Source organism: Haliotis rufescens, unplaced genomic scaffold, assembly GCF_023055435.1.
Source record: "Haliotis rufescens isolate VD_foot unplaced genomic scaffold, xgHalRufe1.0.p SCAF_75, whole genome shotgun sequence".
Lineage (NCBI taxonomy): Eukaryota > Metazoa > Mollusca > Gastropoda > Lepetellida > Haliotidae > Haliotis > Haliotis rufescens.
In genome coordinates, this window is record NW_025964367.1 from 919,971 (window position 1) to 1,064,149 (window position 144,179).

A 144,179-nucleotide genomic window follows, 5' to 3' on the forward strand; every position below is an offset into this window, starting at 1 on the left:
GGGCTAAAAAATAAGTTCGTTATATCGGTCAGTTCGTCATAAGAGTGTTCGTTATAAACGTAGTTTACTGTACTACCAATACTACAGATAATAATGATTTTTATGTAGCGCATAACTCCATACTCGTTTATGCTCAAAGCCCGAAACCATTGCAGAAGTGTACACTCGATTTTCATTCTCAGCTCCCTGGGGAATATATAGCCCAAGCTGCCTATGAGACTCACGAAGTTCCACAGTCACATTGTACATGATCTCTAATCCTAATACTCTCTGCGATCACAATTTGCATTTTACACCCAATGGAATCTGTTTCTGTTTCCGAGAATTGTTATTCTTCTGGCGTTGACGTTTTGCATTAATTAAGTCCGCCTGATGTGTGACCTCTGCGCTGTGAACAGGATCACGGACACAGTGTAGGTTCCGTTTGGTATACTTAAAGCCTTATACACGCAAATATTAAATCCTTTTCTATGAGACAGTAGGGAGAACGTGATCAGCAGACACCATTGAATACAATCAGACGCCTCGAGTGATCAGGGATAGGTCAAGGGGACAGGTGAACGTCACCTGCCGATCAGATTAAGACTTGTGTAACCTAGTTGTACACTAATCAGCAGAGGTCAGAGGCTCGACCCTGGTGTTTCCCAGCGAGGGTTGTAGTGTCACAGTGAATGCATACCAGTATAATTTTACTATTTATGACTGTGTGGTACGTATTTGCGCCAATGAGAATACTGATACGTATGATGATAATGTATGTAGTATAATAAGTGGATGTACGTGTGATAATGTCAGTGCCCTTTCTCACTGTATCAATACTGTTCAACAAACATCCCGGTATCTGGGGGGAAACACACAAACATGATAACCTCGTTATCATACCCTACTGGCTAGAAGTTCATTCCCCTTACACGCACGGGCAACGCGTGACGCAACCCGTGCGCAACCCGTCCGCCACGCGTTTGACACCCGTGTGCAACCTGTCCGCCACGCGTGTGACATCCCTGTGCAACCCGTCCGTCACGCGTGTGACACCCGTCTGCAACCCGTCCGCCATGCGTGTGACACCCGTGTGCAACCCGTCCGCCATGCGTGTGACACCCCTGTGCAACCCGTCGCGCGTGTGACACCCGTCTGCAACCCGTCCGCCATGCGTGTGACACCCGTGTGCACCCCGTTCGCCACTCGTATGCAGATTCATTACAGAGGGAACAGACTTTTGAAAAAAGGAGGACCTATGTTAAGCTGAAATTGGAAGTAGTAACAAGGAGAGCAATTATTGACATCCTGACGAAAAATGTTAAAACACATTTTTTGATATGTAGTTGCTGCTGTTTCCTTTTCAGATGATTCTTTGCGATGGTGTTAAGAGAACACATGATCCTGGAAAATGTTATTGTCATTGAAATGTTTGTGTGATTTGACATGTGTAGTACGACTCCAGTGATTATATGTATGAGGTTTGGTGGAGCATTGTTTTTATTGGACCCAAATTACTTTTTGATGGTCGGGTCTCTCTGTCTCTACTCGGTAGCCGTGACGCTGAGAAAGAGCAGCATTTACTAAATAGAGTAGGTTATATCATGGAGGATATATTTGGGGCAGGGGGTTCAACTAATTGCCGTATCGCATGAGCCAGACGTGCGTCAGTTATACTGCAACACACTCATACATTTAATAAAAGATTTTGAGGATTTATTTTACAAATTGTGCTAGTTTTCTTTGTTCTGATATTCTTTCAGTACTTAAGGAGCATATCAAGTAATATCACACTAGGTCATGTAAAATACTTCTTTTGAATATATAACTGACGCAGGTTATGCAGTCATGATTCGTCAGCCAAGTCATGATTATTACCCTGACTAAAAATTCTTCCCGTGGAATATTTTGCAATCGCCCTTTTTTATTGGTAATCTATGATTTGTGGATCTCATTTTGATATCAGATAATTTTCTAACTGGATTTTATGTTTAAATAATCGGTAGAATATTGCCTTCGGAGAGTTGTTTATTCAACTTGTCAAAGTATGGCTAAACTGATCACTATACCTTGTTTAATAACACATTTTAAAACATTTATATTTAGCGTAAGTTGTTAAATCCATATAAAACTAAGGCCCAATCCATCAAATAATCCCTTTACATATTCGAGCGAATTCTGCAAATAATACATTATACATAACGTACACAAATTCGTTGGTTTCTAAATTATCTTAGACTAATATGTCATCATGATTCCTTGTTTAATTGAATCAGTAATAGGTCTTCTTCCAAGCTCTCCGTATTAAAAAAATGGTGAGTGTGTGCTTTTTTAACCCTTAATATATATATACGCCGAAGACCCGGGTTCGATTCCCGACATGGGTACAATGTGTGAAGCCCATTTCTGGTGTCCCCCGCCGTGATATTGCTGGAATATTGCTAAAAGCGGCTCAAAACCATACTCACTCACTCACTCTGGGATTAGTACAGAAACACTGCCACAGAATATCCTCTTCAGATCAGGTTAGGCAAATGATTGATAAGCTTCAACAGGAAAGGAGGTCCATTCCTCACCCTGGACGGGATACAGAGTTCATGGAAAGTTTTACGTCTTGTGAGGTCATAGGCAGGATTGTGAACATACCTCTAGTCTTAAATGCTCGTCAGAGTGTGGATTTCAACAGGAGTCGGAGGTCAGCCATGAGGACAGTTGTGGAATCTGTCCCCAGAACAGTGCTCTGAATGGTGACCGTCAGCTCTGTGTTCAGCGTCTCTGCTAATTGAGCACCAGTCAATGCAGCACAAAGTTCTAGACACGGCATCGACAAACATTTCTGTGGAACAACACGTCTGCGTACTGCCACAAATGCAACACTAGATTGCCCATCACAAACTGTATGCTTGAGTTATGCCACTGAACCATATATCTTCTCAGAGGCATCACAGAAGATATGTATTTGCCGTCCCAAACTGGACTGATCATCATCAAAGGAGTAACACCATGTAAATGAAATTCCAATAGGAGCGTACTGGCTGGCCAATATACGGCACACCATCTTCATGGTGAGATGACTGTATTGGATAGGGCGATGTTTGTATTTGATAACATCCTTTTTACATTGCCATTGTAACCCAAGCGTACCTTCATATGGATCATCCTTTCCATGTACCAACCACATGTCATGACTCTCTGACCTTACATCAGAGGGAAAGTCTAAGGGTACACTGCAAGCACACTGTCTCATGTTCAATCCACCTTTCGTAAGGAGCTCTCTCATCCTGACGATCAGATCTTTGGCCTTAGTCTCTGTAGGAACGCTCTCTAAGCAGTTGTCCACAAAGAAAAACTTTAGGAACTACTTGGAAACATCTGGATAACAGGGACTGCAGGTTGTGCCAGATGGCGAGACTGGCCATTCATAGGTATTAGGTTGCCGATCACGGCTCAGGTTACGCCACTGGAAGCGAAAGAGACATCTGTCGTCACCTCAGGAAGACTCCTAACAGTCATGATCCCAATGTGGGTCCGGGAAGAAGTTGATTGTTGAGAGATCGTCCTTTGTATTTACGAGAACAGACAAACGCAAGCCCGTGTTTTCCATGCTGTTCAACAACATGATGTGGAATATACCATGACCCTGGAGTAGAGGAATCATCATGATCAGTTGTCTGTTTGATGAAACCTTCAGTTACCAATTCTTCTATCTTCTAGTCGTGGATTGAGGCTAAGGTTGGATTTCTTTGGAGTCACCTTTCTGTGCGTTTGACATGATCAGGTTTAAGGAGCAAGGGGGGAGCATAATGGCGCTCACCATCAACTGCCACAGTCACAGTTATAGGCTCAAGAGTGCCAATTGTGAATTTGTTCATCTTGGAATAGGTCACCTCCCTCTCATTATAAGGAAGAATGGCATCATCTTTCCTTAATCTTTCAACAGACTCTTTCAGCACACGTCTGTTCTGTTCCTTCTGGACCCTCTAGTGATAGGAGCATGCTGATCAGAGTGTAAACTGACACTCGAACACTTCACTGTCTTCATATTTGACATATGACATGGGCCGCCGTCATATGGCTGGAGTGTTGCTGGGTGCGGCGTTAAACAACAAATAAACAAACATATGATATGGATAAGGTTGAGGCCAATTCATCCTGTATCAATTGTCTTGGTTGACCATATGGTTGTTCTGTTGTAACTTCATTTGTTCTGGTATAAGGCATCGGGTTATGCATGAAGGAAAGGGCTAACGTCCTTGGTCCACCTCTCAAGTTATGTATCAACACATGATATTTATAAATGTAAAGTCAAATGAGGGTGTAAATTGATTAGATTGTCAAATGTCATGTTCATCAGTGCAAAGACTTTTTCACTACCACCTGAGTGTCTAGGGTTTCCAGGTCCAAAGGAGGATGACATGAGGAGTTCAGCCAGATTAGGTGTCATTGCACCTTGGGCCATGTCATCGGATGTGGATCTGGAAGTACAGGATGTAGACCTGGGGCATGGGTTATTGATTGTGAGGCATCTGGTGTTGTCAGGTAACTATGGTTGACGGAAGCTTGCTCGTCATTCCAGGATTGGAGTAGAAAGTTAATCCAAATGGAGTCGGTGGGTTGGCAGGTTGGCATGGATTGGTGGATTTAACTTACGAAACAAATTGCTTGCGTGTGGATCAGATTAAATGCAGGTGAAGGTGCAGACATTGTAGATGTCACACTTAATTTACTTTTCTGTGGAGCTGACGTCATAATTCCAGATGGGTGTTCATGCTGACATTCACAGAATGGTGACTGACTGTTGATTTCCGCGAAATGAAACTTGTTGACAGAAGCTCAGTGGAACTTAATGGTGGCGGCACATGAGGAATGGTGGAAACAGCGTCATGACTTGTAACCATGGTAACACAAGGCATAGGTTCACCTTCATTGGCTTCATGATTAATTATCATTCTGTCTACAAACGTTAGTTCACTTAATTCAATCTCAGCTCTTCTGATCTTTCTTTGTCTATTCAATTCCGCGTGAATCCTTTCTCTCTCCTTCAAAGCAAAGTGGGCAACACGTTGGGCTTCATAGGCTTCTCTGTCTTACTGGGAAATGGTTTCTCCTTCTGTTGCCTGATGGAAAGTAACTTGAACTTTGATTCACATTAAAGATCTGTTGTTTCTCATGCCAGATATTTGTGATTTTCCGGGCGCTTGAATCGATCGATGTCGCCCGCCTCCCAGGAAGGTAGCATTGGTAGTCCGTCAGATATGCAGGAATTCTGTGTTGTCTTCTATGTCTTCTCTCCTTAGATTTAACTATTGGCACTGTAACACAACTTACTGTATTTGCTGGATTAACTTCACTAGCCGTTGTCTGAATACTAGGCCTGAAGCCGGCTTCGCCATGTGTGGTCTTCTCGGAATACACACTTGTCACATTTCGTGTTCCAGAGTCAAATTCACTTGCGAGCGATTCCATGTCAGAAATAACCAATTCACCATACTGATTTCTGCCGCACATTTGATGCAAGACTATTTATCCGCCTCGCGGGACCATGTTGCGGAGGTTGTGACTGAAATAAAACCCGTCGTCTTGAAAACGTTTATTATCGCATGATGAACAAGAAAACAGTGTTATCACTCTCACCGACATGGGGCAAATAGGAATTGTGTTTGTTTGTACAGTAGTGAATATAAACTATGAACAAAATCATATAAATCCCTAAAAAGAGATACCCACTAAGGCCGCTGTATGTCATCAGAAAAATTGATTAAATGTGAAATTAATACACGCAAAAGGCCCCTTCTCCAGTTAATATAACTCAGTCTTGGTAAGTATCTCTTAGATAAGCTAACTTCAGTAGTTTCTGAGAAAACTGGGGGGGGGGGGGGGGGGGGGGGGGTCGGGGGGGGGGTCGGGTAGCCTAGTTGTTAAAGCGTTCGCTCGTCACGCCGAAGACCCTGGTTCGATCCCCGACATGGGTACAATGTGTGAAGCCCATGTCTGGTGTCCCCCGCCGTGATATTGCTTGAATATTGCTAAAAGCGGAGTTAAATCATACTCACTCACTCACTCACTCACTCTGAGAAAACTTGTCCCCATTGCTGAACACCAAGCAAAATAACATGCATCAAGGACCTTAACTCTGTAGAACAATAATTGACGGGACGAGCGAACGAACTCCGTTCCCATATAAAAAACATGAATACATACAGCTGGAAACGTTCATTCATTCTAGCTAAGGTTCATGGACCATTATGGTTCGAGCGCACGTGGTTCATAATGTTTCCAATGTCCATCGACCCCGTTCATTGTCTCACGTACACACAAGAGATTCATGCAACCAAAACAATGGCAATATTACGGAACGAAACTGGTCCGGAACATAATACGATGTGGGATTGCTTTTTGTTTGATCAAATAGTTATAACTGGCAGTCCATTGGTAAGTTTAGATTACGTATTCTAGTATAAAACAAATGCATAGCTTCCCTAGCTTGAGCAACTAACGACATCTTGACTGCTAGGGAATTTCTTGTTCGTTTAAAAACCAGGCGTTAAGTATATTAGTGACATCTGCATATAGCAAAACAATACTTTTTTTTACAGATTCTAATCAATACCTTTACATATTTTCTGTTGTTAATATTCTTCGTGGTCATTTAGGTATTGCAAAGAGAATTGCCTTCATAATTTCTGCTATTGTTATTTAATTTTTTTCAGGATAAACAAATCGTCATCTTGCAGTTCTAAACCCGAGTCCAATTCAGGGGATGTATTGATATTTTGGAAAAACATAAAAAATCAAAGATCAATTTCCTCTGATTTCGTTTGTTTTACGAAATGTATTCAGTAACTTCCTTAATCTTTAGGGGACTTCGTACTCATATTTCTTAAAGTTTTCTGCATATTAAAACGATACTGTTTGATATACTTAATTATAAAAATCTGAAGTTCTTTGCTAGACATCAATGAAGATTTCCTATTTTGCTCTGACTTATGTCCACCACATATTCGTCTAGCCAAATGATGATTCTTTCGAGCCGTTTTACACATTCTTGAACACAGTGTACATCGAAATATAAATTACAAAAGTCGTACACTTCAAAGTCAATAACCACATTAAACACATCCTTTGTACACATAAAATAATCCACTCTGCTAGCATTTTACAGGTCGTGTTTCCTGTACACTCATATTGTCCAAATCGTCCATTACATAATAACATATTAAAACTTTTACATAATTCAATTAATAAATGACGAAAATGATTTGTGTATTTATCTTTATAAACCCGTTTAGAGCTTATGCTTCCAGTTTTGAAAACATTTATTACACTTAGATCTCTTTCATTTACACTATCAAGACCAAAGTATTCGCTACGGAAGTCTTCAAGTTCAGAACATTATGGTTGATAGACAACTTCTCTTCTCAGTTCATCCCGCATATCCTCTTCTGCGAATGGGGATTTCTCGGGTGGTAAGTAGACACAGCCAAGAATCAAGTCACTGTCAGTTTTCATAAGTTCTTTTATTCCCTTGCACCAAAATACATAATCAATGGTTGCAGGTGATACATGTACATTTTTTATTAGATCACTAATAATAAACGCAAGTCCACAATATTTAGACTGTTTTCTATTTTTAAATTACACATTGTGTCCAAGCAAGTCTATTAAGTCGATTTTGTCAAGTTTTGTCTCACAATCACCACTAATATGGTACCTATTGATCATTTAAAAAAAAATGTGGGTAATTTAATTTTGGTAACAGGCCACCAACATTAATAGCACAGTATTTTGGATGTCGGTTATGTAAACATAATGCTGTGCCTTTAATTTGAGGGCCTTTGCAAAGTCTTTAACAAGTTATTTGTCGTTGCGATACAAGAAATTCGTATTTCCCCGTAATGCCAGGTTTACCTATGCGATGCACAGTCTTAAACTGAATGTCCTTATGTATGTGTAAACTTGTTCCAATGAAGGAGGTCAGTACCTGTTTGTGTGATGATTTGATGATTTTGAATAAATGTGGGCTCACCCTTTCAAGTGAAAAAAACTGTGGGTGCTCCATTCAGACGCAGGAGGAAGGTGCTATGATACCCCTTTCTCCTCATGCGGGGAAATGGAGCATCTACGTGAAATAATAGAGCACTAGTGGTGGTGACTGCTCTATCACAAATGTAGCATATGAAGCAGAAATTTGAAGAATAAAAATCATAATATTTGCATTCACCTGGAATGACTCATATAGGCAAACAATTTAACGATAATGTCTGCAATCCACCAGAATAATCACTCGATTAATTGCGAACATTAGCCAACCCGAGACATTCATGACAACTCAGGGATTCCCAAAGCAATGGACGCGTATCTTAATTCACTACTGTTCTATTGTTGGCTAGTCACAATAGCTAGACTGGGCCCTAGTGGAACGGTTCACGTATAGAAGTCCAGCAACCGCAACCAATTATTACGAGCCGAAATTATGTTTATGGTCTAGTTAACACAGGTCTGTGGCTTCTCAAGATTCACACTTCATTGTTCTTTTGTATCTCACTATTCATTTGATCTATTTGTCAAATTCAACAGCAACCCGGCCCCGTGTTACACGCTCAGCTGTTGCACACACGCTACACACCCGTTCTACACGCGTGTTCAACAGGTGCTCAATCTGTGCGCAACCCCTTGAGCACCCGTGTCATATGCGTGTAACACGCGTTCTCAACGCGTGTAAGGGAAATAAACTTCTAGGCAGTAGTGTATAATGTTATCCATCAATTCTGTGCTCGAAAATATCTTCCCATCTCTCATAAACATTACCTCAACATTGCAAGTTTTCCCGTCATGACCGTATTAATATATAGGATATTACATCAGAAGGTGGTGAAGTGTCCGTCGGACAGTGACAACAGTCAATATAGTTCCAAGTGAAACCTGTTTCTTTGACAGTGGCGTAACTACATATATGCAAAATAACAAATGCCTACACAAATTGTTTCTACTTACCTTTCAAGGCAACCCTACGGTCTGACCGCTAGAGTAACTTCCCTTTATCAAAGGGAAGCTACTCTAACCCTAGTCTATGTATGAGACGTCCCAGACACACGGACAGTCGGCCTGTCTTGTCTTTACTTTACGAAGTGCAGTCAGATGTAAACAGCGACAAGACGTAACAAGGTAACAATTCGGACATTGTTCGGCAAATCCAACTGTTTTAATTTGTGGAAACGTTCCAAGCCACAGGGGTCTACAAACACAGATATGGAAACTTATTCCGCTTGGCTAGCGTTCTCGCAAAATAGTTCGCAATTTATATCTCCAAAGCTGCCAAAACTTGTAAAATGCCTTAGCTACGTCACAGTTAGACAATGATTTTCAGTATATTAGACTATTCTTTTCTCCAGATTCCCGATGGTTAATTCTGTCTCGATCCCCGAATGACAAGGGAGACGCAATGTTTGTTTGTGAACAGTGAAAGTAGTCCCCACTTGACCTTTGATATTTACATCTCTATCCGCATATGACCCCAACGGATATCGTTTTTATCCATTTGTTGTATCCTGCTAAGGCACCTACCCATTATATGATAAATATATTTACATCCCGTTGTTCAGAAATATTCTTGTAAGAAGAACAGGTAGATTCTATTCTCTCTTTAGTGATTTCTCTGAGATGGATGGTTGTTTTAAGCGTGAACGAATACTAAGGAGTGTTTACATCCTAACCTGCATGAACTCATCCCAAAAATGTAATATTAACCCTAGGAGAAGTGTTATTATATATCACTCATAAACCGAAAGAACAATGATCTAAAACATTTGTCAACAATATTAGGGGCGGTCGGGTAGCCTAGTGGTTAAAGCTTTAGCTCGTCACGCAGAAGACCCGGGTTCGATTCCAGACATGGGTACAATGTGTGAAGTCCAATTCTGGTGTCCCCCGCCGTGCTGGAATATTGCTAAAAGCGGCGTAAAACCATACTCACTCACTCAACAATGTTATGTTTCAAACACATTTTACACGAACCTTAGGAAACGGCCGAAAATTATCTCTTACTTGCTTACATGTACTAGATATTCGTAAAACCATGTGATGTGTCATCGTCTGGTGGTTTTCTTTCTCGGCTATTTATGCGCAGGCTGCAAGTTCGGCCCATTAAAGCGCCAACGGTACTTTGTGAGTAAAATCAGAAGAGTTTTATACACACAATCCCGAGTATTGCCCAAGTTTGTGGTTTTATGAGATACGATGAAAGGACAACATCATGTTGCACACATTCCTTCTGACTTTATATGTTTGCATAAAGATAAAACTTCAGTCAAATTCAGTGTGTGCATGACCAGATCATTTTATACCTGTATTTTAATACATTTTGATAGGAGTACGGTCAAACATTTCCCAATCGGACATGTTGTACCTATCTCTTGATACCCACAGCGGGTACCCGTGTATGGTCGGGTAATAGGGGGTATGGTCGGTTAAAAATTGGAATACAGGAGTCCAAATGATACATCAACGGTATAAGATATCATTTTGCCTAATATTTCAGCAAGCTGACGAATGAGAATCAACCCTTTTCTTTCTTAACCCTCTGGATGCCGATTTTTTTTCTGACGCACATTTTCCTAAGATCGGTAAAGTGAAGGTTGTGCGAGAATTGCGCTCACGCGGCACTGGATATACCTCTGGCTATAAAATTACGCAGAGGTGGAGAATATTAAATTTCCTGAGCTGTCATTGTAGCTTCTACTATCTTGGTCGAGGTTACAAGTCTATATACATTGTTTGGAATGCTCATTTTACATGGTCTGCCCAACGTGAACGCCGCTATAGTATCTTTTCACTCGCTCACTCACTCACTCACTCACTCACTCACTCACTCACCCAACCCACCCACCCACTCACTCACTCACTCACTCTCACCCACCTATCCAAACCCACTAACTCACTTAACCAAACCAAACCAAATCACTCACTCACTCACTCTCACCCACCTATCCAAACCCACTCACTAACCTAACCAAACCCACTCATTCACTCGAAACAAAAATCAAATTGAAAAGAACCCATTTGAGCTGCCACGCGTGTAGATGTCATTGTAGCTTCTACTACCTTGGTCGAGGTGTACAAGTCTATATACATCGTACGTAGTCTCACTGGAGTGACCTCGTTCAGCACACTATCATGATGGTCGAGGGACACCCAAGTCAGGATGGAGACAGCCGGACAAAAAAAGAGAGTGTGATATACGGGGTAGAGGACACTCCCTCTATTCCACTATGGTTCGTCTTTGGTCTCCAGGTAGGAATGGTACTTTACGACATAACACGTGTGCTTACAGATATATGCCATAGCTGTTTGTTAAGATACGCTATAACCAATTGGGACGTTGCTTTAAGGTATTCAATGCTCTTGTAAAGAACAGTTTTGATCTTGGTGTTTGTGTTTACTTGTTCACTGTGTAGCATTGAGTCGGTGATTCGTGTTGGAATGAATTGATCAGACTTGTTTGGAATGTTCATTTTACATGGTCTGCCCAACGTAAACGCCGCATTAGTATCTTTTCAACAAAAGCTGTGTCCACATACTGACCCTTAGGCAACTAAAGGTGGTTGAGTAAAACGACTGAATAAGAGTTGCATTTATGTTTTGGTTATGAGAAATAGCTAAAGGCTTTTGGTAGATGGTCACAGCTCAAAGAAGTGACAGGGCTAATTATATTATACGCATCCTCGCTCTCTCTTTATGAACCTCGCACTGCGGATGCCCACACCACCAACATCTATATAGACATGTCATACTCTGGTGACATTCTCACAGAGACCAGAGGCCACAAAAGCAGCTGACACCTCGGTCGTGATATTAATAATATGTACACATCTTTGAATGCTTATAATGCCTCCACATTTCTCGCATTCCGTATTCCTCTTTCTTATAATGGCTAGTTTTTTATCACTTCGTTCCCGACAGCATATAGAAATCAGCCTACGAACACGGTATTCACTTCAGAGATTGATGAGTCATGCTATTTGGCTAAACAGTGGTGTTAACAAGGCTTTTCACAAACTTCAGAAGTAGAAAGTGTACTTGAATCACCTTGCTTAAAGGGCAAGTTCACACGGAAATGAACCTATTTTTCTTGTACTTTTTCCACATTAAAAGTGTTAACATAGAAGTGTCATAGACAAAAATATAAAAATATCACAATTAATTAACATATTTTTCGCATTAAACGATTTATATTTTTCACATTTACCAAGTGTTCTATTTCCACAACAAAAACACCATGGCTTATGCCCCTTGCAATATGACGTCATTGGTGCCAATTGATAAACATTATGACGTCATCATGCTTATTTGGAGCCGCTTCACGTGGTGTAGGTCCAGGTGTGTGATTCTAGCGTCTCAGATGCCAGCCAGCATAGTGTTATGCTGAGTCACCACTGCGCCGGAGTGTGTCGTAGGCCATGTTGTTTTACCGCAAACTGGTACTTGATATCTTTTGCGTTGAGAATAGACAGGGACCCAGTTGAATTGGCACCAATTACGTCATAATCTAAGGGGGATAACTCAGGCCTGTTTAGCTCGAAAAACGAAGGCCTCATAACGGCATATCATTTTCACACTATTGTGAGCTTCCTACGTTCACTGTGAAAAAATTGAGTGTATATTTTCAAACACAGATACTAATTAATTCTAAAATTGCGTTTTGTTTAGAAAAAGAAAGAAAGTGATTTTTGCGTGTACACTTCCCCTTTAAGTATATGGGTTTCAAATAGAGGTTTGAAATGAGATACCGTATGAGTACTTACAGATACGGTATCAAGTTGGAGGTTTCAAACGAGATACCGTATGGTATGGTTTCGAGTTGGAGGTTTCAAATGAGATACCGTGTGGTATGGTATCGAGTTGGAGGTTTCAAATGAGTTGCCGTATGGGTACTTACAGATACAGTATCAAGTTGGAGGTTTCAAATGAGATACGGTATCGAGTTGACGGTTTCAAATGAGATACAGTATCGAGTTGGCGGTTTCAAATGAGTTGCTGCATGGGTACTTACAGATACAGTATCAAGTTGGAGGTTTCAAATGAGATACGGTATCGAGTTGACGGTTTCAAATGAGATACAGTATCGAGTTGGCGGTTTCAAATGAGTTGCCGTATGGGTACTTACAGATACAGTATCAAGTTGGAGGTTTCAAATGAGATACGGTATCGAGTTGACGGTTTCAAATGAGATACAGTATCGAGTTGGCGGTTTCAAATGAAATACGGTATCGAGACATCTAAGTACAAATATTACCTGATTCATTTCAAACTTATCATTACAGCACTATTGTTTGGTTATAGCGGAAGTGGTGAGTGGGACAACGGTTGAGTCAGATATTGAGAAAAGAAAAGAAAATGAAGAGATCCTTGCAAGGCTTCGTTAGTTCGCAAGTCCACATCACTATTACGACTTCGTGTGGTTCTACAGACACATCTGTCCTAACAGTGTAACGTGAAAGACATGATGTCACAGTGCGGAATACAGCAGCTTAACAAGTCAAGAGACATCACATTCTTTAACAACGTTTGTGGAGTAAGATCAGGCGGAATTGTGGACATATTTCCACTGTTTAACATAACAAAAACACGACCAACATTTTCATCCCTCTTCTCATCTTCTGCACCAGAAAATCAAAACTGGCAGAACGCATGTTGTCCGTTCAATATCTGGCGTTGTGTTACTTTTCTCCACAACCTCTCCTATTTACTACTGGTAAATGTTCAACATATGCCTTTACATCATAATGTCATTATGATATCCTTGTGTTGACAAATATTATGTCACTGAAACCTTGACATTGACAGCATGTGAACGCTAGGCTAAAGAAACCGCCACGGAAGGGGCTCGTGTAACATCAACAGACATTGGCGGACCAAAACATATTCTTTCACAGGTGTGTCATGAACATGGGTCGACAAACATATAGGTTCAGGTGTTAATGTTCCTAGCACAAAGTAACTTGGGTGAATATTTTTATATATTTCAAGTCAGACAGGTGGTGGTTTGGTGTTTAAGGATCGGCTTCCTTTTAAATGACACATTACTCACACAGCTGCAAGTGTTGCAGTTACAAACAACATAAACTACTTTGTATTCCATGTGTTTGTACATCGGATGATAAAAGTGATTGGGGATACAACTTCTACTTCCACCGGTTGTGATATTTCTACCATCACTTCTATAACTGCTTCTGTCACCGCCACTAATTACTACTTTTGTTTGTGTGTTTAACGCCGCACTCAGCAATAGTCCGGCTACATGACGGCGATTTGTAAATAATCGAACATGCACCAAACAACCTAGTGATTGTCATCATGAGCATCGATCCATGCAATTGGGATACGATGACATGCATCAACCAAGTCAGCGAGCCTGACCACCCTATCCCGTTAGTCTCCCCTTATAACAAGCATAGGCGCCTTTTACAGAGAGCATTAGTTGCTTAAGACCTTTTCAACCCCGGATCTTCACGGGAATTACTACTACTACTACTACTACTACTACTACTACTACTACTACTACTACTACAGGGGCGGTCGGGTAGCCTAGTGGTTAAAGCGTTAGCTCGTCACGCCGAAGACCCGGGTTCGATTCCCGACATGGGTACAATGTGTGAAGCCCATTTCTGGTGTCCCCCGCCGTGATATTGCTGGAATATTGCAAAAAGCGGCGTAAAACCTCACTCACTCACCCACTACTACTACTACTTCATACATTTGCCACTACTATTGCTTCTATTACTACGGCTGCTGCTGCTACTACTAATGCTACTATCACTAGTGATTTTAATACTGCTGCTACTGCTACTGCTACTACTACTGCCACAGCCACTGCTGTTACTACTGTTACTCTCATTACTACAGCTGCTGCTACAGCCACTACTATTACTACTACTACTACCATTGCTACTGCTTCTCTTGCTACTACTACTGCTGCTACTGTTGTTACTACTGCTACAGCCACCACTGCAACTGCTACTGTTGCTACTACTCCTGCCGCTACTGTAACAGTTGTTGTTGCTTCTACAGCCACTACAACTACTACTACTACTACTACTACTACTACATATTAGATTGAAGGTCATTTTGCAATTTACAATACTTCGGCTAATCAGAAGGTTTGGTTGCATAAAATATTCACATGAACATCCATAGCAATGTTGATTTAATATATGTGATTCAGTGTGATTGTGGTAACCAATAAACGGTTTCTCGTGATGTGTTCATGTATGTAAATATAAACTTTCAATGCAAGAAAAAAAGAATATCTGCCGAAGCAGATTAAAATTTGGCGTAAAGGTCATAATAGCTCAGAAAATTGTATGAATGGACCACTGAAAATAAGTGTTGACACCAGGTGTTCCTGAAAAAATGGTAAGCATGTCCTGCCCAAGCGGTAACACCCGCCATTCGCACAATTTCTATAAAAAATAGTATTACCCAGTATTTATTGCCTGACGCCGCACAGCAGTACTCCTGCCATGCGACGGCGGCCTGTAAACAAACAATCAAGTGAACGATGAACAAGTAAATCCTGCTACACGATAGTGCATTTACTGATATGTTAATTTTGAATACTTCCTGTCAGAATGATGAGATCTGATTGGTCCACTTGATCTTGATAAAATACTGTGTATCCCGCCGTGGAGGAGAAAAAATTTCTCAGCGAAAGAATAAATCTCTTATACCCCGCCACGAGCAAGTCAGGCTGCACGTGGATTTCTGAGAGGCAGAATAAACCCTTTATACCCAACTTCAAAGCAAAAATCCGCACGCTTTTTCCGAGTCAATGGAAGTCACGCGACATAGCGCAACCTAACCTCAGCTCAAAAGAACAGCTGTTTTCTATCAATTTTGAATTATTTTAAAAAGTCATGTTAAAACATGTCGGTAAGATAAATTCGGTGTAGCAAGATCAATTGGGGGAACAAGGGGTTTTATGTGCCCCTCGTTAGGTCTTATACATCTCGCCTCCGGCAATAAAACCCCACGTGATCCTGCTGCAACTTGTGTGTATGCTTTTGTGCGGCAGTGAGCATCTCCGAGGGCCACGGTGATCAAATGAATAGGTTCATTCGTCCTCTCTTTGTACAAGTTGTGGAGCACCAGCATTCATACGTATCCCTCTATGAGGACTCACAATATTGACACATTACATACACTGTCCCAGTTTGATACCGCTTGTGTTTACAGTCCTTGGACTGTAGACGTGTATGTATGCATAAGGCAACACACGATAGGGCCTGTCAAATAACCGTAAGGAATTCCTGTGGCGTAAAGTGATTAATATTAATTAATTTCTTATCTTTGAGATTCAGTCCATATCGTGGACAATGACTCGTGTCTAGATATACGTCATCACTCATCATGTTAGTATGCAAACCAACTTGAAAGATTTCTGCCGAAAACGTCCAAATATAGTCGAATAAAGCAGATAAAGTGACAAAACCCTTTCCATATCCAACAGATATCACTGCATAAAGCATAGTCTATTTACGATTCCGACAAAATCATGAGCATGTATTCATGAATAACTATCAAATAGTAATGATACCAGGTGTTCACAAAAAGGTGAGCGTATCCTGCCCCACCGGTGGCACCCGTCATAAACACATGCAAAGGCAAGTCAATGGTTCACCCGCAAAATATGGGAACATATGGTACAAGTCAAACTAGGGAATTGCATCTGACATCATTTTTGTCACTGATGCGTCAAACTTGGAAATGTCCTCCACATGTCTACCATAAAACCTTTTGAAAGCTTTACTGAGGCCTTGAATGTTGTAACCTTGATCAAACAACTTCTGAGCAAGAGTCGTATGACGCTTTTTGAAATCTTGGTGGAAAGAGCATGCTCGATTGTTTGTCAAAGGCTGCAAAATGTAAACACCAATGGCTGGAGCTGCTGTATTATTGCTCGACATGAAGGGAACGTTGACTGTTGGAAAAAGTGCTGATAGGACTTCAGAAACTCGCAAACTCCTGATCAGAAAGATGTTAATACTGTCATATATATATTTATACATTATATTGTATAATATTTCCCGGATATATTGACAGAGCCGTTCTTTACTGTGGAATGAGTGGGTGACTTGGTTCAAAGCCACTTTAAAAGCACTACAGTTATACGAGTGAGAAAGTTAATGGGATAGGAAAGTCTGAAGTGACGTGCCAGCAAATGTTTATGGTTTATGGTATAAGATTTTGATATTTTGGACCCCTCCCTTTAAAAAAGCAGGAGATCTGGTTCTTATTTCAGCAAACCGTGATGTGTATAACTGGGACGCTGTCCATCCCATTCCTGATCACCCGCCAGATCTGTGCGTCCCAGCTGACTGACGTCACAGCCAAACTGCTCAGCGTATCCTTCTTCATGTGTGGAGTGTCCACCCTTCTGCAAGACACCATCGGCATCAGGTGACTGAGTCATACCTTCAATACTTACAATGAATTACCCCCATCTTTTCCACCACGTTACGGAGAGCGGAAGGTTCGGGGTTCGATCCCCGGCCGCGTCATACCAAAAGACGTTAAAAGATGGTACTTGTTGTTACCCTGTCTAGCGCTCGGCATAAAGGGGCTAAAACAAGGACTGGTCGGCTCGGAGTCAGTATACTGTGTCTGAGTGAGGTATTCATGTTAAACTGCGGCATGGTATCTCAGTGTGCTAGCACAATAAATCGGCATCAGTCCGGACTAGTACAAGCAGCCACACACACACGTGCATGCACGTCGCTATATAAGTGCAATAATCTTGGACGCGACGTTAAACCCAATTTCACCTCACCTCACCTCCACCACGTGAGAATAGGTACACAGAAACCTGTGCTGTCGTAAGATGCGTACAGTGGATTGGGTGGTCAGGCTCGGTGATGATCTGCTTGTCGCTGTAACCCCACGGCGTGTATCGTTGCTTATTATATCCGTCACTGGATTGTCTGGTCCAGACAAGATTATCTACAGACCGCAATCACATAGAAGGAACAGTGCTGATTGCAGTGTTACTCAACAAATAACCCAAAAGTTAAGCCTCGAATAAGCCAACAATAAGTGTCAGAGATTGGTGCCACATACAGTAAACTACGGTTATAACGCACTCAAAGGGACAACTGATTTTAGTTCGATATAACCGTAGTTCATTATAAGCATATTCAGTCAAGTCGCATTAATCCGACATGATTGGTTGCATATGGTTATGTCGGATTAACGAGTATGTCGGATAAACGAAATTAAGTAGCAGCAACGTTCGTGTTCGAAAAGCGGACAACTACAGATAGATAACGATACAAACACGTAATGAAAAATGAAATTTTCATATTGTTATGTTAAATAACATCATGCAACCTCTATAGCTTAACACAAAACAAATGTTACTGACTGTATGACTTATTCAAAATAATTTAAAAAGCATAGTCTGGAATGGAAGTCGCCAGTTTGAAACTGGTACCTCAAAGCTAAAGAAAGCTGCTTTTTTAGTGAGTTCGTTGACTTCCTGTTTGTCATTTCATTGGTCGGTGATAGTTCGCGAAAGGTTGTTCTAACGTGACCTGTAATGGGATGTCCTCGAAGATAGCGATAACTTGTATCTTATTTTAATAGCTTGAGTGCGTGAGTGAGTTGGGTTTAACGCCGCTTTTAACAGTATTCCAGTTATATCACGGCGTGTCAGCTTAATGTGGGAGGAAAGCCCGAAGTGATGCGAGTCTCAGACGTTCACCACTTCGGTGAAATCCACGAGCATGGGTATGGTGGGGACAAACCTAGAAACATAATCGGGGCGAACCGGGATTCGAACCCACAAGCATAGGTTTCTGGCGTACCCAAGGGACGCAACTCTGCACAGCGAATCGCGGCGCCTGAGACGACTGGGCCACCCGTGCCCCCTTAATGAGCTTGAGGTAATCTAAGCATGTGATTGAATGTTAAGCAAGTATACTAGTATATCTGCAGCCGTTGTAACATAACGCTACCAGCTGTAGCGAGGCGTGTTTGTTATAAACGTAGTTTACTGTAGTTCACTTATTTTGGAAAATAGATTTTGTCTTTGTCGAGACGAGCGTACGACTTAACCACAAGTCTACCCTACTGTTAATAAACAGTTGAACATGGCTAGTCATATCTGTCTAACAGGTCTTGCAGTGACCCTATAAATATTCATCTCGTGTTGACCATTTGTCTCGCGTGACTTGGCCTTATCTCAGTATATGTTTTGGAGGCATGTATACACTGACACCTGATATACAAACTACAAGAGAGTTTGAAGGTGATAGCGATACAACAGAACAGCTGTTTATCCCTACGTGTGCTGTGATATACAGCAGAAAACATTCCAGGTATTCATCACAGGTCATAAGTATGGCACAGGCAGCCCCGATTAACTTGAGGAAAAACTACTTCAAAGCTACCTCTGATTTCAGAGCTCTGTTTCATAATGTGTCCATGTGATACCGTGTGCCCATGTGTCTTGTTTCAGGATATATGGGTTGATGCTATCAAGTGTAATACCTCTTAAAATGCGCTTTGAAAATCATACACCAGCTCCAATGATTGTGTTGATGAGGACGTAGATTTCAGTCTGCTGAAGTCGAGTGTATTGTAAGCAGTGGGATGTGAACCGTATGTGTTTCATACATTAAGTCTATATGACACGTGGTCTATTGCGTCAGTGCGCGTCGCCTTGGGGGAAGTGTTTATGCAACGTGAATAGAGCTTCTACAGCGCACATGAAGTGCTCTGAAAGGGCTGCATGAGACGAACACTGCTTTGGTTTACATACGCTTTGAACCGTATCAGGTTGCGATGGAATGTTCCGTGATGAAGTGGATAAATCGTCTGCCCGGAGTGCGGAATGTCGTGGGTTCGATTCCCGGCCGCGTCATGCAAAAAGACATTAAGAGATGGTATTTGTTGTTACCCTGCCTGGCTCACGGCATTAAGGGGCTCGGTGGCAGCTTCCTGTGTCTGAGTGGGGTATTCTTGTGAAACAGCGGGATGGTATCTCAGTGGGCTTGCACTATAAAATCGGCATTAGTTCGGACTAGTACAAGCAGCCACACACACACACACACACACACACACACACACACACACACACACACACACGAACACATGTGGAGCTGACAAACCTAGAAACACAGTCAGGGTGAAGCTGGGATATGAACCAACTTTCAAAGGTTTTAGGCTGGCCTAATAAACGCTGCTCGGCAAAAGGAATTGCGGCGTCTTATACAAAACTGAGCCACCAATAATGACAGATTGATAGAAATTCCATTTCATTATTACATTACATTGCCCATTACATTGCTCACATATACCCCCATGGAATTACATGTTGGTTCAGCCTTTATTCACCCCTGGTTGGTTCTATATGCTTACGACCGCCTCCGTTGTCTAGAGGTAGAGCCTCCGCCCGGAGAGCGGTAGGCCCGGCCGCGTCATACCAAAAGACGTTAAAAAATGGTACTTTTTGTTACCCTGCCTGGCGCTCGGCATTAAGGGGCTAAAGCAAGGACTGGTCGGCTCGGAGTCAGTATACTGTGTCTTAGTGGGGTATTCATGTTAAACTGCGGCATGGTATCTCAGTGTGCTAGCACAATAAATCGGCATCAGTCCGGACTAGTACAAGCAGTCACACACACGTGCATGCACGTTGCTATATAAGTACAATAATCTTGGACGCGACGTTAAACCCCGGGGCCCTTTTCATCTCATCTCTATATGCTTACGTCATCTGCTGTTTGATTGTGTTTATTTACGTCAACCCCTGGTTGCTCGTCTTTGTTTACGTCATCGGCTGGGTGATTGCCTTTGCTTACGTCATCGGCTGGGTGCTTGTCTTTGCTTTCGTCTTCCGCTGGTTGATTGCCTTTGCTTACGTCATCAACTGGCTGCTTGTCGATGCTTACGTCTTCCGCTGGTTGATTGCTTTGATTAGGTGATCCCCGCTGGTTGATTCATTTTTGTCTTTGCTTAAGTCATCCGCTGTTGCTTGTCTTTGCTTACGTTTTTGTTTGTTTGTTATTTAACGCCGCCCTCAGCAATGTTCCAGCTACATGACGACAGTCTGTAAATAATCGAGCATGGACTAGACAATCCAGTGATTGACATCACGAGCATCTATCCATGCAATTGACCACCCGATTCCCCATAGTCGCCTCTTACGACAAGCAAAGTCGCCTCTAGCGGCAAGCATGGTTTGCTGAAGACCTATTCTCTTCACGGTTCCTTTGCTTACGTAATCTGTCGGTTGCCTGTCTTTGCTTACGTCATCCGCTGGTTGATTGTCTTTCATACGTCATGCACTGGCTGCTTATCTGTGCATTGTCATCCGCTGTTGCTTGTGTCTGCTTTCGTCTTCCGCTGTTGCTTGTCTTTGCTTACATCATCCGCTTGTTGATTGTCTTTCTAGCGTCATCCGCTGGCTACGTGTCTTTGCTTACGTCATCCGCTGGTTGATTGTCTTTCATACGTCATGCACTGGCTGCTTATCTGTGCATTGTCATCCGCTGTTGCTTGTGTCTGCTTTCGTCTTCCGCTGTTGCTTGTCTTTGCTTACATCATCCGCTTGTTGATTGTCTTTCTAGCGTCATCCGCTGGCTACGTGTCTTTGCTTACGTCATCCGCTTGTTGATTGTCTTTGCTTACGACATCCACTATTAGATTGTCTTTGTTTAAGTCGTCACGACATGGCTGACTTTTTGCCGATGTGACGGTAAATTCACTATCAATTCACTGTAGACTCACTATCTCACTTGTTTAAGTCATCCGATAGTTGATTAAGTTAGTTTGTCTTTATTTAGGCCATCCGCTGATTGGTTCTATTTTTTCACGTACCCGGATGCACTGTCTCCTGCAAACCAATCTGCATTGTGTATTGTTTACAACTGATAGTAAAAATGTAACAGCCAATAATTCTAATTGTGGCCAACATTGTACCTTATAGGCTGCCAATCATCCAGGGAGGGTCACACACATTTATTCCACCCATCGTCGCCATGATGTCGTTGAAGAAATGGGAATGTCCACCAGATGGTGCGTAATATGACTGAGTGGGTGTGGTTTTATACCGCTTTTAGCAATATTCCAGCAATATCACGGCGGGGAGACACCAGAAACTTGGCTTCACACATTATACCCATGAGGGGCAACGAACCCGGATCTCTTGCCTGACGAGCGAACGCCTAAAACAACTGGGCTACCGCACCGTACCAGTGCGTCATACGAAATGAATATTGCTCCATACATAATGTGATTGGAATTACAGCAAATCCACATTTTGGGTATCAGAGTCTACTTTAGGTCTAAGGCAAATACATTTTTACATAATGAGTGGGAGAAACTGGGAATTTTAAAAAGTATAATTTTGTTGCACATTTAAAAAAAAAGAAGGTTTAACATGTATATTCTGCATGTACGGGTGTATTGTACTCATGCAAAACGTTCGATATTATATGATTTGTTTAGAACAAATGTCACTGCAATTGTTGCTTGTCAGAATTCAATGACAAATATATTTTAATTGAATAATTGCTGCGGGTGACCTGCACTACAAATGCATCTGATTATGTAAACTTAATAAGTCAGATGCATAAATATAAACGACATCATGCATATACAATGTAATCTTTGCATATCATGCGCAGATGCTGTCTCGGTTAGACACTGCTATAGTATTTCCAAATAGCATCACCCTTATCATAGATTGTTAATTAACAACATACATGCGTTCAATTCCTATTTGCAGATATTGCTGCTGGAAACGAAACGATAGAAGCAGCATGGTTGCCACGGATACGAGAGGTGGGTCATGGGAACTGCATTAAAATGAACCAACCATCAGCTGCATTTCAGGTAAACTTCTGAAATATTTAAGTATCGTTATGGTTCAGCTTGTTAACTAATTTTCAGATACAAGGAAACCTGATCCTGGCCTCTCTGACCCAAGTCGTCCTAGGATGTACAGGGTTAATTGGCTTCCTCCTCAGGTTCATTGGGCCCCTCACGATCGCCCCAACCATCTCACTCATTGGTCTCTCGTTGACGGTGGTTGTCAACGACTTCAGCAAGTCCCATTGGGGTGTGGCGTTTCTGTGAGTGCATTGTCCCTGTTTTTCATTAACACAAACAGGTTTGGAGCACACGAACACGGCTTATTGCCCAAGCATGTAGCTGCTTTACACTTAGTTGAAAATTGAAACAATGCTTGATGAAGTAATGAATTACAATAAAGAATGTAATGATTCTCAGTCGAGATGACATTTCAGATCTTACATTTATATTTGGTTCAGTGACACAAACATCTCTAGTGCATGATATGTAGAACGTGTAAATAATATCGGTTATCACCAACGTTTGAATAAACGGCGTGTTACCATGTTCTGTATTGACATTACTTATCAACAAGATAATAACTTTGATCCATGGTTTCAAAGATATTTTGTATCACATCTACCTATTGGTGCAAGTACAGGTACTGTCATTAAGCGGGCATGTGTAGCCCAGTAGGTAAAACAAATTGTAACTTGAGTGTGGTACCTTCAGAATCAGGAATGAGAAGACGACACATATCAGTTTAATTATTTATGTAATGTTAAAGAATAAAACAAACATATTCTGAAAACAAAATTAATTATTTGTCTTCACACCAATGACCTCCTGAAACAATTGTTATTGTTTTCAAGGAACAAGCGATGATAAGTTGACACAATCATAGTGATATACATGCTACTGTTGATATTAATATATCTTTTCAGTGGTAAATTTATTGATATCTTTTTCATAATTAATCTTTTCAAAATAATAGTTACATTGTTGTAATATTATTTCATATGAACGAGATCAGTAGAGACATCCAAATAGTGTTAAGATTGAAACCCACAATTATAAGGGCTGTCCAAAAGTGCTAATACCTCGCCACACGGAAACTGTAAACGTTTCCCGCATATCGATATCCTGTTGGTCTATCCCCGCCTTCTCGGCAGACATACCCGCCATGGGTCAACGTGTTTAGTGTAAATTATAGTTAGGAACGTTTTGATAAAAAAATCTCAAAATTATTTATACAACTCGTATGTACTCATATTATGTTACATACGTTTCTTTACAGCTCTTTAACTATAATTCATCACCATGTAACTTTCGCATCCCCCCCAAATAAAATAAAATAAATTATATATATAAAAAATATTTAAATAATTTATTTATATAGTGTAGATATATATATATATCATGTTCAATGTTCCAGCTCCATGTGTCTGATACTGATGTTCTCGCTGTTCCTGGGTCGCTTCAAGCCGCCCGTACCTTCCTTCAGCAGGGCTAAAGGCTGCCATGTCTCACGATATCCTCTCTTTCAACCAGCCCCGGTACAACCCTACTCTTTGTACTTTTGTCATACTTTGTTATTATGTTTTGTGTGGTTTGTTATGTCTCCCCCAGAATGGAGGGAGACATATTGTTTTTGGCACGGTTCCCGTCGGCGTCGGCGTCGGCGTCGGCGTTGGCGTCGGCGTTCCCACCGCTTCCGGACCATAACTCAGAAACCGTTTAATATTTTTTCGCGAGACTTTGTATACACATTAACCCAGCACTGAAGTATTGCCTTTTGCTATTTAGAGATTTTTGACATTTTTATTTTTTCTCGTTTGCATGGAGATAACTTGAACATAGACTCTGAATGGGGGTAAGCTTGGTTTCCGGACCATAACTCGGAAACCGTTTAATATTTTTTCGCGAAACTTTGTATACACATTAACCCAGCACTGAAGTGGTGCCTTTTGCTATTTAGAGATTTTTGACATTTTTATTTTTTCTCGTTTCCATGGAGATAACTTGAACATAGACTCTGAATGGGGGTAAGCTTGGTTTCCGGACCATAACTCAGAAACCGTTTAATATTTTCGCGAAACTTTGTATACACATTAACCCAGCACTGAAGTGGTGCCTTTTGCTATTTAGAGATTTTTGACATTTTTATTTTTTCTCGTTTCCATGGAGATAAGTTGAACATAGGCTCTGAATGGGGGTAATCTTTGTTTCCTGACCATAACTCGGAAACCGTTTAATATTTTTTCGCGAAACTTTGTGTACACATTAACCCAGCACTGAAGTGGTGCCTTTTGCTATTACAGTTTCCATGACACCACATATGTCATTGTGTAGAAGACCTGCAGAGTCAGATACACGGGCAATTACATCACAGAGACTTTCCTTTGTGCCATTTTACATTGCTTCATCATTTCTGATATGTTGGGGATATTAATATATTTGTGTCCAAACTCTATTAGTACTTTAAGTGGATTTTCTACAAATACTTCAGTAACAAGAAAACTGTGCTACTTAGATGACTACACTGTCAGGTGGGTAAATGATTGAGGGATTAGTGGTGTTGATTGGACGCTGAAGTGGTGCCCATTAGTTGTTTGAAATTTCTAGGAGTTCTATTTTTGTCTCTGTTACTTAGTAATGGAGGGTGGGAATGAAGAGATGGGGTTTAACGTGAAGTAAACGAATGAATGGGGGTTAGGGGAGTGGGGGGAGACATATGTTTTTACGAGTAAAAACACTTTCTAGTTGTTTTTGTTTCACGCTGCACTCAGCTATATGACGGCGGTCTGTAAATAATCGAGTCTGGACCAGACAATCCAGTGATTGACATCATGAACATCGATCTACGCAAATTTCGATACGATGACATGCGTCAACCAAGTCAGCGAGCCCGACCACCCGATCCCCTTAGACGCCGTCTAATGACATATCAATATGCAACCGTATTAACATGACTTCATGGTAATCACAGGTACATTTCTAACAAATATTTTTAAATCCATTGGCCCGATTGTGATTTTCCACACAACTATAGCGAGAATCTGACCAATTAAAGAGGTCTTCAGGTGAAGCAGTGAGTATATTGTGAAGTGCGCCACATGTGTGTATTCAGATGTTCATTTGTTTCCTTGTAGGTTTTGCTTGCTATCGGTATATCATGGCTGTTCTGCCATGTGCTCACCATCACTGACGTCTTCCCCAACAACGCCACGTTGCCTGGGTACCTTGCCCGCACCGACGCCGCCTCGAGACTCCAGGCCGTCGACAATGCACCATGGTTCTACTTCCCGTATCCATGTAAGTGTACCTCTAAAGCAAGCCCTAGGTGTCCAGTGGCATTGTGTGGGCTGAGCGTTTTGGAAAATGTTGCACCATCTTCAGAAATTTCTTATATTTCGTAGTTCCGCTGTTTTGTCTTTACGCCCAGTGGAGACTGGTTATTCTCTTGCGTTGATGTTTTATATTAAATTGTGCAAAACAATTTTTTCTGATATTTACATTTCTTTGAGAGGCATTTAGGAGTTGAACTACTAAGTAAGGCTAAGATATATGGATGAACAACATCTTTATTACAATTAGGAGCGACTATCAACCGTGACGAAGGCTCTGACATACACCCTGCGTACCTTCAGCTCATCAAAGACCCCAATTTGTCATTATCCTTTTGTTTTTATTACTGGCTTAATCCTTTTGGTTGATTGGTTGGTTTGTTGTTTAACGCCGCACTCGGCAATATACCGGCTATATGGCGGCGGTCTGTAAATAATCGAGCCTGGACCAGACAATCCATATCACAATTAATATCATGAGCATCGATCCACGCAATTGGGACCGATGACATGTATAAACCAAGTCAGCGAGCCTGACCACCCGATCCAGTTAGTCGCCTTTTTCGAAAAGCATATTCGCCTTTTTACAGCAAGCATGGGTTGCTGAAGACCTATTCTACCCTATTCACGCGTCTTACCCTTTTGTTTATACTATTGACTTCGCTGGTCAACTACATTTATGTTTACACAACAGGCGTCTCCACTATGTAACTATATCTGATATCTACTCTACTGCATAAACACTGCCTCCTACCTGTACCTATACTTGTCAAGCATGTTTGCTTGAAAACGATGTAAGAACCTACATCGAAACGTCGTTCCTATTTGTAATAAAGAAGTTGTTCGTCCATATATCTTATCCTTACTGATATTTAGAGTTCAACTGTATAAAGATATGTGTATACAAAGTGAAATGAAATCTCCTTTTTGGCTTTAAACAGGGAAGTGGTAAGAATTCGTCCCTCGAAAATATACCTGTGAAGATCCGGTGTAGAATAGGTCTTCAGCATCCCATTCTTGCCGTAAAAGGCAACTATGCTTGTCGTAAGAGGCATCTAACGGCATCGGGTGGTCAGACTCGCTGACTTGGTTGAAGCATGTCATCGATCCCAATTGCGTGGATCGATGTGTATGATAACAATCACTGGATTGTCTGGTCCAGACTCGATAATTTACAGACCGCCGTCATGTAGCTGGAATATTGCTGAGTGCGGCGTAAAATCAACAAGCAAACCCTCGAAAATACGTGAATGACTCATGGTAAGGAGAACATAAAAGGAAAAGTAGATTTTTCGTGCCTTGTAGCTACTCGGGTAAACACCAGTTGGCCATACTGCTCATTGTTATGTAGGACAACTTAAACACATCAGAATAATTTAGTAAACACTGCCAGTTAGAAAATGCAGGTGCATACAAGACGCATTTTTCCAAATCTGTTTGTCATCGATTTCAGTCCAGTTTGGAATGCCGACCTTCAGTGCTGCAGGGTACGTTGGGCTACTTGCGGCAACCATCAGCTCAGTGATTGAATCTATTGGGGACTATTTTGCTGCCGCTAGAGTGTCAGATGCTCCACCTCCCCCACCCCACGCTATAAACAGGGGGATAGCAATGGAAGGATTTGGGAGTATCATTTCTGGAATGGTGGGGTCGGGCCATGCAACAACGTCCTACAGCGGCAACGTTGGTGCCATTGCCATAACAAAGGTGTCTTCATTTCGTTTGGGTTTAGGGTGTTTCCTGCATATGTACCTGGTGTATTATTAGTTATGGTGTCTTTGGTTGCCGTATGCGATGTCATATTTGGTTAGCAGAAAAATATTGGATGATGCGTGAGCGGAGCCCAATATTTTTTTCTGCTAACATAATATGACACCGTATACGGCAACTAAAGACACCATAACGAATTTATTATGTCGAAAAGTTTACACTCTGGTATCCATATAAACTTGACACGTATAACCGTTCGTCAAAGGGAGACTACTCTTCTAACCTTAGAGGCCAAACCTTGTTGACAATATAATCTATATCAATAATGTCACGAACGTGATCTAAAACATAGATTAATGTCCTTCACAATTTATGATGGCAAAACACAAAACCGTGTCAAATAACGAATTTCGGTACCAGAATGTACATGTGAAATATGTGAGGTGGGTATTGGGAAATCAAAAATGGCTGTTACTGACTGTATACGGTCTCATATTAGGTCAGTCGTTAGTTTTGTTTGGCTTGTTGTTTAACGCCGCACTCAGCAATATTCCAGCTATATGACGGCGGTCTGTAAATAATCGAGTCTGGACCAGACAGTCCAGTGATTGATTTCATGAGCATCGATCCACGCAATTTGGATCGATGACATGCTTCAACCAATTTAGCGACGCTGACCACCCGATCCCGTTAGTCGCCTATTACGACAAGCATAATCGCCTTTAACGGCAAGCATGGGTTGCTGAAGACCTATTCAATCCCGGAACTTCGCGCGTTTATTAGGTCAGTAACAACCATCTTGGATTTGTACTGAAGATATACGGGCTCATGTGGGGTAAGTAGTTCTGCTCTCTGATTGGTCAATCTCACTTTGAGGCATAATAATTTGTTATATGAACAGCTCTGTTAAGGAAACAAACGTTTTAATGCAATCTGTGTTGGCTGACGTTCGTGGAGTAGATATAACATCAATATACTAATGAATTGATACGAACGTTTTACAGATATACATTGATGGAAAGTGTGTGTAATTCTCAACTAAAATGAACAATACCATTATTATAACCAAGAAAAAAGTAGGTAAATGAAAATACCAGAATACAATTTTATAATTACTGACGAGATACTGAGTGAATGTACTTGGTTTTGAAAAGTTATTTCAAAACAGAAGTATGATACAGCAGTTTTTATTCCAAATTTGTTGACGAAAATTCAATATAAATACAAAATTGGTGAAAGTGTTCTCAACTTCCAGTGTATCCAAAATATTCAGACAATTTCAGGGTACTACCGTTCCACCTCTAGATACTTCCAGTGTATTACATCCAAATGAGAAAGGAGTCAAAGACTTTGTCAAACAAATTAGATAGACATTATTAAACACAATGTAGATTGATTTATATCGTAGACAACTACCTCACTGAATATAAACTACTGTTAAGCATTATTCTTATACACGTTTGATGATATATTATAATAGGGAAGGGTTTCGTGTTCAAGAGAATATTCTAGGTTTCATTGTACTTCAGGTTGCCAGTCGTCGAGTGTTCCAAACAGCCGGCTTGTTGCTGGTACTGTGTGGCCTTGTGGGTAAATTTGGAGCTGTCATCACTCTTATACCGGAGCCAATCATCGGGGGGCTAAATGCTGTCCTCCTGGGGATGGTGGCGGCTGTTGGAATCTCCACCCTGCAGTTCACTGATCTCTCGTCCTCAAGAAATCTTACGATACTTGGTCTTTCATTGATGCTGGGGCTTGGAATCCCCCAGTGGATATATGCAAATCCGGACGCGATAAATACAGGTATGCATCAGGTAGACCAGCTGCAGTTAATGAAGGCTGCATATGTTCCTCGGAGACAGGTTCCTTAACAGTGAGGAGATTGGCCGACCATTTAAAATAGTTGACAAAAAGTAAAGGAGGAACGCGTCATATTTTTTTCTACTCATCTGGACGCACAACAGACAAACACATCTGGACACACATTGAAGCCGACTCTTTAATACGATGTCCATTAACAGGCTGGATAACAGAGTCTGTTTCATATGGCGCGGAAATGTGAAACATTTATTTTATTGGCCATAACAATGACTGATGCACAGTATTTAAAGTGACACGTGAATGCTCGAGTAGACTAAAATCTAGTCTCTGAAATGAACATATCGTACATAAAAAACAGTTGTTTAGTTATCTTAATAAAATATAATAAAAAGGAGCCCAGTGACTCTCTTCATTTTCATACTGCAGTGATCTAGACTTGCCAAACATTATAGACTTGCATGGGCTGTATTTGATATATATTTGTATCAGGGTCTGTAAGACAGACTAATGCTCGAGAAGCATCTCCTTTTCTCAGCCGAAGTACGATTAGCTACATTTCTTAACCAGGTTGTGTCACAGCCTTACGAGTTTTTCATGCCCTAGATCGTATACATATTTTAAAGTACTATTGTTTGTTTTCGAAATGACAAGAAATCTACCAAATATGTTATACAAAATTCAGTATTAGTTATTGGCAGAGATATTGATGCAGATTACATTTAGTAGATGGTACTCAAAACCAATTTCGTGGCCCTTCAACATACATGACATATGTCCATCACTGTTAGGATATGTACTTGACAATGATATGAATTTTTGGACATTTAGATTTCAAACAAGGGCACTTACTTGACTTTACTTGCCATATTCAGGTGCTTCCATATTACGATTAATGTAGACGAGTAAGAAAACTTACAATACCAGCACTTTTATCAATGGCAAGGCAGTGTATAGATCTTTTGGATATGTTGACTTTAGATACTGTTGGAACGACAATCAACTCGAGTTGCATGTTATACAATTTGGTTACACTGTGTGAAGAAATTAGAATGTTGTAACACTTTAAATTTTGATACAATGAAAATTTTTAAAACTGCGACGTCATCACAATGCGGCACTGAGCGGTGTGCAGGCTGACTGACGACCAGGCACCAAGAGTGTTAATCTAAATGAGATTTCGATATCAAAGCTCTTCATGTTTTGAATAATGATACACAATTTAAGAAGCAATGTCTTTTCGATGTTACTCCATTGTAATTACTGTCTATTATAAATACTAATAATCAGACGGTATATTTGTTTTTAAGGCAATACAGAGTTGGATCAGGTTATCAATGTTCTCCTGGGCACCGCCATGTTTGTTGGCGGATTTATTGGCTGTTTTCTCGACAACATTGTACCAGGTGAGTCGGGATAGAATCAATGCAGTGAACATTAGTATGGGGTCCATGTCAGGTCGAATCGGAAGGCTAAAGTCTGATTGTGACTATGCAATGATGCATGTTGACATACAGGTAAGGCATACATGTACCTCCTGAATAAACCGACGGTTTTAGATGCTGCAACTCGAGGTGCAGAGTTGTGTCCCTTTAGATGCTGCAACTCGAGGTGCAGAGTTGTGTCCCTTAGCTGCCAGGATCCGCTGGTACCGGTGCTGGGTCCCAGTTTCACCCTCATGCTGATCCCGTCTGCCAAACATTTCACGAATGTGATGAACTTTTTAGACCTACGCAATTTGGATGTGTCTTCAGAGTGACAAAACACTCTCCAAAAGACTGTATGGCAAGAGGAATGACTTAAAACTTGACAATAGTCAACTTTCCCTTCATGTCGAGCACTATTTCAACAGTTCCAGCATTTGATGTTTACATTTCACAACTTTTGAGAAACAATCGGGCATAATCTTCCTACCGAGATTTCAATGAGCGTCATACGACTCTTGCTCAGAAGCTGTTTGATCAAACATTCAAGGCCTCAGTGAAGCATCAGTGACCAAAATGATGTCCGATGCAATTCTCTATTTTGACTTGTACCATATATTCCCCCGTTGTGTAAGGTGAACTGACTTGCCTTTGCATGTGTTTGTGACGGGTGCCTCCGCTGGGGCAGGATACGCTCACCTTTTATCGAATGTATCATCACTATTTGATAGTGATTCATAAACACATGCTCATGATGTAGTCGGAATCGAGCTATCGATCTGCTTTATGCAGAGATTTCTATCGTATATGGAAAGGGTTTTGTCGCTTTAATCCCATATTGACCAGGGTACCCCACGTGCTACAACTGGGATCATGTTGGTATATGTAATCTTTATATAGTCACTTTATATTGACAGACATTGGTGTACGGAAACTTTGTATAATTAATGTAGTATGGGTATCACTTCATGTGTGACAGACCGCCTCCGTGGTCTAGTGGTAGAGCGTCCGCCCGGAGAGCGGAAGGTTCGGGGTTCGATCCCCGGCCGCGTCATACCAAAAGACGTTAAAAGGTGGTACTTGTTGTTACCCTGTCTAGCGCTCGGCATTAAGGGGCTAAAACAAGGACTGGTCGGCTCGGGATCAGTATACTGCGTCTTGGTGGGGTATTCATGTTAAACTGCGGCATGGTATCTCAGTGAGCTAGCACTTTAATTCGGCATCAGTCCGGACTAGTACAAGCAGCCACACACACGTGTATGCACGTCGCTATCACAGCAAAAAAAATGCAGTTTCCGGTATCCGGATACCTGCCGGATACCACCGGACACTTACCCAAAACGCGTCCGGGTATCCGGTGGCAGATACCTTGCCCGATACCAGATCCGTGGTATCCGGCATGGACACCTCACCTGAAAGTATGCCACCTGGAATCCGGGTATCCGGCACCGGATACCTCACCGGATACCTCAATCTGGGTGTCCAAGGATCCGCACCGGATACCAAGAATCCGGCACCGGATACCTCATTCTGAGTTTCCAAAAACATGTAACAATTTGGGGGTGCATTTTGTTCAATTAAGTGTGAAACACCTAAATATATATTGGAAACTAACCATGAAAATTGAACATTGCTGAAGGTATCCGGCAGGTATCCGGCAGGTATCCGGATGCAATTTTTCGAGATGTCTTATTTCTGGTAAATAATGTTAGCCTGGGCATATCAGATAGCTGTAGTAATATTCTGTGTCATTTTAGTTGTAAATATCCCCTTAAAGTTGAGATCTATGGCCATGTACTTTTGGAGAAGACAATTTTTTTCAATTTCATCTATAATTCTTTTTAGATGTTAAGCTGTTTAATGAACAAACATCAGTTCTAATACATGTATGATGATATCCTTAAATTTCATGTTCAGACTTCCAGATTATTCTGAGTGAAAGTATAAACTCAGCGACTGTGTGCTCACTTGGGCCTTTGGTCCTAGTGAGATGATAATATGATTATTTGTAAAGGTACAAGTACTTGTTATGAGCATACCAGCTTCATTTAAGTTTGAAACACAATATGCCTCACTCTGAGGGTGACATGTACCAGATTTCATCACACTACAGAGAGCTGTTCCTCAGTTACTGTGAACATTTTTACTGAAAGACATTGAAAGCTAATTTGACCTTCAATATCAGTTGCGACTATTTCAAAAACAATTGTAAAGTGCTTCATTCAGTGTAATATTGACAAACATATGACAATGATATACAACTATGTGTATAAGAGTTATTTAGACTTCTGCGGGAAAAGGCACATTAGAGAACAAGAGTCATCAGAAAGATGACATATCCCCCCGGCAGCTGTCTGTAAAGTAACCACTAGTGCATTTCTGTATGTAATGAGTCAACAGTTGAATGTTCTTTCAGAAGCATACATTGTTTACCCACAAAAGATCCACCATGGTCGCATCCATATGAATGCCAAGTTTCGATCAAATACATTGAATGTTTTTCGAATTCTGCCCCAGAAATGAACCTCATCCCCAATTGAGTCTATGTCCAACTTGATTCCATTAAAAAAAAAAAAAAAAAAAAATTAGAAAAATCCCAAAATTTGAAAGGCACCACTTCAGTATGTGCATGATAGCTTTGCCAAGTTTCGATCAAATACACTGAATGGTTTTCGAATTCTGCCCCGGAAACGAACCCCATCCCCAATTGAGTCTATGTCCAACTTCATTCCATAAAAATTTAAAAAAATAAAAATTAGAAAAATCCCAAAATATCAAAAGGCACCACTTCAGTATGTGCCTGATAAGAGTTGCCAAGTTTCGATCAAATACACTGAATGGTTTGGGAATCGGACAGACGGACAGACAGGCTGATCACTATATCCCCCGTATTATATGCCGGGGGATAAAAAGTAAGTGTATGACCTGTTGCCAACTTCTATCCCTGCCCTAAGGAAGAGTTTGGCCATTAACAATTTTTTTGTCTGGCTGTGACATTGACCTTTGACATAGCAGATCAATGTGTTATTCCAAAGATGTCCAAGCAATGCATGGTTTTATACGATAACTGTGGCTATCAAACTGAGGCAAAATATTGGAAAATCCCCATTTACACAGCTGGCTAAAGAAACAAACAACAAACAAATTATCAATTTCTTTTATTTATATGCATATATCACACATTGAACAGTGTTCATATAATGGTTCCTGATGCAGTATGCACTTTCCTCCTATTCTTCAATACTCATAACAGAGCGGGATAACTGTTCGCTTGAAAGCATCAGCAGACCATGCTCACCAGTTCAGAGTTACTTGCCCTCAAACATCCTTTTCCTTCTATATTGCCATGGAAAAACAGGAACCAGGATGAGGGGAGGCCAGATGGGCTCTATCCCTGTTGCATTGTGTTAGTAGAATTGTGAACATTCTATTTGGTGTTTGGGTCCACATTTATAGACAAGTAGTCGCAAACATCATTCCTTTCAAGTGATTACCACATGGCCAAAGACAATAATTTCTTCAACGTCCTTGAAGGATCCCACTCCGACTTGGCATTGGTTGGTCTTCTCCCATTTGCCTGACCACCCTTTGTGAGTGTGTCCCAGTGTCAATTGGCATATAACTTCTCGGTAGGCTCCCATTGAAATAACAGGACTCTCCTCATCGCTGTCTGACAATCACTTCGGATATCTGGAAGGGCCCTTCCAGACTGTCAACCTGTCACCCGGGTATCTCAAGCTGGACTTCAGTTTCTGCAAAATTATGTATAAAGATTGTAGCAAAAGAAAAGAATTGTTGCAACATGTACTTACAGATAAAAGGCAGCAAATTCACTTAATTTATCATCTTTGAGTTTTGTTATATACCAAACATTTGAGATATATATTGTTCCATGCTGATGAGTTGAAACAATCATTAACTGACATCTCTTAAAAATGTTCCTAGCAACCTATGCTTGCCATACAAGCCAAAGTAATAGATGAGGTAGCAAGTGGGCTCATTGAAAGCTCGTAATCGTACCCAATAACATGGGATGTTGTCCATAACAGTCATCATCGGTGCGTCTGGATCGAGCTCATAACATTAATCTCTGGTTTGTCTAGTTGAGATTTGAGATTTGATTAATTTATAATCCTTGTCATTTAGCCGAACTATTGCTGGATGTGGTGTTAAATGAGTGAATTGGGTTTAACGCCTCTTTGAACAGTATTCCAGTTATATCATGGCATGTAAGCTTGATGTGGGAAGAAAGCCCGAAGTGATGCAGGTCTTACATGTTTACCACTTTGATGAAACCCACAAGCAAGTGTATGATGCTACCCTCGATTCAAACCCACGACCACCGGTTTCTGTCAAGCCCAAGAGATGCAACTATGCACAGCAAGTTGTAGTGCCTTTGATAATTAGGCCATCCATGCCAACAGGTGATAAAGAACAAGCAAACTGAAGAAATATTTGCAGAATAGCTACATGAACATGATGAACCAAACAGAATAATTTCAAATATTTACCACTCACTGCTACTCTTCTCTTGTTCCTCATTGCTTCCCTTTTTCCATTGATGCTGTGCAGATGACTGACTCATTCATTCATCCAGACATTCTGCAAACATAAGTAGCATTCACATTAGAGAAATGTCCAAACTGTACATGCTGTACATTGTATTCAATTGAAAAGGCCCCAGTTGAGTTTCCAACTTAGAACTGTCCTTATTAAAATATTTCATCCCAAACATTCAGAGATAAAACATAACCCCATATTTAACAACTGTCAAACAATTATTTGACAACAAAGCCAGGGTCATTCAACATACACTTTACATAAGGAATCACTTGTTGCAAAAAAGATCCTCGCCAAGGTCAGAGTCATTCCATGAAATATTGAATGATTAAGTTATGAAGCTTATACAAAACAAGGACATAACAGTGTAATTATAACAATATCCTAAGCGTAAAAAAATAAAGTCTTTGGTGGCCATTATTGTAAATTATAATCTGTATTAGCATCCCACGAAAGTTAAGAGTTAATAATCGTTCCTAGATCTTGGTACTTTTCTTCATTATCCATAAAAAAGCGGATTTAATTTGGATCATCTTGTTTTGACCACAAATCCATTACGCCTCTTATGCTAACAAACAGTTGACCATAATACTAAAAAAAGGACCCTTGGCGTTTACGGTAAAGTATGTAGAGCAGGAAAATATCTACATCAATCCGTTCCATAAGATCTCTGCACAGAAATCATAAGGCCTCGAAGCCCTGCTACGTACCTGGCAATGCCAATCGCCTTTCCAAATACTGTTGACTTCCGCGTTGTGGATGGCTGAGAGGAACTTCGGCCGGCATTTCCGTGGTGGAGGTGAATGAGAACAATGTATCGATACACGAGGTAAGCTTATCGTAATCAAGAATCACAGTGTATATCGATACACGAGGTTTGTTTACATCCATGTTCTAAAATGGCGCCCTGGGCCCCGTTCCACAAAGCGATCTTAGGGCTAAGTTGATTGTAACTCACTAAGTACGCGATCTTAAATTTTTGTTACGATCGGCCGCCCGTTCCACAAAGCAATCTTAACTAAGAGAGTTGTAAGTTAAGATCAAAATGCTAAGTTGCTCCGGACCAACTTAGGACCGCTAAAATCGATCTTAAATATTGTACCATAACAACAAAGATGGCGTATGTTGACTTATTATTATATCAGATAACATTCTGACAGTCCACAGCTCACTTACTTGTTAGCGATGTCCTCCCATATGCTGCCTTTCAGCTTACAGGTGACGGTAGAGCTGAATGAGGAATTCAGTGTCGTGTGGTGAACAGCCACCTCATCAACAAGGACAGCGATCTCGCTTGCTGAAAAATTGCTGCGACGAACGTGTTTGACGCCGACAGAGGTCTGCGATTCGGCCATATTTCGACAATGCGTCGTCTGCTAAACATGACCAAGGGAGGCCACTCTTAGGGAAACTTTCGTATCTTCATGGCTGAAGATTCCGATCTTTGTAAGATCGGCTACTTAAGAACTTGTAAAGTTACAATCGCCCTAAGATAGCTTTGTGGAACGGGCGTAAACTTTAGCTAAGACGATTTTATAATCGACGTAAGTCTCTAAGATTGATTGTAGTTACGATCGCTTTGTGGAACGGGACCCTGGACCGTAGGGGAATATGGGTAAAATGGCTTGTTCCGGGTTAACACTAAGCTGGGCCCCGTCTCTAATATCACATTATTGTTTGGCGCAAGTTGACGAAGCGCATAGGGAGCCGGGAACCAGGTTAACACGACAAAAGCTGGTCCCCGGCTCTCTATGCGCGTCGTCAACTTGCGCCAAGTTATATTAGAGACGAGGCCCAGCTTATACACTGAACACGATCGGTCATTTCGTCAAAACTGGCCAAATATTGAGATTACAGCTGAGGTCATGCTGGCAGCTGAAGTGACACATTAAGGTAAGGAATATGTGAATATTACAATGATCACGTATTAAAGTAATTTACCACATGTAAGCCTGTCACATGTGACACATTAACTTTTATAGCCAACATGTAAGTAAATGTATAATTATATTTTTATATGACAAGTAGCCTGTCTATCATATGTTAGTATTTGCTTATGTATATAATGTAGAAATATGTTTACTTTAACTGGATAATTTGTATGCTAATGTGACTCACTGTCTTATTTCATATACTCCCTGTACTCTGTGAGAATGATTAATAGCCTCAACATATTTTTCCAGATGTGAAGAATCAAGAACAGCTTTAATAACAGGGAAGTTTTGCATCAGAGATCATCGTGAAGTGGAAGAAAAGACATTTTAAGGGTATGAACATTTTCACTTGAACTAGTTGAACAATAACCATGATGACAACTTTATCATGGGGGAATTTTTGGTGGTGGGGTAGCCTAGCGGTTGAAGCGTTCACTCTTCGTGCTGAAGACCCAGGTTTGATTCCTGCCACATAGCTGCGATATTGCTGAGTGTGGCGTTAAACATCAAACAAAGCTAACAGCCGCATACTTACTCACGTGGGGATTCCAGGTTGAAGTTAGTCCCCATAAACATGATCAACCTATGCTAGTTGTGACAGATAACTTAATGGATCGGGTGATCAGGCTCCCTGACTTGTTGATCCATGTCATTGTATCCCAATTGTGTGGATCGATGCTCATGATGTCAATCACTGGATAGACTGGTCCAGACTTGATTATTTACAGACCGCCGTCATATAGCTGGAATATGGCTGAGTGCAGAGTTAAACAACAAACACCAACATGATTCTACAACATGCTCTTGTGGATACCATTTTGAAGATCCTACACATAACTTCTTTTCGGGTCTTAACTATTGCAATATGTTCTACATGTGTTTTAAACATATATTTTTTTTATAGTGAACTGGATTTGCAAACAAGCCGATGGCTTATCTAAATGATGCTGAAATACAAAATAAGTATTAATAAAATACTAATTCTATACTATTGCAAACTATCAGTTGAGCAATAATGTAATCATCTGATTATAAGTAGATAATGAAGGAGAAGTCCATATTGATTAAATGTACCAGATTCTGAGATAAATGCACGTATTGATTGATTTATTTCAATGTTTTCCTGTACATAATTTTCAACAATTCCATATAAAGCTTTCTTATATCATATCCATGCTGTATCATAATACCTATTATTTCTAATAATAGCATAATTTGGACACACAAATAAGTAATGAATGGTATTTTTATATCAGGTGCCACACATGCGGGATAGGTCATTTGACATGAATCAGTTTTATGTGAATTTAAATCACTACAAGCTGATCTGAGTCATGAAAGGATATGCCTTCGATTCTGTGAAAATGGAAATGCTAAAACATCTCCCAATATTAACCATGCTATTACAGAATCTGTTCACTTGTTTTTGTATGTAAAATATTTTTGAAAGATTACATCCATCTAATGATTGTTTGTATGTGTGATATGCCAGTAGAGGTATATGTGTACAAGCATGTGCATACACATAAAAAAAATTATGTTTGTTTGGCTAGGTACCAGTATATGAATAGGTTGTTTAGTGCGACTTGTATATAAGCATCATCATAGTTTCAACAGACAGTTTATGTATATCAAATGTTAAATGTCTTTGTAGGGAGAATTGCATATCAAAACTGTCATTATTTTATTACTTATGAGTAGAACTTTTTAAGTATCTGGCATGATACATTTCCTTGGTCCACAGACACATGTTACCAGTAAACTGGCTTGATAAGTAGCATAACAGTCAGTGTGGTTGGAAACTAATTAAGCCGTCACTACTCAATTAAGTAATTAACAGACAATTGCAAGTGATAATACCCACCTGACACTAATTGCCCTGTTAATCCCTAATCCACCATGAGTTGACATTGAGCTCATCTTGCTAATGAGCTGTTGTGAGCGTAACGTGATGATAAACATCAAAGGTGGGGCAGGCTTTGATCAAGTGTTCTGTAGAAGAGATTATGTCACTTGTTTAATGTTTATTTAGGATTAGCTACATCCCTTGATGCGACCAAGACCATACTTGAGGTTATCAGACAGTTTGTCTGGATACAGCCTGATGTCTCAACTGTACTTATTGGATTCTGCCTTGTAGCAAACTATGTGTGTGACAAGGACTTTGACCACTCTGTGCAGATGCATAACAATGCATAATGAACTTGGGGTATGATTCAATTATGTCACACAAGTCAAAGATAGGTTCCAATGTATTTAGAAACAGACGATAGATGCAATACTGTGTAACTTTATAACAATCAAATGATTTACAATTACCCTTGAAAAGTTCCAAAACCAAATAGAACTACTTAAATTATGATTACACTTGACCAATATATTTGGCAGTTTTTGCCGTTATTGTTAATCTGAATTAAAGATAGGATAAATGATAAAAATATGATAATGCATATCACACACAAGTGTGTATTATACGCAAATAAATAAGTCTTGTATACATTGATTAATTGGAAAGGGTCCTAATTGGGATTGTTCACTAGCCAATATATTAGCAAATATTCCCATGGGCGCTTATTACAGCGAGGCGCTTATTACGTCAAATACTTTAGTTCTGTTTTTATGTATAAGAACCTATTTTATGCAATTTGCATTGCCTTGTTTACCTTTCCTTATGTTTTGATGTAATGCAAACATTTGAGAAAAATTCAGGTGAGCCTGCCTTATGGCACTACAGGAATTGTTTTCAGAAGATCAATTACAATTTTGTATTTTCTGTACAATTTACTGTTTGCTATGGCTTTTTTACATTGGTTAACATGGTTTGGTTAACAGTTGCTTGATAAATTGTCATTACCTTACTCATTGAGAAACCAAATTTTTACCCTTTGTCAATATATGTGTGTTTCTTATATTTTTAATAACAAGCTTTTATAGATGTTATAAATTGTTTCAGGCACCTGGATTTCACAGTGACACCAGATCAGACAAGTCATACAAAGGACTCTCCGGATGATGAATAATCCTCCCCAGAACAACTAACAGGTTCACCTCAGAAAGTGATGATTCTGAATGAATAATGCCACATCAGTGTGATTCTGTAGGTTGTTTTATTACGACATTAATCAAGTCTAAAGGAATCAATACCACAGCAGTGAGACTGTTTATGTGGTGTACACTGACGCTGACTATACAAATCTGAATGACTTTTGTGGTTTACTGCACAAACATAATTGACTTTAGATATTCTTCTACCTTGAAATTCTTCTGAGATTTGACTAATTTGTTTATTTAGAAAATGGCATTGAAGCATCGGTTTCTGTTTTTGAATGTTCTTGCAAACACCTCTGGTTACTGAACCAATGAAATGTCATAAAATCAATAAATATGATTTTTTATCTTAACAATTTTTTTGTTTTGCTTCTTTAAAGAAATATGATATTGATCATTCATAACATAGGTGCTAACATATATCAAATATACTAATGCCCTGAATGTTTTCCTACAATTAATACAGCTCACTGAACGAAGTTTTTAGTTCCATGTCAGTAGAAAAGTTACATTGATATTTTTATGTACCAGTACTTTATTAGGTGTTTTCTGTGGATGCCATTAGTCTTATGCACCCATTTGGGTTAATGATATTCTGTTTCGAACTTCAATGAAACTCGTCTGTCAAGATGTAACAAGTATTGATACAGTTCCAAAATAAACTTTTAATCTCACCAGGAACAAAGGCCCAAGTGAGCACATAGCCAATGACTTTCATTTTTTTGTCAGAGTGAGTATGGTGTCATGCCACTTTATGAGCAAAATTCAAACAATATTATGATGGGTGACACCAAGCAATGTACCGATGTGGTGAATCGAATGCTTCAACCACTAGGCTAAAACAAACTGGGAATATGAAGATGATATGTAAGGATACCATCATACCAGGACTGAATGCTTTTCATTTAATACGCTGAACATCTAAATTGAAATATATATGAACTTGAAAAATGTTTTCACCAAAAGTACATGCCCATAGATCTCAACTTCAAGGGGCTATTTACAACTAAAATAACACAGAATATTACTACAGCTATCTGCTATGCCCAGGCTAACATTATTTGTTAGGAGAAAGACATCTCGAAAAATTGCATCCGGATACCTGCCGGATACCTGCCGGATACCTTCAGCAATGTTCAATTTTCATGGTTAGTTTCCAATATATTTTTAGGTGTTTCACACTTAATTGAACAAAATGCACCCCCCAAATTGTGACATGTTTTTGGAAACTCGGAATGAGGTATCCGGTGCCGGATCCCTGGACACCCAGATTGAGGTATCCGGTGAGGTATCCGGTGCCGGATAACCGGATTCCAGGTGACATACTTTCCGGTGAGGTGTCCATGCCGGATACCACAGATCTGGTATCCGGCAAGGTATCTGCCACCGGATACCCGGACACGTTTTGGGTAAGTGTCCGGTGGTATCCGGCAGGTATCCGGATACCGGAAACTGCATTTTTTTTGCTGTGTATATAAGTGCAATAATCTTTGACGCGACGTTAAACCCCATTTCACCTCACCTCATGTGATGGTTTTAGTGTGTTGTCGTGTCTTTGAACAGTGCTGTAATCTTTCTTTACAGGAACCTTGGAAGAACGAGGGCTGACTAAATGGCGACAGAAGCTTGTTGGAACCAGCGATGGACCATCACATGTGGATCAAATGAAACTATATGACTTTCCTTTCGTCATGAAGTACCTAAGACGGATAGCCTGCTGTGCATACATACCATTTATGCCCACTTTTGATAAGGATATTTGCAAGGCCAAAACCAATGACGATGACCATGAAAATATTGAAAAACAGTCCAACCATGAACCTGTCGAGACTAAGGATGCTGAATGTCGCCTTTGATTATTTGGATCCATTGGACAGACATTCAGCATTTTGGTCTTGACAGTTTCACATTTTACTCATTATCAAACTACCTTCTGTATATGATTTATACATAACTGTATCTCATAATACTATATTTTTTATATTGATATATCAGTTCGTCCAGGCAAACCGTACTTGGAGAGTCACAGTTCAAACAATGAATAATCATCGCAGAAAGTCATAGTGTTTGTGAACTGCAATAAATCAAAAGAGCCGTGTTGTCCTTTTCCCAATGAAAGCTGCTCCAAGATACTGATATCAAATGGATATTTTGTTATAAAGTAAAACTGAAACGAACGGTCACTTAAACTACATTTAATTGTCAGACCATGTGTCACAAGGTCTCTGACAATAATGTGACATTTCGCCTCAATAGAAACATTGTATGCAAAGTTTATATGGGATTGGATATGGGAGATTTAATTTTTCAAGCTTAGTTTTTCGGGTGGTCAGACTCGCTGACTTGGTTGATACATGTCATTGTATCCCATTTGCGTGGATCGATGCTCATGATGTCAGTCACTGGATTGTCTGGTCCAGACAACCAAACAAATAACAATGCGTGAAGCCCATTTCTGGTGTTCCCCGTCGGGGTATTGCTGATATATTGCTCAAAGCGGCGTAAAAGCATACTCCCTCACTCCCTACCTGACTGTTAGAATAGGATGATCCAGGCAGAACAAAACACCTGGTTCTTTAGAACATCTGTATATGTGTACTTTTTCATGATTAAAAGAATATTTATTTCCAATAAGGCAGCGGGATTGGTGAACAGACAAAGCCTGTTTGTACACCGCTCCCTGCAAGAACATTTCACAAGTATTAAAATTAAACTGTACATGAAATAAGAAATTTAGATCTACTGTGTGAAATAATATTAGGATTCAAATATACAAGCTACACTATACATTAAACAAGTGAACAGATTGTATAATGGCAAGGTTAATATCAGTAGATGTTTTAGCATTACCAGATAATACTCGGGTGAGGTGAAATGGGGTTTAACGTCGCGTCCAAGATTATTGCACTTATATAGCGACGTGCATGTACGTGTGTGTGTTTGTGTGGCTGCTTGTACTAGTTATAGTGCTAGCTCACTGAGATACCATGTCGCAGTTTAACATGAATACCCCACTAAGACAAAGTATACTGACTCCGAGCCGATCAGTCCTTGTTTTAGCCCCTTAATGCCAGCGCCAGACAGGGTAACAACAAGTACCATCTTTTAACGTCTTTTGGTATGACGCGGTCGGGGATTGAACCCCGGACCTTGCGCTTTTCGGGCGGACGCTCTACCACTAGACCACGGAGGCGGTCCAGATACTACTGAATCCATCCAAGTAGCTGTACAATAGTTATGACACGAAAAGAAGTAATGTGCAGGGTCCTCATGAAGGCATCACAAGAGCAGGTAGTAAATTCATGAATTTATCTGTGATCTTTTGGTGCATTTAATCGTACATCTTCATGATGCTAACCTGAGGCTAAAAGTGATTAATTTGACAGAAACGGGTCCCACAGTCTAATTGAAAGCTAACTGTTTTAGTATTTTCAGTTGTGGTGATATTTTTAGTTTTAGATTGTTTGTCAGTTGTAATTTTTAAATAGTCTGGGGAGTGAATAGTCAGTGACCTAGTGACCTAAAGACATTTCGAGCCAACACTGCCATGGTGATCAAGTTAAGCCACACACAAAACACATTGACAATTGGATATATAAACAATATTTCAGATATATGTATTTCTCGTAATGTTATTGGATAAAGATAATGATCTTTTGCTAAAAAGTTGGGTTCAAAGAGTTTACCTCGTCTATTCAAGCAAGGATCGTTTGTTAACGCCAGCGTTATTGAAAGGCACAATGATCCAGTAGAGAAGCATGGCCCTTAGAGCATCCACTTGTAGGAATAGGTATCCGATGGGGCACGGGTGGCCCAGTCGTCTAAGGCGCCGTAATTCGCTGTGCAGAGTTGCGCCAGAAACCTATGATCGTGGGTTCGAATCCCGTATCGACCCGATTATGTTTCTAGGTTTGTCAGCACCATACCCGTGCTCGTGGGTTTCACCGAAGTGGTAAACGTTTGAGACCTGCATCACTTCGGGCTTTCTTCCCACATTAAGCTGACACGCCGTGACTGGAATACTGTTAAAAGCGTCGTAAACACTACTCACACTAACTCACTGGAAATAACCGAATGTTGGACAACGCAAATGTTAATGAAAAATATATAACCGTAATGCCTTGAACTGTGTCCGACGATGGATAATTATTATGTATAAGGTAAATATGTTACCCTTCAAAGGTAATATTGGCATGGCAGAACTAATGCAGTAAGGAGAACATTTTCGTTTGACGTAAACAAAATTGCACACATCTTTGATTGTATGCGACAAGGTCAAGACGGTCCCTTCTTGATTTGTTACAAGTAAAGAATACCTTCGAACCCAATGTTTGGGGATAGATGTGGCCCCGCACTCACTGTGTGAAGTTGTGGTACCTTTACAACACCAGGATCTGTTTAGCAAGGTTTCGAATTCTGATAATGATCCCTTGGTCAGTATTGGCACATGTTCGTGCTTGTGGTTTCACCAAAGTGGCCACGTCTGTAGGGATTCCTGCAACATCAAGCTGGCAACCATACTTCTAAAAACCTCTCGAACAGTGTGGTCATCCCAGTGTCGATCAAGCTCCTCACAGCGATAGTCCGTTCGCGGAGCTCGTAACGAAGGTGTCACGCGCTGGGAAGGAGCTTGAGTGTCGATACACAAAGGCGGATAACTCCCGAAGACGTTCTCGCATACCGTCAATAAAAACTCCAGACACAGCACTTGACATTTTACGAGCGCTCCAATTAGCAGCCCTTAATAATCATCGCAAATATACATACACTCTGTACTGCCACTAAACAATACGAAATATGAGAGTGCACTATGGTATAATAATAACATGTAAGTACATGCATAAATAGACAAAGAATGCTAAAAAAACAGCATGTGACATCTTGTATATATGCACTCCTGGTGTTACGTGAATATGGTGCCCAATGATGTGACGCACATATGGGATATTTAACGGGCTTTCCATTTCATACCAAGTTTATGTCCGAGTTTTATTGTTTCACGAGGGACATAAAATTAACAAGACATGAAATAGGAACGAGGTGTGTATCCTATTTAATACCAACTATGTTTAGGGTTTTTACGCCATGAAACTATTAAACATGGAGCCGCATGACTTCCGGCAGGCAGAACCTAACATGCTTGAAGTAAGACGAGTTCTATGGATGAACAACTTCTTTATTACAATTAGTGCGACGTTTCGGTGTAGATCCTAACACCTTTATCAAGCAAGTCATAGAACTCGTCTTACTTCATCACACCAACTTCTAAATGCCACTGAAAGAACCTAACATGCTTGCAAGCTAAAAATGAGATCGCTGAATTGGCTCTTCATATTGAAATGAATAATATTATTTTCCGTTACGGCTTGCAAGCTGATACATCTGCACTAGTGAGTCTGGATTGTGTGTTCACAGATCGCTCTAGTTTTAAATGTCATAAGTTCGGAAGTTTCAGAATGTTGTATTTCTCGTTAAACCACCACTGGAGGTACAGGAACAAAGTACTTACATTCTGTTGCAGTTATTATTGACATTTATATGTTGTGTTCAGTAGATCTTACCATTATATACAAATGATACGTTCTCGAAGATGGATTGATGAAATAGCCGTTGTGTGAAATAAAAACACATTTCACCAACATATGTAGTTGTTACAACAATGTGACAACAGGCATGTAAGTAAACATTGCTGTCTCGAGCCTGTATTACAAATAAATGCAAGAAAAGTTCATGATCGTGGGTGAGTATCGCCTGTTTTAGTACGATTATCACATTACATACATCATCGCTGCAGATCAGCTTGCCGCAACGTTTCACATATACACAATGTTCAGCATGTAGAATAGCCACGTGTGCGAGATTCAAATGTTGTGTTGGGTAGGTCCATCCACCCATCAATACAGTTAGTATCATATCCTCAATGATATATTTAAATATATTTTATATCTCAGGTTCATAATGGAAATAATACCAATACTATCGAGTGAATGTAGTTTGCTATACGAGATATACTGCCTGTCATGTGTACCACGAACTGACAAAGATAAACAGAAGTCACCACGCGAGTGTGTTTGGGGATGGTAAGTATTCTGTATTATGAATAATCATTGTATTTAACGAGCCTTTGGAAGCCACTGTAACCATAGCCTATGATACGTCACGTTTGTGTAGAGACTGCCTGTCCTGTCATAAGGTCACGAAGTGCAGTCAGATGTTCACACAGCGACAAGACGAAACAAGATAACAATTCAGACATATTTCGGCCAAATCCAACTGTTTTAATTTATGGAAAACGTTCCAAGGCACAGAGGCCTACAAGCAAAGGTATGAAAGTGATCCCGCAAGGCTTGTGTCCTCGCTAAATTGTTTCGCAATTTATATCTCCAAAGTTGCTAAAACCTGTAAATTGTCCGTGCTACGTTACAGGTAGACACTTATTTCCAGTATATTAGACTATTCTTTATGATAATACTAGCAATGATCCCAGAAGTTTTTCCAAAGTCCCGATGGTTTATTCTGACTCGACAAGGACGACGCCATGCTTGTCTGTAAATGCTAAAAGCAGTCCCTCTTTGACCTTTGATATTTACATCTCTATCCGCATATGACCCCAAGGGGTATCGTTTTTATCCGTTGGATTTATATCACAAAGAAAGCTATCCCCCGTCTCCGATGACAAAAACATGTAAATCATGCTGGAGTAATCTCCTGTGTAACATCAAGCGATGGCATCACCTGCCTTCCATAACTAACTTAGCAATACTACGGCAAAACATGTTCTACCTAACAAGTTAAACTTTTATATAATTGCAAAAATATTTAACGACAACACAAGGAGTGAGCCTGGCAAAGTTAAATGCCACTATAAACCACAAATTTTAAACAAAGTAAAACAAAGTGAGCTACCGCGTCTTAGTTCAATGAATAACCCCTGGTTGACCCAAGTACGAAGACACAAAAAACGCAAAAAACAACAACACTGCTGCAAAATGGGAGCGGAGGGTCGGCTGAGCTCCAGGCCAAGTCACATGACTTTCAATTTATGCGTAAAACCTACGTGACAAGTCTGAGGGGTAACATGCACGAATGAGTCCGATAAAAGGGCCTTGTGAACCGGTGAAGGGTAGACATAGTCTGGAAGCTTCGTAAAAAAACAGAATAGAAATTATTCATAGGGGTCCTGTTTTTATTGTCGGCTTCTGGATATCAGTACAAGTAGTAAATCAGCTGGGAAGTGTGTGTGTGTGTGTGTGTGTGTGGGGGGGGGGGGGGGGGGGGGGGGCACACACTGACAGCTGATATGTTATGTAACAAGACAAGACCGTGTATTTATTTAGTTGTTAGAGGTCAGAGACACCTAAACCACTGCGCCCTCCACCCGATCCATTTAGTCGCCACGGTTGACAGCTCAAGTTTCAACTACTTCACGTATGTTCAGACAGAGACATAGAATAGGCGCTCACCCGTACATAAATCGCAGTAACAACTGCGTGGTGTATATGGTATATGTACGTGACATGTACTATTGTATCTGAACTGAACGAGTTTCAACACGGGTCAGCAGTTTTCCCTCTAGGAAAAGGAGTGCACTACTATTCAGAATATTGTTGTGTAGGTGCAGACACGATTCACTGTAATACAACATTGTTGCACTTCGACCATGGATGATAACAACGTTGGTGAAAATGAAGCTGGTCGAAGGGGAAAGAACCGGATACAATATTCTGTGGATGAATCTCCCTTTCCTCTTCTATGGCCATTATTTGGTGTACAGGTAAGACATACACTGAAGGGGCAAAGCTGGACACAACGACTGGAACGATGTTGCGTAATTCAGCAGAGTAAATTTGATATGCATTGTTTTCAAGATAATTGCATTTTATCAGGAACACCTCGATTATCTTTCGTTAAAACATGTGACTGAAACGTGAGCACATAATCATGTATAGGTCAATCGCTTTATGATGTGCGGTACAGCAGGTCCACCTGATGTCGTTACCGGGACGTGTACACTTCGACAGGCCGTTGTTTATCATCCTTGACATTTTTATACCGACAAGTTAGCGTGTGCAGCCGGGCGTGGAGACATCCCACTGATGTCGCCCCCACCTTGTCAGCTTGCTGATCGATTAATCTCTTTGGTCATGTGGACATTGCGCCTAACCTCGGATTAGCAGTTCGTGGTTCGAATTCCATCACGGGTCTCGGAAATTGCGTGGCCGCTACACGTGTCAGGAAAAGAACTATTGGTGCGTCATCAAATTAATAATAACCAATGTGCGTCATTTGGTTTTCGGTTTCTGTAATGTTAGCCCACATTCTTCCATGAATTTGGAAATCACCGCGGAAGCGTATATTCACAGAATAGGACCTTTTTCAGTTATTGTCGGTAGGTATATTTAAATAATTATATCTACAATTAAAGGTTACAAAATGCGAAGTTGCAGTACTACAATATTACAATATTCAAAGGATGTGTGGCAATACATTTCGTGCAGAAAACACGATAGAAATCTACAAAGAGAAAGTATCTTAAGTTTTGGGGACAACAGAGAGCTTGGAATTTTTCGCTTTTCTATTGATGACTGTGGCGTCATATCTTTTGCGTCACAATGAGCGATATGACGTAATAATGGTGACGTGCGATGTAGAACGTAAGCTTTGCAAAGCTTGCTTAGTTATCTTTAGGGCCCATCTTACGTAAACAAACTGCCTGAGCATATACAGCGCCATATTTTGTTTGAAGACTGTTGTCGGTGAATTATTCGTAATTCAAATACTTCCCAATCAAAACACTGGACTCACCCCATGCCGCTTCACTCAAAATATTTGCTGGCACCAAAGAGTTCACGTTTTATTTAGTCAGGGTAGAATGGAGATAAACATAGTGTGTTTGTATGAGCTAGAGCTAGGTAACCTGTAGATTTATCCGTTGTTCCAAATTCAATTTAGCGCGGTTAAATCTACAGGTAACCAAGCTCTACATTGAAAACACAGTATGTTTATCACCTAATTAATCAAAACATGCATATGTGTGGAAGGCAATTCTTGCAGTGTAACTGATCTCCTAGCTGATCACAAGTCTCACCTCCTTTTAGAATTAAGTATGTAATAACAATTTGGTAAACTGTAAATAGCCATGACAGGAGCCAAGAGTTCCAAAATGGGTGTTGACATCATAAAGCACTGTCAAAAGCCATGGTATCTGGAGGTCACACACATATGATGTCTTATTAAAACACTGTGAATAGCCATGACATCGGGAACTGACACATGGATGTTGCCTTGGTAAAGTACTATGATTAGCCATGGTATATATCTGGAGGTCACACACATATGATATCTTATTAAAACACTGTGAATAGCCATGACATCGTGAACTGACACATGGATGTTGCCTTGGTAAAGTACTATGAATAGCCATGGTAACTGGAGGTCACACACATATGATGTCTTATTAAAACACTGTGAATAGCCATGACATCGTGAACTGACACATGGATGTTGCCTTGGTAAAGTACTATGAATAGCCATGGTAACTGGAGGTCACACACATATGATGTCTTATTAAAACACTGTGAATAGCCATGACATCGGGAACTGACACATGGATGTTGCCTTGGTAAAGTACTATGATTAGCCATGGTATATATCTGGAGGTCACACACATATGATGTCTTATTAAAACACTGTGAATAGCCATGACATCGGGAACTGACACATGGATGTTGCCTTGGTAAAGTACTATGATTAGCCATGGTATATATCTGGAGGTCACACACATATGATGTCTTATTAAAACACTGTGAATAGCCATGACATCGGGAACTGACACATGGATGTTGCCTTGGTAAAGTACTATGAATAGCCATGGTAACTGGAGGTCACACACATATGATGTCTTAGTAAAACAATTTGAAGGGAACTGACACATGGATGTTGCCTTGGTAAAGTACTGTAAATAATGAGTGAGTGAGTGAGTGAGTGAGTATGGTTTTACGCCGCTTTTAGCAATATTCCAGCAATATCACGGCGGGGGACACCAGAAATAGGCTTCACACATTGTACCCATGTTGGGAATCGAACCCGGGTCTTCGGCGTGACGAGCGAACGCTTTAACCACTAGGCTACCCGCCCGCCCCTGTAAATAATGATGATACTATGTGGTCACAACATTGGTGAGCGTATGCAAGTCTTCCTCCAGGTTGTGCCCGGTATGTGCTGATCCCTGTGCATTAAGGTACATGTATGTGACACAATCTGCCATGTTGCTGTTTCCGAGTCTCCGTGTGTAGGTGTGTTCTGTTCAACATCGGCGGTGTTAAATATCTGTGTTGTGTTTTTTGGATACAAAAAAATAAGGTCAGGTCAAATTTACACTCTTCTCGTGTGACCGCCCCGGGCAGCCGTCACGGCTCTGCATCTCCTGGGCACTGACTGGATAAGTGTACAAATTCTGCCCTGCGGAATTCTGCGCCATTCTGCTTGTAACGGGTTTGCCAGTGGTGGAAGTGTCTGCGGCGATTTCTGACGTTGACGTACACGTCGATCGAGTTCATCCTAGAGGTGTTCGATTGGGTTGAGATCGGGAGATTTCGACGGCCAGGGCAAAACGTTGAAGTTGGCATCCTGAAGGTAGTCCACAGTGACATGAGCTGTATGCGGTAGAGCGTTGTGCTGTTGAAACAGCTCCCCCTGGCGTCAATGATTGGAAGAAGGTGAAGTTGAAGAATTTGATTCATGTAACGATTTGCTGTCAGCCAAGTCAGACCTCCTGGTGTAGGATATGCCCCTACATTGCGTTATTGCGATGACGTAGTATGAACAGCCGAATGCAGTGATCCTGTGCAGGGGTGGTAACTCTTGGTTGGCCGGTCCTCGGACAGTCTGCAGTGGAATTGACCTGTGTCTATCAGTCACAAAGGCGGCATATGGTGCTGTGGTGGACGTTGAAGACTGCGATTCCCCTCTGGATACGTCCCATGGCGATGTTCCGATCGGCAGCGCTGAGTCTCGGCATTTTCGAACTTGAAAAAAGTTGACAATCGAATGACAAATTATTGGCTTATGCTTGCCCTTTTATAGCCACAACCATGAGCTACGAACGCCATAACCTGCACGTGTATTTTGCTTTATTGTTTTCCTCCATGACATTTTTGAACAAGTGTAAAAACAATGCCGTTAAAGACATTGCAAATGGACAATGGCTGCGCTTTGACGCACCGTTTGTCGAATATCAGGCCACCAACATTTTCCAAAAATCATATATCCAATTTATATACCGGATTTTTTATGTAGTCAGGTTCAATGAACTACATACTACCTGTGGGTTTCTTTTTTAAGAGTGTATGCGGCAATGATACATTGTTATGAAATATTCAGTGGTTGTTTGTGTCATCAATAGGTTATTCACTGCAAGAGTCGCACCTACACAAAGACATCCTGTGCTCAGTTACAATGTTACCTGTTTATCTGTGTCAACCTGCATATCACCGTCGTCGTGTTGCAGGATTGCTGCAGTGCGGGGTCAGGCAACAAACAAACACTTTTTATGCAAATTGTGTCATTGGCAGGTGCTACCAGTAGGGCAGGACATGCTTACCCATTTCACAACAAACACCTGGTATCATATCTGATTTACAATTATCTATTTACCTAATTGTCACCACGTTTTGCTTTTTACACCCAATGGGATCTTTATCGTGGGATTATAGAGACTGATATTCTCACGTTTTACATTTGTTTAATTGGACATGAAAACAAAATGCATACAACTAACTCTTTTTACTACATTTATATGTAGACGTGACACGTGAAGGGATGTGTATAGTTGACTCAATTAAAAGACAGTGTAATTATTTTGTTGTTATTTGACGCCACACTATAACAGAACTATGGTGACACCCTGTCAACAAAGTCTGGATCAGGCATAATCAGTCGAGGTACGATTCCCACAGTCAACTAAATCACTGCGCCTCCCATGCGATACATTTTGTCGCTACGGTGGACAACTCATGCTTTAACAAGTTTCACCTTATCTGAATATATCCTCAAGTATGTTCAGATAGTGATAGAACAGGCGTTACCTGATTCGCAGTAACAAACGCGTTATGCATGTGGTATGTGTTCAGAACATAATTATACTATCGTATCTGAATGGAATGTGTTTCAAGATGGGTAGGTAGCTTTCCCTGTAGGAAGAAGAGTGTACTACGATTCAGGATATTATTGTGCACGTGCAGTGCACACCCAATTCAAGTAACACTACTATAACACATCATCGTTGCACTTCGACCACGGATGACAACAACGTTAGTGAAGGAGAAGATGGCCGAAGAGGAAAGAACCGGATACAATATTCTGTGGATGAATCTCCCTTCCCGCTGCTTTGGCCAGTATTTGGTGTTCAGGTACAACCTACATTGTGTATGTACACAGAAGAAGATTAAGGTGTCGAATATGTCTTTATAGGATCCAATTTCAGAGAAAATTGTGTGTGTGCATCGCAGCTGAAGTGCTCCGGAGGCCACATCATTTAACTTTCACTGATCGTACCGTAATGCGATTGATCGTTAACATTGTAGCCTCTGGGGTCATGTTAACCTGCTGTTATCAAACAGATGAACAACGTAGTCCATTAAAGGTGTATTGCGACCTTATTTCAAAGTCACTTTAAACATACTCTGTTTCCACCCAGGAAAAAGAAACTCAGCTGCGTCAATCGATAATATACACAAGGATCCATCAAGGGGTCCCGTCTGCCATGTCATAGATTCTGCGAAGGTGTTCGATAATTAAGTTTGTGAAATTGGTACCTGATTATTGTTTGGTTAAACAAATATGAACATGTTTTGAATAATATGAACAAAAACAAAACAACATTTTCAATATTTCAGCAATCTCTGCTTTGTGTTGCTGGCGTCATTTCTGCACCCATTTTCATTGCCATCCAACTCGGCGTCAGCGACCAACCGGAAGTGCGCAGACAACTTCTGAGTATAGGATTGTTCACATGTGGAGTGGCCACTATACTTCAAAACCTAATTGGATGCAGGTGATTTTACTGTAGTTGAACGACTTCTGTGATCAAGTAAATGTGTTTGTTATGCGAAAATTAAGATCGAGAAAAAGTGTTTGTATATATAATATATGCGAATGTAACGATCCAGTAAATATGTTTGTAGTTAGCATATAAGATAATGTAACGACCTAGTTAACATCTAGTAAACATATTTGTTGTTGTTTGTTTTTTGCAATATTCAGCTATATGACGACGGTCTATAAGTAGCCCAGTGATTGATATCATGAGCACCGATCCACGCAATTGGGATACGATGCCTTGCATCAACCAAGTCAGCTAGCCTGACCATCCACGCCTCTTACGACAAGCAGGGATTTTGTAGTTAGTATTGGGTATTTAGATTAGGTTAATGTGTGTGGAAGTAGTGAATATAACATGGACCTATCTCTATCGATGAAAGATGAGTGTCACTAAATGCAACCTATTAATATTTCAGACTCCCCATCATACAAGGAGCAAACACCTCCTTTATCGCTCCGATGGCAGCTATTTTCAGTCTAGCAAAGTGGAGTGATGGTAGGTAAATGCTTCGTCAATTTCTATAGCCATACATACTTTCAGACAGTGGAGCAGACAAGGGTTTATAGAAGATTTCTTAGTCGATTATTTCCCAATTGATGAGTTAAAATATGAATATGATAACTTTGCTATTCCCCGAAAGTCCAAAGACTGGGACTACGCTAACACCAGCCACATTGGTTTGATATGGTATGCGAGGGACTGAGGTACAAAAAATGTCCTTCCAGACAGGTTTAGGATCACGAATGATTGTGAAGACTGTAGTAAGTATTTAAATGCCAAAAAGCTTTGTAAAGAAACTTGTAAAAGAAAAACATTGATTATGAAAAGTCTGTTCCTGAAGAAGTTGTAAAAGCTGCAAAAAGTAAAGATTGTAAATTATTTTGGAAAACAATTACAAAATACTGCTCTAGAGTTCATTAGATCATTATCCATCACTGCTGACGATTGGTAGGCCTACTTCAGAGAACCTTTGAATCAGCAAGTCAAATCAAATCACTCATTTGATAAAGATGTCGCAGATGTTTCAAAACAAATTCTTTCATACAACTTGTCAGCGGGGAAATATCAGAACGTGATATTATTAATGCTATACAGCATTTGAAAACAAGCAAATCACAGGGACATGAGGGGATCCCAACAGAAACTGTGAAGGAAACCTGTTCTCTGTTATCAAATTACTACAGAGGCATTGCCATGTTAGATATTAAAATTAAAATATTCATATCAAAATCAATTCAATATATTAAATCTCTTATTATTGTTGAAGATTGCTCTCCGATTAATCACATATTTACTTTATATTCACTGTCACATAAATACATGTATATCAGAAAGAAGCGTGGAAAATATTACTGTATTTGACGGCATTTGATACGGTGGATCGAAATAAACTTCTTTATACGTTGCTCAGTAAAGGTAAAAATGGTAAGATATGTTCACTACTAAGAATTATATGAGGAAACGTAAAAGCATCTGTAAGATGTAGTAAATATATTGTGACTGATGTATTCAATACAAGTACAGGTGTAAGACAAGGATGTTTACTATCACCACTCCATCTTGTACTTTGATGAGCTTGTGAATGATATCGTGAATACTGATTGTAGTGGTATTTTTGTAGATGAAGTTGTACAGGCATTATCGATTTTACTATTTGCGAATGATGTTGCAATGTTTGCAGAGGGTGTTCCAAATTTATAAAAAAAGAGAGATGTTCTATATAAATATTTGGCTACGTGGGAAGTATCTGTAAATACTAACAAAACTAAAGTTGTTGTTTTCAAGAAAGGAGGAAAGTTATCTAAACATGAGAAATGGTTATTCATTCCAGAATAACTAGAAGTGTTATCATAGTACAAATATTTTGGCTAAACACTTTCATGTCGAAATGTATTTACAAAATACAGTACGTGAAGCACTTTCAAGGCAAACAGATAACGCAAGTATTCAGCTAATCAGTTTATTAGTTAATTGAGAAATATACCTGTTGAGTCGCTGTTTGGGATATTTAATGGTACAATACACTCAATACTGGTGTACGGCTCGAAACTTGATGACTTTGGGGACATAAACTGGGCCTCAGCATGGGTTTGTATATGCGTGGATATCCCAGGATGTTGGAAATGTAATCATGTTCTTAAAAATGTTTAAACAACGATGTAGAGTTATGTACTGTCAAGGCTGGTCAACTGATATGAGCTGTCCCAAATCGATACTTGCCTACACTATGTTTAAGCTGGAAATAATACCAGAAAGACTTTAACAAATATTCGATCTATATATTTACGTAGATGTTTAAAGTTCAGGTGTGGTATACATACCCTCAATATAGAGGTATACAGACTATCCAAAGATAAGGATATTTTAACATCGATGTGTCCCTACTGCACATATAAGATGAATACCATGTGTTATTAATATGTCCAGTATATGAAGATGTAAGAATCAAATACCTGCCTAACTATACTAAACAACAAAAGTTCCTGTGACATGTAAAGTTTAATGCAAAGTTATGTTTTTTACCAAATCGGAAACAAGTTCGGTTTGCAACAGATAAAAGACTCCCGTAAGTGTTCAAATGGTTTCATTTGCCAAACTGACTTCAGAATATGCGTGATTTCATAAAAGAAACCATGAACATGCCAAAATGACAATTTACAAGTCAATAGCGTGTGTGTCCACCTCTAGATGCGATGCAAGCAACACATCTTCGTCTCATGGAATGGTCCAGGCGTCGCACAAAGTCCTGTGGGATATCTGTCTATATCTGCTGGAGCATGTTTCGAAGTTCCTGAACTGTGGAACACGTGGTTGACGTCGAGGGCGCCGATCCACCCCCACCCCCACCCCCCCCCACCCCCACCCCCCCCCCCCACCCCCCCCCCCCCCCCCCCCCCCCCCCACACACACACACATGTGCTCGATTGGTGAGAGATCAGGGGAGCGAGCCGGCAAGGGGATGACATTCACGTTGTTTTCTTGAAGAGAATCCTGAACAAGTCGAGCAATATGTGGACGGGCGTTGTCATGTTGAAAGGTATTGCCTGGGTCATGACGACGCAAAAACGGTAGAACAACAGGGCCGATGATCTCCTCGCGGTAGCGCTGTCCATTGGGATTTCCCTCTACCACTACCAAACGGGCCCTCTGTCTTGCTGTAATCCCACCCTATACCATAACGCTGCCGCCCCCGAACCGATCTTCTTCCATGACACAATAAATGACGTAACGTTTACCTCGACGGCGGTACACTCGAATCCGTCCATCGCTGTGCCTGAGGTGAAAACGAGACTCGTCAAAGAATGGAACTTGTCCCAACTGCATGGACGTCCAGCGTAGACGCTGTCTGCACCACTGTAGACGTGCTTGACGGTGGTTTCCTGTCAAAATGGGATGTCTGGCGGGTCTTCTGGCGACAATCCCTGCACATCTGAGGCGACGACGTACGGTTTGTGAAGATATTCGTCGAAGGCCAGGGATGCTTCTTGCAGTCACTGTTGCTGGCTGGAATCGATTTCGTTGGTGTGTTGTTCGAATCCAGTTGTCTTGTCGATTAATGGTTATGCGTGGCTTGCCACTCCCAGGATGGTCTCTGACTGCATTTGTCTGTTGCCAACGTTGCCATAAACACAAAATGGTGTTTCTGTGGACATTAAATTGTCACGTTGACTCGATCCTGCTTCAAGCATACCAATGGCTCGCAGACGTTCATTTTCGGACAGGCGTGGCATGTCGTAATGGTGTAATTTTTTGTTTTTCTGTGTGGTTGTTGTCAACACGATGCTAAACAATGCATATGGAATCCCGTTAACGCAAATGTTTTTATATCCATTCTTGGGTAGTGTAATGCATGGGGCTTGCATAAAAGTCAACTTTTGCATGGAATGCATGCTTTTCTGTAGCAGTTGCGTTTTTGTGATTTAATTCCATACATGTACTACAACATTGAAAACCAAACTTTACTTGTTTGAAAAATACACTAAAATATTGGTGTCAAAAGGAACTTTTGTTGTTGAGTATATTATTATACGTACCCAACACAAAGACTTGCAGTTTTTGTTAATAAGATATGTGAAAGAAAGATGATACATTGAATTTTGTTAAAAGTCAAATGTATACATCTATTCGGTTACAATATATAAGACATGCTCCTGCAACAAAATGTCCTTGTACTATTGGCCTCATGGCCACATATACGAAATACATCTGTCTGTATGTCATACATGTACTTTCAGACATTTAGGCAAGACATAGGCATACCTATGGCACCAATTATGCATCCCTTCTTGCTGATCTATTTCATTATGTACAGGACTAGGAATTCTGCTCGGACTGACAAAATGTTTAACTGAAACTTTAGGTATATCAGTTTAGACTGACAAAAACAAGGCTGTCTGACAAGAGGGATTACTTTAACTTTCCAATAATCACCTATGTCTAGCAATGTTTCACGATTTTAAGGTAGAATCGAGCATGCTTTTTCTGCGAAGATTGCAAAGATATTTGACTATTGCTCAAAAGTGTTTGGATAAGGGCGATACCATTCAAGGCCTCAGTGAAGCTACAAAAGGGTTTTATGGCAGACATATGGGCGACGTTTCCAAATTTAAAAAACTCAGTGATAAATGATACGTCCGAAGCAATTAACTATTTTCTTTTAGATGCACAATTGACTTCCTTTGCATATGTTTGCGATGTTACCTCATTAGTGTCTAGGCCTGACAGCTCCATACCCGTGCTTGCGGGTTTCAACTAAATGTTAAAACTTCAAAGACCTGCCTTACTTCGGGCTTTCCTCCGTTATATAACTGGAATACTGTTCAAAGTGGCGTTATACCCAACTTGAATAGGTTTGTGAAAGGGGGGCTCCGACGGGGCAGGGTACGTTCACCTTTTCTTTATGAATATGGGAAAGGTCTTGTCGCTTTCTTTATGTTAGTAGTAGTAGTAGTAGTAGTGGTGGTGGTGGTGGTGGTGGTGGTGGTGGTGGTGGTGGTAGTAGTAGTAGTAGTAGTAGTAGTAGTAGTAGTAGAAGTAGTAGTAGTTGTTGTTGTTGTTGTTGTTGTTGTAGCAGTGGGTGATTACGTATCTGATTTATTAAATCTCTTCCTTCAGTAACAACACTGTGGACCCAACGTCCACTAGAACAGGATATACTGATGTTTAACATTGTACAGGCAAATGTCAGATAATGAACTGTTCTTCTCAATGCTAGAGTCTCTCCTGAAGGAGATCCCAATAGTCAATGGAACGGTGACGGATGAACCCTGGAAGATGAGGATGAGAGAGGTAGGTACTCATATATAGGGAGTGTCAATATGTGATGCTTTTTCTGAAATCGTACCCAGCACTGATGTATCGTTGTCAGTACAGGCAAAGTACTTCTTACCCAAATTTCTGAGTCACCTCGCATATGGCAATACATATACTCCATATAAAATCTCTTGCAGGTGATGTTAGAACAAACGTCAAATGGGAAAAGGCTGTTCGTTATTTACTAATTACTACCAAACATAACTATTTAAAGAGTATCATTATAATTATTTTGAAAACGGGAAGTGGCGAGTTAATTTCGTCACTTACAGTTTCTAACGTTAAACCTAGAATGTAGTGATATATTGTGTATATAGATGTTTTGGCATGTGAATGGCTTGCACTAAAGAAGTGTATGTTATATGTTGTTCCCCACAGGTAGTTACTGGTGTGTACACGGTTATGAAAAACCGAACTTTGCAGTAACTGTACAAATTGTATGATTCCCAAAGTCACTTTACAAATTGCTTGACAAGTTCAGTCATTCCACACACACAGACAGAAAATTAAGTTGATTTGTTTGAAAGACATATATTCAAACATTTACCTCTTAAATTACTGAATACGCAAAGTTCAATGCATCAAAGAATATCATATGAAAAGAAATGACCACGACACAATGTCACAACTACTATAACTATGGATCAGAATGGACAAGAAGCAAGAGTTGAAAATAGTCGGCCTATAATAATAGGATCAACAAATACAAGACTGACTCCTAATCATGTTTTGAAATGACTGGATCCGAATACAGATTACTGTACCCTATGAAAGAACAAGGATACGTCATTAGAAGTAGGTCATTACTCAGTATGTGCTACTAATCAGGAAATACCAGTTGAAACTCGACGATGGTTAAACACTCCCTGCGAAGACCTTCGATGTCAACTTTATGAATCTACCTCTGTTGGAGAGTCCCACTATTTGTGGGAAGCTCTTCTCTAACAACGAAACGTTATCATTATGACAATATCTTTCAAAACCTACATACTTTTCAGAAACTTTTGACTAGCAACAGCGTAAGGATTTGAAAGATGTCTCCAAAGTTCTTAATTATGAAAATACTACAATTTGTAAAACCACGTGATGTTAATAAATTATATTTGTATCTCCTGTAACCACCGTTGGTTGAGAATAAATGAGTTGAGCAGGTTCAGGGAGAGCGGTTTTTAATGAGCTGTTACTGAGTAAGAGAAACGCAGATTAAAATGTCCAACTGTTGAGTTCTTTTTTTAATAAGTGAACATACATAAATAATTTCCAGCCAAAACCATACCCTTGGACGCTAAGGAGTTGATGCGTGATAGTATGTATTTCAAGTAAATATCTTCTCGTGGCCCATGGTAAAACGAGACACCTTCAGAATCAAGGGTCAACTGACCCACATGACTCCACTGTGAATGGCATATGTGACAGGTCCTTATTTAGTATGGATGCCAGAGCAGAGGTGATCTGACTGCACCCGATACTGCATCACAAGCACAGGTCAGCCTGATGATCACTGATGCAGGAGGCAGATGCTGGTGCCACCCAAGCCTAATCTCCCTAAAAAGACGTCATTCAATGGATTGTGTTGATATTGCCCCTTTTCTGTAAAACATGATCATGTACTTGTGCCTTGTAATTGTTTTCTTCTACACTTAGTTTCGGGTAGATTGACAATGCTTGTTTCAAACTTTTCAAATAAGAGATTCATTAACAGTTTTCTTCAATAATTGTACTGGTAATTTCTTGTGCAGACATTTGTTTTTGTTTCGGAGGATTATTGTTTTCACTTTCATTACTCTCCTTCATAGAACAGCATAACGTGAACCTCAAACAAGAGTTTGTATCTGTGGAGTGTCATATCTTAATTACCGCCGTAATATTACTGGAATATTGAGTAAGGCGTAAAACACTCATATTTTAATTTGACCGATGCAATGCGTTTATACATATGAAGTGTGTATTGATATACCATACTTTAAATCTCCAGGTCTACAAGTAATAATACGCTGTATCATCGCTTCCAGAGTAATGTTTTCCAATTCTACCTTTGGGACTTTCAGATACAAGGCAACTTAATGCTGGCCTCGGCAACACAGTTTGTGCTGGGAGCAACCGGCCTTATTGGCTTCTTTCTCAGGTTCATCGGTCCGCTCACTGTCGCCCCGACGATCACAGTCATAGGACTGTATATAGGACAGTTTGCCTTGCCACTTTGTGAGCAGCACTGGGGAATAGCTTTTCTGTAAGTGTCACCCCGTCTGAACGCCGCTCGTTGTGTTGTCGAACACTCAGCTCATGCTTTATGCAACATGACACAATCTGAGTGCTCGACACTCGTAACAATCATATTCTGTCGTACACTTTCGAGAGTCGCTGCGCTACGTTTGTGTGGTGGTACTATGCTCTGGCTATTTCGCCTTACTTGGGTTCTAGGAACCGTGTCATGATTCTCTGGCGATTGAATAACTAGAATCGGTTTCTGTAGAAAATACATTCTTCTGTTTGTTCCCAATTTCATTGTTACCGTGGTACTTTTCAATCGTGCAAATCATGTAAAGAATATTCTATTATGTTTATGGTTAACTGTTGTATTGCAAACTATCCTTTCACCGTCTTATGAAAGTATCATGTCTTCGTGGTAGGGTGGAGATAATCCTACTTAGAGATGTGAATTGCGACAGAAACGAAAGCGTTCAGGCTAACATGATATGTTTCGGGTCAATATATACTAACAGAAAAAAGTAATTGTGCTTCACATAAAGTGGTGAAAATGTGATGCTATTTGAAATAACGACATAATATTTGGTCATTCGTCTGATCAATGTTTTATCATAATAATTGCATTTACAAAATCCATACCTGGTACCAGGTGACAGAGCAACACGCCCTAAAATAAGGGTGGGCGTAACATCTCATTTAACAATGTCAATTTGGGGTGTGACCACCATTTGCGTTGATGCATGAGAGACAGCGGCAGCGTATTGATGACACCAGATGATTGTAAAACTGTCTGGGGGATATCAAGCAAAGATGAGCCCATCTGAACTAGCGTTACCGGTTGGTTCTGGTCCTGTCGTAGGAGTCTAACCATCTCATCCCAGACACGCTAAAGCTTTCTCCTGAACGACCGTAGAACATTATATGAAGCACATTTATGTTTTCCGTTAGTATACAACCATTTGAATACCTATCACAGAATGTTACACTCCACGTTGTTTCGAAGATGAATTTGATAGATGTGCGTGTTCAGTGTCATCTTATATAAATGTTTTCCATGTCAGCATGTCACAGTGAAGATGGCATACTTGACATATCTAGCTCTAAAGTATCATACTATGCACTGCAGCAGTGAAGGTAGTGTGATGGGCTATTTGGATGAGTTATCGTTTGTCTCTTAGTGGATTGATTTATAACATTTCCAACAGGCATATTACATGAATAGTGTCTCTGTACCATGCAAGTAAAGCTTAAATGTGATGACTAATGACTTACGTCCGATTCTGAGTCCGAGTTGTTTACTTCAGATCCTTGGCGCTGATGATCATATTTGCCCTCTTCTTGTCCACCATTCGAGTTCCACTTGCAACATATTCAAAACGAGAGGGTTGCCATGCAAGTAGGATAACGATCTTTGAGCTGATACCTGTGAGTATAACAGGCATGCGTACTCGTTGTTGTGTTTCATGCATTGAATTCTCGATTACCCATTGATTATCTATCCATTCTATCATTATAAATACTATCGACCCATTATCTGTATTAGATACATCTTGAGTCCACGTCACGTGTGAGTGAGTGAGTGAGTGAGTGAGTGAGTGAGTGAGTGAGTGAGTGAGTGAGTTAAGATTTATTGTCACATCGACAGTATTTCAGCCATATCGTGCCTTAAACAAATTACATATTAATAATACATAAATTTAGACCAGCAAAGACCTGTCGTCAATAGACAGTAAAACAACTGGAGTATCACAGATTTGTATTTAAAAGTAGCATGGAACGATAAAAGGGTTATGACTGTAACTGTTAACCTGAAGATAAACCAGCAAACAAAGTTAGGCCACCATGCCAGGGACCATGAGGACTTACGGTTATTTTAATGTAAATTGTTTACCGTACTTCTGCTATATGTTAACCAGCAAGATTTACACCATCCCTCTGGCTACTGGCGATTGTTAGAAAGTTAAGCCGACAATTAAAATTTACGAGTATGCTACGAATATGCTATGTAAAACTATGGCAGGAATAAATGTGGTCGTTCATACTCTCCCAGGGGGAAAATAATTTTACGCTTCTTCAAACCCATTTGAGAGTATTGCCACTAACAATCTCAAATATCAAATTTACTCATGCCTTTCAATATAATTTTTTTTCAATTTTACAAAAATATCCAAAAATGTTGTAACATGATATTTTTAAAAACAATAACAGATTAAATGAGAACTCTAGCTAATTAAAAGGCACGAGAGACATTCTTACTGGTAAGGGAGATATACATTGTAATTCAACACGTCTACGTTTGAGATTAATCAGTCACGAATGCCTGCTGTAGCAGTCTCAATGGGACATAAATGGCAAATAGTTATGAAAATTATATGTATTGATCAGTGATGACACCTGGTTTTCACAAAAAGGATAAGCAGGGATAGCAATTCATACGGGAAATTGTGGTTGTGAATGGGCCCGGGGTATTTATGACATTAACGTAGAGATTTAATACACCAGATAACCGAGATTGAAGACGTAGTAACTATTTGGCATCCTTGCCTATAATAATTGTTATAAATCAATACTACTTAAACATGAAACGTAAACGCCAGAGAATATTCAGTCTCAATTATCTGCCGAAACAGATTTGGGCGTAAAAGGCAACATAATGGTGAAAATTACATAAATGAATCACTTAACATCAGTGATGACACCAGGTGTTCTTGGTTAATTGATTCATTGATTCACAGACCTGTATTTTCTATATTGATAAGGGGCGGTCGGGTAGCCTAGTGGTTAAAGCGTTCGCTCGTCACGCCGAAGACCCGGGTTCGATTCCCGACATGGGTACAATGTGTGAAGCCCATTTCTGGTGTCCCCCGCCGTGATATTGCTGGAATATTGCTAAAAGCGGCGTGAAACCATACTCACTCACTCACTATATTTATAAGCAGTATAACAAAGTATAACCAATAACAAAAGAATATCGAAATGCTCCTCAGGTCATCCTCGCCGTCGGGGTTACGTGGCTCCTGTCGTTTGTCTTGACGGTGACGGACGTTTTACCCAGCAACTCCACCCAGCACGGGCATATGGCCAGGACTGACGTCAGAATCAACGCCCTCTACGATTCACCTTGGTTTTACTTTCCACTTCCGTGTACGTATCGGTATCCAGCCCTTGGGAGTCCCGGTTAGAGTTGACCGCCAGTTGTTTGTAAGACGAATATTAATGTACCGGGTGGTTAGGATCGGTCAAATTTGTTCATTGCAATTAATATCAATGACTGAATAGTCTGGTCCAGACTCGATTATTTACATCCAGCTGTCATGCAGCTTGGTACGTGTTAGGTTTAACCAGAAACACACAAACACACCTGTATCTGCATATTCATAGAAACCCTTGACTGTCTCTGATTAAAGTTTGAGAGCACCTGATTGTTATCCAACTGAAAATCTCAGTGCTTTGACAAAGTTGGTGGCATAAACAAATTGGGTCGCATGGTGTATTCAGAGGTGTACATATACACACGGCGGGATGTTTAAATTATAAGATTAAATCGTGGATCCAATGCTGTGGGATTTCGATTTGGAAGACACAGTACTCGCTGTCTTACAGAGTTTCTAAAACCTCACATATCTAGGTTACACATATCGGTGTTTTGTATACACTAGACACTGTAACTTTGACCATTGTCAGGTGTACTGTTAACATGGAATTTGTACAGGTATCTCAAAGATGAGAGACACGAATCATGCTACTGTATTAATTTCATAACATGTCCATGCATGTACTACGCAGGCTTAGACCGCCTCCGTGGTCTAGTGGTAGAGCTTCCGCCTGGAGAACGGAAGGTCCGGGGTTCGATCACCGGTCGCTTCATAGCGAAAGACGATAAAGATGGTACTTGTTCTTACCCTGTCTGGCTCCCGGCATTAAGGTGCTAAAACAGGGGTTTGTCAGCTCGGAGTCAGTATACTGTGTCTGAGTGGGGTATTGGTCATGGTAGCTAGCACGATAAATCGGCTTCAGACCTTACTAGTACAAGCAGCTACAAACACACACAAACACGTGCATGCACGCTATGTAAATGCAATAATCTTGGACGCGACGTTAACCCCAATTTCACCTCACCTCACCTACTTGGACTTGCTACCACCAAGTCACCCCGCACATTATATATTCAGTTCAGTTTGGAATGCCTACAGTCAGTGCAGCAGGATACGTTGGAATGCTGGCCGCTACAGTTGCTTCTACCATCGAATCTACCGGGGACTATTTCGCTACAGCGCGTGTGGCGGAAGTTGTTCCGCCGCCGCCTCACGCCGTGAATAGAGGTATAGCAATGGAGGGTTTTTCAAGCACTATCGGCGGAATGATTGGTGGAATCTGCGCAAGCACTTCCTACAGTGAAAATATAGGTGCCATTGCTATTACAAAGGTAGATATATTAAATATAATATAGATATAATACTATCAGTTATGGTGTCACCCTCGCCCAATATCTTTCTGCTAACCTAATATAACACCGTATACGGCAACTAAAGACACCATAACGAAATTAGTATGCCGAAAAGTTTACACTATTTGGTATGTTTGTCGCACGTCATGTCAAAATTTAAAACTCAAAACTTAACACTCACAACCTGAGACGTTAAGGGTCAAAGGGAGACTACTCTTCAAACCTCAGAAGCCAAACCTTATTGATAATTTTAACTTTATATAATCTTTATTTAAATAATAAAGGTTATAAAAAAACAACATTAACGTCCTTGCCTTAAAAAATAATGATATTAAAACACAAAACAGTGTCGAAAAACGAACTTCTGCAACAGAATTTTCATGTGAAATATGTGAGGTGTGTTCGACAATCCAAAATGGCTGTTACTGACGGTATACGGTCTCATATCAGGTCAGTATCAACCATCTTGGATTTTTACTGGCGGTATACGGGCTCATGTGGGGTCAGTAGTTCTGCTCTCAGATTGGTCAATCTCACCTTGAGGCATAATGAATATGTATATTATTTTTATAGATGTATGTTTTATACTGGTCATATGAACGCAATCAGTACGTCTACTGTTTACACTTACTTCGATATGAAATAAATCTGATATTTATCATAGTGAGAAACATGTACAACTTTAGACTATGGATAACAACTTCTGGTTTGTTGCATACAGCGACATTTCGATGAAGATTTTTACACCGTTATCAAGCCGGAGTGACAACCAAATGATGAGAGGAAAATATGCATGACATGTTGTGAATAAGCAGCAGATTAACATTGGCAACAACGGTAATAGATAACAAGTAGATTATTGGATGATTAGTTGGTTGATTTGGTTGTTTTACGCCGCACTCAGCAATATTCCAGCTATATGACGGCGGTCTGTAAATAATCGAGTCTGGAAAAGACAATCCAGTGATTGATATCATGAGCATCGATCCACTCAATTGGGATCGATGACGTGCTTCAACCAAATCAGCGAGACTGACCACTTGATCCCGTTAGTCGCCTTTTACGACAAGCATGAGTTGCTGAACACCTATTACACCGGATCTTCACGGGTTAGATAATTGGGTGAAGCCAGATCCAGTACAGGGTAAGGATTAAAGGGATTTTACAGTTATGACAAGCTGATTGGGTCCTAATTAAAATAGTCTATTGCTTAATCAGATCTTCATAGGTAGACGGTATGTAATACCCTTGATACCTCTGTTGATCAAAGCTTTGTGACGGCGGATTTCTATAGCATCTGAGGGTTTTCTTTTGATGAAGTCCTGGTGTTTTATTGAGAGGATTTGGACTTTGTCAAACTTAATTTGATGGCTAGGGAATGTTTACTGGTGGTCGCTTTAAGCAATAAACCAGACGTTGTTATCTATAAAGTTGTACGTTTTTCTTACTTATTTGCCAACTTATAGAATGCCAATTAAACAGTTATTTATCGTAGTGGTTCAAATGTTTCGCAGGTACTATATGGGATGGAGGCAAATAAATATTTATATCTCAATTCAATCTTATTAAAATCAGATCTAAGTTCTCGCTTCCAAAGATCTGAGGACATCCCATTAGGGACCACGTCAGAACGACCTTTTATCCGACCAATCAGAGCGTCGCTTACCAGATCATGAAAGTGACAGTCGGAATGTGATTTCTAATCATGCAACCTCGAACACTGTAAAAAACGGGGTATTCCGAACGATAGTTACGGGCTTGACGACTGACCCTATACAATCTAGACCATATATTAGCCATTCGAAAATGTTCTTTTGTTCAGGTTTCAAATTTTTAAGCGAGAATTTGTCAAAATATGTTTCGAAGCGAAGTCGCAAATTTGAAATTAGTGCCGTAAATCACGAGAAAGCTGCTTTCTGTCGACTTCTTGTCAGAAATTCCAATGGTCGGTCACACACACACACTAACTAACTAACTAACTAACTAACTAACTAACTAACTAACTAACTAACTAACTATGACAAGTCTATGAACGGATGTTGTAGATTGCAAGCAGGAAGGTGTTTGTCACAGCCGGCATTCTCCTGGTTCTGGCTGGCGTGATTGGCAAGATCGGCGCTGTATTCACTATCATCCCCGACCCTATCATTGGCGGGGTGAACCTCATCACCCTGGGTATGGTGACGGCCGTGGGCGTGTCCACACTGCAGTTCATTGACCTCAGGTCGTCACGGAACCTCATGATAATCGGGACGTCAATGATGCTGGGACTGAAGATTCCCGACTGGATGGCTACACACTCCCAGGCCATTGATACAGGTAGATAACCGAAAGAGAGAAGTGTCTCTCTCTTGTCAAGAAATGTTTCTCCAGTACAAACCTACCACAAATCTCGAAACAAATGACCAACTTGCCTTGTCTATCCCAAACAATACAGACTAAAGTCCTTCGGTGCTCGATCCTCCTCTCATCCAGGTGCCTAAACTATGGAACCCCTTCCCTTCCGATTCAAAAGCGCCCCTAGTATAACTGTGTTATATGGACTCAAAAGATTCAGCTCTTCGCGCGCTACAACTGAATGTGTATACTTTTATTATCTGTTAATAATATCGTTTAATATCTGGTATATTATATCTGTTGTGTAATACATGTACATATGCTATGTTGGGCATTGAGCATGTCCCTCAGCGGTGTGGAATTTTGCGATATAGAAATAGCAATGCTATTATATAAAGATAACAATAAAGGATGCCGCAAAGAGGGTATGGGTGATCCTGGCAGTCAGGCTGGTTAGGCTTATCATCAGCTCAAAGCCCTTGACCCCTCTACGCGCAGCCCAGACAGCGAATTGGACTTCTCCCATCAAGGGCTGCCTTGTCAGACCCACCCAAAACTTTTCGGAGAATAGGAAGAACACGGGTACTCTCACAATGTCAGTCAACAGAATGGGAGGTACAAAAACTAAGGCACCATAAACAATGGGAGTCGGACAACTTGGGATGCAAGCGTGACATTTCGAAAGCGAGGACTGCATATTTGCCATGTTTTTCCTGAATCTTGTCAATTACATTAGTGTCAAAAGGGACAGAAATTACAATAACATAAATGATTTATTAAAAAGGAAAAGATCAGGATTGTTGATCAGGGTAGGTCTGAGGCTGTACATGGGACTATTCCAAAGAACTTTGTATTTATCATTTCCCTCTACATATTCTGGGTCGTACCATGCAACCATGTTTTGTCCCGTTTTGGCTTGCGTTCATGCAATGGCGGCTTTGTCATGGCTAAAAAGATGTGTTTTGACATTATTTATTTATTCTACATTGTACATTTTCTCTCATATCCCAAACCGTTGTTTCGATGACGTTTAACTGAAATTAGCGCGTTCTTCGATTCCTGGTCTAACCGCGCCTGCCTGTGTGAGGTCACGAAATTGTTTTACTCAACGTAAAATCTGTTGTGAGAATATTTGTATAAATCACGAAAAAGGAATTAAGGCAAGTGTGACATAAGTTTGCTATGAAGTTTTAATTTCCTAAAAAACTTCTGGGGCTTCTGGTTTTTCACGTGAGCAATTGGCTTGCCTTTGCTCGTGACTGCTTCCACCGGAAGGGCAGGATGCGAACACTTGGTATCACTGTTTGATGGGTGGTTCATAAACACATCTTCATGATATACAATCGACTTTGCTATTAGCAGAGATTCCCTGTCTTAATTTTCTCTATCACGATTTCAAAGACTCTTGCTCAGAAATTGTTTGATCAAGGTTACAACATTCAAGGCCTCAGTAAGCTTTCAAAAAGTTTTATGGTAGACATGTGGAGGACATTTCCAAATTCGACTCATCACTGACAAAAATTATGTTCGTTGCAAGTCCCTATTTTGACTTGTACCATATGTTCCATGTACCAGTTTTTATCAGGTGAACAATTGACTTGCCTTTGCATGTGTTTGTGACGGGTGCCACCGGTAGGGCAGGACACGCGCACCATTTTGCGAACACCTGGTATCATTACTATTTGATATTTATTCATAAACACTCATGATATAGTCGGAATCGTACAATCGACTCCACTTCATGCACAGACTTCTATTGGATACGGAAAGGGTTTTTGTCACTTTAAATATAAATATTGAAAAGGTTTTGTCGTTTTTATTATTCATATATAGAATATACTCAATGTAAACGCCGCAGACTCAGATATTAATTATACTATTATTCCCTCTGTAACTCGTATGAATGCTTTACAGGAAGTGCCAATTTTGACCAGGTGGTGACAGTGCTGCTGTCGACACCCATGTTTGTTGCCGGATTCACTGGCTGCTTCCTGGATAACCTTGTGCCAGGTACACTCACCTTGGATAAGTATCTATTCTTCCATCATCATTTATCGCAATTCTCCATCATCAAGTTTGTTTCACCAAAGTCGTTAAGGTCTAAAACCTGCACCGATTGAGCTTTCTCTCCACACTAAGCAATAACAATGTGAATAGCAATGAGAGGCATTCAAAGAAGGAGAAGAAAAGCAATAACACGTTTTTTTCTTTCGTTTACTTTTATTATTTCATCCGTACGACAATATGTATAAGAAACTATATCCTTCCAATTTTACTTGTATTAACTTTTTTATTCGTATTACCATAACCGATTCCACATCTCAGAAAAAAATAACCAAGACAATGAGGTCATGAGTGCATTGCCATTGGCTTCTTTGTGAAAAGCACTTTGATGGTATACGTAAACATATTCTTATTATCAATAAATAATGATGCTAATGATCTTTATTTATTGATTTATACGAAGGCACCGAAGAGGAGCGAGGCATTACGAAATGGCGTTTGAGTATGGAAGGGTCTGGCGACTATTACATAACAGGCGAAGATACATACGAGTTTCCCTATGTCACTCAGTTCATCAGAAGGATAAAATGTTGTGGTTACTTCCCTATGTCTCCTACATTTGACAAGGAATTCAGCTGCGGTTGTTGTTGTAAGAAAAGGTCAAATAGTTCTTCATATGCTGTAGACAATCCCGTTGCGATGGGAAATATAGAGAAACTGTAGCCATGCACATGTCAGAGCATCTACGTTTCAGTTTAACACAAACCCAAACATTTGCTTCGAACGTTACAGTTTTTAGCGAAATCGTCCATGAAACAATAGCAAATTCACAAGTACACTACCTCTAGCAATCGGTTGAAATTCAAGAATGCAATGTGGCAGGTCGATAATTTAGCTTGTTTTCGCAGCAATGTATTTGTTTTGTCAAGCAAAGTTTCTAAACGAAACGTAATGTTCAATGACACATATGCTGATATTGACTTTATTCGCCACGACAATAATCCAGCGATGGAAGCTTTAATCATCTGGAATCTTCATCTGATTGTTCGAGAGAAGGGATGTGAAATGGTTCATTCTACTTATTCAAGAATGCATTGGAATTAAAGAGACAAAACTGTTTCCATTGTACGATTCCGAAACTGCAACTTTCTTTCCTTCTTCCTTTAACCCTCATAATAAGCCCGTCCAGTAACACACCCACAAAGGCTAACACAATGCATACTTAAAACCTCATCTGAGGTTGGGCTTCTAATGGAACGGACCTATATTCAAAGTGTTTTAGAGGCTGGCCTTGGACTTATTCTAACACCGGTGTTCTACTATGAGTGAGTGAGTGAGTTGGGTTTAACGCCGCTTTTAACAGTATTCCAGTTATATCACGGCGTGTCAGCTTAATGTGGGAGGAAAGCCCGAAGTGATGCAGGTCGTGGACGTTTACCACTTCGGTGAAACGCACGAGCACGGGTATGGTGCTGACAAACCGAGAAACATAATCGGGGCGAACCGGGATTCGAACCCACAATCATAGGTTTCTGGCGTGCCCAAGGGACGCAACTCTGCACAGCGAATCGCGGCGCCTTAGACGACTGGGCCACCCGGGCCCCCGTTCTACTATGAAAGCAACCATGTATCGTGAGGGCGATTGGATTCAGATTCACTTTATTCAGAATTCCAGGCCATCTAACTCATAGTGCATTACAGTTAGCTAAAATATAGTTTATGTAGGGAATGGCTTTTGGATACTTTTACATATACCACTATTTTATTGGCATAGCTTGCTTTTAATAAACTTGAGCACATAAGAAAATGGTTTGAGTTTTCATGAAGGTGTGACTACCTGTAAATGTGTAAAGTCAGGCCTGTTGTTCATAACAGCTAGCTAAATGAGGTGAGGTGAGGTGAAATTGGGTTTAACGTCGCGTCCAAGATTATTGCACTTGTGTGTGTGTGTGTGTGGCTGCTTGTATCAGTTCGGACTCATGCCGAATTTTTGTGCCACTGAGATACCCTGCCGCAGTTTAACATGAATTCCCCACTCAGACACAGTGTACTGACTCCGAGCCGACCAGTCCTTGTTTTAGCACCTTAATGCCGAGCGCCAGACAGGGTAACAATAAGTACCATCTTTTAACGTCTTTTGGTATGACGCGGCGGGGATCGAACCCCGGACCTTCCGCTCTCCGGGCGGACGCTCTACCACTAGACCACGGAGGCGGTCTCTAGCTACATGAAGTCTAAAGATATTGTATGTAGATATTTTACTATGTATTAGTTGCAAGTGAAAAACACATAAAACACACCTAGAGCCGGGCTGGAAACAACATGATTTTTCCACAGTTAACAGAAATCTCGGTTAAAAAAAAATCTGTTTTACGATTATCATGACCATGTGTCTACGAATCACTATCAAGTAATGATGAAAAAGCTATTCGCTAAAAGATGAGTTTATTCACACCTACCGGTGGCACCCGTCACAGACACATGCAAAGGCAAGTCAAGCGTTCACCTAGAAAACGAATTAGAAACGTTGCACAAAACGTTATGCAAATGTGGTGCAATAATGTTGTCCCAATAGTACTGACCTGTGACTCTGCCATGGACACAATGGCGCGCTGTTCGGTCAGTCATTGTGATATCATACAATTAACATAATGGACCCACCCCAAAACAATAACGCTTTACGACGTTAAGATACATATATCGCTCATTTGGGTCGTCTCCAAACTCGATTCATTCAGTGAGAGTGAGTGAGCGAGTATGGTTTTACGCCGCTTTTAGCAATATTCCAGCAATATCACGGCGGGGGACACCAGAAATGGGCTTCACACATTGTACCCATGTCGGGAATCGAACTCGGATCTTCCGCGTGACGAGCGAACACTTTAACCACTAGGCTACCCGACCGCCCCAAGTCGAGAGTGAACATCGATTCCTTAGAAAACCAGACCCAACGTCGATTATCCCAGTGCTGACGTTCCCTACACCTCTGGCGCCACTGATTACAAAAGGGGGGCACGGGTGGCCCAGTCGTCTAAGGCGCAACGATTCGCTGTGCAGATTTGCGCCCATTGGGCACGCCAGAAACCTATGATTGTGGGTTCGGATCCCGGTTCGCCCCGATTATATTTTTAGGTTTTACAGCACCATACCCGTGCTCGTTGGTTTCACCGAAGAGGTAAACGTCTGAGACCTGCATCACTTCGGGCTTTCCTCCCACTTTAACCTGACACGCCGTCATATAACTGGAATATTGTTAAAAGCGGCGTTAAACCCAACTCACGACGACGACGATTACAAAAGACATACAGCAAGTTGTGGGGTGACACGTTGACGTCGTGCACGCATCTGCTATCCGTGCATACGATTTCACACCGTTTGGACATGAACTCTTGCCTCTAGCAACCGGTCCAATATCTGAGTGACAGTTAGCAACTGACTTCTAAATGCCATCGTTCTGACTGATCTGTCCTGGGCTGGAGTTGATGCTCTTTGGTCGTCCCGAGCGACATAATATCTTTGATGGTTTCGGGACCTCAATCTGCTGATGGGGCGGTCGGGTAGGCTAGTGGTTAAAGCGTTCGCTCGTCACGCCGAAGACCCGGGTTCGATTCCCGACATGGGTATGTGAAGCCCATTTTTGGTGTCCCCCGCCGCGATATTGCTGGAATATTGCTAAAAGCGGCGTAAAACCATACTCACACACTCACTCACTCAATCTGCTGATGACATTCAGAGTTTAGGCAAAATTATGCTGACGTGTGCGCAGCTGCAAGATGCGTGGCACCGATCAATAATATTGGTTACTTAATGATTAAATGTGTTTAAAAAAGGGTCTTTGAACATTTTGTTCCAAGAAAACAATGTGCATCTTACAATGGTAAATCTGGCATATCACCCTTGCACATGCTGTCCGAGGTCACGTGATTCATAACTTTTACAATGTTCTGCTGGGAGCTTGAATCCTCCGGAAATGTTCTTGCCACATACATCACTTACTTTCATTGCCAGACTTTTGTGTACGTTCTTATAGTTTCACCTCAAAACGAAATATCCCCAAAAAATTTGGCATTGTATAACACAAAGGACACTGGCCAGCAAATCGAGACAAGAGACGTGCCGATATAAGACCTAGTGTCAATAAGACTTCTTCATAATCTTAAACTATGAGTTTGAACACTGAGATTTGTTTCTGAGGCCATCAATAAAATACGACACACTCCTATGGGTATTAATAGGATGGCACATGTACTCTTCAAAAAAGAAACGCGCAAGTAGATTTTTAGTACATGTATTGTACCTAATAAAGTCGATATATTTAATTTAATATCATAGATACTAATATGAAATTTTGGAGCTCGACAGTCACATGTTGTCGTTGTACTAAGGCATTGAAAACTGTTCATTGTCATGTCACATGAGGCCACAAGGTTGCGCTGACCTCGTGTATCTCGTGTGACCGCCCCGGGCAGCAGTCACGGATCTGCATCTCCTTGGCACTGACTGGATAAGTGTACGAATTCTGTCCTGTGGAATTCTGCGCCATTCTGCTTCAAACGCATTGGCCAGTTGTGGGAGTGTCTGCGGCGTATTCTGACGTTTACGTACACGTCGATAGAGTTCATCCAAGGGGGCCCGACGGCCAGGGCAAGACGTTGATGTTGCCATTATGAGGGAAGTCTACCGTGACACGAGCTGTGTGCACTGGAGCGTTGTCCTGTTGAAACAGATCCCTCTGGTGGTCAATGATTGGAAGAAGGTGAGGTTGAAGAATTTGATTCATGTAGCCATGTGCTGTCAAATTTCCCTGAACCCAAAAGATTTCCCGGGGTAGGATATAGACCCCCACCGCCAATGCCATCGCCGCCACCGAAATTGTCGAATTAACGAACACAATGTGGGGCAAAACGCTCATTTCGACGACGATAAACACATTGTCTCCCATCTCGCCGGTGAAGAATAAATCGTGATTCATCGCTCAACCACACTCGTCTCCAGTTTCTCAAATTCCAAGGCTGTAAGGTATGGCACCAACGCAAGCGTTGACGATGGATCTGTTGCACAACAGGGACGATAACTGGTCCTCTGGGTCGGATTCCAGCCTCGCGAAGATGGTGCCTGACAGTCTGGTCCGATATCCTCCTCAAACCAGGGATGCGTCCTGCAGCTCCGTAGCTGTGGCATTGCGATGACGTAGGTGGAACAGTCGAATGTGGCGATCCTGTGCAGGGCCGGTAACTCTTGGTCGGCCGGTTCTCGGACGGTCTGCAGTGGAATCGAACTGTGTGTATCGGTCACAAAGGCGGCAAATGGTGCTGTGGTGGACGTTGAAGTGACGTGCAACAGAAGACTGTGATTCCCCTCTTTGGATAGGTCCTATGGCGATGTTCCGATCGGCAGCGCTGAGTCTCGGCATTTTCGAACTTGAAAAATGTTGACAGTTGAATGACAGATTATTGGCTTATGCTTGCCTTCATGTAGCCACTACCACGAGCTACGAATGCCATAACGTGTACGTGCATTTTGCTTTACTGTTTTCGTCTTTGACATTTTTGAACATTTTCCAATAACATATATCCAATTTATGTACCGGATTATTTTTTTCGTCAGGTTCAATGGACTACATACTACCTGTGCGTTTCCATTTATGAAGAGTGTATATAAATATGTGTATTCAATTTACATTGTTGCAAAAGAGAGTTATATATAGGAAAATGGAAATATTGGATTATAATATTCCGTTATTATCATGCAATCTCTAAGACGCTGGCATTTATGAGATAATTCCTGTATTGAATCGAGGAGGCATCATTAACACTTATCCTATAATGGACAACCCAGTCAGGGCACGAAGAGAGGGCATCAACGCTGACATGTGTTGCCAACTGGACATGTGTTGCCAACTACGCCGACATTTTTTATAAAAAAATAAGAAATGAATTTCACATTGTGGTGGTAAACTGGAGAATGAATGGTGTGAGTTGTGCAGATTAAAGTCGTGTAAACGCCGGATCTTACGACGAACATTTGAGATGATTTACGTTACCGGTTACATTGGTTACCCACTAGCGGATATATTCTTCACACTTCCGCAAAACAAAGTAGTTCCAATTCCATAAATATAAAAAAAACAACAGCTTATTTTTAATGAACTAGGGTTACATTCATTAAAATTTAACTTAAGAAATGACTTTCTTTTTTTCACGCGACCTTCACCTCAAAGAATTTACCAGATACGTATAACATATGTTGACGTATGTTATCACAACCGGTGATCAACAAAATGGAGTGTCCACTGATATAAGTATGCGGGATTGAACTTAGGGACGTTCGTTGATTCGGGGATCGTACATACATAAAAGTGTCATGTAAGTAGTCAGAAACATTCTGAAAATCTGTGTATTGTTATTCTTGTTTATGTTTTCACTGTAACCAAAAGAAAGAGTCCGAAATGCCAATAAAAACTTTGTCGTTGTGCGTGACTTTGCGTCAGTCATGAGGTCACACAGTACGGAAGCTTTGATAATGTCTGTTGAATTTACCAAATCATTGTAATGTATCTATTTTCTAATTCCCTAATTCTTGCTACGATACTCTTCCCATGCATATTCTAAAAACATAGAGCAATTGTATCTCTTTAAATAGGAGAAAATGCTACATAGCATAATATCTGAGTATTGCTTTGTTTACATTTCAAACAAGTGCAGTTTTCCGAGCACAGCTTTCGTTTTCACACCTAATTTATTTCGCTTGAGTTCGTCTAAACAGCTTGTATTGGTGACAAAGACCATTTACCATTTGATTCTAAAATGAATGACGAATTCAGGGATGTATGTATCACACTTGAGATGGAAAAATACGTGATGTAATAAGCGTCTCATAACCGGCAAACGTGAACGTGATTTGGTAAACACTGTCAGTGAAAACGAAACGTTACTTTATTGTCCGACATTGACAATCCTCACTATTTTGCTAAGCAGGGGAGGGAACAGAGAAAATGTTCCACTCTGGAATTCACCATGTAAAGTAGTCCCGGTCGAAAATTGTGTGAACGTCAAAAAGTGAGGTTTATATTTTGTAAACGTCACTATTTGAAGTTTGTTGAAAAAAACAATCAAATGATCGGAAATCCCTTAAATTACAACATATGAATTTATAATTAAAATGTTTTGAACCGACTGTTGTACTGCTTTATCGTCCGTTGATATAGGGGCCATTGATATATTTGCACAGATAGTCTTCACAGTATACCTGTTCAGAGTACGAACATGCTATCAGTTCATCCCAAGAGTGGACACAGGTGGCGCAGGAAAAGGTTACACGTTTAACACATCTCATACCATGAGAAGACACAGATGATGAACACAGATCATCCCGAGACGAGTAGACGACACATCAGTGGGAGGTTACATGGTTAAAATAGATCGTCTCCAAAGAAGACCCAATAAAGATCAAAGGAGACTGTGTCAGTTCAACATAGATCATGTCCAAAGAAGACCCAATCAAGATCAAAGGAGACTGTGTCAGTTAAACACAGATCGTTTCCATAGTAGACCCAGGCCAGATCGAAGGAGACTGTGTCAGTTAAACACAGATCGTTTCCATAGTAGACCCAGGCCAGATCGAAGGAGACTGTGTCAGTTAAACAGAGATCGTTTCAATAGTAGACCCAGGCCAGATCGAAGGAGACTGTGTCAGTTAAACACATATCGTTTCCATAGTAGACCCAGGCCAGATCGAAGGAGACTGTGTCAGTTAAACATATGAGAACGCGTGCTGTGTGCTCTCACATACAATTGGGTAACCTTAGAACATAAAGTTAAGAATATAAATCACAGAGTTGATGGCGAAAGTTCCAGTATTTATTCTTGAGCAGATGTGATGTAGATACATTCAATACACAATTTCAAGTTATTACAATAATAAAGGTGTACATAAGATATTGTATAATATTACAGTTTAACATTTACTCAATGAATATTCTCGAGGGAATAAGCTTATAGAATTGATAATTGATTGTTTTGAGAATTAGCATGGTAGAGTTGACAATGGCGGGAAGATGACTGGCTACAGTTTACAATATTATTAATAATACTAACATTAACGATAAATGTGCGGTAACCCAACAATGTTGAGATATGTATAATAAATTTAAAATACAACTATTCACAACAAAGTATGACATGCAATTAATGATAATTGTAAGCAGTATTATAAAAAATATGAACTGCATTTTATAATTCATTGCAACAACACTGAATAAAACGTTATAAAACACAAACATTCCAAATAATTACTTACATTGTACAACGACCACATAAATACATTACCTGTACTCAGTTCAAGTTAGATATAAACAGAGTTATTTGGTCTAACTTCTTACATTTCTAAACAATAAGTACACATGTGAATAATTTGAACAAGGGAAACCAGCTTACCTTAGAACATAATGTTGAGAATATAAATCACAGAGTTGATGGCGACAGTTCTGGTATTTATTCTTGAGCAGATGTGATACCAAAGGGGCATCTGCTTGGTTTTATATAGTTGAGAGGCCGAGGAGCTGGAACTGCGCCTTTACTATTATTGGTCCAAAGTATGTAACGCCAATTTTGATTGGATAAGAATTTCTGACCTAAGGCTGGTAATAACTGGCTGATTTCCCAAGTTTTACTAACCTACTGTTTGACATTAACGATTGATAAAAACAATGCATCTGGTATAATGTTTGCCTTGAGGTAATCCTTTGCCTAAGGGGGATAATTAGAGGTGACGGGTAGGTAGACACTGACGATGATTGAGCTACACTCACTCGTTGACGGGTATAGAATCAAAATAGCAGGGGATTATGTTTGGACAATGGGCATGTTGATTTTGTGCCTTATGGGTATTGTAAGGATCACAATAAATGTCAATTCATCCTAGAACAAAAGAACAATTCTCATTTCCATTCCATCTTCATTCTCATTCTCAACTCATCACCAATAAATAACCTCTTTTGAATTGGAAGATTGACTGCAAAGGAAAAGTAAACAATCATACGTTTGCAGTTCAATATGTAAACAAAACAATAACAATGTATGACAATTACTAAAACAACAAAAGTTGAGAAAAGACATTAAATTGTGACAAAATAATTGCAAGATCATTTGCCCAGAAAGAATGTATACATAAGTGATTGAAAACTGAACACATTATCATTACTTCAGAAAAGTTACAAATACAACAATTTGGGAAATAAAATTGCTACAGAAATATATTGACAATGGAAAAGAAATACAAATGCATGACAACATACCATTTTGGTAGACCCATATTCTTCTTTAATCTTTACTTTTTGCCTTTTTGTCTCTGACCACATGGGTCCTCATTCTCTTTTTCGAGAAACTAAAAAGCATGCATGGCATGCAGCCTAAACAGAGTGACCTTCCTTGGCTAAACTCCTGAAGCATGCATAAAATAATAATCTTTTACATGCTAATTTTGGAATGAAAACTTAGGAAAAAGTTAAACTTGAATAATTTGGAAAAGTAAATAGGAATTATTTTAGAGATGTTATTTTGACCGTAACACCCCAGCCCCTTAATTGTACCAATATAAATGGGACAATTACGAATATAGACAAAAGAAAACTATTTATAAATAAAATGCGAAAATAAAACAAATGCTTTTAAGATAACAGAGATATACCCAATGAAAATTACCTCTTTTCATCAAGCAAATTGTGTCACAAAATGTATCAATTCAAATTCTTTGTATCATAACACGGTATTACAAATTCATTCATTCTTACTCAAATATTAACAGCATTTCAATAAAACACAATGGAATAGATGAAATAGTGAGTGAGTGAGTATGGTTCCACGCCGCCCCCAGCAATATTCCAGCAATATCACGGCGGGGGACACCAGAAATTGGCCTCACACAATGCACCCATGTCAGAAATCGAACCCGGGTCCCCAGCATGACAAGGGAACGCCTGAACCACCAGGCCACCCGACCGCCACAAATAGATGAAATAATAAAACTTCAAATCATTTCATCACTGAGTTCATATGCACTTAATGCATCACTGAATTTCACTGTTTATTCATCCGTTTCAAGAACAAAGCACAGTTTTGTTACAGGTCTCTGTAACACGGATGTTTGCGTTTTTACAGTCACAGTCCTGACAAGTCCTTTCTTGTCTGCAAACACTTTCAGGACTCTACCGAGAGCCCATGAATTTCTGGGTGTGTTCTCAACAAGGAGAACAATGTCGCCTACTTTCACATTTCGCCGTTTCTTTGTCCATTTCTGTCTGATCTGTAATTGGGGTAAGTATTCTTTTACCCACCGTCTCCAAAACACATTGGCTAAATACTGAATTTGACGCCATCGTCTCCTTACGTAATTGTCCGAGACGTCAAAACTTCCTGGCGGCATATGTTCACCTGCACGAAGAGTGAGGAGGTGATTAGGGGTTAGAACACACAGATCATTTGGATCACTACTCACAGATGTTAGTGGTCTGTTATTGATGATTACCTCCACCTCACAAAATAATGTCTGTAACCCCTCATCATCCAAATGAATCACTTGTTGATGCAGCAGGGAATTTAACACTTTTCGAACTGTCCGAATCATTCTTTCCCATACTCCACCATGGTGTGAAGCTGCAGGTGTGTTGAATTCCCATGAAATTCCTTTCTGTTGAAGTGATGTATGAATCTTACTCTGATTTAATTTGTTTATCTCATCGCAGAGTTCTCGCTCACTTCCGACCAGGTTGGTTCCATTATCGGAGCGAATGGATTTCACTGTCCCTCTCCTAGCAATGAATCTTCTCACTGCATTAATGCATGAATCTGTATCTAGAGAGAACGCCATTTCTAAATGCACTGCTCTGACTGTAAGGCAGGTAAATATCACACCATACCTTTTCACTTCTTTTCTTGCTCTCTTCACCATTATTGGACCAAAGAAGTCCATACCCACGTGTGAAAATGGTGGTTCATCTACAGAGAGACGATCTGACGGAAGACTCGACATTTGCTGCTCCATGACACAAGCTCTGTACTTCCGGCACAGGACACACTTGGACACTAGGCTCTTGATAATAGAGCCAGCCCCCATTATCCAATAATTCTGTCTCAATTGGGCCAGCATTGATTGATATCCAAGATGTCCAACTTTCTCATGGCTGTCTCTCAATATCAAAGATGTGATAGCAGACTTCTTTGGTATGATAACTGGATGTTTGGCATTGAATGGAATGTTAGCTTTATCTAGGCGTCCTCCGATTCTCATAATTCCATCAATTACAACAGGATTCAGTTTGACTAGAGGAGATCTGGGTCTCAAACAACACTTACTTGTTGTCAACATTTTTATTTCTTCATGGAAACACTGTTGTTGCACATGACGTATCAATGTCACTTCTGCTTTTTCAACCATTTCGATTGACAATTGCTTGAATTTCATGACCTTTTTCTTCAGGTTTTGGATGAAAAGGAGAATCCATCCAACAGCTCTCTTAAGTCTGGTCCAATCTGAATAGTGACTGATTAACTTGTCAAGTGGAGAATAGTGAGCTGCATTAAGTGTAGTAGTAGCTACAGTCCTTTTCACCTCTGGATCATTTGCTGGAAGAATCAACTCTTTCTCATTGCTGTTGACTTGCCATTCTGATTCTGGTTTCCTTAGGAAATCTGGACCCTTCAACCATATATCAGCCTGGAGAAACTTGTTTACTTTCATACCTCTAGACGCTGCATCGGCTGGATTAGATTTGGTATGGATGTAGTTCCACTGGTTCTTGTCTGAAGCTTCTCTGATTATCTGAACTCTGTTTGCAACGAATGTGTGGAATCTGTTGGTGTCATTGGCAATGTATCTGAGTACTGACCAGCTGTCTGTCCAGTAGAAAGTTTCTGTTACTATATATTCCAGTTCATCTCTGATCATTTTGCAGAGTTTCATTGCAATAGTTGCTGCTGTCAACTCCATCCTTGGTATAGTCACTCGTTTCAGAGGTGCTACTCTTGATTTCCCCATGACGAAGGAGACATGAATTTCATTTCTTGAGTTGATTAGTCGTAGATAGGCGACTACTCCATAACCATGATCACTGGCGTCCGAGAACATATGAAGTTGACAGGTGACGACTGATCCAAACTCTTCTGTCTTGAAACATCTGGGTAGTTTTATGTTTCTGAGGTGTGATAAACCATTTAACCACTCTCTCCATATCTTCATGTCATCTCCAGATATTTCCTTGTCCCATTCTACATTGTCTCTACACAGTTTCTGCAGCAGGATCTTGGCAACTAGGACATATGGTGACACATATCCTAACGGGTCATATACTGAGCTGACCATGGAGAGTATTCCTCTTCTAGTAGGTGGTTTGTCTTTCACTTTAGTGTTGTATTGAAAACAGTCTTTCTCTACTGACCATGTCACACCAAGAGCTCTTTCAACAGGGAGTTGATCAGATTTCAGATCGATAGATTTCAGACTCTTTGCTCTCTCACTAGGTTGTATGCTCTCAACTACAGTGTGTCTGTTACTCATCCATTTGGTAACACGGAAACCTCCCCTTGCACACAGTTCACGCACATCAGTTACAATAGATTTAGCTATGTCTTCATTCTCAACTGATTTCAGCAGGTCATCTACGTAGAAGGATCTGAGGATGACATCGGTTATGAGAGGATTGAACATTTCTCTGTTATCTTCTGCAGTTTGGCGTAGAGCAGCTGTCGAACAACTGGGCGATGATACTGCTCCGAACAAGTGCACACACATGCGATATACTGCAGGTTCTGATTGAAGATCTCCATCTGGCCACCAGTAGAACCTGAGGAAGTCTCTGTCATCTCGTGGGACTCGTACCTGATAGAACATAGATTCTATATCAGCCATTAGGGCCACAGGCTCTTGTCTGAATCGCAGTAATACACCGATGAGGCTGTTGGTTAAGTCAGGGCCTTGAAGCAGTAGATTGTTGAGTGATGTTCCTTGATGTGTAGCTGCACAATCAAACACCACTCGGATCTTGTCTGGTTTGTGAGGGTGATACACACCATGATGAGGAATGAACCATACCTTTCCATCGTCCTGTTTCAGTTCATCATCAGGCACCTTTTCAGCATAGTTCTTTTCCAGAATGATGTTCATGAAGTCTTTGTAGTCGCTGAGAAAGCCATTATTTCTCTTCATCTTCTGTTTCAGATTCATCAGCCTCTGATAGGCTTGGTAGTGATTGTCTGGGAGGCGGACTGAGTCTCTCTTGAATGGAAGGGGTATTGTGTAATGTCCATCATTTAGTGTTATGCTCTCCTTGACTTTCTCCATAAATCTGATATCATTGTGTGATGGCTGGCGTTTGTCGTCGATGACACGTTCTGGGAAGTCATAGTTGATTGACTGTTGGACAAGCTGACCAAGTTTCTTCAACTCTTCTATTTCCTGAATAGCAGTTATATCAGCTCTGTTGACAGTGAAGCAGTTCTGTACATCTGTATGTCTCACAACATTCCACACTACCCATCCCAGTCTGGTAAACGTTGCATGTGGACTTCCTTGAGGTCCTGTCTTGACATGCAGAGGAGAATAGGCATCTGGAACATTGTTGCCTATTAGTATACCTATCTCAGAGTCAATCTGAGGAAGGGAAACACCTCTCAAGTGTGGCCATCCAGAGATATCGGTTTGGGTTGGAATATGCTGATGCGTCACTGGCATTCTATCTTTTGTGTAGAGCTTGGGCAACTGTACAAAGTTCTCTCCTGTCAGATCACTTACTTCCAGGTGGTTGATGCTGTAGGTTATCATAGAGTGTGGGTGTCCCATGGTCTCCAGAGTTATCTTTAATCTTTTACCCTCACATCCTAACTTCTGTTTCATGCTGTCAGTGATGAAGGAAACACTGCTTCCAGGATCCAGAAAGGCATAGGTTCTGATAGCGTGACTACTTCCTTTCCTTCTCAGCATCACAGGAATTATTGCCATGGTACATTCTTCTTCTCCAGCTCCCATACAACTCACTGTGTTGGAACTACTTTCCCTGCTTGTTTTCTGTCCATCATGTCTACTGTCTATTTGAGCCTTAGGCTTGCTGCGGTTGAAATGTAGGACTGTTTGATGACTGAGGCCACAGTTGTTGCAGGATATGGTTGCGTTGCAGTCCAAACTTTTGTGTCCATAGTGTAGACATCGGAAACATAGTCCCTTTGTCCTTAGATATTGTAGCTTGTCAACATGTTCCATTCCTTGCCACTGTTTACACTGTTCAAGTCCATGACCTTCATCCTTGCAGTAGATACATGGAGAAAGTAGAGCCTTGACTTTGCTTGGTGTCTCCATGGGTCTAGTTTCTCTACTCCTTTGTTGATCATCCTGAGACAGATTTGTAGACATGACCTTTGGCTTGGACTTGAACCATTTATCTGGTGTCTTTGACAGTTCACTGAGGGCTTTTCTACCGTAGACTGGATCATTTGCCTTTTTTGCCTCTCTTCTGACGAACTCTACAAGTGAGCTAAATGGAATGGTTCTACCTTGAGCCTTGATGTTCTGTACAATGTTTCTCCATCTATCGTGATAGTGATATGGCAGCTTTATTACGAGTTTTCTCATGTTGTCTGGGTAATCAAGAATCTTCATGGAGTGTATGCTCTTGATTGCATTCTCACATTCTGTGAGGAAAAGTGCAAACTCGTCCAGTGCCTTTGGATTGTCCACTTTAATCAATGGCCAGTTGAATGCTCGCTTGATAAATGCTGAAGCAATGGTGTCTGGATTACCATAGCGTTCTTCAAACTCATTCATGATTGCCTCATATGCGTGATATCCATCCAGATAGCTGTAACCCACCACAATCCGATTGGCCTCATCCTTCGTGTATTGGTCCAAATAGTTAACTATTTCTTCAGGATCCTCAGTGTTGGTAAGGACATAACTTCTGAACTGTCTTGTGAATCTTTTGTAGTCGATCGGATCCCCGCTGAATGGCTTCATTTCCACTTGAGGTCTTTTGAGATGTTTGACAACAGATGAGTATTCTAGTAGAGGACTTGCATATCCATAGCCTGGAGCTGTCATGACATCAGGATATGTTTGTGGGTAGTAGGGGTCAGGTTGATACTGTGGTGTTGTATCCGTTCTGTATACATGTTGAGGAGGAACAGTTCTTGGATAGAATTCAGGAGGAGCATATTGTCCTGGCATTTCATTCTTCACGTGAGTCATATTCAGATCTTCAGCTTCCTGTTTGGGTGGAAAGTGATTTTCCTCTTGAGGAGCGAATCTGACATAACTTTCTACTGGCTGGGATTTGACATGTGTTTGTTGTGGATCTTCACCTTGTGCAGATAGGACTTCTAATTTTTCACCGATTTCCCTCTCATATTCTTCAACTACTCTAGTCTTGGCATCTAGTGCTGCTATTTCTGTTTTCAACTTCAATTCTTTCTCTTCCATGTGAATTCTAAGCTTCTCCATTTCTAATCTTCCTACGTCCCTTAACGCGGAAGCCCTTGCCAACAATTCTGCCCTCTCTTGTTTATGTTTTAACTTGAACATTGAGGTTGAACTTCGGGCAGAAGAAGACTTAACACTGCGAGATTTAACTTCACTTACCGCACTGTTATCATGAAACCATTTCTCAAGGTTTTGTTTAAATTGTCTTATTACAGGTGTTTCTTCTATGTCAACTTTTTGGTCATATAATGTCTTTTCATTAACATCTAACAGATTTGTGTATTCTTCTTTCACACTGTAGTACTTATCTAGCAATGTCATGTACTGTTTATGCTCAAACTGCATCCTCCCAACATCATGCGTGTCCGACATCAAAGACTGAACACTGTCCTGCTTTGCTTTTAACTGTCTGAATGTTAATTTCAATAATCTCTGTTTCTGTTCTTTAGTGTAAAGCAACCCTCTATCTGTCATTTTCCTGTTTCTACTTGAAATACTACTGAATAGCGATGCATTATCTTCTTCCATAGTTTCTGATTTATTCAATTAACTTCTCATTTAGATTTCTCTTTTCTGATTCTCATGGATAGGGTCAAAATGTCAATGAATGTAAGGATCACAATAAATGTCAATTCATCCTAGAACAAAAGAACAATTCTCATTTCCATTCCATCTTCATTCTCATTCTCAACTCATCACCAATAAATAACCTCTTTTGAATTGGAAGATTGACTGCAAAGGAAAAGTAAACAATCATACGTTTGCAGTTCAATATGTAAACAAAACAATAACAATGTATGACAATTACTAAAACAACAAAAGTTGAGAAAAGACATTAAATTGTGACAAAATAATTGCAAGATCATTTGCACAGAAAGAATGTATACATAAGTGATTGAAAACTGAACACATTATCATTACTTCAGAAAAGTTACAAATACAACAATTTGGGAAATAAAATTGCTACAGAAATATATTGACAATGGAAAAGAAATACAAATGCATGACAACATACCATTTTGGTAGACCCATATTCTTCTTTAATCTTTACTTTTTGCCTTTTTGTCTCTGACCACATGGGTCCTCATTCTCTTTTTCGAGAAACTAAAAAGCATGCATGGCATGCAGCCTAAACAGAGTGACCTTCCTTGGCTAAACTCCTGAAGCATGCATAAAATAATAATCTTTTACATGCTAATTTTGGAATGAAAACTTAGGAAAAAGTTAAACTTGAATAATTTGGAAAAGTAAATAGGAATTATTTTAGAGATGTTATTTTGACCGTAACAGGTATGAATATCGACGGCTTATTGTTTATGTAAGTAGGATGTAAAATGAAAAAGCTTGGCTAACCTTTATCAAATTAATATTAAGCTTATATAAAACATATGGACAGTAAATTAATTAGAATGAAATAAAAGTAGAATATTAGAGGAAGCTAATTTTAAATGTACAAGAATTTGGATATACAGGTATATAAGATTAAGTTGGGAATATTTTATTATAATATTAGCTGTAGTTTTGATTAATTGGATTTAAAATAATGTAAGGAACTTTCAGCGAATTGGGACAAATATGTACACGATGACACACAGACCGTCTCCAAAGTACAGCCGGCCTACATCAGAGGAGACTGTGTCAGTTCAACACAGACCGTCGTCAAAGTAGACCCGGCCTTCATCAGAGGAGACTGTGTCAGTTCAACATAGATTGTCTCAAAGGTAGACCCAGCCTAGATCAGAGGATACTGTGTTAGTTCAACATAGATCGTTTCCATAGTAGACCCAGCCTAGATCAGAGGAGACTGTGTCAGTGGGTTGAGGTCGGGGGAGCAGTTCACACTCTCGAGTTCCTCTGTTGTAGTTGACACCGACACAGGCTCCAGACAACATACACTGAAGGACACAGGACAATGGGGACATGTCAGGTGAAGATACAATGACAGGGGAGACAAGTCGTGCTGCTGATGCATTGAAATAGCCGAATCGCTTCCTGGCTGAAATATGTCCACATAATAGAATTATGGCATCTTAATAATATGTTTACTGTCCGGAGTGTACTATTTAACCTCTTTTGTGTTTCAGAAAACTATAGAGTCGGACTTTTGGAAACCCGTTACTGTGCAATATGACTATTTTTCGTGAAACATGGATAATTAATCCAAAACAGGAATCCATGCATATAGATGTATTATGTCGTTGTTAAGGCAGGACTCATTGAACTCACTTACTGTTGTTCACTCCGACACACCTCATTTGCAACGAATTACCAAAATCACTCATTAATCAGGCTCGTTAATCCGACATAGTGATCAGAGGACTCCGTTGTCATCTGCCCGCGAGTACACAGCCCGTGTATTGATGCAAGATGAGTGGGCTGATAGCAGCATATTACAACGGATGCAGAGATAAAGAATTTTATGTCTTTATGTTTGACAATTACAATATGATTTCGGAACCTCAATGGCTTTTTAAGATGTGACTTATTTATATAGGCCGTCCTACCTGGCTGTACTCCATACACTTCAAGTTCACAGAAGTTGAGAACATCCGCTTTGCCTCTGATTTTCGGTTTCCACAGTCTGATGAACCTTCCAAACACCGGAGCATCACATGCTATGTTCCCCATGGAACCAAACGTGCCAGTGTAGTTCTTACAGATGGAGAAAGCTGCTGATGGACATCGCGATGGATTTCGTACATACACCTGGATTACAAAGTCATGGAGTCTTTCCCCTGAAAGAATAACATTAAAATAATAAACACAGTACTATAATTGTATTTGGCATAAAACATTTAGCTTCAAGCATAATTATACAAAAACAGTGCTTAAGATGAATGCGTATATATGTTTCTGTGATGTGGCATGTCTTACAGTAACTTCGTATATTCAAGCATCTTCAGAAACCATCTGTATGGTCGACTGATACTTATTTGACGATGATAATAATTTGAATGAAAGATGAATTCTGGGTGAAGGTTGACGCAGAGTAGAAGTAGTTTGAGATACCGTTACGTACCACAGCAGTCTCCCCTGTTGTAGATGGTGACGTTGTGGACACTGTACTGCCCCAGGAGATCCACAACAAACCAGGGCGACATGTCACCAAAGTTAGTGTGACTGCAGACACCGTCGCGTATATCGGTTCCATGGCTGCCGTCGACAGCATTAGCAGCGATTTCGCGTAAACTATTCACGCTGCTCATCCATGCTGGTTTCTTCAGAGCCAGGTTCAAACTTTGGAATTTGCAGACTGAAAATTGAGATTCTAAGTCATATGTGTGTATCGACAATGAATTTATCTGAAAGAACCAAATGTTTTATGTTTTGTAAAATGTGTATTTCCAGCTGTCCGGGGCACACATCTGCACATTCGCCTTCATGATATTGACATCATGCAGTATCACCCTCTTTACATTGCTTTGTGACTTAGGATGTTCATGAGATTACTTTACAAGGGAAAATGAGTGACATTACGTGAGGAATAACCATTTCCCTGCATTTCAATGCATCGTATCTTTTTCATAATATTTAGAAATAACGTCCATGAACAGAGAGGGTATGTTTTGAAGCAGGACATGTGCTCGCCTGAGACTGGTTCTGCTCCAGTATGAGTACCATCTATGCAGCCTATTATCTTCTCTACTGCCCTGACATGGCTATAGTCTTACTGATTCGAAGAGAAAGCGTTAGATATCTAAAAAGCTTCTGTCTCTTATTATATGGCTACAAACCTTCAATTGCTGTACAAAATATATCCGAAGTATAGCCTATAAACCTATTACTTACGAATTTAACAAAAAAATGAGACCTCACCATCCAAATATATGACGAGCAGGAAAGAGATCCGGGAGTAGAGGTCTGCCATACTGTCGCTGATCAATTCTATTACCAACACGGCTGATGTGTTTAAGAAACTGAAGACTTGAAAATGACAATGTTCAATATTGATTGAAATCTCCTGACAGTACGTTGGCTCAACAGAACGTCTTTTTGTACCTGTTGGTGGGTTGCTGCAGAAACACAAGTCACAGTGACTTTAGTAGCCTGCAGTGTCGTATCGCTGCACCCTGGATGTTCCGGAAGGTTATAACTTAATCATGCTGGTGTTTGTTGTCTGGGGACTGATGCTTCCACAATGATGGATTGTTGTGTTCCATAACTTCGATCGTTAAATGTCTTTTTCAGATGTAATCGATTTCAGTTGAGAAATGTATCCCAAGGGTATACCTACACTTGTACCCTGGCCGTCTTGTACTTGTCCTTCAAAACCCCTCATGAAACAGTTATTGATCTGTTATATACTGACCAACAAAGCAAGGGGTCATGAAGGGGATATGTTTTGGAGTGAAGAACACACATGCAATTTCATAAAGATATCTAAAAAAATATTCACGATCCCTAACATGTTTGGTCAGTATATATCCGTGTCCGGCTAAAGACGTTTCATTTCAAAATGAAACACCACAGACAGTACAGATACCGATGTATTGAGAAGTGCTCAATCGTTGATGTACCGTTTTCATGTTTATTGCAGAACTGCTGTTCTGCGTCGGGCAATAAAGACTGCGAGTGCTACCGAGAGTGCAGGTCATATTTACCCTGAACACCTGGTGTCATAACTGATTTCATTCACATCATTTTCACCGCTATTTTGCCTTTTACGCCCAAAGGGCCCTTTTTTCGGGTGATCATTGAGACTTGTTATTCTCTGGCGTTGACGTTGTAAGGTTCTACATGCATTACTATGACAATCAGTAATTGTATTTTCACTCGACATAATGCTGAAAGTACTTATCATATTGCTAGATGATTAATGCTAGGCATTATTCGTGTTAGCAATACAAATAATAATATACCCTTAACTAAATTGTTATCACTCGATTCATGCAGATGTGATGGCGTAGAAGGAGGCCTATAGCCAAAATGATTTGTTTGCTTTTTAACGCCGCAATCAGCAATATTACAACTATATGACGGCGGTCTGTAAATAGCCGAGTTTGGACCAGACAATCCAGTGATTGATGTCATGAGCATCGATCTATGCAATTGGAATACGATGGAATGCATCAACCACGTCAACGAGCCTGACCACCTGATCCCGTTAGTCGCCTCTTACGACAAGCATAGTCACCTTTTACAACAAGCATGGGTTCCTTAAGACCTATTCTACCCTGGATCTTTACGGGTGTAGCCCTAATGACATAAATGCAGACTTAAATGTGTACTTGTGAAATGTAATTCTCCATATCCTACATAGGCGAAGTATAACATGTGTGTTCTCGTGATCTATATACGTGAGTAAATGCATTAAACAATACCGTGTTGGGCTTCACATTGTTTATGTCACCAGTGTCTACAACATATTTGTTGGCTACAAAGATTGTGATTAAATCACCCGACACGAATATTTTTGATAAAGTAACAATTACGTGTGGAAGTTGACTTTAATCACTATTTATTTGGGGGATTACCTCCCTTGAGCAGACGGATGTGTTTCAAATTCAACGAGGATAACATATAACGTCAATTTGTGGTACAGATGTACATCAAGAAGAACTTATCCAGTGTTATGGGAATATCTTAAGAAGCATGGAAAGGTCGGATCGATAGGTTTGTGCAACCTAGAGGCCACGGGCATGTAGACATATCTTTTCCCTACACCCCTGCGTAAAACTGGGCGGAGGGGACAGCTATGGTGTTTAGGATTTTGTTGTGTACAACTGCTTTCATCACAATGTAGACTATAGGATCGGTCACTGCATCACTTAACGAACGATGTCTACATTGGATTTTGTGTCACTAATACAGGTTGTAAAGGTGAGGTATGTATGAATGTACAGGACAAGGGAATCTTGCTTACATATCCAAAACTGAACCGTACTCGTACCCAAGAAGTCAGGAGACATCCGTTTGTTTCATTGATAATGTTTGCCGGTGACATAGAAATGAACCCGGGACCGACTGATGGAGACTTCAGGATTAGAATCAGGCATCATAAATCAGATTAAGGAATCAGACGACAGGTTATCAAGAGACATAGATCTTTGAGAGAAGAAGTGCATTCAATCAAGGCAGAGGTAACTGAACTGAGAACAGGAGTCAGTATAAACAGAGAAGAACAGGCCGATCTCAGACTAGATGTGTATGAAGCGTCTAACAAAGTGGATGATCTGTATTACAGGACTGACAGTATTAGTGACCCAGAAAAGACAGAGCAGAAGAAATACTTTTATAGTAAATGGGTACCAGAAGGACTTATGGTTCGGGCAAGGAAACGGTATAAGACACTTTTAAAAGAGCCAGAGATAGGAATTCAAGAGTAATTTGCTGATGAAGCCATAGATTGCGTGTCGAGGGTGTTGAGCAAAATTTTTAATGTCCCCCACAAGGACGTAGACGGGAAGATTCCCACACAGGACCACGACTTCTGAGTTCTGGCCTCAAGGCTTGGGACTAGGGAGTAACTCGCTGAGTGTGAGACGAGACCGAGTGTGGTTGCAGGATGCCTCATGTAGATCCGACAGACAATGTAGATGATTGTGAAAATGAGAATAGAAAGTTTGGTTTTGTAATATATCGGGACTGAATTCTAAATCAACAGATCAGGACTTTACCGACTACATAAACCCATTTGACCTTATCGGCATAACAGACACATGGATGTAAGAAGATATAGACACAAGTTTGACATTTCAAGGATTCAAGCCCTGGTTCAAAGAAGCTGAAAAGATTTCAAACCCTTCAGACGGTATTGCCATATCAGTTAGACAACAGCTAGCTAAATACTAGTATGAAAATGGTCAAAAGTGTACGCAAATACCAATGTCTTTCTGAATGAAAATAATATCTCATGGATTAGAAAAAAATATGTCTTCATCATATTTAGAAAGTAACAAAAATCACACTTTCATGAAACCGTTTGAAACCGATTTTGAGGGACCCATTCATGCAATTTTCACTGCCATTTTGCCATTAACTGAAATTGCAACTAAAGCCATGTACTGCCTCTAACAAATAGCTCGAAATCTACACCTACCTGTCGATTGTGTTCTCCCAGCAGTGGGTGTACCGTTGTTATATGGTTTCGATATGTTTGGTTTTGAGAAGGGACAGATTGTAGAAAGAGTTCATCTGTAATATTTCAAATTTCTATCTGGATTACGAAATTCTACACCAAAGTTTATGGTGCAAATATATAACCGTTTTATCTCGTTTTGGCATAAGCTTACCTTTCCGGATGATACTACAAACTTATCGCATATACTATTTAATTACATACAAAATTACTCTAATAGAAAAAAAACCCATTTAGTTATTCTTGGTTAAAAATGATCTTAAGTAATTTTAAACAACTACCTGTTTACGACAACCCTTCCTCTTGTATAACACCATGGCTAGTCTCAGATATTTACCAGATTTTAAAAGATTTATTTATTTAAAACAGCAAAGTAACATTCTGCCGAGTTCAAAGAGATTTTATCATACACATTTTAAACCACTACCAAAGGTTGAAAGTTGTTTATTCCTTCCTAGTATAACATCGTTGTCACTACTTAGATTATAGTACTGTAAAGCATAACTTAACCGTTGAAACTGACAGTTGGAAAAATGTACCCTTGGGAAACATAGTGTGATATTAATGTAACTCTCCTGCAGTCGGTGACGAATTCCACTACTTGTTTACACTGAAAGTACTGTTACAACTCAGATTAACACTCATACATGTACAATACAGAAAGTGGCATAAGGTATTATATTTGAGAAAAATGCTGACAAACATTAATATTATAAAAGCATGAAACAAACTGTCAAAATGCATTTGTCCATCTGTCTTAGGCAAATGGTGAACACGTGGGAAATTGGTTGGTACCAACCAATTTCTTGATTTTTTTATGTGATTTATTGAAAACTGTATTTCGCTCGGGTGCCGCCGTCTTTGATAATAAAGTTAAGTGAAGTGAGGTGATGTGATGTGATGTGATGTGGAGTTAAGTGAGGTGGTGAAAGGGCAGGACCCGCCACTCATACAATTTGCATGAAAACGTTAGTGATTGTTTGTTGCCTGACGCAGCACAAAAGTACTCTGCTGACGTCCTGTGAAAAAAACAGACAATTAAACAACACGATAGTGCAACACGATACTGATTTTGCTGAAACAAAAAGCGATGTGTTATTTATTAATTACGTCTACTGTGAACAAGTGCAGGGTCTCGGGCGATTTTAAGTAAAGAGAAACGTTAAAAAAATATAGCCGAGAGAAGTGGTAGAGGGCTCCAAGAAACCTTTTTTCTACTGCATTATCAAAGTTGCGATAGATGCCAAATCGCATTGAATCGTAGTGAACGAGAGCAGAGACGTCGGGCTTCAAAAACACTTTTTCTTACTGCATAATCAAGGTTGAAGTCTAACTTCCGGTTTCTGAAAACACATTTTGTTTACATCAAAACCTTAAATATGAAAGTCCTATGGTTCTATCTCAGTGTATATTGGCACTTTTAGTTTAGCTATGTTTGTAGCAAAGTGTTGAGTCCTTCCGGTTTGGATTATGTCATTTGTGAGTGAGTGAGTGAGTGAGTGAGTATGGTTTTAATCCGCCTTTAACAAAATTCCAGCCATATCAGGGCGTGGGACAACCAGAAATGGGCTTCATACATTGTGCTCAAGTTGGGATTCGAACCTGGATCTTCGGCGTTACGAGCAAACGCTTTAACCATCAGTGTAACCCACCGCCCCTATGTCATTTGTGGTTTCGAAAAACCGATGCTATTATGACTGTTGCTTTCTTTGTAACTTAGTTATTCTTACTTAATGTTTGGATAATGTCACTTTCGTTGACAAGGCTGCCTGTCTAACATTTTTTTTCAACTGCAAGCCATGTGACTGTGGTTCAATTTATATTAAAACGCATATTCCAGAATTTACCAATTTCAGGACCAGGGTCTAGTGGTAGAGCTTCCGCCTGGAGAGCGCAAGGTTCGGGGTTCGATCCTCGGCCACGTCATAGCAAAACACGTTAAAAGATGGTACTTGTTGTCATCCTGCCTGGCGCTCGGCATTAAGTGGCTAAAACAAGGAGTGGTCGGCTCGGAGCCAGTGTACTGTGTATGAGTGGGGTGTTCATGTTAAACTGCGACATCGTATCTCAGTGTGCTAGCACTATACATACCAATTTTATGAAACGAGTGAATAGTTGTGGTATCTGACGAGCGAAAGCAAACAAGGTTGCTGGGGTCATCGAGTGTGCATAAGCTCCTCTCAGTGATCTATCAACTTCACAGGCAATGTCGCTGAATGAGCCAAGGGATGTTGAGAGCTTTCAATATTTGTTCGTGAAACGCGTTCCGAGAATACATAAGCACGCGTTTTGTTATCACACAATGTGTAATACAGCTGTATGTTTATTAAATGGGTGATCTCTTCACGGGCAAGTAATAAATATATATACTGTGCTGACACAGTCTCCTTCGATCTTGACTGGGTCTAATATGGAGACGGTCTATGTTGAACTGACACAGTCTCCTCTGATCTAGGCTGGGTCTAATATGGAGACGATCAGGACTGGGTACCATGGTGATGATCTGTCATAACTTGTGACAGTCTCCTCTAGTGTCTAGATAGTGTCTACTATAGATATGATCTGTGTTAATCTCGAATCTGGACCAGGCAAAACAGTGATTGAAAGCAAGAGCAATGAACCATGACCCCAATCCTTTAGCCAAGTCACAAAGCCTGACAACACTCCCATGTTATAAGAATGGGATACTAATCTGACATGAAATCCCCACAGGGCTATAGATCTGGACGAAATGTTAAGACGACGGTGTTTAGATTCTAAATGTGCGTCCAATAGAGTTTCACATTTGAGACTTTCACACCAAAAAACATGTTCTTTAATGCCTTTACAGTGCAAGCATCGAGGTTCAACTCGCCTCTTGATATGAGCATTTCACTTGAACAATATTGAATGGCTGGTGAAACCCATTATACATGGGGTCATATGCGGAGAAAGATGCATATATCAAAGGTCAAGTAGGGACTACTTTCAGTTTTTACAAACATGGCGTCACCCGTGTCAATCGGCGATCGAGTCAGAATTAACCATCGCGAATCTTGAGAAACCACTGGGATAATTGTTATCATTGTCAAGATAATAGTCTAAAATACTGAAAATCAGTGTCTTACTGTGGCGTAGCTCAGGCATTTTACAAGTTTCATCAAATTTGGAGATATAAATTGAAAAACAATTTAGCCAGGACTCTTGCCTAGCGGGATCAGTTTCCATATCTGTGCTTGTAGACCTTGCGGCTAGGAACCTTTTCCCCAAACTAAAACTGTTAGATTTTATATGTACGTATTGTTACTTTGTTTCTATATGTCCGAATTGTTACCTTGTTTCGTTTTGTCGCTGTGTGTACATCTGACTGCACTTCGTGATGTTATGACAGATCAGCCAGACGTGACGTCTCATAGACTAGGGTTGGAATAGCTTCCCTTTGATAAAGGGCCCTTACTCTATTGGCCAGACCGATGGATTGCCGCGATAGGCAAGCAGAAACAATTTGTGTAGGCAACTGTTGTTTGCGTCTATGTAGTTACGCTGTTGACTGTAGTCACTGTCCGACTGACACACAACTTACCTTCTGACGTAAAATATATATATCCGCACATTCCAGGAAAACTTATAATGTTTAGGTAATGTTTGTGAGAAATGGGAGGAGATTTGTCGAGCTCAGAATTGAAGAATGATATATGATAAAAAGGTTATCACGCTTGTGTGTTTGGGGATGGTAAATACCCTGTATCAGGAAAAACAAACTATGTATTCAGCTCGCTAAATACAATGTTTATTCCAAATACAGGATGTTTACCATCCCCAAACACACAAGCGTGATAACCTCTATATATGTACGTGACACTGCATTAGATTGTTTGTTGTTTTACGGATTTTTTTAACGCATTTTGATGTCGCTTCTTTCGACAAGAAGACGAAGTGTCAATGAAATAAGGGAAATACCTCATAACTGTCTTTACGTCAACGGACAATCTGGTGTAAAGTATAAAATAACCTCGGTATTTTTTATGTATATTTGAAAGTCCATTATTGTAATGTGAGAGAGACAATTAAATCCATATAACGGAATTAACCTGGTACCTTCTTCCCTATTCACCTGTAGGAGCGGTTGGGTAGCCTAGTGGCTAAAGTGTTCGTTCGTCTCGCCGAAGAACCGGGTTTGATTCCCGACATGGGTACAATGTGTGAAGCCCATTTCTGGTGTGCCCCGCCGTGTTATTACTGGAATATTGCTAAAAACGGCGTAAAAACATACTCACTCACTCCCTATTCACCTGGAGCTACAGAATTTTAAAACTTGCTGACTGCTTGAGGGATGTTTTGTTTTTTTATTTGATGTTAATGTTTTACGAAACATCAAGTAATTTACTGAAATCCGTGAATATATATGCTTTGCTATAAATTGAACTACAATCACAGGATTTTCAGCTGAAAAGTGTGTAAGGCAGGTAACTTTTTTAAATACCGAAAGTGATATAATCCAAACAACAAATGTCATAGAGCGGTGGGGTAGACTGGTGGTTAAAGCGTTTGCTCGTCACGCCGAAGATCCGGGTTCGAATCTCCTCATGAGCACAATGTGTGAAGTCCATTTCTGGTTGTTCCACGCCCTGGCGCTGCAGGAATATTGCTAAAAGTGGCGTTAAACCATACTCACTCACAAATGAAGTAACTCGACACTTCATTAGGAACTAAGCTAGAACCATACGAATTCTAATTAAGTAAGGAAGTGTTTTCCGGAATCGGAAGGGACATAATCAAAACAAAAAGTGCCAGTAAACACTGACAAGAACCATAGCACTTCCAGATTTAAGGTTTTGATGCAGTGAGAATGTGTTTTAGGAAATCGGCAAATTTAACACTAATAGCTTTGTTGCAAAACGAGCTACAACCATGGAACTTTCGTGTTTATAATAAGATAGCGCAAATGACATAATACGAAAAGAGGAAGTACTAATGCTTTTGTTATAAACTTAGCTAGAACTATGAAACTTTGTGGTTTAAGATTCTGCTGAAGTAAACAAATTCTGTCCTGAACCGGAAGTGGTTATTTCTTTGAGGAAACGGAACTACAAAATGTACTCTGGATCTACAGACACTGACAGAAGGTATCTGTTGACTTTCCTCAATAAGACAAGACGTATTTACAGCTTAAGGTTATTTAACTGAGCTAAACGATGGAGAACATTGGATCATTGCCGGCATTTTTCGTTAACCGAAAGTGAGACAATGCGAATTGGCATCTATCGCAACCTTGGACCTAAGACTGCTCACAGCTATATTTCTGATACGTTTCTCCATACTTAAAATCAGGCGACACTCTGCACTACACAGCAGACGTAATTAAAAAAACAACATTTAGGCTTTCAGTTTCAACAAAATCAGTATGTGCGCAACGTGTCTCCTGATTGTCTGGTTTGTTTACATGCCGCCGCCCCATGCGAGAGTTCTGCTGCGTTGCGCCAGGCAACAAACAAACTGTTACTTTTGTGTGAGTGGCGCCTACTGGCTTCACTTCACTTCACTTCACTTCACTTCACTTCACTTCATTGTATTCTGAAATATACTGAAATTAACAATTCATCAAAATTGTAGGTACACAAGTTCACACAGGTTCAATAATTACCTTAGTTGGAGAAACACATTGCGGCAGGTTTTTTCAGGTTTTAAATAGTATAATTTGTCAACATGATTCTCAATTTAAATACATTTGGCCACTTTCTGTATTGTACGGGCATTAGCGTTAATCTGGATTGTAAAAGTACTTCACAATAAAACAAGTAGTGGAATTCTTCACCAACTGCAGGAGGGATTACAGAGTATGATTTCTAGTGGTATATTTTTTACCTACAGTTCAACTGGTAAGGCATGGCTTATGTTACTGGGAAGAAGTAAATACTTTTTTTTTCAAATTCTGGTAGTTGTTTTGAACGATATTCTAGTAATATCACGGCGAGTCTTCTTAAACAATAATGCAATCAATGACATTTTTATCGTCACGAGACGCTTTCCCTATCAGTTCATCTTTATCAGTTCTACAGCTGCATTTATTTCAATTAGCCCAATACCAACGTAATGTTCTCTGGCAACACTCTATGTACTTCAGTATGTAGGTTTGTTTGTTGTTTAACGCCGCACTCATCAATATTCCAGCGTTATGACGGCGATCTGTGTATAATCGAGTCTGGATCAGACAATCCAGTGATTGACATCATGATCATCTACGCAACTGGGATACGATGACATGCATCAACCAAGTCAGCGCGCCTGACCACCCGATCCCGTTAGTCGCTCCTACGACAAGCATAGTCGCCTGTTACAGCAAGAATGTGTGTTGGAGACCTTTTCTACCCCGGATCTTCACGGGTACACTTCTTCATGTAGCAAATGTAATTCATATAATATGAATTCTGTTTCTACATTGCTCTCAGTATCTCCACTATCAATATCTAGTTTGGGCGTTAAAATCGCCCATCAGAATTACATATTCACTCTTTCAGTGAAGAGAAGATATTTTATGGATGCCAATTTATTTATTCTATTTTGATTATGGTATAGATCCTTATACCGTTGTCAAGCAACAGTTAATCCATCTATAATAGAATAAAGAAGTTGTCATTCATAAAATATTTTTACTGTTACTTAGCAACTTCTAAAAATTCCAATCTAACAGTTATATTCACTCTTGGTCATGATATTTGGCTGTGACTTTTCTAGTTCATGGAAAATATGGCGACAACGCAAACAGGCATCATTATCATCTCCATTATCATCATCATCATCATCATCATCATCATCATTATCTCATTCATGTAGCCACGAGTGAAAATAACTCCTTTTCCCCGTCACGAAAAGAAAGAAACATGATATTTCACGAGTCACATAAAATACTAATATCCTATTTATTATATACTTTTTGTGTAGTTTACTATTGGAAAATTAAATTATTTCATTACAAATGTAAAACCTTTAAACATGTTAAACGTAAATTCTCCCTACCTAACACACAGGGACGGTACACCAACTCTTGTATTTGCGACTTGGAAAGTAGTTTCGTTGTCGCAAAATCTTAAAAAATATAAACAAAAGTATCAAAACATATTCAGGGTCACGAAAATTCTTTATCATACATTTCAATATGATTATATATACAAAATCAACTTTAACAAAAAATATTCTTGGAAATTAGGAGACCACTGCTGGAAGCGAAAGAATACACGCTGGTCGAGTAACAAAAATGGCGCTTTGAGTCTCCATTAACGAGTTAAATGAGAAATTTACAATTTATAACAAAACATTTTCGAGAGAATAACAAACGGATAGAAGTGATATTAACTCCATAAATGACCAACTGTCATTATTTTTCCTTGTCAATGTGGAACTCACGTAAAAAGGACGTCAACAGTTTGTGTACGGGCTAGACACTTACGATAAAGGGAGACAGTTGTATGACAATAGTTCCGTCAAAGTTCACAGCAGTGAAATATCAAGTGTTATGTTCACTGCAATGAAAATATCACTTTTCTCAACTTCAGAAAACTTAGTCTTTCACACTGAAGTATATTCATCACCATCTTAATCTTCATCTCCATCGTCATCATCTCCTTCATCATCTTTATTATCTTCATCTCCATCATCAACATCATCTCCAGCGTCATCATCAGTGTCGAGACAATCACGGTCATTCCATCTGATGCGCACGTAAAATCTCATGATTCGCCCACACTGTATTCCACGTGCACGTCAACCATCAATAACAATGAATTGTTTAATCATTTTAGGAGCCGAAGATATATTAAGACTAGTATATGGACGTTAAAATTGTTCTTGGAGCTGCAGGCTCCCATTTCAACGATCAGACACCAAGCCCTCGTGCTTTACATTGAGACTAATAGAAGTGAATAGAACAGGGAACGCATGCATCTTCCTCGGACAAGAGCGTCCACTAGCCTATTATATATAGGATAATTCTATCCATTTAGCTATAATATAAGGGTAACGCTACCTTTCAGGGCATTATCATATGTAGAAACCCGAGGTCTTCCATTAACTGCCCGACGAAGGAGGGCAGTTGAAAAGACCGAGGGCTTCTGCAAAAGATAATGCCCTGAAAAAGAGAGTTACCGTTATTATAGCTAAAATGGATGGAATTTGTTATCAAATAAAAAGAAACAACAACATCGGTTTTGAAACATTTACTGCAATCAACACGAATGTCACTGACCACATTTTACAAATATGGAAACGTCATAGAACAAACTAGATGACGTCACTATAATACGTGACGTCATTTTCTCTACCCTATGACGTCAACTAACAAAGGGGCTTGCTAATGGCCTGTCGTCAAGCAATCTGAGGGCATTATCAAGTTACAGTGGGCCGCTCATTTCTGATAACATGCGGGCGGTGTAATGATAATTCTATCCATTTTAGCTATAATATAAGGGTAACGCTATTTTTCAGGGCATTATCATTTGCAGAAGTTCGAGGTCTTCAGTTAAATGCCCGACGAAGGAGGGCAGTTGAAAAGACCGAGAGCGAATCACATCCGAAACAAACATCATGTACAGGACTAAACGGCTCATTATAGCTAAAATGGATAGAATTATCACAAAACCGCCCGCATATTATCAGAAATGAGCGGGCCACTGTATCTTGATAATGCCCTCATATTGCTTGGCGACGGGCCATTATCACGCCCGTTGTTAGGTGACGTCATAGAATAGGGATAGGTGACGTCACGTTCAATAGTGACGGCATCTTGTTTGTTCTATGACCACTCTCCTACCCAGAGTTCCATGCGGCCGGCAGCCAGCTAGCATAGTGTTATGCTGAGTCTCCACTGCGACGGAGTGTGTTCTATGACGTTTCCATATTTGTAAAAGTGGGTCAGTAACACATTCGTGTTGATTGCAGTAAATGTTTCAAAACCGATATTGTTGTTTATCATTTAACTAACGCATTTATCCATGACATAAGCTTATGACATAAAAACATGTATGTCATACCCCAATGCACTCTCCTACCCAGAGTTCCTTGCGGCCGGCAGCCAGCCAGCATAGTACCTCTGCCACAGGCCAGCGCCATGTGACAATTCGTCACATCTTTCACAGTCCATTCAAGATATTGCATATGCTGTTCATCCGTTTCATTTTTGATAAGCTTTCACATTGTGATAAACAAATGTCAAAGAATGGTTACGGTTCATTTAGAAAGTATGCTAAAATATGAAAATAAGTGTAGTTATCGTTTGTTTACATTGGTTGTACGGCTCCACGTGCTGTCATCGAAGCCCTTCGGAGAGCTAGCGATACGGTCACTTTGATGTATAAATATATATTGTCATGCAACTCACTGTCGCAGTTGTAGTAGCATATCTATATAGTTGTGCAAAACAATATGTAAAGCGCCCCCAAATTCTTGCATTAGTCTGTTCTATACTGATTTCTGAAAAAGCGCGTTTGTTTACAAACAAGAGAAAAGTCCGGTCACGTGATATGCAAATTAGCCTGTGGCAGTGGTGTTATGCTGAGTCACCACTGCGACGGAGTGTGACCCCAATGCACTCTCCTACCCAGAGTTCCATGCGGCCGGCAGCCAGCCAGCATAGTACCTCTGCCACAGGCCAGCGCCATGTGACGATTCGTCACATCTTTCACAGTCCATTCAAGATATTGCATATGCTTTTCATCCGTTTCATGTTTGACAAGTCTACACATTTTCATAAACAAATGTCAAAGAATGGTTAACTTTCATTGAGAAAGTATGCAAATACGTAAAAATCTACTTGTTTTTGCGTAGTTATCCTATGTTTACATTGGTTGTACGGCTCCACGTGCTGTCATCGAAGCCCAACGGAGAGCTAGCGACACGGTCACTTTGATGCATAAATATATATTGTCATGCAACTCACTGTAGCAGTTGTAGTAGCATATCTATATAGTTATGCAAAACAATATGTAAAGCGCCCCAAAATACTTGCATTAGTCCGTTCTATACTGATTTCTGAAAAAGCGCGTTTGTTTACAAACAAGAGAAAAGTCCGGTCACGTGATATGCAAATTAGCCTGTGGCAGTGGTGTTATGCTGAGTCACCACTGCGACGGAGTGTGACCCCAATGACATAAGTATGCAAATTAGATATGCAAATTAGATAACCGGAAGTGGGACTTTTTTCGCTGGTGCACGTGAGTAGGTGTTTACAAACAACATGGAAACCTTTGATGTTGGAGACAATGTATTAATAGATCAAAGGGGAAGTGCTGCAGTGATATCCGTGTTGACAAATGGATATTACAGGTTACTGGTTTTTGGTACCGAATTTGAATTTGACTGTGATGAAGGCAGATTATCAAAACTTCCTTGTGGCCAAAGTTTCATCATCGAAACGCCATCGTCGAGCACGGCGAAGCAGACGACGAACACAAAGCCGAAAGATGCCCAAGGAAGATTTGTAGTTGTTGAGGACGGCATGATCGATGGTGTGATCCTAGACAATCAAAACAAAAACACAGCCAAGAAAACTTTGTACGATTTGAAACTGTTCGATAACTTTCTAAAAGTCCAAAATGAATTTCGCCAAATGCACGAAATCCCCCCAATGAACTAGACACACTTCTCTGCAAGTTTTTCATTAGTGTTCGAAAAACAAATGGGGAAAATTATGAACCAAACAGTCTCACGGGTTTTCAGAGCAGCATCGAGAGATCACTAAAACGAATTTTTACGATCACGGGAAGTATTAAAGGGGAGAAAAACTGAACTAAAAAAAGAAGGGCGTGGCAACTTACCAAGGAGAGCCGACCCGATTGGTGATGAAGAGATCGAGTGGCTCTACAACACAATCCATTTCAGGTTAAGAGGTTTCAATGATCACTACAACATGTGTTGGGGGAACATCACATTGCATGTTGATGGAGACGATCACGAATATCTTGAACTGTCCATGAGACAAGAAAAGAAAAGGTCCGGTGAGAATCCTCGTGATTGTCGCGACGTTAGGCCCAAAATGTGGGCTAATGTTGCTGATCCCTCTCGGTGCCCTGTGCAGGTGTATAAGTTGTATGCCTCCACACATCCACTCGACTTCTGTCGAGATGACGATCCCTTTTACATCAGCACACACGCTTTAGGTATGCCTAAACCTGGCGATCAGTGGTTTATCCGCTATCGTATTGGGAAAAACAAACTTTCCTCTCTCATGAAAAACATGTGCGATGCCGCAAGTCTCCAAACATCGAAACGACTCACAAATCACTCTGCGCGCAAACACCTTGTGCAAAAGTTGAATGACAATAATGTTCCGCCAAATCAAATAATGCAGATAACTGGCCACAAAAACATCCATTCTGTGAACAATTACTGCCATATTAATCTTGACCAGCACAAGTAAATTTCCCAACATCATTTCACGAAACACTCCATCTCACACTGTGACATCACAGCTTGTTGATGAAACTCCCGTCATGCAGAGCGGCCCCTCGCGTAATGTCCAAATCGACAGTAGACAACACAGTCAGCGGTCTCAAATAATAAATGTTTCTGGTGGTGTCAACACTATGTTTGCTGGCAACACTACTGGTGGAAACAACGATTAATCTCGTTAAACCTCCAAGCCCGGTCCCAGTCAAAAGACTCCGGATTGTCATCGAAAGTGATAGTGACACCGACTAATGCATCTTACTCTGACCTCTCAGCCGCGAGACATTCTTCAAGTGAGAGAGCGGTTTGATTGGAAACTATATATTATAAGTGAAGTTACACCAGAGATATAATCAGATTACACAGAATCGTTGTTGTTACCGTTTTTAAAATCTCAATTTTTCTGCATAAGTCTGTTCAAGTATTTTGTTTAAAATAATCCGAGGAACTTTTTTTCTCACCAAAGGAATATGCCATAAAGGCGTTAAGAGGTTGTTTTTTGGGGTTTACACGGATATGGAAAACATGTATCACTACGCCCGATCTATACGTAAGATTTCGACAAGTTGCTGATGTTAATGTTCATGCAATTATTCCTTAAAAGGGAGGCAAAGGCTCGGCAAATACCGATTAACTAAGACTCGGTTGATATTTCCCATATTAAAAAAAACACTCGTGATGAATCCTCTATTTATCATATAATAAGTAGGTTTCTCGGCAGGATAAAGCAAACGGATAAAAACGATATCCGTCGGGGTCATATGCGGATAGAGATGCAAATATCAAAGGTCAAGTAGGGACTAATTTCACTGTTTACAAACAAACATGGCGTCGTCCTCGTCATTTTGGCGATCGAGTCAGAATTGACCATCGGGAATATGGATAAACTACAGGGATAATAGCTATCATTATCAAAAGAACAGTCAAATATACTGAAAATCAGTGTCTGACTGTGACGCAGCTAAGGCATTTTATAAGTTTTTGCAACTTTGGAGATATAAATTTCGAAACAGTTTTGCGAGGGCACTAGGCCTAGCCAAGCGGGATCAGTAGACACATCTGTGTTTGTAGACCTCTGCGACTTGAAACCTTCTCCACAAATTAAAATAGTTGGATTTGGCCGAAATATGTTTGAATTGTTACCTTGTTTCCTTTTCTCGCTGTGTGTACATCTGACTAAACTTCTTAACGTTATAACAGGACAGACCGACTGTCAACAACGTCTGAACGTGGCCGTGACGTCTCAAAGGCTAGGGTTAGAGTAGCTTCCCTTTGGCAAAGGGCAGTTACTCTAGCGGACAGACCGATGGATTGCCGCGAAAGGCAATTAAAAACAATTGTTGTTTTGCGTATATGTTGCTTCGCCACTGTATAAGAAACAGATTTCAGTTGGAATGATATTGGCTAATGTCACTGTCCGACTGACACATCACTTACCCTGTGACGTAAAAAAAATTAATGCGCGCATTCCAGGAAAACTCGCAATGTTTCGGTAATGTTTGTGAGAGAGGGAAAGCGATTTTGTAGCACAGAATTAAAGAAGGACATTATATGATAAAAAGGTTATCAGGTTATCACGCTTGTGTGTTTGGGGATGGAAAATATCCTGTGTTAGGAATAAACACTATGTGTTTAGCGAGCCAAATGCAGGAAATTTACCATCCCCAAACACACTCGCGTGATAACCTCTATTTATTTTTATTTGATAATAAATTCTATCCATTTTAACAGTCGGGCAGTTAATGGAAGACCTCGGGCTTCTGCAAATGATAATGCCCTGAAAAATAGCGTTACCCTTATATCAACCACTGATCCACCAATGTCATTAATTAATTATTTATTGCTACCGTCTTCACAATACTCATTGAATGACCCGTGCAGATCCGGGGTAGAATAGTTCTTCAGCAACCCATGCTTGCCGTAAAAGGCGACTTACGGGATCGGGTGGTCAGGCTTGTTGACTTGATTGATGATGCATGTCATCGTATCCCAATTGCGTAGATCGAGGCTCATGACGTCGATCACTGGATTGTCTGGTCTGGAAAATTGCAGAGTGTGGCAGTAAACAATTTGGTTTGTTTATAAATTAAAAAATAGTTTAATGAATTGATTCCAACTTAATACGGCTGCGAATTGCCCGATCCAAGTTTCTCTAAGAAAGAGCAGGCATATTCAAAGAACACACTGTAACATCACAAAAAATGTTTGTTTCCATAAATTTATCTTTTCAGAAAAATCATACTTCTTACACAGTAGTGGTTTGCCACGTAACGTAACCAAAGTGAATCAAAGACTTGCATGGTTTGATGATAGACTTGCATAATGAATGATCATGGATTAGAAGGTGCAAAAACAGGTATGCCGTTTTCTTCGGTGTGTATTCTGGTGAACAAAGTGACACGTCTAAACACAGTTTTATTAACTGTAATTGTTGAGGCTAACTACGCTCATCATGACGTCACAGTTGAGTGTACAAACATCTTTCCACAACATAAACACATGACGAGAGCACCATGACAGACGTATTACTTCCAAACAAGTTGTGGCCATTAAACCATACATTAATAACATGTTTAATCTATACCACTCAAAATAGGTTAAGGGTCACCCAATTCCGTCACATTACTAAAGTTAATCTGACATAGTACGACAGATTAACTATAGTAATATGAAGAATCCAATCAATCTCATTAAAATCAGAACTTAGTTCTCGCTATCGCTAAACAAAGATCTGAGGACATCCCATTACTGATGACGTAAGAACGACCTTTCATCCGACAAATCAAAGCGTGGCTTACTAGATCATGAAAGTGAGTCGGAATGCGTTTTCTAATCATGCAACCTCGAAAGCGTTAACACTGTGTATTCCGAACGACAGTTACGGCCCGTACGACTGATTCCGTCAAAATCATCGTCTATCTCTGCTTCCGAGGGATAAACATTTGAACGAAGGAGGCGTTGCACCGTACGTAGGAAGCACTGCCATACAATCTCAACCATATGGTAGACATTCCGGAATGTTCGTTTGTTCAGTTTCCAAATTTTAATCGAGAACTGTGTCAACATATTTTTCAAGCTAGTCTGAAATGGAAGTCGCCAGGTTGAAACGAGTGCCGTAAAGCTTGAGAAAATTACTTCTAATTGGCTGATGTATATTTTACGAAACTGTGTGCTCAAACATAAATATATACAGATGTATATAGAATCGAAGAATGACATTATAAGATAAAAATGTTATCACGCTTGTGTGTTTGGGGATAGTATATACCCTGTGTCAGGGAAAACAAACTATGTATTCAGCTCGCTAAATACAATGTTTATTCCAAATACAGGATGTTCACCATCCCCAAACACACAAGCGTGATAACCTCTATGTACGTGACACTGCATTAAAATGTTTGTTGTTTTACGGAGTTTTTTAACGCATTTTGATGACGCTTCTTTCGACAACAAGACGAAGTGTCAATGAAATAAGGGAAATACCTTATAACTGTCTTTACATCAACGGATAATCTGGTGTAAAGTATTAAATAACTTCGGTATTTTTTATGTATATTTGAAAGTCCATTATCGTAAAATCGTAAATATCTTCTCGTGGCCCATGGTAAAACGAGACACCTTCAGAATCAAGGGTCAACTGACCCACATGACTCCACTGTGAATGGCATATGTGACAGGTCCTTATTTAGTATGGATGCCAGGGCAGAGGTGATCTGACTGCACCCGATACTGCATCACAAGCACAGGTCAGCCTAATGATCCCTGATGCAGGAGGCAGATGCTGGTGCCACCCAAGCCTAATCTCCCTAAAAAGACGTGATTCAATGTATTGTGTTGATATTGCCCCTATTCTGTAAAACATGATCATGTACTTGTGCCTTGAATTGTTTTCTTCTAGACTTGAATTTCGGGTAGATTGACAATGCTTGTTTCAAACTTGTCAAATAAGAGATTGATTAACAGTTTTCTTCAATAATTGTACTGGTCATTTCTTGTGCAGACATTTGTTTTTGTTTGGGAGGATTATTGTTTTCACTTTCATTACTCTCCTTCATAGAACAGCATAACGTGAACCTCAAACAAGAGTTTGTATCTGTGGAGTGTCATATCTTAATTACCGCCGTAATATTACTGGAATATTGAGTAAGGCGTAAAACACTCATATTTTAATTTGACCGATGCAATGCGTTTATACATATGAAGTGTGTATGGAGATACATGTACCATACTTTCATCTCCAGGTGTTTGTCTACAAGTAATAATACGCTGTATCATCGCTTCCAGAGTAATGTTTTCCAATTCTACCTTTGGACTTTCAGATACAAGGCAACTTAATGCTGGCCTCGGCAACACAGTTTGTGCTGGGAGCCACCGGCCTTGTTGGCTTCTTTCTCAGGTTCATCGGTCCGCTCACTGTCGCCCCGACGATCACAGTCATAGGACTGTATATAGGACAGTTTGCCTTGTCACTTTGTGAGCAGCACTGGGGAATAGCTTTTCTGTAAGTGTCAACCCGTCTGAACGCCGCTCGTTGTGTTGTGGAACACTCAGCTCATGCTTTATGCAACATGACACAATCTGAGTGCTCGACACTCGTAACAATCATATTCTGTCGTACACTTTCGAGAGTCGCTGCGCTACGTTTGTGTGGTGGTACTATGCTCTGGCTATTTCGCCTTACTTGGGTTCTAGGAACCGTGTCATGATTCTCTGGCGATTGAATAACTAGAATCGGTTTCTGTACTCTGTCGAAAATACATTCTTCTGTTTGTTCCCAATTTCATTGTTACCGTGGTACTTTTCAATCGTGCAAATCATGTAAAGAATATTCTATTATGTTTATGGTTAACTGTTGTATTGCAAACTATCCTTTCACCGTCGTATGAAAGTATCATGTCTTCGTGGTAGGGTGGAGATAATCCTACTTAGAGATGTGAATTGCGACAGAAACGAAAGCGTTCAGGCTAACATGATATGTTTCGAGTCAATATATACTAACAGAAAAAAGTAACTGTGCTTCGCATAAAGTGGTGAAAATGTGATGTTATTTGAAATAACGACATAATATTTGGTCATTCGTCTGATCAATGTTTTATCATAATAATTGCATTGACAAAACCCATACCTGGCACCAGGTGACAGAGCAACACGCCCTAAAATAGGGGTTGTGTAACATCTCATTTAATAATGTCAATTTTGGGTGTGACCACCATTTGCGTTGATGCATGAGAGACAGCGGCAACGTATTGATGACACCAGATGATTGTAAAACTGCCCGGGGGATATCAAGCAAAGATGGGCCCATCTGAACTAGCGTTACCGGTTGGTTCTGGTCCTGTCGTAGGAGTCTAACCATCTCATCCCAGACACGCTAAAGCTTTCTCCTGAACGACCGTAGAACATTGCGCGACCATCAGAGTTGTTCTCCTCTGTGAACAATATACTGCTCCAGCCTTGTCGTCTCAACCTGAGAAGTAAGGTGTAACGTGGAAGCAAAATTGGGCGTTCCGCGTAGTCGGATGTTGTTCCCCCTTCATCGGTTGCGTATGGTTCTGCGTAATTGGTCTCATTCCAGGACTCGCCCGAGCAGTTAATGTGGCAGTTTGGTATCGATTCCGGGTGTGGTCGACCGGTCCGAGGAAAATTATGAGTGTTGACTGCTGTGATAACGTCTCCGAAGATATATTCATTATGCGCTGTTCACATTCAAAAAGCACGTTTGGGAATATTTTGCCCCCAACAAACATACAAAATGTGCGCCGTGCATGATCATGCAAGTACACATTGTGAATCACGTGATGTCTCCATGAATATATATTGAAAGATACATTATTGAATTCCAGAAAATATTTTTATTGAACTTTATATGAAGCACATTTATGTTTTCCGTTAGTATACAACCATGTGAATACCTATCACAGAATGTTACACTCCACGTTGTTTCGAAGATGAATTTGATAGATATGCGTGTTCAGTGTCATCTTATATAAATGTTTTCCATGTCAGCATGTCACAGTAATGATGGCATACTTGACATATCTAGCTCTAAAGTATCATACTATGCACTGCAGCAGTGAAGGTAGTGTGATGGGCTATTTGGATGAGTTATCGTTTGTCTCTAAGTGGATTGATTTATAACATTTCCTACAGGCACCTTACATGAATCGTGTCTCTGTATCATGCAAGTAAAGCTTAAATGTGATGACTAATGACTTACGTCCGATTCTGAGTCCGAGTTGTTTACTTCAGATCCTTGGCGCTGATGATCATATTTGCCCTCTTCTTGTCCACCATTCGGGTTCCACTTGCAACATATTCAAAACGAGAGGGTTTCCATGCAAGTAGGACACCGATCTTTGAGCTGATACCTGTGAGTATAACAGGCATGTGTACTCGTTGTTGTGTTTCATGCATTGAATTCTGGATTACCCATTGATTATCTATCCATTCTATCATTATAAATACTATCGACCCATTATCTGTATTAGATACATCTTGAGTCCACGTCACGTGTGAGTGAGTGAGTGAGTGAGTGAGTGAGTGAGTGAGTGAGTTAAGATTTATGGTCACATCGACAGTATTTCGGCCATATCGTGCCTTAAACAAGTTACATATTAATAATTCATAAATTTAGAGCAGCAAAGACCTGTCGTCAATAGACAGTAAAACAACTGGAGTATCACAGATTTGTATTTAAAAGTAGCATGGAACGATAAAAGGGTTATGACTGTAACTGTTAATCTGAAGATAAACCAGCAAACAAAGTTAGGCCACCATGCCAGGGACCATGAGGACTTACGGTTATTTTAATTTAAATTTTTTACCGTACTTCTGCTATATGTTAACCAGCAAGATTTACACCATCCCTCTGGTTACTGGCGATTGTTAGAAAGTTAAGCCGACAATTAAAATTACGAGTATGCTACGAATATGCTATGTAAAACTATGGCAGGAATAAATGTGGTCGTTCATACTCTCCCAGGGGGAAAATAATTTTACGCTACTTCAAACCCATTTGAGAGTATTGCCACTAACAATCTCAATTATCAAATTTACTCATGCCTTTTAATATAATTTTTTTTCAATTTTACAAAAATATCCAAAAATGTTGTAACATGATATTTTTAAAAACAACAACAGATGATTAAATGAGAACTCTAGCTAATTAAAAGGCACGAGAGACATTCTTTGGGGCGTTACTGGTAAGGGAGATATACATTGTAATTCAACACGTCTACGTTTGAGATTAACCAGTCACGAATGCCTGCTGTAGCAGACTCAATGGGACATAAATGGCAAATAGTTATGAAAATTATATGTATTGATCAGTGATGACACCTGGTTTTCACAAAAAGGATAAGCAGGGATAGCAATTCATACGGGAAATTGTGGTTGTGAATGGGCCCGGGGTATTTATGACATTAACGTAGAGATTTAATACACTAGATATCCGAGATTGAAGACGTAGTAACTATTTGGCATCCTTGCCTATAATAATTGGTATAAATCAATACTACTTAAACATGAAACGTCAACGCCAGAGAATATTCAGTCTCAATTATCTGCCGAAACTGATTTGGGCGTAAAAGGCAACATAATCGTGAAAATTACATAAATGAATCACTGAAGATCAGTGATGACAACTGACATGGGTACAATGTGTGAAGCCCATTTCTGGTGTCCCCCGCCGTGATATTGATGGAATATTGCTAAAAGCGGCGTGAAACCATACTCACTCACTCACTCACTATATTTATAAGCAGTATAACAAAGTAAAACCAATAACAAAAGAATATCGAAATGCTCCTCAGGTCATCCTCTCCGTCGGGATTACGTGGCTCCTGTCGTTTGTCTTGACGGTGACGGACGTTTTACCCAGCAACTCCACCCAGCACGGGCATATGGCCAGGACTGACGTCAGAATCAACGCCCTCTACGATTCACCTTGGTTTTACTTTCCACTTCCGTGTAGGTATCGGTATCCAGCCCTTGGGAGTCCCGGTTAGAGTTGACCGCCAGTTGTTTGTAAGACGAAAATTAATGGTGGTTAGGATCGGTCAAATTTGTTCATTGCAATTAATATCAATGACTGGATTGTCTGGTCCAGACTCGATTATTTACATCCAGCTGTCATGCAGCTTGGTACGTGTTAGGTTTAACCAGAAACGCACAAACACACCTGTATCTGCATATTCATAGAAACCCTTGACTGTCTATGATTAAAGTTTGAGAGCACCTGATTGCTATCCAACTGAAAATCTCAGTGCTTTGACAAAGTTGGTGGCATAAACAAATTGGGTCGCATGGTGTATTCAGAGGTGTACATATACACACGGCGGGATGTTTAAATTATAAGAGTAAATCGTGGATCCCATGCTGTGGGATTTCGATTTAGAAGACACAGTACTCGCTGTCTTACAGAGTTTCTAAAACCTCACAAGTCACACATATCTAGGTCACACATATCGGTGTTTTGTATACACTAGACACTGTAACTTTGACCATTGTCAGGTGTACTGTTAACATGGAATTTATACAGGTATCTCAAAGATGAGAGACACGAATCATGCTACTCTATTAATTTCATAACATGTCTATGCATGTACTACGCAGGCTTAGACCGCCTCCGTGGTCTAGCGGTAGAGCTTCCGCCTGGAGAACGGAAGGTCCGGGGTTCGATCACCCGTCGCTTCATAGCGAAAGACGTTAAAAGATGGTACTTGTTCTTACCCTGTCTGGCTCCCGGCATTAAGGTGCTAAAACAGGGACTTGTCAGCTTGGAGTCAGTATACTGTGTCTGAGTGGGGTATTGGTCATGGTAGCTAGCACGATAAATCGGCTTCAGACCTTACTAGTACAAGCAGCTACAAACACACACAAACACGTGCATGCACGCTATGTAAATGCAATAATCTTGGACGCGACGTTAACCCCAATTTCACCTCACCTCACCTACTTGGACTTGTTACCACCAAGTCACCCCGCACATTATATATTCAGTTCAGTTTGGAATGCCTACAGTCAGTGCAGCAGGATACGTTGGAATGCTGGCCGCTACAATTGCTTCTACCATCGCATCTACCGGGGACTATTTCGCTACAGCGCGTGTGGCGGAAGTTGTTCCGCCGCCGCCTCACGCCGTGAATAGAGGTATAGCAACGGAGGGTTTTTCAAGCACTATCGGCGGAATGATTGGTGGAATCTGCGCAAGCACTTCCTACAGTGAAAATATAGGTGCCATTGCTATTACAAAGGTAGATATATTAAATATAACATAGATATAATACTATCAGTTATGGTGTCACCCTCGCCCAATCTTTTTCTGCTAACCTAATATCACACCGTATACGGCAACTAAAGACACCATAACGAAATTAATATGCCGAAAAGTTTACACTATTTGGTATGTTTGTCGCACGTCATGTCAAAACTTAAAACTCAAAACTTAACACTCACAACCTGAGACGTTAAGGGTCAAAGGGAGACTACTCTTCAAACCTCAGAGGCCAAACCTTATTGATAATTTTAACTTTATATAATCTTTATTTAAATCATAAAGGTTATATAAAAAACCCATTAACGTCCTTGCCTTAAAAAATACTGATATTAAAACACAAAACAGTGTCGAAAAACGAACTTCTGCACCAGAATTTTCATGTGAAATATGTGAAGTGGGTGTTGGAAAATCCAAGATGGCTGTTACTGACGGTATACGGTCTCATATCAGGTCAGTAACAACCATCTTGGATTTTTACTGACGGTATACGGGCTCATGTGGGGTCAGTAGTTCTGCTCTCAGATTGGTAAATCTCACTTTTAAGGCATAATGAATATGTATATTATTTTTATAGATGTATGTTTTATACTAGTCATATGAACGCAATCAGTACGTCTACTGTTTACACTTACTTCGATATGAAATAAATCTGATATTTATCATAGTGAGAAAAATGTACAACTTTAGACTATGGATTACAACTTCTGGTTTGTTGCATACAGCGACATTTCGATGAAGATTTTATACCGTTATCAAGCCGGAGTGACAACCAAATAATGAGAGGAATATATGCATGACATGTTGTGAATAAGCAGCAGATTAACATTGGCAACAACGGTAATAGATAACAAGTAGATAATTGGATGATTGGTTGGTTGGTTGGTTTGGTTGTTTTACGCCGCACTCAGCAATATTCCAGCTATATGACGGCGGTCTGTAAATAATCGAGTCTGGACCAGACAATCCAGTGATTGATATCATGAGCATCGATCCACTCAATTGGGATCGATGACGTGCTTCAACCAAATCAGCGAGACTGACCACTTGATCCCGTAAGTCGCCTTTTACAACAAGCATGAGTTGCTGAACACCTATTACACCGGATCTTCACGGGTTAGATAATTGGGTGAAGCCAGGTCCAGTACAGGGTAAGGATTAAAGGAATTTTACAGTTATGACAAGCTGATTGGGTCCTAATTAAAATAGTCTATTGCTTAATCAGATCTTCATAGGTAGACGATATGTAATACCCTTGATACCTCTGTTGATCAAAGCTTTGTGACGGCGGATTTCTATAGCATCTGAGGGTTTTCTTTTGATGAAGTCCTGGTGTTTTATTGAGAGGATTTGGACTTTGTCAAACTTAATTTGATGGCTAGGGAATGTTTACTGGTGGTCGCTTTAAGCAATAAACCAGACGTTGTTATCCATAAAGTTGTACGTTTTTCTTACTTACCTTTCATCCGACCAATCAGAGCGCCGCTTACCAGATCATGAAAGTGACAGTCGGAATGTGATTTCTAATCATGCAACCTCGAACACTGTAAAACGGGGTATTCCGAACGATAGTTACGGGCTTGACGACTGAATCTATACAATCTAGACCATATATTAGCCATTCGAAAATGTTCTTTTGTTCAGGTTTCAAATTTTTAAGCGAGAATTTGTCAAGATATGTTTCGAAGCGAACTAACTAACTAACTAACTAACTAACTAACTAACTAACTAACTAACTAACTAACTAACTAACTAACTAACTAACTAACTAACTAACTAACTAACTAACTAACTAACTAACTAACTAACTAACTAACTAGATATGACAAGTCTATGAACACATGTTGTAGATTGCAAGCAGGAAGGTGTTTGTCACAGCCGGCATTCTCCTGGTTTTGGCTGGCGTGATTGGCAAGATCGGCGCTGTTTTCACTATCATCCCCGACCCTATCATTGGCGGGGTGAACCTCATCACCCTGGGTATGGTGACGGCCGTGGGCGTGTCCACACTGCAGTTCATTGACCTCAGGTCGTCACGGAACCTCATGATAATCGGGACGTCAATGATGCTGGGACTGAAGATTCCCGACTGGATGGCTACACACTCCCAGGCCATTGATACAGGTAGATAACCGAAAGAGAGAAGTGTCTCTCTCTTGTCAAGAAATGTTTCTCCAGTACAAACCTACCACAAATCTCGAAACAAATGACCAACTTGCCTTGTCTATCCCAAACAATACAGACTAAAGTCCTTCGGTGCTCGATCCTCCTCTCATCCAGATGCCTAAACTATGGAACCCCTTCCCTTCCGATTCAAAAGCGCCCCTAGTATAACTGTTTTTAAATATGGACTCAAAAGATTCAGCTCTTCGCGCGCTACAACTGAATGTGTATACTTTTATTATCTGTTAATAATATCGTTTAATATCTGGTATATTATATCTGTTGTGTAATACATGTACATATGCTATGTTGGGCATTGAGCATGTCCCTCAGCGGTGTGGAATTTTGCGATATAGAAATAGCAATGCTATTATATAAAGATAACAATAAAGGATGCCGCAAAGAGGGTATGGGTGATCCTGGCAGTCAGGCTGGTTAGGCTTATCATCAGCTCAAAGCCCTTGACCCCTCTACGCGCAGCCCAGACAGCGAATTGGACTTCTCCCATCAAGGGCTGCCTTGTCAGACCCACCCAAAACTTTTCGGAGAATAGGAAGAACACGGGTACTCTCACAATGTCAGTCAACAGAATGGGAGGTACAAAAACTAAGGCACCATAAACAATGGGAGTCGGACAACTTGGGATGCAAGCGTGACATTTCGAAAGCGAGGACTGCATATTTGCCATGTTTTTCCTGAATCTTGTCAATTACATTAGTGTCAAAAGGGACAGAAATTACAATAACATAAATGATTTATTAAAAAGGAAAAGATCAGGATTGTTGATCAGGGTAGGTCTGAGGCTGTACATGGGACTATTCCAAAGAACTTTGTATTTATCATTTCCCTCTACATATTCTGGGTCGTACCATGCAACCATGTTTTGTCCCGTTTTGGCTTGCGTTCATGCAATGGCGGCTTTGTCATGGCTAAAGATGAGAGATGTTTGTTGACATTATTTATTTATTCTACATTGTACATTTTCTCTCATACCCCAAACCGTTGTTTCGATGACGTTTAACTGAAATTAGCGCGTTCTTCGGATCCTGGTCTAACCGCGCCTGCCTGTGTGAGGTCACGAAATTGTTTTACTCAACGTAAAATCTGTTGTGAGATATTTGTATAAATCACGAAAAAGGAATTAAGGCAAGTGTGACATAAGTTTGCTATGAAGTTTTAATTTCCTAAAAAACTTCTGGGGCTTCTGGTTTTTCACGTGAGCAATTGGCTTGCCTTTGCTCGTAACTGCTTCCACCGGAAGGGCAGGATGCGAACACTTGGTATCACTGTTTGATGGGTGGTTCATAAACACATCTTCATGATATAGTCCGAATCGCATAATCGACTTTGCTATTAGCAGAGATTCCCTGTCTTAATTTTCTCTATCACGATTTCAAAGACTCTTGCTCAGAAATTGTTTGATCAAGGTTACAACATTCAAGGCCTCAGTAAGCTTTCAAAAAGTTTTATGGTAGACATGTGGAGGACATTTCCAAATTCGACTCATCACTGACAAAAATTATGTTCGTTGCAAGTCCCTATTTTGACGTGTACCATATGTTCCATGTACCAGTTTTTATCAGGTGAATAATTGACTTGCCTTTGCATGTGTTTGTGACGGGTGCCACCGGTAGGGCAGGATACGCGCACCATTTTGCGAACACCTGGTATCATTACTATCTGATATTTATTCATAAACACTCATGATATAGTCGGAATCGTACAATCGACTCTACTTCACGCACAGACTTCTATTGGATACGGAAAGGGTTTTTGTCATTTTAAATATAAATATTGAAAAGGTTTTGTCGTTTTTATTATTCATGTATAGAATATACTCAATGTAAACGCCGCAGACTCAGATATTAATTATACTATTATTCCCTCTGTAACTCGTATGAATGCTTTACAGGAAGTGCCAATTTTGACCAGGTGCTGACAGTGCTGCTGTCGACACCCATGTTTGTTGCCGGATTCACTGGCTGCTTCCTGGATAACCTTGTGCCAGGTACACTCACATTGGATAAGTATCTATTCTTCCATCATCATTTATCGCAATTCTCCATCATCAAGTTTGTTTCACCAAAGTCGTTAAGGTCTAAAACCTGCACCGATTGAGCTTTCTCTCCACACTAAGCAATAACAATGTGAATAGCAATGAGAGGCATTCAAAGTAGGAGAAGAAAAGCAATAACACGTTTTTTTCTTTCGTTTACTTTTATTATTTCATCCGTACGACAATATGTATAAGAAACTATATCCTTCCAATTTTACTTCTATTAACTTTTTTATTCGTATTACCATAACCGATTCCACATCTCAGAAAAAAATAACCAAGACAATGAGGTCATGAGTGCATTGCCATTGGCTTCTTTGTGAAAAGCACTTTGATGGTATACGTAAACATATTCTTATTATCAATAAATAATGATGCTAATGACCTTTATTTATTGATTTATACGAAGGCACCGAAGAGGAGCGAGGCATTACGAAATGGCGTTTGAGTAAGGAAGGGTCTGGCGACTATTACATAACAGGCGAAGATACATACGAGTTTCCCTATGTCACTCAGTTCATCAGAAGGATAAAATGTTGTGGTTACTTCCCTATGTCTCCTACATTTGACAAGGAATTCAGCTGCGGTTGTTGTTGTAAGAAAAGGTCAAATAGTTCTTCATATGCTGTAGACAATCCCGTTGCGATGGGAAATATAGAGAAACTGTAGCCATGCACATGTCAGAGCATCTACGTTTCAGTTTAACACAAACCCAAACATTTGCTTCGAACGTTACAGTTTTTAGCGAAATCGTCCATGAAACAATTGCAAATTCACAAGTACACTACCTCTAGCAATCGGTTGAAATTCAAGAATGCAATGTGGCAGCTCGATAATTTAGCTTGTTTTCGTAGCAATGTATTTGTTTTGTCAAGCAAAGTTTCTAAACGAAACGTAATGTTCAATGACACATATGCTGATATTGACTTTATTCGCCACGACAATAATCCAGCGATGGAAGCTTTAATCATCTGGAATCTTCATCTGATTGTTCGAGAGAAGGGATGTGAAATGGTTCATTCTACTTATTCAAGAATGCATTGGAATTAAAGAGACAACACTGTTTCCATATTCAGAGGAAATCTGTGCCAAAAACAGAGTCGTTTGTACGATTCCGAAACTGCAAACTTCTTTCCTTCTTCCTTTAACTCTCATAATAAGCCCGTCCAGTAACACACCCACAAAGGCTAACACAATGCATACTTAAAACCTCATCTGAGGTTGGGATTCTCGTGGAACGGACCTATTCAAAGTGATTTAGAGGCTGGCCTTGGACTTATCCTAACACCGGTGTTCTACTATGAAAGCAACCATGTATCGTGAGGGCAATTGGATTCAGATTCACTTTATTCAGAATTCCAGGCCATCTAACTCATAGTGCATTACAGTTAGCTAAAATATAGTTTATGTAGGGAATGGCTTTTGGGTACTTTTACATATACCACTTTTTTATAGGCATAGCTTGCTTTTAATAAACTTGAGCACATAAGAAAATGGTTTGAGTTTTCATGAAGGTGTGACTACCTGTAAATGTGTAAAGTCAGGCCTGTTGTTCATAACAGCTAGCTACTTGAGGTGAGGTGAGGTGAAATTAGGTTTAACGTCGCGTCCAAGATTATTGCACTTATATAGCGACGTGCATGCACGTGTTTGTGTCTGTCTGTGTGGCTGCTTGTACCAGTTCGGACTTTTGTGCTATAGCCCACTGAGATACCCTGCCGCAGTTTAACATGAATTCCCCACTCAGACACAGTATACTGACTCCGAGCCGACCAGTCCTTGTTTTAGCACCTTAATGCAGAGCGCCAGACAGGGTAACAATAGGTACCATCTTTTAAGGTCTTTTGGTATGACGCGGGCGGTGATCGAACTCAGGACCTTCCGCTCTCCGGGCGGACGCTCTACGGAGGCAGTCTCTAGCTACATGAAGTCTAAAGATATTGTATGTAGATATTTTACTATGTATAAGCTGCAAGTGAAAAACACATAAAACACACCTAGAGCCGGGCTGAAAACAACATCATTTTTCCACAGTTAACAGAAACCTCGGTTAAAACAAAATCTGTTGTACGATTATCATGACCATGTGTCTACGAATCACTATCAAGTAATGATGAAAAAGCTATTCGCTAAAAGATGAGTTTATTCACACCTACCTGTGGCACCCGTCACAGACACATGCAAAGGCAAGTCAAGCGTTCACCTAAAAAAAACGAATTAGAAACGTTGCACAAAACGTTGTGCAAATGTGGTGCAATAATGTTGTCCCAATAGTACTGACCTGTGACTCTGCCATGGATACAATGGCGCGCTGTTCGGTCAGTCATTGTGATATCATACCATTACCATAATGGACCCACCCCAAAACAATAACGCTTTACGACGTTAACATCCATATATCGCTCATTTGGGACGTCTCCAAACTCGATTCATTAAGTGCGAGTGAGTGAGCGAGTATGGTTTTACGCCCCTTTTAGCAATATTCCAGCAATATCACGGTGGGGGACACCAGAAATGGACTTCACACATTGTACCCATGTCGGGAATCGAACTCGGATCTTCCGCGTGACGAGCAAACGCTTTAACCACTAGGCTACCCGACCGCCCCAAGTCGAGAGTGAACATCGATTACTCAGAAAACCAGACCCAACGTCGATTATCCCAGTGCTGACGTTCCCTACACCTCTGGCGCCACTGATTACAAAAGACATGCAGCAAGTTGTGGGGTGACACGTGGACGTCGTGCACGCATCTGCTATCCGTGCATACGATTTCCAGCGTTTGGACCGTATTGAACTCTTGCCTCTAGCAACCGGTCCCCAATCTCGGTGACAGTTTGCAACTGACTTCTAACTGCCATCGTTCTGACTGATCTGTCCCGGGCTGGAGTTGATGATTTTTGGTCGTTCCGAGCGCCATAATGTCTTTGATGGTTTCGGGACCTCAATCCGCTGATGACATTCAGAGTTTGGGCAAAAATATGCTGACGTGTGCGCAGCTGCAAGATGGGTGGCACTGATCAATAATATTGGTTACTTAATGATTAAATGTGTTTAATAAAGGGTCTTTGAGCATTTGGTTCCAAGAAAACAATGTGCAACCTACAATGGTCAATCTGGCATATCACCCTTGCACATGCTGTCCGAGGTCACGTGATTCATAACTTTCACAATGTTCTGCTGGGAGCTTGATTTCTCTGGAAATGTTCTTGCCACATACATCACTTACTTTCATTGCCAGACTTTTGCGTATGTTCTTATAGTTTCACCTCAAAACAAAATATCCCAAACTTTTTCGGCATTGTATAACACAAAGGACACTGGCCAGCAAATCGAGACAAGAGACGTGCCGATATATGACCTAGTGTCAATAAGACTTCTTCATAATCTTCAACTATTAGTTTGAACACTGAGATTTGTTTCTGAGGCCATCAATACCTATGGGTATTAATAGGATGACACATGCACTCTTCAAAAAAGAAACGCGCAAGTAGATTTTTAGTAAATGTATTGTATCTTATAAAGTCGATATATTTAATTTAATATCATAGATACAAATATGAAATTTTGGAGCTCGACAGTCACATGTTATCGTTGTACTAAGGCATTGAAAACTGTTCATTTTCAAGTCACATGAGGCCACAAGGTAGCCTTTTCTCGTGTATCTCGTGTGGCCGCCCCGGGCAGCAGTCACGGATCTGCATCTCCTTGGCACTGACTGGATAAGTGTACGAATTCTGTCCTGCGGAGTTCTGCGCCATTCTGCTTAAAACGCGTTGGCCAGTTGTGGGAGTGTCTGCGGCGTGTTCTGACGTTGACGTACACGTCGATAGAGTTAATCCCAGGGGGCCGACGGCCAGGGCAAGGCGTTGACGTTGGCTTTATGAGGGAAGTCGACCTTGACAGGAGCTGTGTGCACTGGAGCGTTGTCCTGCTGAAACAGTTCCCTCTGGCGGTCAATGATTGGAAGAAAGTGAGGTTGAAGAATTTGATTCATGTAGCGATGTGCTGTCAAACTTCCCTGAACCCAAACCAAGTCAGATTTCCGGGGTAGGATATAGCCCCCCACCGCCAATGCCATCGCCGCCACCGAAATTGTCGAACTAACGAACACAATGTTGGGCAAAACGCTCATTTCGACGACGATAAACACATTGTCTCCCATCTCGCCGGTAAATAAGAAATCGTGATTCATCGCTAAACAACACTCGTCTCCAGCTTCTCAAATTCCAAGGCTGTAAGGTATGGCACCAACGCAAGCATTGACGTCGATGGATCTGATGCAAAACAGGGACGATAACTGGTCCTCTGGGTCGGATTCCAGCCTCGCGAAGATGGTGCCTGACAGTCTGGTCCGATATCCTCCTCAAACCAGGGATGCGTCCTGCAGCTCCGTAGCTGTGGCATTGCGATGACGTAGGTGGAACAGTCGAATGTGGCGATCCAGTGCAGGGGTTGTAACTCTTGCTTGGCCGGTTCTCGGACGGTCTGCAGTGGAATTGAACGGTGTGTATTGGTCACAAAGGCGGCAAATGGTGTTGTGGTGGATGTTGAAGTGACGTGCAACAGAAGACTGCGATTCCCCTCTTTATACTTTGTAAACGTCACTATTTGAAGTTTGTTGAAAAAAACAATCAAATGATCGGAAATCCCTTAAATTACAACATAGGAATTTATAATTAAAATGTTTTGAACCGACTGTTGTACTGCTTTATCGTCCGTTGATATAGGGGGCATTGATATATTTGCACAGATAGTCTTCAAAGTATACCTGTTCAGAGTACGAACGTGCTATCAGTTCATCCCAAGAGTAGACAGAGGTGGGGCAGGAAAAGGTTACACGTTTAACACATCTCATACCATGAGAAGACACAGATGTTGAACACAGATCATCCCGAGACGAGTAGACGACACATCAGTGGGAGGTTACATGGTTAAAATAGATCATCTCCAAAGAAGACCCAATAAAGATCAAATGAGACTGTGTCAGTTCAACATAGATCATGTCCAAAGAAGACCCAGGCCAGATCGAAGGAGACTGTGTCAGTTAAACACAGATCGTTTCCATAGTAGACCCAGGCCAGATCGAAGGAGACTGTGTCAGTTAAAACACAGATCGTTTCCATAGTAGACCCAGGCCAGATCGAAGGAGACTGTGTCAGTTAAACACAGATCGTTTCCATAGTAGACCCAGGCCAGATCGAAGGAGACTGTGTCAGTTCAACATAGATCATGTCCAAAGAAGACCCAGGCCAGATCGAAGGAGACTGTGTCAGTTAAACACATATCGTTTCCATAGTAGACCCAGGCCAGATCGAAGGAGACTGTGTCAGTTAAAACACAGATCGTTTCCATAGTAGACCCAGGCCAGATCGAAGGAGACTGTGTCAGTTAAAACACAGATCGTTTCCATAGTAGACCCAGGCCAGATCGAAGGAGACTGTGTCAGTTAAACACAGATCTTTTCCATAGTAGACCCAGGGCAGATCGAAGGAGACTGTGTCAGTTAAAACACAGATCGTTTCCATAGTAGACCCAGGGCAGATCGAAGGAGACTGTGTCAGTTAAAACACAGATCGTTTCCATAGTAGACCCAGGCCAGATCGAAGGAGACTGTGTCAGTTAAAACACAGATCGTTTCCATAGTAGACCCAGGCCAGATCGAAGGAGACTGTGTCAGTTAAACACAGATCGTTTCCATAATAGACCCAGGCCAGATCGAAGGAGACTGTGTCAGTTAAACACAGATCGTTTCCATAGTAGACCCAGGCCAGATCGAAGGAGACTGTGTCAGTTCAACATAGATCATGTCCAAAGAAGACCCAGGCCAGATCGAAGGAGACTGTGTCAGTTAAACACATATCGTTTCCATAGTAGACCCAGGCCAGATCGAAGGAGACTGTGTCAGTTAAAACACAGATCGTTTCCATAGTAGACCCAGGCCAGATCGAAGGAGACTGTGTCAGTTAAAACACAGATCGTTTCCATAGTAGACCCAGGCCAGATCGAAGGAGACTGTGTCAGTTAAACACAGATCGTTTCCATAGTAGACCCAGGCCAGATCGAAGGAGACTGTGTCAGTTAAAACACAGATCGTTTCCATAGTAGACCCAGGGCAGATCGAAGGAGACTGTGTCAGTTAAAACACAGATCGTTTCCATAGTAGACCCAGGGCAGATCGAAGGAGACTGTGTCAGTTAAACATATGAGAACGCATGCTGTGTGCTCTCACATACAATTGGGTAGCCTTAGAACATAAAGTTGAGAATATAAATCACAGAGTTGATGGCGAAAGTTCCAGTATTTATTCTTGAGCAGATGTGATGTAGATACATTCAATACACAATTTCAAGTTATTACAATAATAAAGATGTACATAAGATATTGTATAATATTACAGTTTAACATTTACTCAATGAATATTCTCGAGGGAATAAGCTTATAGAGTTGATAATTGATTGTTTTGAGAATTAGCATGGTAGAGTTGACAATGGCGGGAAGATGACTGGCTAGAGTTTACAATATTATTAATAATACTAACAAATAACGATAAATGTGCGGTAACTCAACAATGTTGAAATATGTATAATACATTTAAAATACAACTATTCACAACAAAGTATGACATGCAATTAATGATAATTGTAAGCAGTATTATAAAAATATGAACTGCATTTTATAATTCATTGCAACAACACTGAATAGAACGTTATAAAACACAAACATTCCAAATAATTACTTACATTAAACAACGACAACATAAATACATTATCTGTACTCAGTTCAAGTTAGATATAAACAGAGTTATTTGGTCTAACTTCTTACATTTCTAAACAATAAGTACACATGTGAATAATTTGAACAAGGGAAACAAGCTTACCTTAGAACATAATGTTGAGAATATAAATCACAGAGTTGATGGCGACAGTTCCGGTATTTATTCTTGAGCAGATGTGATACCAAAGGGGCATCTGCTTAGTTTTATATAGTTGAGAGGCCGAGGAGCTGGAACTGCGCCTTTACTTTCCAAAGTATGTAACGCCTATTTTGATTGGATAAGAATTTCTGACCTAAGGCTTGTAATGACTGGCTGATTTCCCAAGTTTTACTAACCTACTGTTTTACATTAACGATTGATAAAGACAAAGCATCTGGTATAATGTTTGCCTTGAGGTAATCCTTTGCCTAAGGGGGATAATTAGAGGTGATGGGTAGGTAGACACTGACGATGATTGAGCTACGCTCACTCATTGACGTTGACGGGTATAGAATCAAAATAGCAGGGGATTATGTTTGGACAATGAGCATGTTGATTTTGTGCCTTATGGGTATGAATTTCGACGGCTTATTGTTTATGTAAGTAGGATGTAAAATGAAAAAGCTTGGCTAACTTTTATTAAGTAATATTAAGCTTATATAAAACATATGGACAGTAAATTAATTAAAATGAAATAAAAGTAGAATTATAGAGGAAGCTAATTTTAAATGTACACGAATTTGGATATACAGGTATATAAGATTAAGTTGGGAATATTTTATTATAATATTAGCTGTAGTTTTGATTAATTGGATTTAAAATAATGTAAGGAACTTTCAGCGAACTGGGACAAATATGTACACGATAACACACAGACCGTCTCCAAAGTACAGCCGGCCTACATCAGAGGAGACTGTGTCACTTCCAGATAGATTGTCTCAAAGGTAGACCCAGCCTAGATCAGAGGATACTGTGTCAGTTCAACAAAGATCGTTTCCATAGTAGACCCAGCCTAGATCAGAGGATACTGTGTCAGTTCAACATAGATCGTCTCCATAGTAGGCCCAGCCTAGATCAGAGGATACTGTGTCAGTTCAACATAGATCGTCTCCATAGTAGACCCAGCCTAGTTCAGAGGAGACTGTGTCAGTTCAACATAGATCGTCTCCATAGTAGGCCCAGCCTAGATCAGAGGATACTGTGTCAGTTCAACATAGATCGTCTCCATAGTAGACCCAGCCTAGATCAGAGGAGACTGTGTCAGTGGGTTGAGGTCGGGGGAGGAGTTCACACTCTCGAGTTCCTCTGTTGTAGTTGACACCGACACAGGCTCCAGACAACATACACTGAAGGACACAGGACAATGGGGGCATGTCAGGTGAAGATACAATGACAGGGGAGACAAGTCGTGCTGCTGATGCATTGAAATAGCCGAATCGCTTTCTGGCTGAAATATGTCAACGTAATAAAATTATGGCATCTTAATAATATGTTTTCTGTCCGGAGTGTACAATTTATGTATAATAGATGTATTATGTCGTTGTTAAGACAGGACTCATTGAACTCACTTACTGTTGTTCACTCCGACACACCTCATTTGCAAGAATTACCAACATCACTCCGACATAGTGATCAGAGTACTCCGTTGTCATCTGCCCGCGAGTACACAGCCCGTGTATTGATGCAAGATGAGTGGGCTGATAGCAGCATATTACAACGGATGCAGAGATAAAGAATTTTATGTCTTTATGTTTTACAATTACAATATGAATTGATTTCGGAACCTCAATGGCTTTTTAAGATGTGACTTATTTATATAGGCCGTCCTACCTGACTGGACTCCATACACTTCAAGTTCACAGAAGTTGAGAGCATCGTATTTGCCTCTGATTTTCGGTTTCCACAGTCTGATGAACCTTCCCAAGACCGGAGCGTCACATGCTATGTTCCCCACGGAACCAAACGTGCCAGTGTAGTTCTTACAGATGGAGAAAGCTGCTGATGGACATCGCGATGGATTTTGTACATACACCTGGATTACAAAGTCATGGAGTCTTTCCCCTGAAAAATAACATTAAACTAATAAACACAACACTATTATTGTGTTTGGCATAAACACATTTAGCTTCAAGCATAATTATACAAAAACAGTGCTTAAGATGAATGCGTATATATGCTTCTGTGATGTGGCACGTCTTACAGTAACTTCGTATATTCAAGCATCTTCAGAAACCATTTGGTCGACTGATACTAATTTGACGATGATAATAATTTGTATGAAAGATGAATTGTGGGTGAAGGTTGACGCAGAGTAGAAGTAGTTTGAGATACCGTAACGTACCACAGCAGTCTCCCCTGTTGTAGATGGTGACGTTGTGGACACTGTACTGCCCCAGGAGATCCACAACAAACCAGGGCGACATGTCACCATTTTTAGTGTGAATGCAGACACCGTTGAAGAGATGGGTACTATGGCTGCCATCCACAGCATTAGCAGCGACATGTGGTTGCCTCACGCTGCTCATCCATGCTGGTTTCTTCAGAGCCAGATTCAAACTTTGGAATTTGCAGACTGAAAATTGAGATTCTAAGTCATATGTGTGTATCGACAATGAATGTATCTGAAAGAACCAAATGTTTTATGTTTTGTAAAATGTGTATTTCCAGCTGTCAGGGGCACACATCTGCAACATTCGCCTTCATGATATTGACAACATGCAGTAGTAACCTCTTTACATTACTTTTCTTTGTGACTTAGGATGTTCATGAGATTACTTTACAAGGGAAAGTGAGTGACATTATTTGAGGAATAACCATTTCCCTGCATTTAAATGCATCGTATCTTTTTCGTAATCTTTAGAAATAACGTCCATAAACAGAGAGGGTATGTTTTGAAGCAGGACATGTGCTCGCCTGAGACTGGTTCTGCTCCAGTATGAGTACCATCTGTGCAGCCTATTATCTTCTCTACTGCCCTGACATGGCTAAAGTCTTACTGATTCGAAGAGAAAGCGTTAGATATCTAAAAAGCTTCTGTCTCTTATTATATGGCTACAAACTTTCAATTGCTGTACAAAATATATCCGAAGTATAGCCTATAAACCTATTACTAACGAATTTAACAAAAAAATAAGACCTCACCATCCAAATATATGACGAGCAGGAAAGAGATCCGGGAGTAGAGGTCTGCCATACTGTCGCTGATCAATTCTATAACCAACACGGCTGATGTGTTTAAGAAACTTAAGACTTGAAAATGACAATGTTCAATATTGATTGAAATCTCCTGACAGTACGTTGGCTCAACAGAACGTCTTTTTGTACCTGTTGGTGGGTTGCTGCAGAAACACCAGTCACAGTGACTTTAGTATCCTGCAGTGTCGTATCGCTGCACCCTGGATGTTCCGGAAGGTTATAACTTAATCATGCTGGTGTTTGTTGTCTGGGGACTGATGCTTCCACAATGATGGATTGTTGTGTTCCATAACTTCGATCGTTAAATGTAATCGATTTCGGTTTAGAAATGTATCCCAAGGGTATACCTACACTTGTACGCTGGCTGTCTTGTACTTGTCCTTCAAAACCCCTCATGAAACAGTTATTGATCTGTTATATACTGACCAACAAAGCAAGGGGTCATGAAGGGGATATGTTTTGGAGTGAAGAACACACATGCAATTTCATAAAGATATCTAAAAAAATATTCACGATCCCTGACATGTTTGGTCAGTATATATCCGTGTCCGGCTAAAGACGTTTCATTTCACAATGAAACACCACAGACAGTACAGATACCGATGTATTGAGAATAGCTCAATCGTTGATGTACCGTTTTCATGTTTATTGCAGAACTGCTGTTCTGCGTCGGGAAATAAAGACTGCGAGTGCTACCGAGAGTGCAGGTCATACTTACCCTGAACACCTGGTGTCATAACTGATTTCATTCACATAATTTTCACCGCTATTTTGCCTTTTACGCCCAAAGGGCCCTTTTTTCAGGTGATCATTGAGACTTGTTATTCTCTGGCGTTGACGTTGTAAGGTTCTACATGCATTACTATGACAATCAGTAATTGTATTTTCACTGGACATAATGCTGAAAGTACTTATCATATTGCTAGATGTTTAATGCTAGGCATTATTCGTGTTAGCAATACAAATAATAATATACCCTTAACTAAATTGTTATCACTCGATTCATGCAGATGTGATGGCGTAGAAGGAATGTTGGCCTATAGCCAAAATGATTTGTTTGCTTGTTAACGCCGCAATCAACAATATTACAGCTATATGACGGCGGTCTGTAAATAGCCGAGTTTGGACCAGACAATCCGGTGATTGATGTCATGAGCATCGATCTATGAAATTGGAATACGATGGAATGCATCAACCACGTCAACGAGCCTCACCACCCGATCCCGTTAGTCGCCTCTTACGACAAGCATAGTCACCTTTTACAACAAGCATGGGTTGCTGAAGACCTATTCTACCCTGGATCTTTACGGGTGTAGCCATAATGACATAAATGCAGACCGAAATGTGTACTTATGAAATGTAACTTCTCCTTATCCTACATAGGCGAAGTATAACATGTGTGTCACAAATAGATTACCGTGGAGTGAGGACGTGCTTATGTTGCCTCTCTCGACCTGAGCGTCCTTGTAAGCTTACAGGGAGCTACAGGTTATATATGATCTTCACTGGACAGTGGAAAGAATATGAAGTTTGCAAATCCTTCAGAGGGTGTGTGATTTATTCTCATTTGGATCTTGGATATATACCATGTGGACCTTACTACATTTGGATCCATCAACCTGAAGGTAACTCACTTTATTTCTATTGTCCGTACTAGCTGAAAGTATGAGCAACACCAGTTCTCCACGATACTCTACACAGGAACCTGACTCTCTGGACTATGGTATCCTAAATGAGTTACGCGACACACTTAGTGGGTATGATAGACAGACATGTGAAACTAAGTTGACTACGATATACAGGGATGAGGAAAACCAACTAAATGACATTCGTTTCTCATTGTATGACATTGCAAAGAGTGAAAAACCTGACTTTCCAGATGGTGTCCTTATAAAGAGGGTGAAAAGAGCCGGCCAGACTAAAAGTGTGCTTATGAAATATGCATCAGATGTGTACCTGCTCTATAGCTATATTACTGGGTCTGTGCCTGCTCATGTTATTCAATCGGAAGTCATGAGTCGACAGAAATCACGTGCTCACGGTAACAAAGTATCTGACGAAAACACTGAGCTTGTGGATGATAAAGACAAAGATGTGCTTGGATGTTTACTCTCAAAACTAATTTGTATGCATGAAGAGATGAATGAACGCTTTACAGTTATCTATGATAAAATGAACGATTTCCAGTCTAAATATGAAGAGGACATGTTTCACATGATTACTACATTAGAAGAAAAGAACAAAGAACTTGTTTTCCTTAAAACTAAAGTTCAAGAGAGTCAATCCCGCGAGGAAAAACTTAAGCATGGTGTGTTATCACTGAAGGAAGACCTACAACGTAAGAATGTAGATATTAAAGAGCTCCAAGAAACTCAACAATTGATAAACGAACGTCTGCTATAGATGGGAAAATAGATTGTATGAGCACCAGAAGTAAGCTATTGTACTCAGATGCCGTCAAAAGTGCGAATCCTGATGACCTGCGTGTGACATTTGAAAATACAACAACAACCCAAGCAGCAGCTCATTGTCCAGCAATTAGTGATGGCGACCCATCTAGATCAACAAACTCAACAATCCGAGACCACAGACAAAAGCCAAACAATGTGAAACACTCGCGACAAGAAATATCACGTGGCCACACGAACAATGAACCGTCCCTTACTATTACATGCGAAAGCCCCAGTGAAGAAAATCATGCAAGCCAATCAAGAACAGTCCAGCTGAACGATCAGTGGAAAAAAGCCTTCTCTGGGGCCTCTCGCTTTAAACAAAAGTGGCTTGTTCTGTCTTATGTAAAAGCTGACATGCCCTTTGAAATTGTACAAGACGCGATCAAGGACTATGCAACACAGCGTGGTGTTACAATTAGCTATATGAAGCTCCTTAAGCATTGGGAAGGCCGAAATCCAACTTACACAATACGTGTAAATATGCCAACACAATGTGCAAAGGCAATATTGGCCGATGAAACGTTCTGGCCTGAAAATGTTAACTGCAGAGAATGGGTACCAAAAAGTTCTTGGTATACATATGACAACTCAGGAGCCGAGAATGAAAAGCTATACTAATAATAAACATTATACATAGTGCACTGTTACTACTCGGTATGCTTCGAATAGCAACTTGGAACATACGAGGCATTATGCACGGTACACATCAGTTATGTACCAGACTAGACAGCACAGATCTATTCTTTGTGACTGAACATTGGTTAAGTGAACAAAATGCCTCCCTTATGAACACTATACATGATGATTTTGATGTTTACTATAAATGCAGCTGTACCAGTACTTCTCAGCGTGGGTCAGGTGGTATAGCAACCTTCATACGTAAAGGCGATTGGTGTAGGGTATCCGTAATCAATACATCACAAAGCCAAAATGTAATCGGTGTAAGTCTACAAATAGGTAGTAACACATTATATGTGATAGGAACGAGATTACCTTCCACTAACATCTTAGACAGTGTATACTTTGAACAGCTGGATTATGTGATGGAATTGTAATGACTGTCCTAAAAAAACATATGGTGGATATAAGCTCAATTGGAAGAAAGCGTGTGATACTGATCTTATGCTGTATCGCTATGAAACTGAAAATTACTTTCGTGAAGACATATGCAAGTTGTCCCAATTCCAATCCCACAATGAATATATTGAAACGTATAATAAGTACATTACAGATGCCCTCCATGCATCTACTGCAGTAAGTATCCCATCAACAAAGTTTAAACCCTACCTCAAACCCTACTGGAAAAAAGACAACCTGAAGTTATTACATGATGAAATGCGCAGTAAAATACGACATTGGCAAGAGAATGGCAGGTCACATGCTAAGAACGATGAGAACTTTGTTAAATATAAAGAAGCAAAGCGTAGTTTTAGAAGACAGCATCGCAGATCCAAACAATCGCTCATAGATAGCAGACTGAAAGAACTTTATGAGGCAGCTGAAATAGATGTACATGAATACTCTAAAACTGCAAAACGATATCACAAAACTAAGGACCAAGTCCACAAACTTCTTTATAAATGTAACCAAAGTAGTAACGCGGAAGGTATTTGTGGAATCTTTGGTAAATACTTTCGAGACTTGTCAATCCCAACCATGGAAAGTCATTTTGACTGCTCTTTTGCTGATGAAGTAATATTCTCAGTCAGAAATATTGAAAACAACGAAACATCTGATGCTGATACCGATGTAACTGCTAACCATCCATTGAAGAGACCATTCACCATTGCAGAGGTAGTGAGTACAGTTAAAGGACTGAAAAACAATAAATCTCCAGGACCTGATGGGCTCACAAACGAACATATTAAGTATGCGGGAAGATCTTTATTAAAGCATATTATGGTATTATTCAATGCTATTATTAAACATGAATATATACCCAAAATGTATCATATTGGCGAAATCTTACCAGTATATAAGGGACGAGGAAAAAGTAAAAGTGATCCATCTAACTACAGGGGCATAACACTAACTTCAGTCCTAAGTAAGCTTTTCGAAAGAATGCTTCTCAACAGAATCGAAAAATGGACAAGCGACGATGTAACCTTCCCTCACCCACTACAGTTTGGATTTAGAAAAAATGCTGGTGCTGAAACGGCGGCTCTCACTCTTCTAGAAAGTATTTCATACTTTAACGAAAGAAACTCACCAGTTTATTGTGCCTTCCTCGATAACGAGAAAGCCTTCGATCGTGTTTGGCTTGACGGTCTCTTCTACAAATTACATAAATTTGGTATCAATGGTAAATTATGGAGAATTCTACGTTTGTCCTACAATTCTATGTACTCATGTGTTAGCTTTGTTGGCTTCAAATCTGATGTTTTCCCTGTTAAACAGGGTGTAGGTCAGGGTCGTGTCATATCAGCATGGCTCTTTACTCTTTATATAAACGATTTGCTTCATGAACTAAGCAATTCCGGTTGTGGACTATGTCTCCCATGGGGACGATGCCCAGGAATACTGTTAGCAGACGACACGACCTTGATCAGCTGTAACACAACAGGTCTTCAAATGCTCCTAAACGTTGCAGAAAATTATGGAAACAAGTGGCAGTTAAAATACAATGTGTTCAAAAGTGCTGTCCTTACTTTTGGATGTAGTAAAAAGATAGTGTCGCCTGAACATCTTTACATTGGTAAGATAAAATTACCTGTTCGAAAGGCAATTGTCTATGCGGGAGTGTACATAAGTACTGCTAAAACTTCGGTAGAAAGAACGAGGTTAGCATGTGAAAAACTGAGAAAATTGATAAATGTAAACCATGATTCTGGCCTGTACTTTGGTGGACTTAATCCTATAGCCGCCGTGCGCATCTGGCAACGAGTGATATTACCCTGTGGCTTATATGGATGTAATGTGTGGGGAAAACTATCATTAAAGGAATATTAAATGCTAGAAATCACTCAACGCTATTTCTGTAAGAAAATCCAGGGTTTTAATAAGCGTATGCCTAAAGAAATAGAGAGGGACACAATTGGTGTTATATCAGTACAAGGATACATTGATCAACAAAAGCTTTTGCTCCTTGGTAAGCTATGTAATTCAAACCTAATGTATATTTTCAAACAAATGTTTCTAGCCCGACTTGGACAGTTTAGATATAAAACAACACTAGTTAATAAGAACAAGTGGGACACGAAATCACCCATCTTTAGCATGCTACATCTTGTCTCCAAATATAATTTATCTGACGAGGTTAATAATTATATAATGTGTTCAAATTTCATCAAGAAACGATTATGGTCAAAACTGGTGAAAGAAAAGATTCACCTACACGAAAAACAATTACTAAACAATGCGTTTCTGAGCAGATTATCTCTGTCAAGATATCTAACAATACGATCTGGACGAGAACATAGATTATGGAAACTTGGTCTCGATAGACCAGAATATTTTACTTCCTTAGCGAGACTAGTTCGCTTAGGTTCAATGCCAATAGAATCAAAGGAATGTATTTGTGGAACAGTTGCGAATGATATAGTGAAACACGTTTTCATGTCATGTCAAAAGAATTTAGAAGAAAGAAATATCATATTTGATAAAATCATTGATTTGCTTGATGTTCAAATATTTGTGAGAATCTGGGCAGACGATGACACCTTTCTGACTTTTTTGCTTGGCGGGTTACCTGAACAACTTGAAGTAGAATTAGACTACAATGTATGGGCAGAGAGCATGATAAATATTGGTGGTGCAGTAAAAAAGTGGGATGAAGTCATCCGAAGCTGCTTATACTAAACAATGTATGTATTGTAAACAAGTGTACATTTGTAAATAACACATGCTAATTGTCCATCTAATAACACATATAATCAATACGATACATATGTATATGAACTACTTCTGACATATATGTAATATATATATGTATGTGTGTGTGCACATTTATAATATAGATGTTGTCCTTTCACTGTTTACCTTGTACTCTTCATGAAATGGAGGAAATAAAGAAGATCTATCTCATCCGTTTGTTTCATTGATAATGTTTGCCGGTGACATAGAATTGAACCCGGGACCGACTGATGGAGACTTCAGGATTAGAATTAGGCATCATAAATCAGATTAAGGAATCAGACGACAGGTTATCAAGAGACATAGATCGTTGAGAGAAGAAGTGCATTCAATCAAGGCAGAGGTATCTGAACTGAGAACAGGAGTCAGTATAAACAGAGAAGAACAGGCCGATCTCAGACTAGATGTGTATGAAGCGTCTAACAAAGTGGATGATCTGTATTACAGGACTGACAGTATTAGTGACCCAGAAAAGGCAGAGCAGAAGAAATACTTTTATAGTAAATGGGTACCAGAAGGACTTGTGGGTTGGCAAGGAAAAGGTATAAGACACTTTTAAAAGAGCCAGAGATAAGAATTCAAGAGTAATTTGCTGATGAAGCCATAGATTGCGTGTCGAGGGTGTTGAGCAAAATTTTTAATGTCCCCCACAAGGACGTAGACGGGAAGATTCCCACACAGGACCACGACTTCTGAATTCTGGCCTCAAGGCTTGGGACTAGGGAGTAACTCGCTGAGTGTGAGACGAGACCGAGTGTGGTTGCAGGATGCCTCATGTAGATCCGACAGACAATGTAGATGATTGTGAAAATGAGAATAGAAAGTTGGGTTTTGTAATATATCGGGACTGAATTCTAAATCAACAGATCAGGACTTTACCGACTACATAAACCCATTTGACCTTATCGGCATAACAGACACATGGATGTAAGAAGATATAGACACAAGTTTGACATTTCAAGGATTCAAGCCCTGGTTCAAAGAAGCTGAAAAGATTTCAAACCCTTCAGACGGTATTGCCATATCAGTTAGACAACAGCTAGCTAAATACTAGTTTGAAAATGGTCAAAAGTGTACGCAAATACCAATGTCTTTCTGAATGAAAATAATATCTCATGGATTAGAAAATATGTCTTCATCATATTTTGAAAGTAACAAAAATCACACTTTCATGAAACCGTTTCAAACCGATTTTGAGGGACCCATTCATGTAATTTTCACTGCCATTTTGCCATTAACTGAAATTGCAACTAAAGCCATGTACTGCCTCTAACAAATAGCTCGAAATCTACACCTACCTGTCGATTTTGTTCTCCCAGCAGTGGGTGTACCGTTGTTATATGGTTTCGATATGTTTGGTTTTGAGAAGGGACAGATTGTAGAAAGAGTTCATCTGTAATATTTCAAATTTTTATCTGGATTACGAAATTCCACACCAAAGTTTATGGTGCAAATATATAACCGTTTTATCTCGTTTTGGCATAAGCTTACCTTTCCGGATGATACTACAAACTTATCGCATATACTATTCAATTACATACAAAATTACTCTAATAGAAAAAAAAACCCATTTAGTTATTCTTGGTTAAAAATGATCTTAAGTAATGTTGAACAACTACCTGTTTACGACAACCCTTCCTCTTGTATAACACCATGGCTAGTCTCAGATATTTACCAGATTTTAAAAGATTTATTTATTTAAAACAGCAAAGTAACATTCTGCCGAGTTCAAAGAGATTTTATCATACACATTTTAAACCACTACCAAAAGTTGAAAGTTGTTTATTCCTTCCTAGTATAACATCGTTGTCACTACTTAGATTATAGTACTGTAAAGCATAACTTAACCGTTGAAACTGACAGTTGGAAAAATGTACCCTTGGGAAACATAGTGTGATATTAATGTAACTCTCCTGCAGTCGGTGACGAATTCCACTACTTGTTTACACTGAAAGTACTGTTACAACTCAGATTAACACTCATACATGTACAATACAGAAAGTGGCATAAGGTATTATATTTGAGAAAAATGCTGACAAACATTAATATTATAAAAGCATGAAACAAACTGTCAAAATGCATTTGTCCATCTGTCTTAGGCAAATGGTGAACACGTGGGAAATTGAGTACCAACCAATTTCTTGATTTTTTTATGTGATTTATTGAAAACTGTATTTCGCTCGGGTGCCGCCGTCTTTGATAATAAAGTGAAGTGAAGTGAGGTGATGTGATGTGATGTGATGTGGAGTTAAGTGAGGTGGTGAAAGGGCAGGACCCGCCACTCATACAATTTGCATGAAAACGTTAGTGATTGTTTGTTGCCTCACGCAGCACAAAAGTACTCTGCTAGGCGACGACGGCCTGTAAAAGAACCAGACAATTAGACAACACGATAGTGCAACACGATACTGATTTTGCTGAAACAAAAAGCGATGTGTTATTTATTAATTACGTCTACTGTGAACAAGTGCAGGGTCTCGGGCGATTTTAAGTAAAGAGAAACGTTAAAGAAATATAGCCGAGAAAAGTGGTAGAGGGCTGCAAGAAACCTTTTTTCTACTGCATTATCAAAGTTGCGATAGATGCCAAATCGCATTGAATCGTAGTGAACGAGAGCAGAGACGTCGGGCTTCAAAAACACTTTTTCTTACTGCATAATCAAGGTTGAAGTCTAACTTCCGGTTTCTGAAAACACATTTTGTTTACATCAAAACCTTAAATGGTAGAGCGGAAGGTCCGGGGTTCGATCCCCGGCCACGTCATAGCAAAACACGTTAAAAGATGGTACTTGTTGTCATCCTGCCTGGCGCTCGGCATTAAGTGGCTAAAACAAGGAGTGGTCGGCTCGGAGCCAGTGTACTGTGTATGAGTGGGGTGTTCATGTTAAACTGCGACATCGTATCTCAGTGTGCTAGCACTATACATACCAATTTTATGAAACGAGTGAATAGTTGTGGTATCTGACGAGCGAAAGCAAACAAGGTTGCTGGGGTCATCGAGTGTGCATAAGCTCCTCTCAGTGATCTATCAACTTCACAGGCAATGTCGCTGAATAAGCCAAGGGATGTTGGGAGCTTTCAATATTTGTTCGTGAAACGTGTTCCGAGAATACATAAGCACGCGTTTTGTTATCACACAATGTGTAATACAGCTGTATGTTTATTAAATGGGTGATCTCTTCACGGGCAAGTAATAAATATATATACTGAGCTGACACAGTCTCCTTCGATCTTGACTGGGTCTAATATGGAGACGGTCTATGTTGAACTGACACAGTCTCCTCTGATCTAGGCTGGGTCTAATATGGAGACGATCAGGACTGGGTACCATGGTGATGATCTGTCATAACTTGTGACAGTCTCCTCTAGTGTCTAGATAGTGTCTACTAGTTAATCTCGAATCTGGACCAGGCAAAACAGTGATTGATAGCAAGAGCAATGAACCATGACCCCAATCCTTTAGCCAGGTCACAAAGCATGACAACACTCCAATGTTACAAGAATGGGATACTGATCTGACATGAAATCCCCACAGGGCTATAGATCTGAAAGAAATGTTAAGACGACGGTGTTTAGATTCTAAATGTGCGTCCAATAGAGTTTCACATTTGAGAGTTTCACACCAAAAAACATGTTCTTTAATGCCTTTACAGGGCAAGCATCGAGGTTCAACTCGCCTCTTGATATGAGCATTTCACTTAAACAATATCGAATGGCTTGTGAAACCCATTATACATGGGGTCATATGCGGAGAAAGATGCATATATCAAAGGTCAAGTAGGGACTACTTTCAGTGTTTACAAACATGGCGTCACCCGTGTCAATCGGCGATCGAGTCAGAATTAACCATCGCGAATCTTGAGAAACTACTGGGATAATTGTTATCATTGTCAAGATAATAGTCTAAAATACTGAAAATCAGTGTCTTACTGTGGCGTAGCTCAGGCATTTTACAAGTTTCATCAAATTTGGAGATATAAATTGAAAAACAATTTAGCCAGGACTCTTGCCTAGCGGGATCAGTTTCCATATCTGTGCTTGTAGACCTTGCGGCTAGGAACCTTTTCCCCAAACTAAAACTGTTAGATTTTATATGTACGTATTGTTACCTTGTTTCTATATGTCCGAATTGTTACCTTGTTTCGTTTTGTCGCTGTGTGTACATCTGACTGCACTTCGTGATGTTATGACAGATCAGCCAGACGTGACGTCTCATAGACTAGGGTTGGAGTAGCTTCCCTTTGATAAAGAGCCCTTACTCTATTGGCCAGACCGATGGATTGCCGCGATAGGCAAGCAGAAACAATTTGTGTAGGCAACTGTTGTTTGCGTCTATGTAGTTACGCTGTTGACTGTTGTCACTGTCCGACTGACACACAACTTACCTTCTGACGTAAAATATATATATCCGCACATTCCAGGAAAACTTTCAATGTTTAGGTAATGTTTGTGAGAAATGGGAGGAGATTTGTCGAGCTCAGAATTGAAGAATGATATATGATAAAAAGGTTATCACGCTTGTGTGTTTGGGGATGGTAAATACCCTGTATCAGGAAAAACAAACTATGTATTCAGCTCGCTAAATACAATGTTTATTCCAAATACAGGATGTTTACCATCCCCAAACACACAAGCGTGATAACCTCTATATATGTACGTGACACTGCATTAGATTGTTTGTTGTTTTACGGAGGTTTTTAACGCATTTTGATGACGCTTCTTTCGACAAGAAGACGAAGTGTCAATGAAATAAGGGAAATACCTCATAACTGTCTTTACGTCAACGGACAATCTGGTGTAAAGTATTAAATAACCTCGGTATTTTTTATGTATATTTGAAAGTCCATTATTGTAATGTGAGAGAGACAATTAAATCCATATAACGGAATTAACCTGGTACCTTCTTCCCTATTCACCTGTAGGAGCGGTTGGGTAGCCTAGTGGCTAAAGTGTTCGTTCGTCTCGCCGAAGAACCGGGTTTGATTCCCGACATGGGTACAATGTGTGAAGCCCATTTCTGGAGTGCCCCGCCGTGATATTACTGGAATATTGCTAAAAACGGCGTAAAAACATACTCACTCACTCCCTATTCACCTGGAGCTACAGAATTTTTAAACTTGCTGACTGCTTGAGGGATGTTTTTGTTTTTTTATTTGATGTTAATGTTTTACGAAACATCAAGTAATTTACTGAAATCCGTGAATATATATGCTTTGCTATAAATTGAACTACAATCACAGGATTTTCAGCTGAAAAGTGTAAGGCAGGTAACTTTTTTAAATACCGAAAGTGATATAATCCAAACAACAAATGTCATAGAGCGGTGGGGTAGACTGGTGGTTAAAGCGTTTGCTCGTCACGCCGAAGATCCGGGTTCGAATCTCCTCATAAGCACAATGTGTGAAGTCCATTTCTGGTTGTTCCACGCCCTGGTGCTGCTGGAATATTGCTAAAAGTGGCGTTAAACCATACTCACTCACAAATGACGTAACTCGACACTTCATTAGGAACTAAGCTAGAACCATACGAATTCTAATTAAGTAAGGAAGTGTTTTCCGGAATCGGAAGGGACATAATCAAAACAAAAAGTGCCAATATACACTGAGAAGAACCAAAGGACTTTCAGATTTAAGGTTTTGATGCAGTGAGAATGTGTTTTAGGAAATCGGCAAATTTAACACTGATAGCTTTGTTGCAAAACGAGCTACAACCATGGAACTTTCGGGTTTATAATAAGAAAGCGCAAATGACATAATACGAAAGAGGAAGTACTAATGCTTTTGTTATAAACTTAGCTAGAACTATGAAACTTTTTGGTTTAAGATTCTGCTGAAGTAAACAAATTATGTCCTTAACAAGAAGTGGTTATTTCTTTGAGCAAACGGAACTACAAAATGTACTCTGGATCTACAGACACTTACAGAAGGTATCTGTTGACTTTCCTCAATAAGACAAGACGTATTTACAGCTTAAGGTTATTTAACTGAGCTAAACGATGGAGAACATTGGATCATTGCCGTCATTTTTCGTTAACCGAAAGTGAGACAATGCGAATTGGCATCTATCGCAACCTTGGACCTAAGACTGCTCACAGCTATATTTCTGATACGTTTCTCCATACTTAAAATCAGGCGACACTCTGCACTACACAGCAGACGTAATTAAAAAAACAACATTTAGGCTTTCAGTTTCAACAAAATCAGTATATGCGCTACGTGTCTCCTGATTGTCTGGTTTGTTTACATGCCGCCGCCCCATGCGAGAGTTCTGCTGCGTTGCGCCAGGCAACAAACAAACAGTTACTTTTGTGTGAGTGGCGCCTACTGGCTTCACTTCACTTCACTTCACTTCACTTCATTGTATTCTGAAATATACTGAAATTAACAATTCATCAAAATTGTAGGTACACAAGTTCACACAGGTTCAATAATTACCTTAGTTGGAGAAACACATTGAGGCAGGGTTTTTTCAGGTTTTAAATAGTATTATTTGTCAACATGATTCTCAGTTTAAATACATTTGGCCACTTTCTGTACTGTATTGTACGGGCATTAGGGTTAATCTGGATTGTAACAGTACTTCACAATAAAACAAGTAGTGGAATTCTTCACCAACTGCAGGAGGGTTACATAGATTACAGAGTATGATTTCTAGTGGTATATTTTTTACCTACAGTTCAACTGGTAAGGCATGGCTCATGTTACCGTCCTTATGCCCCGCCTGAGAACTGCTAAGAGAGATGGAAAGAAGGCTTCTATAGTAGTAGACAGGTTGTATGTAAACAACCATCTGGAAGGCACCCCTCCACCCCCCTATAGAGCCCCCAAGCAGAGGTTTAGTGGTGGTCACAGAGGAGGATGCAGATAGGGGTACACAGGTGGACATGGGCAAGCAGATGCTAACCCTCCTCTCGATGTGTTTACAAGTGACAGATTATGTGAAACTGAACAGCTGTCAAGATATTGTTTTAACGTGAACAGAACGAGTAATGATTTAGATAACCGAAACAGAAATAACATTCAGTACAGAGATGTACATAGTAAAGGCTACAGTGACAGTTTACTTACAGCTACAGGTGTGAGAGACTCAATGACTGATGTAATACATGAGAAATGTGATACTAACTGTAATTTCTCTTCTATGAACACTACCACAGATGAAGCATGTAATACTTCTTATAGTGCCAGCATGGAAGACCGTGTAAACAATTCATCAGATAATAGTCATTGTTTAGTTAGCGATTATGTCTGTATATATGACAATAGTTTTATATTCCAAAAGGATGATCCCTTATGTACTTTTCTCAATACTCTCACAAATAACAACATTGAGGGTGTGGCCACTGATAGTCATGTCAGCACTGATAACCGCACTTATAATTATTACCCAATCAGTGATAGTAAACATAAGTTTGCTTGTAAATTAAGTGATATCCTCTCTACTGGTGACAATGTTCATACTGTCACCAATGTACAAGAAAATAAGGGCATGACTGTTGATGCTGATAATGTACGAGAAAAAGAGGGCATGACTGTCGATGCTGATAATGTACGAGAAAACGAGGGCATGACTGTCGATGCTGATAATGTACAAGAAAATGAGGGCATGACTGTCGATGCTGATAATGTACAAGAAAATGAGGGCATGACTGTCGATGCTGATAATGTACAAGAAAATGAGGGAATGACTGTTGATGCTGATAATGTACGAGAACATTAGGGCATGACTGTCAATGCTGATAATGTACAAGAAAATGAGGGCATGACTGTCTTTGCTGATAATGTACAAGAAAATGAGGGCATGACTGTTGATGCTGATAATGTACGAGAAAATGAGGGCATGACTGTTGATGCTGATAATGTACAAGAAAATGAGGGCATGACTGTCTTTGCTGATAATGTACAAGAAAATAAGGGCATGACTGTTGATGCTGATAATGTACGAGAAAATGAGGGCATGACTGTCGATGCTGATAATGTACGAGAAAACGAGGGCATGACTGTCGATGCTGATAATGTACAAGAAAATGAGGGCATGACTGTCGATGCTGATAATGTACAAGAAAATGAGGGCATGACTGTTGATGCTGATAATGTACGAGAAAATGAGGGCATGACTGTTGATGCTGATAATGTACAAGAAAATGAGGGCATGACTGTCTTTGCTGATAATGTACAAGAAAATAAGGGCATGACTGTTGATGCTGATAATGTACGAGAAAATGAGGGCATGACTGTCGATGCTGATAATGTACGAGAAAACGAGGGCATGACTGTCGATGCTGATAATGTACAAGAAAATGAGGGCATGACTGTCGATGCTGATAATGTACAAGAAAATGAGGGAATGACTGTTGATGCTGATAATGTACAAGAAAATAAGGGCATGACTGTTGATGCTGATAATGTACGAGAAAATTAGGGCATGACTGTCAATGCTGATAATGTACAAGAAAATGAGGGCATGACTGTCTTTGCTGATAATGTACAAGAAAATGAGGGCATGACTGTTGATGCTGATAATGTACGAGAAAATGAGGGCATGACTGTTGATGCTGATAATGTACAAGAAAATGAGGGCATGACTGTTGATGCTGATAATGTACGAGAAAATAAGGGCATGACTGTTGATGCTGATAATGTACGAGAAAATGAGGGCATGACTGTCGATGCTGATAATGTACGAGAAAACGAGGGCATGACTGTCGATGCTGATAATGTACAAGAAAATGAGGGCATGACTGTCGATGCTGATAATGTACAAGAAAATGAGGGCATGACTGTTGATGCTGATAATGTACAAGAAAATGAGGGAATGACTGTTGATGCTGATAATGTACAAGAAAATAAGGGCATGACTGTTGATGCTGATAATGTACGAGAAAATTAGGGCATGACTGTCAATGCTGATAATGTACAAGAAAATGAGGGCATGACTGTCTTTGCTGATAATGTACAAGAAAATGAGGGCATGACTGTTGATGCTGATAATGTACGAGAAAATGAGGGCATGACTGTTGATGCTGATAATGTACAAGAAAATGAGGGCATGACTGTCTTTGCTGATAATGTACAAGAAAATGAGGGCATGACTGATGATGCTGATAATGTACAAGAAAATGAGGGCATGACTGATGATGCTGATAATGTACAAGAAAATGAGGGCATGACTGTTGATGCTGATAATGTACAAGAAAATGAGGGCATGACTGTTGATGCTGATAATGTACAAGAAAATGAGAGCATGACTGTCGATGCTGATAATGTACAAGAAAATGAGGGCATGACTGTCGATGCTGATAATGTACAAGAAAATGAGGGCATGACTGTCGATGCTGATAATGTACAAGAAAATGAGGGCATGACTGTCGATGCTGATAATGTACAAGAAAATAAGGGCATGACTGTCGATGCTGATAATGTTGATGTTTTTAATGAATGTATAGATGATAACAGTGAAATTGTTGATGAAGATGATGGTGATAGTGATGATGACGATGACGATGAAAATGATAATGTTTATGATGCAAGTAACCACAATCATCTAAGACTACTTTCATTAAATGTATGTGGCCTCAGAAAGCGGTTAGAATATCAAGAATTTACCAATTTGATTAAAAACAAGGATATCAAAGGATTTCAGGAAACCAAAACTGATTCTCTAGATGATCTTCAATTACCAGGTTATAAACTGTACTTTCAGCATAGGAATGGAGCAATTAGACGTTCAGGTGGCTTGGGGGTAGCAATAAGATGTGATTTGGAAAATTACATATCAGTTATAACAGAAGACGAATGTGAATATGTACTGTGGATAAAAATATCAAAGACACTTTGTAACACCAAACAAGATCTGTTTTTAGGAACAGTATATATACCTCCGGAAAATTCAAATTACTTTACAAGTGAGACATTCAATGAATTTGAAAATAATTTACTTTATTTTCTCTCTTTGAGTGAGTATGTTATTTTGATGGGTGACTTCAATGCAAGAACTAAACAGCTATGTGATTATACTATATTCAATAAGCAAGTACTCAAGGAATTTGATATTGATATAAATGATATGGGTAATGAACTTGAGCCTGATAAATTATTAGATAAACTTAATATACCACAGTCCAGGGCTAATCAAGATAATGCAAGGGTTAATAATTCAGGTAATAAAATAATAGAGATATGTAAAAATCTTAACTTATTCATCTGTAATGGTAGACTGGGACAGGATAACAAATGTAGGTAAAATAACATGTAATGATGTTAGTGTAGTTGACTATGTTATAGCCTCCCCCTTGTGCTTACCTCTGTTTACTGACTTAGCCATTTTAGACTTCTCACCCCTGTATTCAGATGTGCACTGCCCAGTGTCCTTTTCTTTAGCCACCACTGTACTCCAAG

The 144,179-nt window shown here is 40.2% G+C and overlaps 5 protein-coding genes across 7 annotated transcripts; 3 read left to right on the forward strand and 2 right to left on the reverse strand.

Moving 5' to 3' along the window:
- Window positions 1-11,127: 11,127 nt before the first annotated feature.
- Window positions 11,128-42,761, forward strand: LOC124150612 (solute carrier family 23 member 2-like). Its single transcript, XM_048388660.1, has 11 exons — window positions 11,128-11,268; window positions 17,276-17,433; window positions 21,959-22,047; window positions 22,760-22,815; window positions 22,924-23,105; window positions 24,260-24,380; window positions 25,977-26,139; window positions 27,625-27,878; window positions 29,411-29,684; window positions 31,010-31,105; window positions 42,250-42,761. Exons 1-11 carry the CDS (start codon window positions 11,152-11,154, stop codon window positions 42,519-42,521), a joined length of 1,782 nt encoding a protein of 593 aa, XP_048244617.1. The 5' UTR covers window positions 11,128-11,151; the 3' UTR covers window positions 42,522-42,761.
- A 5,221-nt stretch (window positions 42,762-47,982) lies between these two features.
- LOC124150611 (solute carrier family 23 member 2-like) lies at window positions 47,983-71,878 on the forward strand. 3 transcript variants are annotated; one of them, XM_046522568.2, is made up of 11 exons: window positions 47,983-48,439; window positions 53,562-53,719; window positions 54,183-54,262; window positions 58,983-59,056; window positions 61,129-61,310; window positions 62,593-62,713; window positions 64,276-64,432; window positions 65,461-65,714; window positions 67,781-68,054; window positions 69,987-70,082; window positions 70,540-71,878. In XM_046522568.2, the coding sequence occupies exons 1-11, from the start codon at window positions 48,326-48,328 to the stop codon at window positions 70,797-70,799; spliced, it is 1,770 nt and encodes a 589-aa protein (XP_046378524.2). In that variant the 5' UTR covers window positions 47,983-48,325; the 3' UTR covers window positions 70,800-71,878. The 3 variants fall into 3 exon arrangements, with proteins under 3 accessions (XP_046378524.2, XP_048244589.1, XP_046378526.2); XM_048388632.1 differs by lacking the exon at window positions 47,983-48,439 and adding an exon at window positions 52,761-53,091 and having other exon boundaries at window positions 69,987-70,097; window positions 70,536-71,878; XM_046522570.2 differs by lacking the exon at window positions 47,983-48,439 and adding an exon at window positions 52,765-53,091.
- A 15,740-nt stretch (window positions 71,879-87,618) lies between these two features.
- On the reverse strand, window positions 87,619-89,426 carry LOC124150569 (fucolectin-1-like). Its single transcript, XM_048388635.1, has 4 exons — window positions 89,355-89,426; window positions 88,558-88,791; window positions 87,843-88,273; window positions 87,619-87,639 (listed from the first exon to the last, which is right to left on the reverse strand). The coding sequence occupies exons 1-4, from the start codon at window positions 89,404-89,406 to the stop codon at window positions 87,619-87,621; spliced, it is 738 nt and encodes a 245-aa protein (XP_048244592.1). The 5' UTR covers window positions 89,407-89,426.
- Window positions 89,427-99,342: 9,916 nt separating this feature from the next.
- LOC124150568 (solute carrier family 23 member 2-like) lies at window positions 99,343-119,025 on the forward strand. Its single transcript, XM_046522507.2, has 9 exons — window positions 99,343-99,425; window positions 100,173-100,314; window positions 108,354-108,535; window positions 110,284-110,404; window positions 111,846-112,002; window positions 113,035-113,288; window positions 115,159-115,432; window positions 117,384-117,479; window positions 117,937-119,025. The coding sequence occupies exons 1-9, from the start codon at window positions 99,343-99,345 to the stop codon at window positions 118,194-118,196; spliced, it is 1,569 nt and encodes a 522-aa protein (XP_046378463.2). The 3' UTR covers window positions 118,197-119,025.
- A 6,466-nt stretch (window positions 119,026-125,491) lies between these two features.
- Window positions 125,492-127,491, reverse strand: LOC124150567 (fucolectin-like). Its single transcript, XM_046522506.2, has 4 exons — window positions 127,425-127,491; window positions 126,625-126,855; window positions 126,114-126,344; window positions 125,492-125,730 (listed from the first exon to the last, which is right to left on the reverse strand). The coding sequence occupies exons 1-4, from the start codon at window positions 127,474-127,476 to the stop codon at window positions 125,492-125,494; spliced, it is 753 nt and encodes a 250-aa protein (XP_046378462.2). The 5' UTR covers window positions 127,477-127,491.
- Window positions 127,492-144,179: the final 16,688 nt, after the last annotated feature.

Excerpts from the sequence above, each read along its gene's own strand:
- LOC124150611 (XM_046522570.2), top strand. The coding sequence starts at position 52,966 with ATGACAACAACGTTAGTGAAGGAGAAGATGGCCGAAGAGGAAAGAACC. Across the intron at positions 59,057-61,128 it reads GGAAGATGAGGATGAGAGAG|ATACAAGGCAACTTAATGCT; the intron begins GTAGGTACTCAT and ends TGGGACTTTCAG. Across the intron at positions 64,433-65,460 it reads GTTTTACTTTCCACTTCCGT|TTCAGTTTGGAATGCCTACA; the intron begins GTACGTATCGGT and ends TTATATATTCAG.
- LOC124150568 (XM_046522507.2), top strand. The coding sequence starts at position 99,343 with ATGGCGACAACGCAAACAGGCATCATTATCATCTCCATTATCATCATC. Across the intron at positions 99,426-100,172 it reads ATCATCATTATCTCATTCAT|TATATTCATCACCATCTTAA; the intron begins GTAGCCACGAGT and ends TTCACACTGAAG. Across the intron at positions 115,433-117,383 it reads CTCCCAGGCCATTGATACAG|GAAGTGCCAATTTTGACCAG; the intron begins GTAGATAACCGA and ends AATGCTTTACAG.
- LOC124150569 (XM_048388635.1), bottom strand. The coding sequence starts at position 89,406 with ATGGCAGACCTCTACTCCCGGATCTCTTTCCTGCTCGTCATATATTTG. Across the intron at positions 88,792-89,354 it reads GCTCGTCATATATTTGGATG|TCTGCAAATTCCAAAGTTTG; the intron begins GTGAGGTCTCAT and ends CTCAATTTTCAG. Across the intron at positions 88,274-88,557 it reads CAACAGGGGAGACTGCTGTG|GGGAAAGACTCCATGACTTT; the intron begins GTACGTAACGGT and ends TTATTCTTTCAG.
- LOC124150567 (XM_046522506.2), bottom strand. The coding sequence starts at position 127,476 with ATGGCAGACCTCTACTCCCGGATCTCTTTCCTGCTCGTCATATATTTG. Across the intron at positions 126,856-127,424 it reads GCTCGTCATATATTTGGATG|TCTGCAAATTCCAAAGTTTG; the intron begins GTGAGGTCTTAT and ends CTCAATTTTCAG. Across the intron at positions 125,731-126,113 it reads AGTGTATGGAGTCCAGTCAG|CCAGAAAGCGATTCGGCTAT; the intron begins GTAGGACGGCCT and ends GACATATTTCAG.
- LOC124150612 (XM_048388660.1), top strand. The coding sequence starts at position 11,152 with ATGATGGTCGAGGGACACCCAAGTCAGGATGGAGACAGCCGGACAAAA. Across the intron at positions 17,434-21,958 it reads CAAGACACCATCGGCATCAG|GCTGCCAATCATCCAGGGAG; the intron begins GTGACTGAGTCA and ends TGTACCTTATAG. Across the intron at positions 22,048-22,759 it reads ATGGGAATGTCCACCAGATG|ATATTGCTGCTGGAAACGAA; the intron begins GTGCGTAATATG and ends TCCTATTTGCAG.